We start from the raw sequence: 144,179 nt of genomic DNA, 5'->3' as shown, positions 1-144,179 counted from the left end.
ACTATATACAAGTCTAAATGCCACAGCATAGTGGCATATTTATTTGGGTTTGAATCCCCATCTTTTAAGAGAAATCATTGCAAAATATTTTGGCCATTTTCTTTCTTCTTTTTGTTAATAATCTACTATACTCTCCATTGCAGATAGTTCAGCTTGCTGAACCATTATTTTCTACAAATTGTTATTTGTGTTTGCTCTCAAAAGCAGATAATATATTTAAATTAGGAAAGGCTGAAAACAGTAAATTGTATTTCTGTTGAGCAATATGTGCATGAGAGATTAAGTGAACAGGCAAACGTCCAAATGGCACACAATCATTTCCAGGCAGATTAAAGAAAACCTCAGCAGGTGCTATTTTTAAAACCAAGATGTTCTGTGGTGACAGATGCTGCTGCTCTGGGGATGTCTTCTAATAACAGAATACTTTCACTAGAAGAGGAATTTCAACTGATGTGATTTTGTCCTTAGAAAAAGGTGCTTCAGGAGCTAGAAATCCCTGAGAATGTCATTGTTATTGCTCTTGATTTGATCTTAATGCATCCACAAGGAAGGAAATCCACAAACACCACGATATAGAACATTCCTATGACACTTAAGAGCAACATGTGAAGTACATTTAACAACTTAAATTTTATTGATAATGGCTTGGCATGTGTGGCAAATACCCCCCCTAGAGAGCTCGTAATCAGCCACCATTTATATTATTTTATTTTATTTATTTATTTTTGCAGGCCTAGGGGTGGAACCCAGGTTCTTTGACCTCCAAGCTACACCGTCTGCCTTATTTTTATTCTTTATTTTGAAACAGGGGCTCACTGTGTTGCAGAGGGCCTCACTAAGTAGCTGAGGCTGTCCAATAACTGCGATCCTCTGGTCTCAGCCTCCCGTATGCTGGGATTACAAGCATGCACCACCATGCCCTGCTCAGCCACCATTTAGAAATACAATTTTATTTTGTTGGTGCCTAATAAAAAGTCCTCTGCCTCTTGTGTGAAAAAAATGTAAATTATAAAATTTATATGAAAGGAGAACAGTTAGAGTGAGGTGATCTGGAAGGAGAGTAAAGGAAAGGGATTCTTGGTACCTTCTGATCATAATAAGAGGCTCATCTTATGGCCCCTGAGTAAGAGATCTTCACATGGTGCAAAGATCTTTTTTTTTTTTTTTTGAGAAATGCTTTATAAAATTTGTGTAGATTTTCCCAAAATCTTTGGAAAGATTAGAAAAATCAGTTTTTAAATTCAATGAAATTGTAAAATATATCACAGTCACAGTAACAAATACCCTTATATAACTATATTTCACCCCTTATGTTATGCATGCCTGCATCTCTATTGTGAGATCTGAATTGTGTAATCACTTATGGAAGGCCAAAATAATTTGAATAGCGGGGAGGTTCCTATTTTTATGTTTGAAAACTTTTAAACTTATTCATGTATACATGTGTGTAATTAAAAATGCTCACTCTTGGTGAGCATATCATAACAGTGAACAAGGGACATGAGATTACTCTGCTAGAGACATAAGTAAGACTATATTGAGAGACAAACTGAAGTTTTAAAGGTAATAAGTCATTATTTCCTTATTCTGAATGATATCTTTTTGACTTACATTATACTTACTGTTCTGGGACAAAAACTAACTGTCAAATACACCAAGTCTAATCATTTTCCCATAAAACATATTAACTAAGTATTTGAAAAAACTACCAAGTCTTATTCACCTGTCTCAGCCTCCCAAGAACTTGTATTACAGTGTATACCACTATACCTGGCTAGCACTGTATATCTTATCTTGTTGGATTTGGATTTTGAGATCAGCTGGAATTAAAGAAGAAAGTTTTTTTTAAAAAATAAACATAATATAACTTCTCAATAAATATGTAAGTTTGCTCTGTGCTCATTTTGTGATTTTATAACTCTTATTTTTTATTACTGTACTGAAAATTATTTTATTGTATGGATGTACCACAATTTGTTTATACAATTGCCTATTGAAGAGAATCTTGATTGCTTTCAAGTTTTAAAAATTATCGGTAAAGTTGAATGCACATACATATAAACAACTTTACATAACTCTTCAGCTGATTTGGGAAAACACCAAGAGCAAGGTTGTTGAGTCAAACAGTATGCTTACTTTCTTAAGAAACTCTCAATTCATCTTTAAAAGTAGCTATAAGATTCTGTGTCCCCAGAAACTGCAGATGAAAGTTCCCTTCACTCTACATCCTCTGTTATTAGTGTCTTGTTATTTAGTGATTGTAAAACACCTATAGTGATATCTCATTATTTTAATTTTCATTAAATTCTCTAATGGCATGTGATGTTGAACACCATTTTGAAAATTTATTTATTATTTGTCTTCTTGTTGAATTATGTACAGACCTTATGCCACGTTTTCAATTATGGTTTTTGTATTCTTACTGAGTTTTAAGATTTCTCTCAGTATTTCTCTATCAGTCTTTTTCAGCTATGTGTTTTGTCAATATTTTGCCCAGTATTCACTTACCTAGTTTACCAAAATTTTTTATTATACCATTATCTTAATATTCTCTAATATTCCTCTTCTATTTTGTAAGGTCAGTAGTAATATTACTATTAGTAATCATCCTATTTTAGTAATTTAAATTCTCTTTCTCTTGATCAGTCCACCTAAAGATTTGTCAATTTTGTTGATGATTTCAAACAAGCAACTAAGTTTTGTTGATTTCCTATGTTACTTTTTTGTTATCTGTCTCAATTTTACCTATATAAGTCTTCACATTATCTTGCTTTAGGTTTAGTCTGATTTGTTTTTTCCCTTTTCAAGGTGAAAGTTTAGATTATTGGTTTTGATATCATTCTTCATTTTTAATGTACACATTTGGAATTATAAATCCCTCTCCACTTTTTGGTTGCATTCCAGGAGTTTGATGTGTTGTGATGATTTTGCTAATGTTTGGTGAAATTTTCAGTAGATATCTGTTAGTTGTATATGATTTAGAGGGGTTCAGTTTTATATTTTATTGTTATCTCTATTCCCAGTTGTTTCTAATTATATACAGAGTTACCTTAACTTATGATTTTCTCTTCCTGTGAAGATTTTGGATATCATCACTTCTTTCTACAATTGCAACAAAAATGCTAGACACACTTCAAATCAACAGCTATTAGATCCGTCAAAGAGGTAAAATCATAGAAAAATAAATGTCCTGAAAACTGGAGAGACAAGTAAATACAGGGAATTACAGTTTAAACAGAGCCTAAAGCTGTTGGGGCCAGATATTTATGGGAAAACTTACACTACATTAACAAATCTTAGTGGATATATATAAACTAGATTGAGATTAAAAAAAAAACTCCTATAAGGCTATGACTTTGGGAGATTCTTTTATTAATTTTCTCTACTTTATACTCTTTCTTTTCCTTCCTTCCTTCCTTCCTTCCTTCCTTCCTTCCTTCCTTCCTTCCTTCTTTCTTTCCTTTCTTTCAACAGTCTGGAATGGAACCCAGGGAGATTAGAACTCCCAGCTACATCCCCTGTATTCTTTATTTTGAAAGAGGCTCTCAGTTGCAGAGTGCCTCACTAAGTAGCTGAGGCTGTCAGCAAACCTCGACCCTCTTGTCTCAGCCTCCCGAATGCTGGGATTACATTTATATGCCACCACGCCCAGCTACATTTCTTACTTTAAAAATGAGAATTTGGGCCGGGTGTGTTGGAGCATGATTGTAACCCCCTCGCTTGGGAGGCAGGGACAGGAGGATCGGGCTGATTGGAAGCCAGCCCCGCTGGCTTAAGAGACCCTGTTTCCAAAAATAAAAAAGTATAAAATAGGTCTGGGAGTGTAGCCAGAGGTAGAAGGGCTTCCAGGAACCCCAGTACCACCAAAAAATAAAAAAATAAAAAAAATGAGAATTTTTTTCAGTACATAGAAAAATTAAGTACACTCTCTTAATCCTTTTTCTAGGAACTTCAGTGTCTGAGGACAACCAGGGCTAGTTTCTTTTGCTTGCTTTTTGTTTTCAGTTTATAAGCTGTACTTTTGTGTTTCCTTGTATGTTTTGTAATTTTTGTAGAATATTATAACTATGAAATTGATTCTTCTGCCGGGTGTGGTGGTGCACGCTTATAATCCCAGCATTCAGGAGTCTCAAACCGGAGGATCACGGTTTGAGGACAGCCTCAGCTACTTAGTGAGGCCCTCCACAACTTAGTGAGACCTGGTTTCAAATTTAGAAAAAGAATAAAAAACAGGGCAGGGGGTGTAGCTTGGAGGTCAAATGGCCCTGGGTTCCATCCCCAGATACACACAAACACACACACAAAGAAATTGATTCTTCTTTCAGGGTTTGTTATAGTTGTTTCTATGGATTGGTTTTTCTCTCTTTCTCTCTCTCTCTCTCTCTCTCTCTCTCTCTCTCTCTCTCTCTCTCTCTCTTTTTCTCTGTGTGTGTGTGTGTGTGTGTGTGTGTGTGTGTGTGTGTGTGTGTGAGTTATTGTGGACTGAATCTAGGGACATTCTACCTATGAGCTATACCCTCAGTCTTATTTTGAAATAGGTCTCATTAGGTTGATGTCAGTCTTTGCTTATTGTCAATGCTGTCCTCAAACTTGCAATCTTTCTGTCTCAGTCTCCCAAATACTAGTATTATAGGCAGGTGCCACCATGCGTGGCTTCCATATATTAGTTTAATGAATGCCCAGAACTAATTTTATAGAATTTGTATTTTTTTTTTGTCTTGAACAGTATTTAAGTCTTTCCTTGGTAAGATTAGTGGTCAGATAGCTGTCAAAACAGATTTTCTTACATGTTTTGAACCACTCCATCTCCCACCCTTTGCTAAAGGGTCTTTGTATGTGTTGGAACACATTTTCAACATTGTCAATGGTCATCTCTGTGAGTTGGGGCTTCTTTCTTGTGCAGAGCCTTAAGTTTAGCCAAAATAAAAAATAAAAGGTAGGAGATAAAGTTCTCAGGTTTTCATTGGGCATGGGCATAACTCTATAAATGTCTCTGGCTATCCAGATCTCCAAGACTGTGAGAGCTTTCCAGAACTCACTATATGCCTCTCAATTTTTAATTTTTCATTATAAATGTGTTGTCTAGTTTCATATTTCATCCAAGTCATTCATCACTTTAAGTAGCTTCAGTGTAAGACAGTGAATACTGGTTGTCTTCAATAAACACTATGGAAATAAGGATTTCTCCTAGGATCAAGTTCTATAGTATCAGAACAAAGAAGACAAGACTGTGGATATTATTTCCTACTAAGCTCCCAAAAATTCATACAGTGACTATTTCATGGTGATAACACTTTTTGTCTGGGGGTGGAAAGCATCTCCAAACCCATTAAGACTTTTCCAGTGACTGTTAATTTATTGGGTTTTATAACTAGCATGGTTCTGAGGTTAGTGTTTTTTTTTTTAAAACAACTCGGACTTGAAGAGATGGGTATAGTAGTAAGGCAATTAAGATTTCCTCAAAGCTCATTGTTCTCATAAAGACTTAGCTATTTTTCTTGAATAAAGGCCCAAATATATTTGTAAGCTTTTGGTTAATTTCTGGTGTTCAAAGTAAGGTGATTTTAACAAATTTTGCCAAGTGTTCTCATTTCTATTACAAAAGACCATATTTTTGGCAATCTTTAGCTATAATATTCTGGTTTTCTCACAATATGAGGTTTTAATTTTTATAATCCACAATTATATAGGATTTTTAATGTTTATTAAACTAAAGTTAAGTAGGTATTGCTCAGCATACAATCTTTCATATATTCACATGCAATGGGTTTGATTCTCCGTGGCAGGATTATTATGGGAAAATCTTCCAAACTAAAAATTATTGGCTACAAGTACCATTTATTTTAAAAAGAGCTTTTTATATTTTCTGAGTTTTTTATTTGTTATTTTCCTTTTTTTAAATGGCATAAGTCTTTTGCAGAATTTACTTTGGGAGATGATAGAACAGATAGCTTTTGTCCATTCTCAACTAGGCACTTAAAGCTAGGTTATCAGGGTCACCAAATAATCAAACAGGAATTTCAGCCACCATCTCAATAATCCATGGATCTTCTATATACCAAGCAATACTGACCTGTCCATGCACAAGAGAATGAATTCATGTACAGGGAATCCCATTGCCTTCTCAACTCACTCTTAGAGGTATAGTAAATCCTTAATGTCAAATGTCACAATAATAGGAAAGTTTTCTATAATCACTCCTACTAAATGGAGAGATATCTATATCATAAAAATTATTAGTATTATATTAAATTACAAAAGCTTTTAAAGAGGTCCTCCATCATTTAAAGAGGACAGTGATCCTGAACACCCAAAGAATTGTCTATGCTGCAAAAAGAGCAGTACTTGCTGGTTATCTATACACTGATTGAGGCTAACATTTAGAGAAAATTTACTATATGACAGAAAAATGTGCTAAGAAGACCAGATACATAATGTGAAGGGTAAATGTTTAAATCTGGGGTGTATTTGCTCCAAAATATAAAAAATTTCAGTACAGCAACATTAGAGTTTCAATCTTTACGCCTTAAGTGGGACTATTCTTAGCGTGGGACACAGTATAAAGGTGTATGTGGCACTCCCAGGAGCTGTCCCTGCAAGCGAGACATAGTCAGAGATGCTATCATATTTAACAAGGTGAACCTTGTTATTCTCTTTATGAGGCACTTAATCCTCAAAAATCATGTTCAAGTTACAGAGCTTATAATTGGAAGAGTTGAGATAGAAACGGTTGGCCTTTGCTTCTAACCTGTCTCCTCTAGCCTGTCAGTCCTAACCACAATCAAATTTAACTTATCCTATAATAGGTGGTAAGTATAAGGGACACCAGAGTGATATCTGAAAAATACACTGCAGAAAACAATAGGAAAATACATTGGCAAAAATAAAATGCTTTATAAAATACGTGATAAAAAGATGAGGATTGCTAACGAAGTAATAATTTATAAATGCATATAGTATAAGTTGGATACTGGGTAAATTGCATTTAACATATATAGTGTAATTTATTTCACACAATGACCCCACGACCAAGGTGTTATTATTGCAAACCTCAATTTGAAAATGAGTTAACTGAGGCTTATACAGAATACATTTAAGCCTGACATGGTGATGCACACCGGAAATTTCCATACTTGGGAGGCTGAGAAAGATGGATCTAGTCACAGAAATGGAGTAAGATCCTCAAAAGCTCAGTGAGACTGTATTTCTAAACAAAAAGTAAAATAATAAAATAAAATGAATAAAATAGGGCTTGGGGTATAGCTCAGAGATAGAATGCCTCTGGGTTTAATCTGTAGTACAGAAAAAAGAAAGAAGAAAGAAAAAGAAAGAAAAAGAAAGAAAGAAAGAAAGAAAGAAAGGAGAAAAGATAAAAAGGAAAAATTACATGTCTAAGATCAGAGCTTAGAACTGAAATGTGAACAGCCTGATTCAAAGGCCTTATCACTGAACCACTCCATGATATGTTCTTTGGCTATGGTCAGGAGGTATGACTTTTAGTTCTGGCTCTGCCAAGGATGCAGGTTGGAGACTTTAGCAAATCACTAGAATTGTTGTTTTCTTACTTTGAATTAAATAGATCATCCTTCCCATCTCCAACAGCCACTGCTTCCATACAAACTGAGGCTGTAGGATATGATATGTATATTTTCAGAGGGAGGGAGGAAGGGAGGGAGAGAGAGAGAGAAAGAGAGAGAGAGAGAGAGAGAGAGAGAGATTTTGCCTTTCTTTAGAAACTTAAATTATTTAACTGCACAAATACTTATAGAATACTTTGTGATACATACACACACACACACACACATATATATATATACTATGATATATATTTATTATTATTATTATTATTATTATTATTATTAATATTTGGAAGCAGGGTCTCAAGCCAGCAAGGCTGGCTTCGGACATGTGCGATCCGCCTCCCAAGCACGGGGATTACAAGCGTGTGCCACCACGCCTGGCACTTTGTGATAATTTGATACATGTATCCAATGTCTAATAACCAAATCACAGTTGTTAACATTTCCATTTCCTTAAATAATTTTTAAAATTTTAATTAACATAAAATAATTGTGTATATTTATGGGATACAATGTGATATTTTAATACATGTATTCTATATGTACTGGTCAAATCACAGTAATTAAAATGTGACTTTCAGTCCTTTATTTTTAGTGGCAACCTGAGTTAATTTGAAGACATTTCTCATAACCAAGTACTGATTCATGGCTTTTATAGCTGGGTTTTTATTCTGTCTTATTAGGACAGATTTTCATCTCATAACTATTTACATTGTATACTAATTCCTTATGATATTTATAGATTTGTAAAGATTTCAGAGTTAATCTTTTTTAGGCCTCCCTTATGGTGAAGTTTATACAGAAAAACTTTTCATTATATTTAAGGTATGTGCACCCAATCTGCCTCTCCAAGAAGAGGCATTGATGCCTAAAGTTATTTAATCCAAGAAACATATTTTTAAGAGTTTTACTGGGTCCCTCTTACCCAGAGTTACTAGTTCTGTCAGCAACCCTTCAGCTTCTTTATCAAAAAGTGACAGCTAGCATCTCATACATTCCACAACCTTTCTCAAAAGGCCTTATGTATTACATGTGCTAAGAATGGAACCCACCAAGGCAAGTTCTGTTTATGTCAGCATCAGGCTCTGCTTGCTCCTCAATTTCAATGTTCTCTTAATGAATTTAGTATGATGTTAAAACTAAACTTCCCAGCCATAGGCAAGCTTTCTCCAGTCATTAAAATGAGGGAAGCAATGGATTACTAAAATGCACCGCTATTGTTTCTCAATCACAAAAAAAAACATTTATTGTGATTTACAAACATTTGTAGGTGTTAGTAAAATTTGTAAGCATTTGTAAATGTTTAACTTAAGAACATTTATATCATATCTTAAGTTTCATAAAGTTTATTGTAGTACGATTCAAAGTTATACATTCAAATATGCACACAATATCACTTAGTGTGGCTTCCTCTGGAAACAGAATTTATCTTTAAAATTGGTATCTTTTTTTCTTGGTCTGAAAATAGAATGTTGTGGTACAACACTCTTAAAATTCTTAGAAGCATCTTTATTTAAGAGAGTCTACAAAGCATGCCCTTAAGTTATTTTAAATCTCTTTTTAAAGTATAGATAGACATTTATTATCTTAGCTTTCTTTCTTTCTTTCTTCTTTCTTTCTTCTTTCTTTTTCTTTCCTCTCCTCTCCTTTTCTTTTCTTTCTCCTTGTAGTACTGAGGTTTGAAACGAGGGGCCTTGAGCTACACCTCAGTGATTTTTTTTTGAATTGTGAATTTAGGGTCTCACTAAGTCTCTGAGGGCTTGCTAAATTATGGCCATGAACCTAAAATCCTCCTGCCTTTACCTCCATTGTACTGAGATTACAAGTGTACTTTACCATACCCAAGTTAGATACTTTTAAATGTTAACAAAAATTCTCATTGTGAATCTTTTTAAATATTATTTCTCCTAAGACATTGAAAGGCACTTACCTTTGGAATAGTCTGGTAATTATGGTAATGAGATACGGTTCTATTTTTATTTCAAAATATTCTGGCTTGTTTATATTTTATATTAATTTAAAATTTTGAATGAAATTGGAATGTCTCACTGTATATGCATGTATATATATGCATATATAATTATTATAATAGCATTATATTACACATATAATTATCTATCACTAAGAGAGACCAGATGCACTGTCAGTGTTCCATCTAGAAATCTTTTTAACCATATAACCAGGTCTTTGGATATATTTTATATTTTCCATTTTACATTGGTAACAACACTGCCTAACTACCTACTGCCACTTTATTATTGTTTCTTTTTATCCAGACTTTAATAATAATTTTCTCCTTGTCCTTTCATATTTCATCAGTAGTCTGCCTGATGCCTTCCTGAATTGTCTATGACCCAATTCAATGTCATATTTTTAGGCTTCTCTTTCCCCAGAAGCATCCCATTTACAGGTGTTGACCCTATGCATGCAAGGTTATTAGCCATTGTAGAAATAACTCTCAAACCCTATTGCCTTGTCTACCATTTGTGCCTTGATGAGCACTATACTGAGAAAGGAAAAGAAAGACAGGGTTTAGAGAAATAACAGAAAAGAGTGAAAATTTAGGGTAAGAAAAGATGTCTCAAAAATTGGAACTTCCTCTTCATAATATCCTCAGAATTGAAAATAAACTATAAGGTTGTGTTGTGTTATTTGTTTGTTTGTTTTGTCCTCCAAAGCCATTCCATTACAGGGCCTGGAAAATATATGTTTGTATTTTGCACTGTGTGCAGAGTCAGCTACAGAAATAAAACTGCATAGTGTTCAAAGAGAAAAAGACATCACCTTCTTATAACCACTACACCCACATTTCCATGTTTTTGAAAGAAAACTGCCAACTCCCTTCTCACAGAGGGATTGGCTGGTACACTAATAGAGAATGCAGACTATAGACAAGGAAAATATAATTGACTCCAGACTCCTGACAACGTATCTTCCTTTTTTTAATTTTTCAAGTTTCTTCTGATAATTGACAAAAGAATTTCTGTTATTGAGCCAGAGAGCCTCTAGCATGTGGGTTACAGACATTCTCACTTTGAACGGAAGGATAAACATGATATACCACCAGCCTTCACAAGAATTATCAGAAAGAAACTAGACCAAACCTACTGGCAATATTCAAACACCCTAAGTATACAGCCAAAGGAAGTTGACAAAAATCTTGCACCCAGGCGAGCATCTTAAGGATGATGATGATATATATTTATAGGCATAGAAAAATGCACTATCTTGGTAATTGAGAAAAAAAGTTATAAAACAGTTTCATGAAATCTCAATTTAAAAAATATCAGTGCAAATGCATAGATAAATGCTAGAGAAATATATACCAAAGTATTGGCAGTGGTTATATATGGGATGATAAAAATGAAGAATGATATTTTTTTTCTTCTAGATTTTCTATTCCTATTTCTCTTTTACCATGGACATGAATCTCTTTCTCATAAAGAAAGAAAATAAATGCCAAGGAAAACTCTGTGTGTGTGTGTGTGTGTGTGTGTGTGTGTGTGTGTGTGTGTGTGTAGTACTGGGGAGTGAGTGCACGGTTGTTCTGCCTCTAAGCTACACCTCAAGCCCTATGTTAGTTTTATTTTGAAAAGGATCTGGCTAAGTTGCTGAAGCTCACCTCAATTCTGTGATCCTCCTATGGCAGCCTCCCAAGTACTGGAATTAAAGGAATGGATCACCCTTCCCAGCTTTCCAACAGTTTTTTTTTTTTTTTTTTTGCGGGTCTGGGGATGGAACCCAGGGGCATTTGACCTCCGAGCTACACCCCCTGCCCTATTTTTTATTCTTTATTTTGAAACCGGGTCTCACTGAGTTGCAGAGGGCCTCACTCTAAGTAGCTGAGGCTGTCCACGAACTGCGATCCTCCAGGTCTCAGCCTCCCAAATGCTGGGATTACAAGCGTGCGCCATCACGCCCAGCTAGTCCAACAGTTTTTGAAAGAGAGCTTCATATTACTATACCTTTCCCCATATACCTCTTAAAATGGCAGCAAATATTTTATACTACTGTCTCCGGGATTTCACTGGGGGTTGAAGAAAATAAAATAAGTTCCAAAGCCATGCGTAAAATATGAAAACATTTGAGAAAGCAAAGAAGCTCTTACCGTTTTATGCAATACCACCATGTGGGTTCTCAGTGGTATCATTATGGTAATGAAGTTAAAACATAATAGAATTATATATAATTAGGTTCAGTTGCTGTTGGCTATTTTATCCCTAACCCCTGAATATTCTTAGAAAGTTGTTTGACTCTTTGTAAGACTGATTGTACCCTGCAAGAAATACAGTTTTGTTTTCTTCACTTGCTTATTTTGTTTTTATTCCTTGTTTTATTTTTCCTAGCAAATATTATCAGAATAATATGTTTGATTACTGTCAAGCCTATTATGTGACATATTATTTAAACAATGCCTATAAAACACTAATAAAGAGAAAATTCAATATTATTGGCATGACAAAGTGAAAATTATTAAAATAAAATAAGGTTCATCATCGTCATTAGATTTGAATGTATTGGAAAGAAGCACAGAGTGTCAGGGGTTGACAAAATTGCATTACAAAGTCATTCAATTTTTACATGAATTTTTTTAGTGAGTAATTAGTATAAATAATTCTGACTGGTTTTAAAAAAAAACATGGATACTGACAAAAATAAAGGAATAGATGATGGGAAGCAGATGGATCATTTAATTTATTTCTCAATTACAGTTGACACATTGGGCACAGAAATCTGCATGTCATCTATTTCTTTATGGTCCATTTTGCAGCTGTGTTTATTGTCATAATAAATAAATATATTATCTCATTAATGAAGCACCAAGTAATTTTTATTCCAAAAATCACACTCACACACAATGACTATACTCCAAATGGAACATAAAAACAATGAATATTCTGTCAACTGAATGCAATAAAGGAGTAGGGTTTATGGGGATGAGGGACTTGGGAACTTAGAGGTGGTTACCAAAGAGGATAACCTGTTATCTTTTGGACATCATCAATTTTTAATTGGCACACTTTCCTTGACAGATAGCCATCCTATCAAATAGAGATATTCAAGAAAACCTGTGTGTATTTTCTAGTTAATGTGTATAACATCTGAGATGCCAATGGATACTGAAGTTTATTATGCTCCATTTTAGGCTTCTCTTCAACTAAAAATGCCAGAAATATTTGGAAAAATACCAGAGTCAACCTCTGATGCTGAATTTAAAGTTGTAAAAGCAAAGCACATTGAATTAGGAGCAGAAAAGGATTTTATTCTAAAGTAACCAAATCTTTATATCCTAAGACTCGCCTATTAAAATAGTACAGTCAGCGTGAAGGTAGTTGATAAAGATTAGGTCTTTGGTGAATAACTTTCTAAGTATTGACCACCTAGAATTTCTTCACCTTGGATTAAGCACTTGCCTAGTTTAGGAGTTTTCAGTACTGGCAGAAATTTATACAGATGAATATATTTCACACTAACCTGGGAATGGGTAAATAATTTTATCTCATGCCCTGTCACAAAACAGAGAAATCATTTGTAGGGTTAAAACAGACAGGCAACAGTTTGCTTCAGAAGCTGTCTGCATTATAAGGCAGGCAGAAGCTAGAACAACCACAAGATAGGATAAATACAAAGAATTAAAGAAACATCATGAATCACCTCACATTGTCATGGGTGATATTAGAACAAAGAACAGACTAAAGAACAATACTAGCCTGTTGATTAAATTGGTAACAAAAATAAAAATGTTAAAGCTTAAAAGGTCATAGACTTGGGAAAAACTAAAAAAAAAAACAAAAACCCATCCTCTCATATGAATGACAAAGCATGGGCTACTGGCGTGGGGATTTAGCAATTCAGATGAGAAATATGAGATAGGACAAACTTTATTTAAGATCTGGGATCCAGGAGAGTGTCAGCACTTTGTTCAGAGGCTCAACTGTGTTCTTTTAAGAGGCATGATGCTTTTCTCTCCCTCTCCATTACCTCATGTCTTTGAAACACAGAGAAACAGGGCGCTCTTGCTTTTGTAATCAATCTTTTTGCCTTACACTAAATTCCAACTGGGTTTCTCGGTTATTATTTTTATAGCCTCCAAGGAAAATGACCTACTGCTTGTTGGATAGACAATAGTGACAACTCCATAACATCATTTGCCCGTAATGTGAGATTTTCAAAGACATAGACCTTAGTAATTCCACTAAAATGTATTTTTTTCTCTGTGAAATTGTCTTGTTTTGTGCACTTGATAAGCTGGTCTGGAGTTACTATTGATGAATAAGGGCACAGGGAGCTGAGCTAGTGGAATGGCTGATATTAAGATTTGTTCTGACTAAAAGTCTCCGGGTGAAAGGCAGTTGCATGAATAGAGAGAGCATCCGAATTAATCCAGTCCCTAGGCTGAGATCCCGGAGGGGAGACACCAGTCCCAAGTCCTGTCTATAATAAAAAAAAGCCACTTCTAACCTAGGTAACTTTATATAAGAATGAATGGACACAGTAGCAGTCAGAACTGAGCTACTTGGGAGAGCTACCATTGAATTGCTCTGGTAATGAAAAAAGTCTTAAACTCCCACCATTCATTGTGTGGAGGGAAAGAGAACACAGACAAGATCTCCAAATTTAATATCCATGAGAAGGGAGGTGTTGGCTCCTCTGGGCCCCACTACATGCTGCCTCTAAAAAGGGTGAGCACCCCTTCCCAAGGTATAACTTACTACATTTCACACCTAGGACTCTGCTGATAATAGTCAAGCTGACTTATGATATGGGTGGATAGTTGAGCAAGTTTAAATGTTTCTTGTAAAAGGTTATAAACAAATGTAATGTAAATTATTCTCTTACACTCTATAGACCAATTTTAGGATTCTAGGGATCTGCATCCTAATCCCCCCCACCTTCTGACAAAAAGAAAAGAAAACACAAATTTTCAGGAAAAATATAACTTTTTACTACAAGAACTTTCTCTCTCTCTCTCTCTCTCTCTCTCTCTCTCTCTCTCTCTCTCTCTTTCTTATGCATTTTTATGTGGGTATACATGCATATATTTTTATTCTGATTTCTTTTTGTTGTTTTTCTCTTGCTGTCTTTATTTAACAGTTATTCAAAGGTTAATTTTGTTTGGTATCCTAGAAAAAATAGATAAATGATGGTAATGTTTGGGGTGTTTGCCTAACATGAAGTGACAAAGTGTCCACTTGAATGTGTTTGTTCCAATGTCACATGGCTGGCAACAATTGTCAAGTATATGGGCTTTTCTCATGTCTTGTCTAGGATCTGGCTTTACCCTGGCTTCACCAGGATACATATATATTATGTAATTCTCTTGTCACATCTGTTGATGTTTGTTGTTCTTAAATGTAATGTGTCTGTCTACATGGTATCATAAATTGGCACATTAATAAAGGAGTTTTTATATAATTTAAAGAAAACAAAATCAAATGCCTCTTAAATTTATATGACTTAATCTAACAACTGAGTAAATTCAAGAATTGTTTATGATATTAAAGTAAAAATGTCTTCAAAGTTATTAACACATGCCCTTTTCTCTAGGCAAATAGTCAATCAAGATTATATTTGTTTCTGTACAAGATTTTTGAATACAGTGTTCATTGTATTTTTTTCTTTGGCAGATAAAAAGTTTTTAAGACACTAGTGATGTTTATCTAATGTCTTGATTTTCAAGGATCATCTATAATTTAATTGTTAAATTGGGTAAATAAATAATGTAATTAATCCATTTTATTTTGTTTTCTTAGGATCTACAATGACATTTGAATACATACAATGGGTTTCTAAATTGTCAATATATAGGAAAACAATATTGCAAAATGGCATTGCTTTGGGTCTTTACTAAAAGACAAAAAGATTGCAAAAATTTAGGACTCAGATTAATATATAATTTTGTACACATGATTTGTTGGAACAACTCTATTTTCTCTTAAATATATACTCTAAGAATTTATTAGCAATTATTAAGCCAAGGAATTCCTCCTTAACAATCTTAGAAAAGTTTCAAACCATCTTGAAAGAATGGGAAAATTTTATTGGTCCAGATATTAATCACTTCAAGTGTCCCCTTACTGATCATCATCTTAGAAAAAAATAGCAGTTGCCCACCAAAGGAATATGTAAATATTAACACCTCACATTGGTTTAATACAACTGCAACTTATAAGGTCACTAGTTCCTAAGAAGAAATTCATTCATTGTTTTGTGACATTCCCAAATGAGTGCCTGTGCGTTCTGTCCCTGTGAAAGATGGAATATTTCTTTTAAAAACTCTGTAGGAACTTAAAATTGGAGAATACACTCGGTTTTTATATATGCTGCTTCTGCTCCCTCCAAACTCCTTGTCATTTTTGTAGGCAGACAACAAGAAGAGTTGGTAAGAACTCTGCTTCCCAGGTCCAGAACTCTTCTCCCTTGCCATTTAACAGGGCATAGTCTCTATGAAACACCAATGCCCCCACCCCCATACAGAATTTAGAACAGAAGAACATCTGTGGGTCAATATTGTTGATATTTTGTAAGCTTTCATCTTTTATTCCCATCTAACTCATGCAATATTTTTCCTGAGGTGTATAGAAAGTGAGATAAGGCCCTATCACACTTGAGATCTTAGCGTTAATAGCCACTATTTATCCATGGCTAATGAGAATATTTTGGGGTGTTATAATGTTTTATCTATTGAAAATACCAGCAATATCTGGGGTATACAAAAATATCTAGGACCCTATTCAGACAAGGAGAGAGGTAACAGCAAGCAGGGAAAGGTGAACTGAGGCAGATGTATGAGTAGCAATACTCGAATCTCCAAATAACTCTCTTCCTGTAAGCTATGAGGTACCAGACTCATGAATCCCATGACAGGTGCTTGGCCATTTTGCCACTGCCTGAGCTTCCTTTTTTTTTTTTTTTTTCATAGTGCTCCTACAGGGGAGGGAAGCAACATCCCCAGCATCAACCAGTAAAGCCACCCTCCTTTGTTAAAATGGGATCCAGGCAAAATGTTCAGTCCTTTTTTTTTAACCTCTCAAACCATTCAGATTTATTCAAAAATTGAGGAGTTGAGACAGTTTTGTGGCCAACAGATGAGGCAGAACCCAGAGACCAGTTGACTCCAACAAAACAAGATGACAGCATTGTAAAAGCCACAGCACCTCAGGAGTCTCTCCTGACACCATGGGAATAATTTTTGTTGTGCTAAAAAAGGAAAATTTGATCTTCAGATTACTCAAAAACCATTCTCATGGGTCAAGCTTACACACATCAGAAAAGATCTAGTTAGCTATACCACCAAACCCTAACATCTTTAGAAAAAAAAAAGAAAGTTTATCAGGAATCCCAGGAGGAAGTCATAAATTATTTATATTGTACACTAGAAGAACTAAAAAATGCTAATGTAAACCATTCACTTATAGAAAGTTAGCAGCCACATATTATCAAAGCCTCAGTGAGCCCCTGATGGCCTTTCTAAAAATATTTTAAAGAGCCATGGTTAAATTCACTAATATAATTTTATAATAAATAAAATAGGAGGCCATTTATAGAGATTAATTTCTGATTAAATCTGTCCCAGATGTAAGGAAACTCCAAAGAATCAAAAAAATCCACTTTTGAGTCAACTAATGCAGACTGCCAATTCTGTTTATTGTAACATAAATTTGGAAAAAGGAAAACAAAAGGAAAGATGTCATAGAAAAATTCTGACTGTCATAGTAAAAATGTTAATCCCATGGAGAGGTGTAGACTCAAATCTGTTTTAGGTGAAGAAAGGGAATTTCAAACATGAATGTCCTCAACAGAAGTTTGCAGGAACCCTCCATGACCTGCTCATGATGTAAAGGAGACAACTGAAAGTTTAAGTGACTCAGATCCAGAGGGATTTGTAGTCCCAGATCCCTGTTCCCCAGTGATGGGTCCAAGAGCCATCTCTCCCAGTACCCACCATGTGAGTAAAGACTGAAGAGTTTTAAGTGACCTTGAAGGTGGAATTATAGTCTGTTCAGTTCATCATGGACATGATTGCTATTCTTTCCACATTGCCTTTTGCCCCTTTTCCAAGATTTTTTCCACTCTTATAAGGTAAAAGTTTGAGGCATATTGGGCTAGCCTCTGAAATGCTTTTTTACACAAGACCTGTCTTGTTCCTGTGGTGACCTTCACTTTTCTCATTCCTTTGTAGTCATACCAGAGACCTCAGTTCCACTTTTAAAAAGAGATATAACATAATAAAACCAAGAAAAACATTAAAAGAAAAAGAATAAAGGGCTTATACTGCCGTTTTCTCTTTTTTACTGTATGTACTAAGGTGCATGAGTATGAGAAGTTTTAGTAAGCACAGATTAAAAACACAATTTTTAAATGAAAAGTATTTTGCATGATGAAATAAATATTATCTCAAGAATGCTCTAAATGAGAAAAGAAAGAATAAAATCAAGAGGTCAGACTGTAAATCAAGAGGTTAAGAAACAAGTTGCAGAAGGTTTGAGTATGTTACAGAATGTTTGCAAGGAAAAGTCTTATGAAAGAAATACTACATATTTGTTAAAAATTGTTATATTAAAAATTAGTTAAAAGGTTTACAATGAGGATTTATTAAGCCTACCTCTTTGGATAACTCTACTGACAATTCTATTCAAAGTCATATTTGGTTCATATTTATTAAATTATATGGTTAAGTTTTTCTCTAGCAGGATTCAAGGCATCAAGCTCTAGGTGATGCTTCCGATAAAACCATAGATGCACATCTACAGAACTCCTTTGGAAGATCATGGTGACTGGAAATTTTCACTGATATAATTCCCCTAGGAAGCATGGTTTGCATGTACACCTAAGGCTGGAGCACCACACCATCATCTTTCAGCCCAGAAGTAGTCAGATTGATCATGATGGCCATATTCCCTTTCCTATGTTTGTAAGGAAGTTACTAGAAGTGGGAAGAATAATCTGGAAATGGGTAAATAATTCCATTCTATGTCCTGTCCCAAAACAGAGCAAGTATTTGAATAATTAAAAAAGACAATTAAAAGTTTGCTTCAGAAGCTTCTCTGTTTCACAGACAGGCTGAACCACAAGATAAGATAAATTGGAAATCAAAAGTGACAGACCCCCCACAAAGAATTAAAGAAACACCATAAATCCTCTCATGTGGTTATGGTTGATATTAGAACAAAGAACAGACTAACGAACAAGACTATCCTACTGATTAATTTGGTTAAAATATGTTAAAAGTTAAGAAGCCACAGGCTTGAAAAAAGTTTAAAAGAAACATTGTTTCACATGAATGCTGACAAACTGTGGGTTATTAGCCTGGGAACTTAGTTAACTAGATAAAAAAGACCAGATAGGACAAGCCCAAGTTAAAATGGTGGGTCCAGGGTGCTTTAGCACTCTGTTTGGAGGCTCCATTGTGATTTCCTTGGAGGCATGATGTTTCTCTTTCTCTCTGACTCTCTGTCTCTCTATCTCTCTCTCTCTCTGTATGTGTATGTGTGTGTCCTCTCCTCCCCAACCGCATTGTTTGAGACATAGCACTGTTTCTCTTGTATTGGTAAAAAAATGGTTTTACCTGCACTAAATTCTGAGTTTATTGGTTATTATTTCTAAAAATCTATGAGGAAAAAACTCACTGCTGCGTGGGTGGATGACTAACGTGACCATTCCAAATCATAACAATACTATTTGAATTTGTTGGATTTTATAATTCATATATTATCCCCACTTATTTTTTGGCTGTTATATCCTTAATTATTTGACCATTTTGACTACATTTACTCGATAGATAGGTTCATAAAAATCCATGCAAACCACATTTTAGGAATGTTTTCAGTAGACCCCATATTCACATAGATCTACATTAATATTTCAGTTTTTCTATTTTAGTTTAATGACATTACCTATTCTCTCCAAGTGAGCCTCATTTTCCTCATCTGAAACATTAGAATGATAAGAATAATAATAAAATTGAACCAGGTAATAATTTTGAAGGTTTAGAAATGTGCCTGGCACAATCAGTGCCAAAATTATTGTTTTAGTTTAAAATTATTATGGCTACATTATCATGTTTCTACAACGTACTATTCTTTGTTATATAGTAAAGAACACCAAGCACTATTGTAAAAAAAAAATACATTATGTGTCTGTATTTGGCTTTCTTAGCATTGTAAGCTTAGGTAGTTAGGCTTGAGATTTTCTTGAAGCAAACTATTTGTACACCAGTTGAGGATATGGAAAAAATAACTCATGTTCCAATAATTCTTGTTACTTTGAATCTGTTTTATCCCCATTTTATGCTGAGGTGATGCCTAATACAAATATTCAAATGTTCAAAAATTTGTTAATGATTAGAGAAACATCGATCCTCTGGTATGATGATAGACTGTAATAACATCAACAAGTAAAAGTCAGTCCAGAAAATGAAACTTGAATGCTGGTGTATTACAACATCTGGTACTTCTTTGGACATAATTTATAAACACACAGAGTATTGTAGATTGAGAGATTCTCCCTTGATGGCATCTCTCTCTCTCTCTCTCTCTCTCTCTCTCTCTCTCTCTCTCTCTCACACACACACACACACACACACACACACACACATGCACGCACACACGCGCGCACACACACACACACACACACACACACACAGAAGGTGGTAAAGTTTTATGTATCTGGTGATTCAGAAATGTCATGTTCTAATTCTAGAATATTCACCTGATGAATGTATATGGGAGAATATGGAACATGAAGAAACACTATCTAGAAAAGAGATAGGAGAGTTTGTATAAAGATGAGGCTGGGTCTATATTCCAAGTAGCATAGTGCTAAAAAGGCCTTTGGGAAGAAAGATGTATAATAAAGGGTAACAAATCAGTTACTGTTTTTCATGCAATTTTTTTCTGGCTAATCCCAAGTCTTCTGCAAAAAATAAAAAAATAAGCAAACTAAGTGTCCAGTTAAGGAACTGACATGAAATGCATTGAAAGACTGCATTGTAGTCTGAAATGGGGTCCAAGAAAAAAAGAGAAGGGTTCAAGCCCCAAATTAAAGAAGGTCAAGAAAACTAAAACCCCATAAAAGTTTACAGAGATTTTGGGGGAGAGCTGTAAACTCTCACAGGCTACAGCATTGTGGATGTCCTACATTTTGGGCAAGTTTGCTAGCACTTAAGAGTTAGAAGCTCCAGCAACCATATGGTTTGCAGTTATATTTTTCAAGACATTTAAAGTTGAGAGCTTTTTCCTATATATGACTAAAAACATAGGCTCTCCAGTGAGTGAAGAGAAAGAGACTATGTTGGTTTCTAAGGCCCATGCAAGAAGATGTTCAGAGCAGATGTTGCTTGTGTGGAGACCTCTTCAAAGAGAATGCTTCTGGATTTCACCAAGGGATGAGCAAATAGAATGTTGCTCACTACAATTCTCCTCAGAAGGACAGCATCTGAAAGTTCTGTGTTCTCCATTCTTGTAAACTCAGTTTTCCTAAATCTACAGCTCAACCTACTGGTGAACAAGCTCTGAAGATCACTCACTTGATCTCTGCTCAGTGGGTGTGTTGTATGAATAATGATGACAGCTACAGACAGGCAATCCTGAAGAACAATTGTGAGAAAGCAGGGGTGGCTGACAGTGGCTTTCAGGAGTGTGAAGGAATGTGTGGGCTCTTTTAAGATGCAAGTTTCATGAGTCTCAGCAAGATGTGGTTGGAAGGATAAATGGGGAAAGAGAAGAGTTTTAATTTCAGGCTTAGGTAACAATGAAGGAGAAAATCAGCAACAAGTGGTGGTATCTTCTCTTATGATTTTAAACTCAAAAAATTATATAACTCAGCCATCACTTAGCAAGAAAGTTGAGGCTAAAAAACTCCTAGTTTTTAATTCAGCATTGGCTTCTTCCACATATCTTATTTCTGTCTCAGGTATAAGCTGGGATTGAGCATGACTTTTTGCACTGAAAGAATATAATCTCAGAAAAAAATAGAATTATCTGGAAAGAACAAATGATGACTGAACTCCACAGATTATAGGACAAAGTTATTAGTTTTTCCTACAAGTGGATCCTGAGTCATATAATAATTAAGTTTGGGAACCAAAATAGAATTTTTTTTAGTTAGTACTACAGTTATAGAGCTATTCATTTGTTCTTTCCAAAGCAATCAGTTCCAGCAAAAATTTCAATGCTACTGTTGTGCATGTTTTTAGAGTTCATGCAAAAGAAACATGATTAAACTGATTTGACCAAATGAAAGGTAATCCCTGGCTTGTGCAGGTTTTCCAAGAAAAAGTATTTTTCCATTTTTCTGTATATTAGCAAACAGATTTTTTTCTCAACTTGCAAATTTTTTTTATTCCTTCCTCAGTCATTATTCCAGGGAGATGGATAGAAGAAACCAACAAGAAGTAGTCATCCTTGCACAAGTAAAGTCAAATATTTCCAGAAATCGCCAGCAGATATTTGCTTATATTTTATTGGCAAGCACTATGCCATTTGGCTTCTTTTATCTTAAAGAAAAATTGGAAAATTTAATATTTTTTTCTGGAAAAAATCACTGATAGAAAACAAAATAAGTATTTTATTTAACAAGAAGAGCAATAAGAGGTATTTGGGGGAGAACATCAGTCATGTCTGCAGTACCTCTAATGGTTTCTTCCAGGTGAGATTATGCTATGAGAAAATCTAAGTTATGAAGCAAATAATACTAATGTACTTCTATATTCACTTACTCATTGCAAAATTGCATATTAAGTTCATACAATAGTGGAGCTGAGGATACAAAGGATAAATATTGCCCCAGTGTGTGTGTGTGTGTGTGTGTGTGTGTGTGTGTGTGTGTGCTGGTACTGGAGCTCCTGGAAAACCTTATACCTCCAAGCTATACTCCCAGACCATATATATATATATATATATATATATATATATATATATATATATATATATATATATATTTGGAAACAAGGTCTCTTAAGCCAGTGAGACTGGCTTCGAAACTGTGTGATCCTCCTTTCTCTGCCTCCCAAGCATAGGGATTACAAGCATGTGCCACCACGCCTGGCCTACCCTATCTTTTGTGTACCAAACTGTTCTGAGCTGAAACAGACAATCAAAGAACTGTAGTGCTACATGATACCTGCTGTTACAGGGGAGATATTTCACTACTAAGCATAAAGGCAGGAGGGCTGAGGATAGAGGCAAGGGAAGATGTCCACATAAAGTATATTTAAAAAACTATTACCTAATATATATGTAAAAGGTAATCTCAAATATAATGTCAATTAAAAGGTAAGACATTTCATAGCAAATGTGCAATAATTATATGACCTTAAATAATATCTGAGATTCTGTTTCTCTGTATTTTTTTTTACTAAAGTTATAAGACTAATATGAAAAACAAATAGCTACTAAGAAATGGAACTTGTACCCAGTAGGTATTGATGTTGATTGTTCCCAGAACTGAGTGGCAATTCTATCAGTAGCACCATTTCACATATAAGCCCAGTGCATAATTTCAAAAAAAAGCTATGTGTCTTGCTAAGTCTCACTGCCAATAAGTAAAGAAGCTGAGGTCCATATCCCAAGAAATCTGACTCTGTTTTTTTTGTTTTTGTTTTTTTTTTTTAATTTGGTGGTACTGGGGTTCCTGGAAGCCCGTCTATCTCTGGGCTACACTCCCAGACCTAGAAATCTGACTCTGAAACATATTTTCCTCACACCCACTAAGTGATTTAGAATATATCATTATATCATTTAGTATAATAAAGGCTACTTTACAGTGTGCAGTATAATTTTCATGCAGTGCCTACGTAGAGCATGCATCCATCTGAGATGTCATTGAAGTAAGACAATTAGTTTTTCTCCTTCATTTACATTCACGTGGATGAATCAACAATAGTACTAGCATGCCTCCTGTGTAAAAACACTATCAAAGACACACTCACACACGCACACACACACACACAAACTCAAAATGTATTAACATGATATATCTTTAAAGTAACTTTGGATTGCACATGAATATATTTTGCTTTTTTTGAATAGTGTTTTTAAAATATTATCCATCTTACTTTGAGAGCTTTCAAAACAAAAGAAAACAAAAATTATTTGAGGCAGTGTTTAATAAAATGTGCAAATACTAAAACAAAACTAAACTCAGCCAAAACTTCTAAAATCTCAATGTTAAAGCTCAAAGTGAAATTACCTAGTCACAGAAAGTGAAGGGTCATATGTTTTCTCTCATATGAAAAAAAAAAAAAAAAAAAAAAAAAAAAAAAAAAATGAAGTAGTTGGAATACTAGAAAAACTTCAGAAAATGGAGTAGAAACTCCACTGGAGCCAGAGGGGTGGTCTAGGGGACAGGGAATGGGGAGAAAGACTCAATGAGGGAATCACTTCCATTGATATTTTGTAATATGTGACAATACAGATGTCAGTCTCCGTATCCAGTATAGGAAAAGGGGAGAGCCGGAAGGGAACCAAGGGAAAGCCAACCAAATGTTGTATGCATGTATGTCACTACCACTGTGAACTAAATTATCATGTGACCAATAAAAGTATAAAAATAAAAGCAAAGGAAAAATAAAAATTAAGTAGCAGTAATATTGCCTAGAGATGAAATAGGAATGCCTAAACATTAAGAACTGTAATATTATGAGATATAAAATTCAGTCATGATTTTTCTAAGACCCCAGTCAAGAATGAAGATAAGTGGGTTTATTGCATGATGAAAGAAAATGAAACAGATTTAATATTTTATCAATTTTGAGATCAGAAATTTTTGACTATTGAAGAGACACAGAACTAATTTTCAAGATTTTAAGATCATAGTTACTTAAAATATATGAATTATCTACTGAATCTTGAAAAAAACTATATTGTAATAACTAGTATGGACACACACACACACACACACACACACACACACACCTAACACAAAAAGTCATTTTATGTTAAGGAACATAGTGGCCAGCTGAGCTTTTTTGAGAGCACATTGTGTTTTATTGCTTTGGACAGATAAGGATCTAGAATTGTGTCGATTCTTTATCATAAATAAGGCTCTAGCATTGATTGAGACTTTCCAGGCACATTTTTTCAGAGAATAACCCAATTATTTCCTGGAGAATGGGCTGAAGCCTTCAGCATTGCTTTTAATCAGCAGAATATTCTTTCTAAACACCCTTTTTTAGTGTCTCTGGATATTTGTGAAACAAAATTTGTCTTACACTAGTTTGATTAGAATGAAGCAAGAAGAGACACACAGAAATGTATGATATATAGCCAGGACAAAATTGTTTTCAAATAATACTGAATTTTACCCTTTTCTTCTGGGAATTCCCACCACTTTAAAGTTCACACTTATTAATTCTGTTCCAGTTTTTAAGTATACCATACAGAAACTGTGTTTTATTAATGAAGCCTTAGAAAGTTTCACCAGTAAAATAGAAATGAAATGGAATCTTTTTCCTGATATCTAATTGGAGAGCTGGATACTGGAGAGACTTGGAAGTCATATTTTGTCAATCAGTGGCTGGGAGGGTCACTAAAGAAAATTTCTACATTCATTAAAATAATTGAACAAAAACATCAGCCTATGAATAAATATGGTATTGCCCTTATTGTACTTTTAATAGATTTATGAGAAAATAAGATTTACTTCAACTCTGATAGCTTCACCAGGGCATCTTTGATTAACTGGCATGCAAAAAAAAAAAAAAAAAAAGGCTGCATTTTTCAGAAGACTCATTGCTATCCAGAACAGAAAAATACTCCTGAGGATAGCAGGGAGAGCAGAACTACTTACCTGCATTCCATTGGGTTCATATAGCCCAATGTTAGAAACTATTTTTAAATAAAATGGCAGGTAAAGAGAGAAAGACATTGTTGATCATTGTCCATTGTCATGAGGCTTAGGGCCCCATAGCTACCCTTTGCTCTGTCCATTTCTTCAGACCTCATTTTCATACTGTTTCTATGCTTTCCCATGTGTTTCTCTAACTCCATTTCAATTTTATAATGTTAATAACAAGTTATCATTTCCTACATAGTAGGTGTTTGTTATTTTATACCTGTACCTTTTTTCTCTTGCCACTGTGCACACAGGTCAGATAAGCAGATAATTTTTGACAATGTATACCAGTCACTGTGAATTTAGATTATCTTATCATCCCTCTGGAGTCCATATAAAAATTTTAAAAAGATCTAGTCCCTTTATTTCACTGTTGCTGTACCACATTTTATTTCTATAAATAGCTTTTAACATCCCAAATGGAAGCAAAACTCTATAACATTTACAAACTTTGTCTTCAAGATATTTAAAGTTTATCTCCAAAACAGCTTTTCAAATGTCAATAAATAATAATGATCTTTTGAATGAGGAAAATTAAGTTTGCTTCTAAAATATATAAGAACTGAATCTCAGGTATCATGGAGCATACAACCTATGAGGGGCGACAGAAAAATTATACTAAATTGACACTACCAATCACTCCTGATTCATACTGTCTTAGTTTTAAACTGAATTAAGAATAAGCAAGAATCAAAATTCATCTTTACTTACAAAATATAAATGCATATACATGTATAATTATATAATAAATATATAATAAGAAAAACTGAACCAAACATAGTTACCATTCTGTCAGCCCAACTCCCACGGGTACTGGCATTCACAAATGATCCCTCCTACCTGACTTCCACATGATTCACACTGTGGGCAAACTCCCCCACTCATGAAGATATTTCAAATGTGAACACTATTTTCTTTTATGTTTTCAAATAATCTCCTTCAAGAGGAAAGAGCCATATTAGCTATAATGTATTGAGTATTTAATCATGCCACTCATTGGGCTAAGCACTTCACAAATGTTATTTTATTTAACATCAAGAGCAATCCTATAAAAGAGATATAATATTATGATATATACTTTCAGGGAAACAAATAGAATCTTACATGATTTAACATAGGTTGCTTAAAAATATATATGTACAATAATATCAGTATTGGAAACCAGTGTAGCATGACCACATGCTACAAGATTTTGAACTATGTACAAAATCATTGATGATGGAGAGAGAAACATTTGGAACCATGAAGACCAACTTTAATTCCAGATCTCTGCTGGGTGTGGTGGCGCACACTTGTAATCCCCACGCTTGGGAAGCAGAGACAGGAGGATCATCCAGGTTGGAAGCAAGCCTTGCTGGCTTAAAAGACCCTGTTTCCAAATAAAAATATAAAAGTAGATCTGGGAGTGTATCCCAGAGGTAGAATGGTTTCCAGCAATCCCAGTACCACCAATAAATAAATAAATAAATAAATAAATAAATAATCCAGATCTCCAAATTATTATGTGTCCCTTTTAATCAACCATTCCAATAATTCAGAGGTTTAATCCTCCTGAGGATTCATTTTCTTATCTGGTAAAACAAGACAAAAAAAACTTTATTTTTCAATTTTTTTAATTGGTGCATTGTTGTAATACATCTTAATAGGATACAAGATGGTAGAGGCATACAAACACACATCACCCATTTATTGCTTACCCAATTCCCACCCCATTCCCGAGTTCCCCATTTCTTCTCATGTTTGGCTTAGTGATTGACATTGATATGTTTGTGAATGTACACCATGTACATTCATAAATTTTCCTCTACTCTTCCTTTCATCTCCTTCAGTAAGGTCACCTTATAAGCTTATCTATGGCTTCTCCTCCCTTACCTAGAATTTTTCCTTTGACCCATTTTCTCCCTACTTTCTGTATATTAGGAAGAGCATCTGATTTTTGACATTTTATGACTGACTAATTTCACTTAGCATAAGGTTCTCCAGTTCTATCAATTTCTCTGTAAAGGACATAATTTTGTTCTTCTTTATGACTGAGTAAAATTCCACGGTGTACATGTCCCATAGTTTTATAATCAATTCATCTGTTGATAGACATCTTGGCTGGTTCCATAGTTTGGCAATTTTGAATTGTGCAGCAAGAACAAAATTATGCATGCTTTAATTTGGTAGTTTGATTTCCATTCTTTTGGGTAGATACCCAGAATTGGTATTGCTGGATCATATAGTAGGTTCATTCCCATTCTTCTGAGAACTGTTCATACTGCTTTCAAAAGTGATTTCACTAATGTACAATCCCACCAATGACGTATTAGAAGTCCCACTTCTTCACATTCTTACCAGCATTTGTTGTTGTTTTTGTTTTGAATGATTGCCATTCTAGTTGGGGTTAGGTGAAATCATTTCTCTGACTGCTCGTTAAAAAATGGTGTTCACAAAACTGGTTAGCCATATGAAAAAAACATGGAAATAAACCCACTTTTTTTTTTCCTGCACAAGAGTCGATTTAAGAGGGATCAAAGACTTGGAAATCAGACCAGAAACTCAACAAGACTCCAAAGGCACAAAAAACTAACATGTGGATCAATATGTGAGATTGCATTAAACTGAATAGCTTTTGTACACCAAAAAAAAAATCAAGAACCTCAATAGAGAGCCCACAGAATGGGAGAAAATTTTTGCCAACTATTCCTCCTATAGAAGAAATAATATCTAGAGTATACAGAGGACTGAAGAAACTCACAACTAAAAATACAAATAACCCAATAAAAAATAGGCAAGTGAACTAAATAGACAGTTCACAAAAGAAGAAATTCAAATGGCCAAGAAAAGTATGACAAAAATTTTCTGATGTGTGCACATTTTATTTCTTTGCATTAAAGTAAGAACCTAATGCTGAATTTGAACTTCAGAGTTGTACCAAAAGTCAGACAGCAGGCATAATGTTTGCTTGGATGTTGCTTTTGTACTTCAAATTCAAGTCAGATTCATGAATTATTGGTCATACACACACTTCAAACAATTGGAAAATATTGCCTGATTACACTGACTCCATTAGAATCATATATTAGGCCAGGCGTGGTGGTGCACACTTGTAATCCCTGCGCTTGAGAAGCTGAGACAGGAGGATTGCGCAGGTTTGAAGCCAGCTGCGTGTGCTGGCTTAGGAGACCCTGTTTCCAAATAAAAATATAAAATAGGTCTGGGAGTGTAGCCCAGAGGTAGAAGGGCTTCCAGGAACCCCAGTACCACCAAAAGAAAAGAATCATATATTGGAAATAATCACATTAAATATTGATGGCTCAAAATCTCTTGGTTATGTTTTATATCTTTAGCTGTGAGATAGGTATGTTATATACTGTAACTAATAACAAATTTACTACATACAGAAGCAATCTTCTCCATACTTAGGGTTCAGAGACATGACACCATTTTTACTTTGTGTTACCTTTGTTCTCACCCAGAGACACCTCAAAGAAACAAATCCCCCAGTTTCTTTACTTGTGATATCTTTTCAGGTTACTGTGCTAAATGACCTATATGTTCCATCATTAAATAGTTTTACCTGTGCATTTGATATTCTCAAGTCAACTACATGCACCACAAGAACAGGCATTATGTTTTAAAGCCTATTGTTTCTATATGTTATGAAGTAACTGCAAAACTAATACGACTGGATATCCCAGCTCTCTAGTCTGTCTTGGATATCATTCTTCAAGACACTGAATTCTTCTGGGCTTCAGTTTTCTTTTCTGGGAATGGAAGGGATGGTGTTAAATATGTTTTATTTCCTTGATGATATTCTATAATTCTATGAAGACTTATATAAGAAACCCTATGAGTAATCTCCAAAAGAGAGTAATTCTCAAACTCTTAGGATGCCTTCCTAATCTTGTGTAAGCAAAAAAAAAAAAAAAAAAAAAAAGCTTAAAAATAAACCTACAGTAATCAGAATGAAACTATAAAATTTTGTAAGTGAAACTTCTGACTTTGAAAAAAATCTTTAAAAAGTGACAATCTTTCCAAAATATTTCTGTTTCTCAAGGCCACTATTTCAAGCTTTGGCCATTTAAATACCAAAGTTCATGACCTCTTGCTGGATGTCTTGTATGGCAAACTCATAGCACAAAGCACATAGGCTTTTAAAACACTTGCCTTCTCTATACACATGCAGCTTCTTAACTGCTCTTTGAAACATCCTTCAGCTTCCCATATGACTTATCAAGCAAACAAAACACTTGGATTTAACCATTGCTTCATTCACTTTGATCTTCTTTGCAGCTGGTTCATGGATGCTTACTGGTAAAATGATGTCATGGGAAGTGACTTCGTAAAGGTACATACACGTCTCTCTCTTCCTGAATCTTGTTTTTTCCCACTCATTTTTCCCACACCTTTCACTTGTACAGGATTTCTTGCTTAATCTGACAAGCAGATACCATTAAAACTAAAATAGTTTCTTGCCTATGGCCTCTGAGTTTCTATTATTTGTTATGATGGCTGAAAATGTGAGATAATATGCTTGATTTTTTTCAGCCTATTTTGAGATCAGCAAGCACCTATAATAGACCAAAAAGACTGAAAAGAAGCAAGATAATTTTTATATGTAAAAAACAAAATTGAAGTTCAAAAGGTACATGGAATAACTATTTACATTTTTTAAAAGTAACTTAATTTGCTTACTTTGCAACAGTATAAAAATACCCACAACTTTGGTTAGAGAAGACATGGAATTAAGAAAATTTTAAGTGCTTTAAAGAGGAACACCATGTCACAATGCTTAGGAACATAAAAATACCCTATTTCAAATTAATATTTTAAAACCCAGGCTAGTGACACTTGAGGCTCATTCAACCCTGACATTTGAGTCAAGTCGGCCATACAGTATGTAGTTATTCTGGTGAATTCATGAGGTTAATGCAAATGTGGCTAAATCTGAAAGAACACTATTTCTTCATGGTGCTCATCAGAAACACTCAAAAGTCTACAGAACATCATTAAAGCAATAATAGCCACACATCTAAATAATAGCCACATATTTACTGTGGCTTCTGTCTTGCTTTTATTACCTATTTGGCCCCAAATCATACCTATCAAATAGTATCATCATTTGTTAAAATATGTTAGGTACTTTTCCCAGTTTCCTGAGATAAACAAGCCTCTTCTTTAAAAATAAGTTCATAGCCGGGCGTGGTGGCGCACGCTTGTAATCCCCGCGCTTGGGAGGCAGAGACAGGAGGATCGCGCAGGTTCGAAGCTAGCCGCGCGCTGGCTTAGGAGACCCTGTTTCCAAATAAAAATGTAAAAATAGGTCTGGGAGTGTAGCCCGGAGATAGAAGGGCTTCCAGGAACCCCAGTACCACCAAAAAAAAAAAATAAGTTCATAAATAGTTCCAATACTACTTGGAAACTGGGGCAATTGAAAAATGTCATATCTGTTGTGTACATATCCCATAGTTATTTAATTCATTCCTCTGTTGATGGACATCTTGGCTGTTTCCATAGTTTGGCAATGGTGAGTTGTGCAGCTATAAACAAACATATGCATGCATTAGTTTGGTAGTTTAGTTTTCTTTCTTTTGGGTAGATACCCAGAAGTGGTATCGCAGGATCATATGCAAAATGGTTTGTTACCATTCTTCTGAGGATCCTCTATACTGTTTTCCAAAGTGGTTGCACTAATTTGTAATCCAACTGACATAAGGCTAAGTCAGATTATTCAGTCACACACACACAAAAAAAGGAAATTGGAAGCTTCCTAATATTGGAAGCTGGGGGGGGGGTGATGAGTCATAGGAGGAACTCTAGACAAAGAAGGAGAAACTAGAGATGAGACATAAGGTGAGCTAACTTAGGGGAATGTGAGTAGGGAATAGAGAAACTCCCTAATGTACATTCACAAACATATGAAAGTCAATCACTAAGCCAAACATGATGAGAGAGGGGGGAGAGAATGGGGTGGGAATTGGGTAAGAGCTAATTGAGTGATGTGTGCATGTGGGCCTCTAACACCTTGTACTCCCTTAAGATGTATAACTATAATGAATAAAAAAAGAAAAAAAGAAAATGCCATATCTGTTAATACTCATTAATGATTTAACTAAAGAGGCTTTTAATTTAATTTGTTACATTTTGAAGAGCAGTGTTTGTGTCATACTTGGTGGTCTTTGAGAACCCTACCATTATCCCTCCATCTGTTAGAGTTCACCACTGGTTTGATTCTTTGAGAGGGGGAAAGATTGATTCATTATTAGAATAGCATTTATAAGTATATTACATTTATAAGAACAGAGCCTAGTTAACTGGAAATTAGAGGAATATAGTTGGTGAATTATTTACCACAGATGCACCATGTCCCCTGGACTGCTTTCTTGGTGACAGACCTCATTGCTTAATTGTTTTCATCAGCATATCAGACTGATGTTGAAAAACAGACAACATACTTCAAAATGTCTTCTTTTTAAATTAATTATAATTAATTATGACAGACTAATTTGCTTCAATCCTAAGGCCAAGTCAGAATTTGACAATTTTTTTTTCTTAAAATGTTGCGAACACATTTATTAAGGCATGAAATAAAAGTATATATTCTTACACATTTTTTAAATAATAAGATATCCAAATAAATTTTACAACTTTATGGAATTATAAATATGAACATTCTAAGCTGAAGTAATCCTAATTATATCATTAATGAACTATAGAAAATTAAGTATAATCCAGATTTCTTGGCATATGCTTGTAATACCAGTACTTGGGAGTCTGAGAGAGAAGGATCTCAGGTCCAAGGGTCCAAGGCCAAACTCAGCAATTTACAGCTTGTTTAAAAAGCAAATTATTCTCTAGTAAAATGAATAGAGAAAGGAGAGAGAGTGAGAAAGAGAGAGAGAGAGAGAGAGAGAGAGAGAGAGAGAGAGAGAGAGAGAGAGAGAGAACTATGTAGGTAAAGATGCTGAAATCATTTGGCAATTATTCTAATGGTTTGAGTGTCTTCTCACAGAACAATATATGAAAGAAAAATATGAGTGTTGGGTATAAGAATAATTTACACACATCTGTACTTGGGTGATGAGTGGACATACTTTGAATATTGAGTATGGAGAGGGTTCTTTACACTAGATAATGGGGAAAAGCATTCAATTCAATAAATATGTATTTGATTTTTACCATATTTGTAGAAATCATACTTCTCTTCTCACACTTACCCAATCAATCAGATGCAGAAATGAGATTACAAATAGCTTTCCACTCAAAAATAAGCACCTCTGCCATTTATTAAAGACCCTTGAGTGCAATTCTTGAAGTCTTTAATATTCAAGACAATACTGAGTGGAGGGATAATTACTCTCAATGCATGGCCTAAAAAGTAAGGTCCAACAAATTTATAAATCATGGTCTGAAAGGACTAAACCAAGGTTCAGTTAGGAGTTTACTTTGATGTTCTTCAACTAAGCTCTTAACCCTGTATACATCTCACCTCATATATGTGTACATGCACACACACACACACACACACACACACACACACACATACACACTGAAGATTGCATTAGTGTTTGTTGAAGTTAGATATAAAATGCTTCTTAAGAGCCCAATTATTAATATTTACAGTTTATATAATTGAGTTGTGAGAGTTATAATCCCAGCATTTGATAAATCCAGTATAATGGATTTACCTGGGTGATAGCCTAGGCCAATAGAATGTGGCTAGAGAAAAAGGTGGGCTCCTAGAGCTGGGACCACGAGGGTATATAGTTCCTCTTCCCCCACTCTCTCTTGCTTCTGGCCTTCATGATGTGAGGAGCACAGCCCATGCATTCTCAGTCCTGCTTCCTGTCGTCATGCCCTAAGATCCATGGTCCCTGGTCTCACATGGACTGAACCGGAACCATAGGAAAACACATCTTCTTTTCTCTAAGTAGCATGGTCAGGCCTTTAGATTATGGTGTTGAGAATTCTGACCAGAATGATACTGGAACAATTAAATTGAAAAAGTGAAGTAAGGAAAAATACATTTCCTTTTTACATCTTTCCCTCCTCCCCTCATCCTTTTATTTTTTTGTCTTTCTCTTTTGTTCTTTGCATTCCATCTTTTTATTTATTCTATACTTTTTTCTTCCTTTGTGGTACTGGGGGTCAAACCCAGTGTTTCATGTATACTAGGTAGGTGCTCAACCACTGAGCTACATCCCCAACCCCTAGAAGTATTACATTCTAATTGGAGACATTAATGGGAGTCAAAGATAATGGGTTTAATAAACTTATTCTAACAATTCCTTGAAGGTTTGGATGACTGTCACAATAAGCAATTGTGAGACATGACCAGGGGCTTTAAGTAGAAAGCATAAAAGCAAAGATAGGATGATCTTACTGAGCCCCTATGGAAATGTACTAGAAATTAACTGAACAAATTGAGTACAGACAGTGCCAACCATGATACTATCAGTACTTGCCTAAATACCTAATAAATATAAGAAATTATTTTTATTATACACCTTGTTTTATACATGAATCTTATTTCTCATTTCATTTTAGAATGCATATATATAATGTTGGTACTGTGAGTGGAACCTAGAGGCTTTCTATCTCTGGGCTATACTCCCAGAGCTATTAGACCTATTTTATATTTTAGTTGGAAACAGGGTCTCACTATGTTGCTGAGAGCCTCACTAAGTAGCTGAGGCTGGCTTCCAACCTATGGGATCCTCCTGTCTCAGCCTCTCAAGCAGGGGATTACAAGTGTGTGCCACCATGCCCACCTTAGAATGCATATTATTAAAACAGCAAATATATCACGTTCAAGTTAAGGATTTTTAAAACTACAACATCCAGTACAACATATTGTCAAGTATTTTTATTTTTAAATATTGATTAAGAATACCATAAAGCTATTTGGGGTGTGAGGTATATTGTATTAGGTTTGAAAAGGACAATGGTATAATTAAACACGACAGTACAAATAAATAGCACCTTGTAGAATGCATAGCCTATTTAAGGTACTAACAAAATTTTTGTTAGATGATTAAATAATAGTGATGGCATATTAAACTATTTTATGGTATGTGAACATTTACTACCATATAAAATTTCATTGGGCATAGGTATAATATCAACACCTGTATCTTGAGGTTTTAAAGATATAAAATATGAAAAATCTTTCATTCTGAGAAACAGAGAAACGGAAAAAAGGTGCATTGGAATTATGTATTACAATATTTATGTTAATAAATAATATAAAATTAGTCCAATAGCTTGTTTTATTTTAGTTTGTGATTTTGAATAAGTAAAAATGAGGTACTATTTTAAACAATAATGATTATTAAGTGTTCCTTAAGCAAGACATACATAAAGACAGAAAAATACTCCCCCTTTAAAAGAAATGCCTGTTAGTGTTTATTATATAGAATTATTTACAAAAACAGTTTATCTGACTCCTAGATTAGTGCTCATTATATAGAATTATTTTACAAAAACAATAATTTATCTGACTCCTAGATTTCAAAAATAATTTTTTATATCTAAAAATCTCTATGTGAAAAATAATATTGAATTAGGGTCACAATAGTGACATTTAATCACACTGATTTTGTAAGAAAGAAAAAAAATGAGGTTCTTGGGAATGATTCAGAATCAAATTTATTTTAGTAATATCTGCTCCATGAGTTGAATAAAATAAATGAATCTTATTTGGAAAAATAGGCAATACATAATATAGTTAAGATTGATTTTAAAATGACAGTATGTTTGCTTACTTGGCAAAATTACAGATGAAAATATACACCTCTTCTATGTTTAATTATTAAACTAGTTCACTTTTACAACACTATTAATGTCTGTGACATAAAAAAAGGGGTAGGGATGCTCAAGCCTAGCTTCTCTAATTAGAATACTGGTTGAAGAATGAAATTACCTTTATTTCAAATATATTAAATTTGCATTAGGTATATTTGGTCCGAATAAAAGATATGTTTCTTATGACTAATCATCTTTCTATGAAATGTATATCAAATATTTTAGTCACTCTTTTGAAAATATTTCATTTCTCTCAACAATTTTTATGGTTGAATTATAATAAGCTAAGTTGTCTATTCCATTTGATGAATTATAATAAGCTAAGTTGTCTATTCCATTTGACCTAAAGTTGACAAGAGATGTTTGATGAACAACTTATCATGTGCAAGGCAAACTGTATGCTGGGAATTGGAGCTCTGTGTAAACTCCATACCCTAGGGACTGCTGACCTACCTAAGGAAAGAATGAAAGGAAAGTTGTAGTCATTTATGCAGTCTAGCAATCAAACAGCTTGCTGATCTCTGCCCTTTTAAAAAAAACAAGTTTACCCACTCATAGACTCAGAAGCCCATTAGGATTCTTTTACCTATATTAAAAAGTTATTATACACCTCACTCCTGAATATGTATTTTTCAAATTATTATCAGAAGGCTACATTTTTATCATTAATTTCCCCCTAGTAATTAGAATTTTAGTTATTTTTCTATATTTTATCTCAGGAGTACTTAAGACAGGTTTAAGATACAACCCACATCAGTACATACCCACATTAGCACAATTCCCCATGTTACACACGCCTGATATCATAAACTCTGCTCCCTGTTGGTCATGGTAAGTTAACTTGTTGTCCCATGATAATGCTTAACCAATTTTACCACATATTCATGCCAGTGTTCATCCTTCACCAGCCAATCTAGGTTAATACACATTCTGCACTGACACACATCCAGGTTAGTACATGCCCTGTCAGAGCATAATTCAAGTCAAAATATATGTTTCTTAGAGCACATCCTATTTTAGCCCACCCCTGTATAAATGCACACCCCTTGCAACACAAAGATCAGGTTAGTTGCATGCTCCATTTTGACAAATATCCAATAGTATCAGACATACCATGTTAATAGACACACGGTGATAATGTCCACCCTGTGGTAGCACATATGTCATGTTAACATGCATTCTATTTAGCACATATTCATGTATACACATGCCTTGTATCTTTTGCTAGAAAATGTATCATATTGAAACATGACCCATTTCAACATATTTTTTCAACATCTTTGATATCAGGAATCATCCTTTTGGTGCACATACATGTTAGAGCACATTGCATATGAGTGGACATTCCATCTGTGCCCACATTAAAGGAGTTTGCATATAGGTGTTACAGTTTAAATGGTGGGGTTCTTTTTCTTGTTCAACTAAGGGCTTATTGAATAGAAAAATTAAAACTAATGGGAAGCTCGGTGTAGCTTTAACAAGTCTTTATTACAAAATCAGTAGGAAATAGAGAAGAGAAGAAAAAAGCAGCATGCTGACCCGCATGCTAGAGAGCCCCAAAATAGAACTCTCCCCCTCCTGGGACTCCAGCCCTTAAGTAGATGTAGTACTGGTATTTTTCTTATCAGCATTACCAAGGCAATGGGCTAGGAACTTAATTCTTAGGCAGGTAGTGCCTCTTTGTATCTGGACAGTGCACTTACTAAGTCCAGGGGTCAAGAATCTACTTGGCCCTTCTCTCTATTGTATTGGGCAGTATTGGTTGCTCATCAACTAGGGTGCTTTGAAGCTGCACGCAAAGTTTACCTTTCATATACCCAGGCCAGGTCACAGAGGAGAGGAGGTAATCAGAGGCACTGATTGACTCTATATAGTTTTAAGGCTAAAGGCTTCAACTGACTGAGGCTTTTACTATAGGTTAATCATTAGAACGAAGGGCAAAGAGAGAGGGGAATTCCGCATTGTAATAGCTGCAGCTCCATCCCTCTCTGAGTGCCTGCACAGCACCCAGGCCCTGACTATATTTATATTTTACAGTTTAGAAATTAATAACGAAGCAATTTTCCAATACTGGCACGTATGGAATACAGAGTTTATAAAACTTTTACATGATTACACTGAGAATGCTCTTCTTTTTCTCTTTTATTCTTCCTCCCTTGATGCAACTTTCTATCTTGACTGTTGCCTCATGATCTATTTAAGGCTTCTGTAATCCAATTCTTATGTCCAGCAGGAAGGGAGATAGTGAGAAAGATATGGAAGCACTGGCACTCCATGTGTGTGTTTTTGGTAATCACTGTGTCTTATGGTTAATTTCTAAAAATAAGAGAGTCTAGGATTTTGAATTTTACCCTTTTGCAGACTCAAGAAAGGAAAAGTAAAAGAAAAATGGGTGATAAATGGAGAAAATAAAGATGGCATCACCAATGTAAGTGTTTGGCAATGGTGAAAATGTACAACTACTCCTGAATTTTGTTATAAGAGTTATCAGTAAAAGTTCTGAAAGTTTTGCAGAAACTAGAACTTATCTTTCCCTTCAGATCAAATGCATTTTCTTCCTTCTGAGTGGGAAAGATGTATTTATCCTTCAGAAATCTACATCTTCTAAGAATTATATCATGTTGTCAAAACATTGGCAAATACTCACCAATTATGACATCTGCCAGGTAAAGAAATTTGAAAGACCTTGGTTATGTCCTATTTATGCTTTCTTTCAAATTTGTTTACTTCATTTGCCTGGATCTGAAGGTTGATTCAGTCAATTCAGGAAATGTCATTATAATTAATGCTTTGGACTGTAGTGGGTTTTATACTTTTCTCTGAGATACTATTTGATATTTGTTTTCCTCTCCCATTCTTATCCAATAACTCTTAGGTGTCCTGCTGTGGGAAAAGAAATATCTTCATCTGAGTTTACATTAAATTTTTTATCACTCAGGAAAGGTTATTCTCCCTTGCTTATTTATTCATCTTTACATGGATTTGTCTCAACCTGAAATATATAGTAAAGTTGTACTCATTCTCCATGTTCTCTTTGCTGGATTTGAAGCTCAATCCAAAGTGTAGTCTCAAAGGTGAATCCAAGAAGTTTTTTTTCCTTGTAGTACTGGGGATTGAACCCAGGGATATTCTAACTTCAAGGTAAACCCCTAACCCTATTTTATTATTATTTTTTGTTTTGAAATAGGGTCTTACTATGTTGTCAAAGGCTGTCCTAAAATCTGAAGTCCTTCTGTCTCAGCTTCCCACACACTTGGATTAAAGAAATGTGCCACCAAGCCTGGCTGAATTAAATCCTTGCCACCTCCCTGTGTGGTGTCTTTTCCCACTTCCATCTTTTCTTACTGCACTGTGTTTACCTGTTTGTGTTTTGATTGACAGTGGATCTCTCTACCTTTCTCTTTTTTGAATGTGAATATCAATAGGCCTCTACAAAGCTGAGGCTGGAACAACAGCAGAGTTCCACCACTGGCTTTGCCATGGGTGTTCTAGACTTCTCTCTTATCAAAGACACAAAGGAAAAACATTGTTTTAGTCCTGAAAAAGAGCAGTAATCATGTAGAAGAAAATCATGAAGGCACAGGTAATAGACACAAGGTTCATGTAAGCAACTTAAATGAGAAGCAAATCCAAATTTGGTGAATCTGTGTGTTTTTTTTTTTTTAAAGACCAGGCTCAGAAGTTCAGAGCCATGGCCAGATCCTGCCAAATGCACAGCTTTGTGCAATGCCATCCTGTGGATGACAAGAGATCAGGCTGATCATCAATGTACAGGCAATGTCAGCATGCCCTGCTGCCTCTTTAATTCTATCTTGCTTCCCCTAGATCTCAGAATACCATTATAATTTGCTTATTTTTCAAATCTCAGCTTCAAAGAGGCCTTGGGTGCCAGTACTCATATTTGATCATTCTTTAGAGGCTGAGAAGCATTGGTGAATATGAGATAATCAGCCAATTGAAAAGTAGCAAGAGGTAGTGGAAAGAAAAAAGGGTTTGGCCTCAGATAACCAAGGTTTAAATCCTGACTCAAATTAATTTCTGCTATGGGAGAGATGGTGGGCAATTATTCAGCCTCTCTGAGCCTCATTTCCCCAAGCTTCAAATCCAGCAAAGAGAACCTACCCTGGGAGTTCTTGGGAGCACTAAATGGGATAAGACAATGTGTTCAAAGGATTTGCAGTGATGTTCAATATATTAGAGGAATTATTAAAAAAAAATCCTAAATTATGCCAACAGGATGCTCAGGAATCTGGAGTGCTACATAATGTGGAGATGAGAACAGGTGTGATGTTAATTGTGGTAATTGTTTCCATAAAGCATTCTCTGTGCTGAGAATGGAAGCACTTGCTTTATACTTGCATGATGAAAACATCTTTCTTTCTGCAGTGATAAATTACTTGTGTAGAGATTTTCTAAGAAGCACATGATTTTTTATATTTCTAATGAATTATTCTATAAAAATATTTTCATTGCTGTATTTTTTATCTATTCTTTTTCTATTTTTTTCATATAAAGTTGGTTGTTAAGGATTTAATTAAAACATTTTAGAATTACTGTATTACAACATCAGTTAATGTCATATCAAGGAATTATCACATATGTATATACGTATGCATATATATTCCTGTCATATATAAATATATATATATATATATATATATATATATATATGTGTGTGTGTATATATCTATCCTCACCATATGTATATGTAGTGAACTGTAATGTGTATATATATATATATGTTTTATGTATATGTACTATATATATATACATACACAAACATACATCTACATAAATATGTGTGTGAGAGAGAAAGAGTATGTGTGTGTGTGTGTGTGTGTGTGTGTGTGTGTGTGTGTGCGTGTGCATGCTATGGAAGATTAAACCTGGGGCATTATACCTCCAAGCTACACACCCACCCCTGATTTTATTTACAGGGAAATGGATGGAATTGGAGAATATTATTCTAAGTAAGATTAGTTGGTCACAAAATGAAGCAAAAGGTCAGATGTTTTCTCTCATATTTGAGGTTAGGGAGAAATTGGAATACAGAAGGAACTCTAAACAAAGAAGGATTAATCTTAGTATAGTAAAGGAGGGAACCTAACTGAGAGAGAATGGAATTAGGAGAAAGACTTAAAGAGGGGAACACTTCAATGGACATGGTGTATATACAAATTTGTCAATGCCAATCACTGTATTGACCATTGGAAGCCAGGGAGAGAGAAGAACTGAGACAGGAGATGAAAAGTATGAGAGGGCTCAGAAAGTACTGTGTGCATAAATGCCTCTATTTATCACCCTGAATGTCATCAAGATATAAGACTACAATGCACCAAGAATATTTTAATGTATGAATTCAATGAACCAATTAAAAAAAGGAAATGCTATGGCTGTTGAAGATTCCATCAGCACCTTTAAAGAAACCAACAAAATGAAAATTAATATTTGAGTTAATATCTAGGCTGTTTAAATTAGATATGTTCTTATAAATTGTGTGCCTTTCAATGAAGAATAATTTAAATGCACTTGATACTATTCCTCAGACCTCACGTCCTATAGTAAGAAGTCATCCAGTGAGAACCAACACCAAAGTGATTAGAACCTCAAGGAAAGTAAATCTAAGAGAGGCTGGTGTTGACTCAGAAGAAGCTAAGTGAGATTAGTCAGTCACAAAAAGTAATATATCTGATGCTCTTCCTAATATGTGGAAGCTAGGAAGAAAAGGGGTCACATAAAGAACTCTAGACAAAGAAGAAACTATAGATGAGCAAATAAGGTAACCTAACTGACAGGGTTGGTCGGGTAGAAGAGGAAAATTCCCTAATACACATTCACAAACATATCAAAATGTGGAAGGGGCTAAATGTGTGATGTGTGTGTGTCTGCCTCTACCATCTTGTACTCCATTAAGATGTATAACAGGCCCAGCAAGGTGGTGCACGCTTGTAATCCCCATGCTTTGGAGGTGGAAACAGGAGGATTGTGCAGGTTTGAAGTCAGCCTCACTGGCTTAAGAGACCCTGTTTCCAAATAAAAATATAAAATAGGCCTGAGAGTGTATGTAGCCTGGAGGTAGAATGGTTTCCAGTAACCCCAGTACTACCAAAAAGAAAGAAAGAAAGAAAGAAAGAAAGAAAGAAAGAAAGAAAGAAAGAAAGAAAGAAAGATGTATAACTAAAATGCACTAATAAAAAATTTAAAAAAGAAGAGCTGAGGAACCAGAATTACCAAGGGAACCTGAGCCCTGTGGATCCTCAGACTCTGCTGCTTGGTACAAGCACAGAAAGACCTGCGTAAGCACTCTAAATGCTCTAGAAATCTCAATGATTAAACCCTAAAAATTGTTGTTAAATAAGGGTGTGTTTTATGCCAAATTTTCAGAAAAGTTTCCCTATTGGCCTGTCTGGCTACAATTAAACCCTCTAATTGGTAAGAAATTACTCCCATTGGCACATTTATTTGGATAAAGCAACAAGTTAAGCCATTTTTGTGAAAACTCTTGGTAAATGTTAAGTATTCTCCGTGCTGTGCTTATTCTCAAGCTTTGGGAGATCACTTGATTCAGTCCAGGACAAAGAATCATTCATGCCTTTCAGAAGCTGTCTCTGATCATAAAATCCCAAATGCTTCTCTTATTCAATTTAGAATTGTTTCTAAATATCTTTTGATTTTAAAGTTAAATTGAAATGTAGAAATTCTTATAACAAAATGAGAAAGTTCTGTTCTAATGCCTAGTTCAGTCAGAATTCTCACTGTCATAATCTAAAACATTTGACTACCATTTGACTACCACTGCTTGGAGGAACAAAGGATAGATTGCTCACGTATTTCAGGGGTTCAGTCCATGTCAGGCCAGCAAAGTCTATGGAACTCAGGGCATGATCTGGGGAGCAGGGAGAGAGAAGGAATATGCTCCCACATCATGGAGGCTCAATACTGGCTAGAAACAAGAGAGAACAATGGGAAAAGAAACCATATATTACCCCCAGGGCCAGATTTCCAGGAACCCTTCCTCAGGAACCAAGTTCCATGTCAAACATGGCTGACCTATCTCCTTGGGGTCTAGGCTGACAATCTAAATCCAAACTCTAATACTTTTCAATCTTTAAATCTGTTCCATGGGATCAATACTATATATATGTGTGTGTGTGTGTGTGTGTGTGTGTGTGTGTGTGTGTGTATGTATATGTGTATATGTATATGTATATATAAATAAATAAATAAAATTATATATATTAGTATTTCTAAATATTACATTGATATTTCTTAATTTTTTTGATTTGTCAAGTTCTTACATTACCTATTAGTATCATATTATGAGAATTATTATGATTACATAATACTACCTATTTTTTTCTATTTTCCTTGGATGATTTTATTAAATATTTTATAAAAATTATAATCACTGTTTACATAATTAATTGTGTTTATATATACTTTTGTTTTGTTCTTTTGTGGGTCTGGAGATGGAACTTATGGACATTCAAACTCTGAGCTACCACCCCTGCCCTAATTTTTATTCTTTATTTTGGAACAGGGTCTCACTAAATTGTGGAGGGCCTCAATAAGTATCTGAGGCTGTATGTGAACCACGATCCTCCAGTCTCAGCCTCTCAAATGGTGGAATTACAAGCATGCACCATCACAACTGGCATTTTGTTTATATTTATTACATGTTTTTCACTAAATATATACCTATATGGGTATCTATCTGATTGTTATTAAATTGACAGTAAAAATTGACCATGGAGTTGTCTGTAGAAATGTTTTGGGTCTTATTTACAAGAATTAATACTGATAAATTTTTTCATCTTCATAGTCTTTCATGTACTTATTCATCTTTATTTCTGTTTGCATAATGATGTGGCAATCAGTAGTTTGCTGTTTCATTTTGTCTCCTTTGTCATGGTTAAACCTTTTAATGAGTCTATAAAATTCTTTTTTTTTTTAAATCCCAACAGCCTTTCTTCATGGAGCATCCATCCTCTACTGGATGGGTTGCTCTTTTGCCCATTCTCTTTCTTTTATTCAACTTATCCTCCTGAATTTGTTGGAACACATCCTCAATAAAACTTCCAAAATGGATATTCAGAGGAAAAAAGTGAGTCATAATGTCTCAAAATGCTATTGTTCTATCTTTGCACTTGCTTGATATTTTGGCTTAATGTATAATTCTGTTTTAAAATTACTTTCTATTTATTGTATCACTGAAGTTATAGATCTACTTTCTTTAGCATTCAGCACTGCTATATACAAATCTGATAACATTCTGATTTTTATATTTTTTTAGCCACTGTGGAAACTTTTAGGGCTATTTCTATCCCTGATATTCTGAAATTCCAAAATTATTTTCCTAGTTTTGCATCAATTTTAATCCTTTCCACTGAACTAATAATAAACTTTTTCAGTCTGGAAGTTAGTGTCATTTAGTTTTCAGAAAATACCAAAGCACGATAAAAGCACTAATTCCCAGTATATCCATGGAGAACAAATATACATTTATTATTTATTAGTACATGTTTGTGCTTCTGTGGCCCTCTGGAGACATTGTTTGACATAGTCATAAAGTAAGTTTTCCAAACTCAAACCTCACTCCTTTCCACTCCTTGTAACACATAGTCCAAAACATATATATATATATATATATATATATATATATATATATATATATATAGTGTGTGTGTGTGTGTGTGTGTGTGTGTGTGTGTGTGTGTATTCCAGCCTTCTTTATTTTCCCTTATACCCTTTCAAATCCTATTAGTTATTATAGATGGTTGGGCTCAAGACCTATGTGTTCTAAGACAGCTTCATAAAATTTAAATTTGTGTCTCTGTTCTGTACTGGATGGAACCTGTGGCCAATACTTTATATGTTAGCATCAAATTATATACCTAACCATAGGCATGAGAGCTGTAAAGTTATTAGCTTTTCCCAACCTGTTTTGTTCTAGTACCTTTGTGTTTTCATTTTTCCGTTTCCTTCCTCCCTAATTCTTTTCACTTAGTGCTCACAATATTTTAGATGTTTTAACTAGCATAGTAACTAGTGATGACAATATATTGATAATAATCATAATAGATTAAAGTTTTATAGGGAATAATATATTTTTCAAATACTTGAACTCTCTTTTCACTGTTACATTTGCAAAATAAACTACATTTCCAAGGGAAAATGGTGCTTAATTGAAAATTACTAAAAAGTTTTCTTGGAGGACAAATAAAAAACTTTTTAAATGTTATAAAAATCTAATTTAGAAAATTAAGGCTTTATTTTCTCATGGTGATAGAAATAAAGGTAGGCTGCAATGAAAAGGCACTTAAATCAATTTTGATGCTCTCACTGGGTTGCAAGCTCTGTAACTGTCTCTACAGCACAATATAGATGCCATAAACCATAATACTTACACATAAACCATGTGTAAGTAGGCAGAAGAAATTACTTCTATTGGATATCTTATATCAGAAGAGACTTTGTATGTGTCTCTGTTTTACCTTATGAATTCAGTGTAATTCAAGTGTATTCTTAATCATAGCTAAGAGAGTTCATCTCTTCACAAACTAACCAAAGTGCATTAATTTCAAAAGTAATGGCATATTTTTAAGATTTCATCCAAAATATATTCTTGTCAAAGTCTTATGTTATTTTTAAATGTATTTGACCACATTGTAATTATATGAAGGTGCTAACTTCTCTTTCTTTCTTCTTTTTTTCTCCCCTTCCTCTACCTCCTCCTTCTCCCTCATTTTTCCTCCTCCTTCTCCTAATCATTCTTATTCTTATTCTTATTCCATGGTGGAGAATGTGAAATGATTGCAAAAGTATTAATCTCCCATTTTCAGGAGCATTATTAAAATAATCCATGAAATGACAGAACAGAGACTACCAAACACAGAAGTCTTCGGAAAGCCATCTGATAAAGGGCTTCATTATTCACGTTTCTGAGTGTTAGTTTAGACAAATATAAATTTAGACAAATAAAAATGTGAAGATTTGTCTGATATAAAAATATAAGAAATCTAATTTACCAGTAATATACTGGAGGATAAATGACCTGCTGAGATAAAATGTAAAATGCCATCTTACACATTTTTATATTCTTAGAAAAGCCTCACTATAAGTATCTTTATTTTAAAGAACTACAGAATCTTCCATGGAAGATGGAGGGGTTAATGTTGGTACAGACTGATAAAATTGTAGTGTCAGATTTCTGGGCATGTATTATATCAAGGATCAAACCTATTGATTCCCCTAAAAGAGTTTGCTGATCAGGAAAGAGATCAGTATTCCAGGGTAAATGAATATGCTATTGGGATATCCCTTGGGTGAAGACTAGGTGTTTCTGTAAAGTATACTTCTTGAGAAAAATATGCAAAGTATTCCAAAATAGGTACTGGGAATATAATTCTATAAAGCAGTTAGTAACTGATGAATACTGAGATAGAAATATTGTGGAGCCAAGGTGTGGCCTAAAGAGAGAAAAACATAAAAATATTGTCTGACTCTTGATATGTTGTGTCCTGTATTGTTCAAGATGGATGGATGGAAGGAAGGAAAGTTATCTTTATTTACTTCCACAACAATTCTGAGGGAAAGGATCTTATTAAGATACCCACTAAGACAAATTTAAAATCTTCTGTTAATTAAATTACCATATTAGAGAAGCAGAGTCAATAAGAAATATATATGTAGATATTTGCTAAGCTTTCTTTAACAGACATTGGATCTCACTCAATTGTGGGAAATGTTTAACCATTTCTATAAGACTATTGTTTTGGCATTGTGATGCTAGAATTTGAAATACACAGATCAAGAATTTGAAGAAAGAATATGTAAGTGTTGGGAGAGATCAAGAAGAAGCTGGAACCCCCAAGAACAATTTGAAGCTTCAGGAAAATAAAATGAAGCATGCTAGCCTCCCTACTTCTGATCTTTTAGATATATTTTGCAAAAGCTGAGCTCCTTTGTCACAGAGGCAAACACAAATCTTTCCTTGGAGTCAGAAAAATCAATGTTAGGATCTAGAAAGGGTGCATTAGTGGCAGGATGAGTTGCTGCCCCAGAACAATGAGGTGGATCAGTAGGTCCTTGACAGTGTATATGAAGGATTCAATGACTACTGCTCCATTTCACCCTCCAAATCTCACACAGTCATCTCTTCTATAACCCACCCTACTGGGGAACATACTGGATATGGAGCTCTGTGGTAGTAAATCCCTTCTGCATGTTCCAGTAGACAGAAATCCACCACCATGTAGCTCTCATAACTTTTCAAGACTCTGAAGCTTTATTCCAAAGAACCCCATTCCTAGACCACCAAAATATTTAATTTATTGTATAAAAATGCTCATTTAAATATTTTTTGTTCTGTTCTGAAAAAGAATACTGTTGAGGTTAAGGCTGTGTCTTTTTTACTATTTAAACTTCCTAACATTTATTTAGAAACATCTAAATGTTAAAATATTATTAAAATATTGAAACACTTAAAATATCAAAAAATAATGTTTAAATATTTAATGATCAATTTTATTGTTATTTTATTAATTATCAGTTAATTTAATAATATATTCCCACTATTAATTTATTAATTTGTTATTTTTCTTATATTCTTATCAATCAAGGTATTAATAATAAATTGTTACTTATTGATTTTATTGTTTAATTAACCTATAATTTTATTATAAAATTAAAACATTATTATAAACATTATATATTTATAAAAACTTATAGATATTTAATATATTTTAATATTAAAACTTCAGACATCCAGGCACTTACTAGCTAAATTGATAATAAAAGAATAGACAAATGAGAAAAAATGTCATAGAAATGATCTCAGAAAATACAAACCATTTTTAGAAAGCTAGGCTCAGGACTCCTAAATGACTTACTCAGTTGCACATTTGCAAACACACAAAAAAATTAAATATAAATAAAGGAAAACATGGGCAAAAGTCTTTTTGTAAACACCAGGCTCATTTGCACAGACTTGTAACCACAGTGTTTGGGAGCCTGAGACAGGAAGATCATTGTTCCTGGACACCTCAGCTACTTAGTGAGGTCTTTTGCAACTTAGTGAGACCCTGTTTCAAAATAAAGAATAAAAATATAGGTCTGGGGGTGTATCTCTGAGGTAGAATGCTTCTGAGTTCAATCCCCAGTACCTCCAAAAGAAAAAAAAAGTCACAGTTGCAGTTCACAGGCATTTCCTATAGGAAAACTTAGTCCTATGAACAGCAGAAACTGTAAATGACTTGAAGATCTTGTCATTATCAGAGAACTCTTGATAGCTCAGGGACAGACACAGTATCCATTCTTCTTTTAAGTCAGGGGCTATGCCTTGATTTCAAATTAGCTGATTACTGATTGATGATCAGGAAATGAAGCATATTTGCAAACTAATATTTTCATATGAATTAATTTTGAAATAAATTTTTATTATTTTGGTGTATGTTTGAATTTTTAATCTTGATAAGCTATGGCAAAACTCTCCATTAAGTTTTCATGTTTCAAGAGGTTGTTGATAGAAATTTTAATTAATTTTTAAAAAAATTCCACACCAATGGATGCCTATTGGAATGTTTTCTCTTCCTTAAGAACTATCAAACCTTATTTGGGGCATTAGTAAACGGTTGAAGTTGGAAGAAAAAAGACACTTGATATGTAGTGTAAAAAATTTAGCAAAATTTTATCTGCAATAAAATATAGGATATATTTAATAAACTTGATTATGTAAAGTAAAGAGTTAATGTATACTTTCCTTCTTTAAACTTTCTATACTGAAATCAGAACAGGAGAGATAAGAATTGGGTAGTGAACAGTTCCCAGGTGGAACTGTTGTTAGAACTTTTAAGAGCCAAGGAAAGCCTTTTCAACCAATAGACAAGTCTTAGAGTCTCAGAGCAAAATTCAAATACAGGCTTACAGTATGAGATCCTTTTCTAAGACCTCAGATCTAAGTCAATGCGTTATAAATCCTTCAGGCAGATAAATGAAGGCAATCATTCTTAAGGGTACTTCTAAGGATCCCCTTTGTTAAACATCAGGAAGGACTTTAGTATATCACAATTATATTATACTAAGGTTCAATGTGATAACAAATGTACATGCTCTTGGAATATGTCCATCCACATCTCACTCTTTAATCCTCTCCTTCCTTCCCATGCATGCTACTGAAACCAACAGTAATACCTTTAGATACTGACAAAGCATTATTTGAACTTTTTCTTCCTTCAATATTCACTTTTTATCAGTTCCATCTCCCTTTCTCCATCCCCTTCTACTCATCTCTTTTTTTACATTCAGCCAAAGTCCGTTGTGTTTCATTTTTTCTCTTAACTTCCAGGGTTTTTTTTTTTTCCCCTATGGGAAAATCACAGGGGCCCTAAGGTAGGAAAAGGATTATTTTAAAAAGAGTTGTGGGTTTGGCCTTTGCCTAATGGAGTGTATTATAAATTGTCACAGGGGAATCTTACAATGGTTTTATATCAAGTGTATCATTTTAAACTAACAGAACACTACCCAAAATTATATGAGATGTTCCCACCTCTTCATGGGCATGAATTAGAATTTTTGATTATTACAACTATAGAACATTTCTTGTGGAAAAGGGAAGATGACTCCAAAAATGGAACTGAAAGTCAAGGACCAGAGCACAGAGAAAAAAACCTGATTAAGAATGGCCAACCTGAGCCCGCATTGCAGTGGCGGAGCCGTGCTGGTGCCATCTTGCCTCACAGCACCAGGCTCCAGAGAAGAAAAGGACTCAGAACAGAGCTCAAAACCAGAAAAGAAATACAAAAGCCTTATGGTCGAGGGTGTAACAGCAGCACCATATTGCCAGCAGCAGTAGCGAGTTCACTGCGCCCGCGACACTCAGCCACCTACCAGGCTCCAGAGAAGAAAGGTAAACAAGGAGCTAAAGTGAGCAGCTGCAGATCATTCAGGTGTAATTCAGCAGTTTTTTTCAGCATAAAGAACGTCTAAAACTCCCAGTGGCCAAGCTCATCACGCTCTCCAGGGACTCAGAACAGAGCTCAAAACCAGAAATGAAATATGCCAGCCTCACACCTGCTGAGGCCATGGCAGCAGCACCATATTGCCAGAGGCAGTGGCAAGTTCACTGAGCCCATGACAGCTCCAGATCAGCACATTCAATAACCGTAAGTAAAACTATGGCCCCTAAAGGAGAAATCTCAGTACTGCACCCCCAGGGACTTGTGCAGCTTTGATAATCTCCCTGGGTCTGAGATTTTGCAGTCAAACACAGTGAAGGAGTAGAGGTGACAGAGATACCATACCCTAGTCTCAGCTCCCCATGGAAAACACCCAGCCTGGTACCCCATTGGTCTTGCACAGCCTCAATTAACTCCCTGGATCTGAGACTTTGTGATGCAGCCCAATGAGTAGTGGTGACTGAGATTACCACAGATTCGAGATCCAGAACACCCTAAGTGAAGTCGTAGTGACCAAGGAAAAAAGCCAGAGAAGGCACAAACTCCCGAAATCATGGGAAAGAGGAATAACAATGGAGCAATGAATGCCCACAACCCCACAACATCATAACCAGATAAGACAGAAATTAAGAACTCTCCAGAAGATCAAATCAGGTATATAACTGTAGAAATAATACAGGACCTTTTAAAAGAATTTAGAGAGTGTTTAAAAGAAATAAATGATGCAATCATTGAGTAAAGGCCTCAATTCAAGTTATAAACAATCGATTAGACCACATGGAGAATAAAATCTCACTCCTAGAAGATGATGACTCCAAAAACGAATGCATGGTTTATAATGTAGAAAAAAAAATCCGACAGCAAGATTTTGACATTAAAAAATTACGGGCCTATTTTAACAGAGCTAACCTAAAAATAATTGGAATAGAGGAGGGAAAAGAAGGTGAAACCAAAGGGATCAATAATCTGTTCACGGAAGTAGTAGCAGAAAATTTTCCAAACATAGAGCAAGAGGTTGATACACAGGTCCAGGAAACTTATAGAACTCCCTTTAGACAGGATCAGAGAAGAGGTTCCCCATGCCACATAGTTGTCAAAATGACCAATGTGGAAGCCAAGGAGAGAATCTTAAAGGCAACAAAACAAAAGGTCAAGTGACATTCAGAGGCAAACCAATTAGAATCACTCCAGACTTCCCAAACCAAGTCATGTAAGCCAGAAAGGTTTGGAGTAGCATATTAAAAACTCTAAAAGAAAACAATTTTCAGTAAAAAATTTTTTACCCAGAAAAACTATCTATCAAATTAGATGGGGAAATAAGAAGCTTCCGTGACAAACAAAAACTGAAGGAATTTATGTCTTCAAAACCAGCGCTAGAGAAAATACTCAAGGAGATTAACTGCAAAGAAGAAATAGGTAACACATGCCAGAACCAAAGAAACAAAATTTTCCATCCAGCAGACAACTAAGCAAAGAAGAATAAACAGTATCTCAAACAGAAATAAAATCTTAACATGTTAGGAATTAAATATTATCTCTCAATAATCACACTGAATGTAAATGGTCTCAACTCCCAATAAAAACACATAAAGTGGAAAAATGGATTAAAAACCAGAATCCATTCATATGCTGCTTAAAAGAAACACACCTTAAAAGTAAGGATAGGAACAAACTCAAGGTAAAGGGCTGGAGCAAGGAAACCCATGCTAACAGAACTCGAAGGCAACCAGAAATAGCAATTACAATATCAAACAAGTTAGACTACAAACCAAATCCTATTAAAAGAGACAAAAAAGGTCATATTTTACTGGTAAAAAGAATAATTCAGCAAGAGGAAATAACAATAATCAACATCTATGGCCCAAACATAGGTGAAGCTACTTTCATAAATCAAACTCTTTGTGACATGTAGTCACACATAAATTCCAATACAATAATATTGGGAGACTTCAACACACCTCTCACAACATTAGACTGATCTTCCAGACAAAAGGTCAGTAAAGACGCCTCAGAACTAAAGAACACCCTTAACCAAATGGACCTGTTGGACACATATAGAATATTTCATCCAACTACAGCAGAGTTTACATTATTCTCAGCTGCTCATGGAACCTTCTCCAAAATAGACCACATCCTGGGACCCAAAATGAGCACAAGCAAATTCAAAACATGTTACATACTTCCCTGTGTCATTTCAGACCATAATGAAATGAAATTGGAAATCAACTATAAGAAGACCCATAGAAACAACATAAACATGTGGAGACTGAACAACACACTTCTGAATGAAGAATGGGTCATAGAAGACATAAGAAGTGAAATCAAGAAATTTCTAGAAACAAATGAAAATAAAGATACAACATATCAAAACCTCTGGGACACTTTGAAGGCAGTATTAAGAGGAAAATTTATAGCACTGAGTGCTCACATAGAAAAACAGAAAATCTTCAAATAAATAACCTAACAACACACCTCAAAGCCCTTGAAAAGCAGGAACAATCTAACCCCAAAGCCAGTAGAAGACAGGAAATTTTTAAAATTAGAGCAGAAATTAACAAAATAGAGAATGAAAAAACAATACAGAAAATCAACAAAACCAAAAGCTGGTTTCTTGAAAAAAAAAATAGCAAAATAGATAAACCACTAGTCAACCTAATTAAAAAAAAAAAAACAGAGATGGCGACCGAGAAAAGCGGGGCTTAAGAGCCCCGCTAACAACCAATTTCCATTACCACAAAACCAGCGCCTTTCATAGCCAGAAAACACCATCACCAGAAAAACAAAAAAAACACCAGGCTCCAGAGAGAAAGCGGACTGAGAACAGAGCTCAGGGCCACAGAGGAGACACACGCGCCCGAGGACGCGGCAGCAGCACCATACTGCCGGCGGCAGCGGCAAACTCAACGGACGGCTACAGCAAACCGAGGTGAGCCGCTGCGGAACAGCCAGGCGGGATCTTTCGGCGCAGACAGCATTTAAAGCTCCCGGTGGCTGAGCTCAGCACACGCTGCAGGGATTCAGAGTGGAAATCAAAACCAGAGAAGAAAAAATACGCCAGCTTCATGGCTGAGGGCGTGGCAGTGGCGCCATATTGCCACCGGCGGTGGCAGCAGCAGGGAATTCACCGAGTCCAGTACAGCTGCATCTGTGTACTCAAGAACAGTGAGTCAAATTGCGGGCCACAGAGGAGAAATCCCAGTACTGTACCCCCTGGGACTTGACCCAGTGAGGGGGTGGCGGTGGCAGAGATATCACACCATAGGAGAACGTGCAACCTGGCACCCCCCATAGTTTAAAGCAGCCTCTATCGACTCCCTGGGTCGGAGACTCTGTGATACAACCCAGTAAAGGAGTAGTGGGGTCTGAGATAATACAGACTCGAGATCCAGAGCACCTTAAGTGAAGCCATAGTGACCCAAGGGAAGAACCCAGAGAAGGCACAAACCTCCGAAATCATGGGAAAGAGGAATAACACTGGAGTAATGAATGCGCACAACCCCACAGCATCAGAACCCGATAAAACAGAAAATCAGAGATTTCTAGAAGATCAAATCAGGAAAATAACTGTAGAAATAATAGAGGTGCTTCGAAAAGAACTCAGAGAGAGCCAAAAAGAGATAAAGGATGCAATTAATGAAGTAAAGGCCTCAATTCAAAGCACAAACAACCGATTAGACCACATGGAGAACAGAATCTCGCTCTTAGAAGATGAGCAATCCAAAAATGAACGCATAGTTTCTAATCTAGAAAAAAATATCCAACAGCAGGAATCTGACATTGAAGAAATATGGGCCCATCTTAAGAGAGCTAACCTAAGAATAATTGGAATAGAGGAGGGAAAAGAAAGTGATACCAAAGGGATCAACAATCTCTTCAAGGAAGTAATAGCAGAAAATTTTCCAAATATAGAGCAAGAGGTTGATGCACAGATCCAGGAAACTTATAGAACTCCCTTTAGACAGGATCAGAGAAGAGGATCCCCACACCACATAATTGTCAAAATGACCAATGTGGAAGCCAAGCAGAGAATCTTAAAGGCAACAAAAACAAAAGGCCAAGTGACATTCAGAGGCAAACCAATTAGAATCACTCCAGACTTCCCAAACCAAGTCATGAGAGCCAGAAGGTCTTGGAGTAACATATTCCAAACTCTGAAAGAAAACAACTTCCAGCCAAAAATTTCCTATCCAGCAAAACTTTCTATCAAATTAGATGGAGAAATAAGAAGCTTCCATGACAAACAGAAACTGAAGGAATTTATGTCTTCAAAACCAGCGCTAGAGAAAATACTCAAAGAGATTAACTACAAAGAAGAAATAGGTAACACTCACCAGAACCAGAGAAACAAGAGTTTCCATCCAACAGACAACTAAGATTGGTTATCTGTGGAGATTCATTATTTATGTTAGTCTTTTACCTATCTCTAAATTGTATTGTTTGCCTTTATTGATGTTAATTTTTAGGATTTCTAGTTGGAATATTAATATACCTTCAGATATAGCATTTGGAAATATTTTATCCAATTCTATTAGTAACTTTTAACTCTGTTTACATTGTCTTTGGATATACAATATTTTCTTTTCTTTTTTAGGGAGTTTGTATATTCTTCTGTTGCCTGTGCCATTGAAATCATAACCAAAAAATCACTGCCAATTTCAATGTTGTGAGGTTTTATGACCCAGATTTTCTTCTAAAAGTTTATAGTCTTAAGATTTATATTTAGGTCTTTTATCTATTTTGAGTTAATACTTGTATGAGGGATTAGGTAAGGGTCCAATTTTATTCTTTTCCATGTAATTATTATTTTTCAACAATATTTAGTTAAAAGATTATTATTTCCACCACCAAATGTTCGTGGAAACCCTGTCAAAAATAACTTGACAATATAGGGAAGAATTTAGCTCTAGGCTTGTATTTAACTCCAATGGTCTATATATCTGTCTTTAGAACAGTACTACACTGTTTCAATTATTGTAGCTTTATATGGTTTGAAATCAGAAAATATATATCTGCTTGCTTTGTTCTTTTTCAAGATCGTTTTGGGTATCTAGAATTCATATTCCATATTAGGATAGATTTTTTTTCTGAAAAATAAATATATAAATATATGATAGTTTCACATAAAAAACAGAAAAAAATATGCTCTGGTAAGAAAGAAAGCAAAAAGAAATATTGAAATGTTATCTTTAAATCATCAAAAGCTTGGTATCAGACAAATGAAACTGTTATGTGAGATTATCATTTTTAATTTTGGATAAATTGCTATAATACTAGATGTCAACCACTAAGCCAAGCATGGGAAGGAGGGATGGGGAGAGAATGGGGTGGGGATCGGGTGGGGGCTGACTGGGCGATGTGTGCATGTATGTCTACAAAAGTTTGTATCCCACTATGATGTATGAATACAGTGCACCAATAAAATAAAATTAAAAAAAAAAACAAAAAAACCCCCAAAAAACAAAAAATAAAATAAAAAAAAATGGGCCCATATATTTTCAATAAAAAAAAACAGAGAATCAACCCAAATTATGAAGATAAGAGTTGAAAACAGAGACATTATTACTGACAGTGTAGAATTCCAGAGGATTATCAGAAACTACTTTGAAAATCTATACAACAAAATTGAAAATCTGGAGGAAATTGAAAACTTCCTACATAAATACAACCTTCCTAAACTGAGTCAAGAAGATATAGAACACTTAAACCAACCAATTACATTCAAGGAGGTTGAAACAGCAATAAAGAGCTTACCATAAAAAAAAAGCCCAGGACCATATGGTTTTCCAAGTGAATTCTGTAAAACCTTTATAGAAGAGCTAACCCCAATACTCCTCAAACTATTTCGTGAAATAGAAAAAACTGGGAATCTCCCAAATACATTCTATGAAGCCAATATCAAACTAATACCCAAACACAATAAAGACAGTTCAAGAAAGAAAAACTACAGACCTATATATTTGATGAACTTGGATGCAAAACTATTAAACAAAATACTAGCAATATGCATTCAAAACCACATCAAGAAAATCATACAACATGACCAAGTAGGGTTCATCCCAGGGATTCAAGGCTGGTTCAACATATGAAAATCAATCCTTGTAATTCATCACATAAACAGAATCAAAGACAAAAATCACATGATCATTTCAATAGATGCTGAAAAAGCATTTGACAAAATCCAACATCCATTTATGCTAAAAAAAACACTGCAGAGAATTGGAGTAGAAGGAACATATCTAAACATCATAAAGGCAATTTACAATAAGCCCACCACCAACATCATATTAAATGGGAAAAACTTCAAGAATTCCCCCTAAAAACAGGAACAAGACAAGGATGTCCATTATCACCACTTCTCTTCAATATAGTACTAGAGACTCTAGCCAGAGCAATAAGGCAAAAAAAAAAGAAAAAAAGGAGTACAAATAGGAAAAGAAGAACTCAAACTTTCACTATTTGCAGATGACATGATACTATATTTAGAAAACCCAACAAACTAAACCAAAAAGCTTATAGAACTGATCAACAAATTCAGCAAAGTGGCCGGGCGTGGTGGCGCATGCTTGTAATCCCCGCGCTTGGGAGGCAGAGACAGGAGGATCGCGCAGGTTCGAAGCCAGCCGCGCTGGCTTAGGAGACCCTGTTTCGAAAAATTAAACAGGTCTGGGAGTGTAGCCCAGAGATTAACAGGCTTTCAGGAACCCCAGTACCACCAAAAAAAAAAAAAAAATTCAGCAAAGTGTCTGATGCAAAATTAATCTTAAAAAATCAGATTTCCTTGAGTCACTATGACTTCGCTTAAGGTGCTCTGGATCTCGAGTCTGTAGTATCTCTGACCCCACTACTCCTTTACTGGGTTGTATCACAGAGTCTCCGACCCAGGGAGTCGATAGAGGCTGCTTTAGACTATGGGGGGTGCCAGGTTGCACGTTCTCCTATGGTGTGATATCTCTGCCACCACCACTCCCCCAGTGGGTCAAGTCCCAGGGAGTACAGTACTGGGATTTCTCCTCTGTGGCCCGCAATTTGACTCACTGTTCTTGAGTACCCAGATGTAGCTGTACTGGACTCGGTGAATTCACTGCTGCTGCCGCCGGTGGCAATATGGCGCCGCTGCCACGCCCTCAGCCCTGAGACTGGCGTATTTTTTCTTCTCTGGTTTTGAGTTCCACTCTGAGTCCCTGCAGCGTGTGCTGAGCTCAGCTACTGGGAGCTTTAGATGCTCCCTGAACCGAAAGATCCTGCCTGGCTGTTCTGCAGCGGCTCACCTTGGCTTGCTGTAGCCATCAGGTGAAATTGCCGCTGCCGCTGGCAGTATGGCGCTTCTGCCACATCCTCGGCTGTGAGGCTGGTGTATCTCCTCTGTGGCTCTGAGCTCTGGTCTCAGTCCACTTTCTCTCTGGAGCCTGGTGATTTTTTTGTTTCTCTGATGATGGTGTTTTCTGGCTATGAAAGGCGCTGATTTTGTGGTAATGGAGATTGGTTGTTAGCGGAGCTCTTAAGCCCCGCTTTTCTCGGTGGCCATCTTCCCAGAAGAACCCAGAGAATGCACAAACTTCTGAAATCATGGGAAAAAGGAATAACACTGGAGCAATGAATGCCCACAACCCCACAACATCAGAACCCGATAAAACAGAAAATCAGAGATTTCTAGAAGATCAAATCAGGAAAATAACTGTAGAAATAATAGAGGTGCTTCTAAAAGAACAAAGAGAGAGCCATAAAGAGATAAAGGATGCAATTAATGAAGTAAAGGCCTCAATTCAAAGCATGAACAACTAATTAGACCACATGGAGAACAGAATCTCGCTCTTAGAAGATGATCATTCCAAAAATGAATGCAGTTTCTAATCTAGAAAAAAATATCCGACAGCAGGAATCTGACATTGAAGAAATATGGGCCCATTTTAATAGAGCTAACCTAAGAATTACTGGAATAGAGGAGAGAAAAGAAAGTGAAACCAAAGGGATCAACAATCTCTTCAAGGAAGTAATAGCAGAAAATTTTCCAAACATAGAGCAAGAGGTTGATACACAGGTCCAGGAAACTTATAGAACTCCCTTTAGACAGGATCAGAGAAGAGGATCCCCACGCCACATAATTGTCAAAATGACCAATGTGGAAGCCAAGCAGAGAATCTTAAAGGCAACAAAAACAAAGGACCAAGTGACATTCAGAGGCAAACCAATTAGAATCACTCCAGACTTCCCAAACCAAGTCATGAGAGCCAGAAGGGCTTGGAGTAACATATTCCAAACTCTGAAAGAAAACAACTTCCAGCCAAAAATTTCCTACCCAGCAAAACTTTCTATCAAATTAGATTGGGAAATAAGAAGCTTCCATGACAAACAGAAATTGAAGGAATTTATGTTTTCAAAACCAGCACTAGAGAAAATAATCAAAGAGATTAACTACAAAGAAGAAATAGGTAACACACACCAGAACTAGAGAAACAAGATTTTCCATCCAACAGACAACTAAGATTGGTTATCTGTGGAGATTCATTATTTATGTTAGTCTTTTACCTATCTCTAAATTGTATTGTTTGCCTCTATTGTTGTTAATTTTTAGGAATTCTAGTTGGAATATTAATATACCTTCAGATATAGCATTCGGAAATATTTTATCCCATTTTATTAGTAACTTTTAACTCTGTTTACATTGTCTTTGGATATACAATATTTTTTTATTTTTTAGGGAGTTTGTATACTCTTCTGTTGCCTGTGCCATTGAAATTATATCCAACGAATCACTGCCAATTTCAATGTTGTGAGGTTTTATGACCCAGATTTTCTTCTAAAAGTTTATAGTCTTAAGATTTATATTTAGGTCTTTTATCTACTTTGAGTTAATATTTGTATATGGGATTAGGTAAGCGTCCGAATTTATTCTTTTCCATGTAATTATTATTTTTCAACAATATTTAGTTAAAAGATTATTATTTCCACCACCAAATGTTCGTGGAAACCTTGTCAAAAATAACTTGACAATATAGGGAAGAATTTAGCTCTAGGCTTTTATTTAACTCCAATGGTTTATATATCTGCCTTTAGAACAGTACTCCACTGTTTCAATTATTGTAGCTTTATATGGTTTGAAATCAGAAAATAAATATCTTCTAGCTTTGTTCTTTTTCAAGATCTTTTTGGGTATCTAGAGTCCATATTCCATATTAGGATAGATTTTTTTTCTGAAAAATAAATATATAAATATATGATAGTTTCACCTAAAAAAATAGGAAAAAAATATTCTCTGGTAAGAAAGAAAGCAAAAAGAAATATTGAAATGTTTTCATGTAATTTTAATTTTTCAACATTATTTAGTTAGAAGATTATTATTTCCTCGACCAAATGTTTGTGGAAACCTTGTCAAATATAATTTGACAATATATGGAAGAATTTAGCTCTAGGCTTTTATTTAGCTCCAATAGTTTATATATCTGCCTTTAGAACAGTACTCCACTGTTTCAATTATTGTAGCTTTATATGGTTTGAAATCAGAAAATATATATCTTCTAGCTTTGTTCTTTTTCAAGATCGTTTTAGGTATCTAGAGTCCATATTCCATATTAGGATAAATTTTTTTTTCTGAAAAATAAATATATAAATATATGATAGTTTCACCTAAAAAAAAAAGAAAAAATATTCTCTGGTAAGAAAGAAAGCAAAAAGAAATATTGAAATGTTATCTTTATGTTATCAAAAGGTTGGTATCAGACAAATGAAACTGTTATGTGAGATTATCATTTTTAATTTTGGATAAATTGCTATAATACTAGATGTCAACCTAAGCCAAGCAAGGGAAGGAGGGATGGGGAGGGAATGGGGTGGGGATCGGGTGGTGGTTGACTGGTGATGTGTGCATGTATGTCTAAAAAAGTTTTCTTTGTATCCCACTATGATGTATGAATACAGTAAACCAATAAAAAATAAAAAAATCAGATTTCCTGTACACCAACCATAAATCAATTGAAAAAGAAATTCAGAAAACACTGCCACTGAGGATCTCCCGAAAAAAAAAAAAATTTCGGAATAAACTCAACCAAGTAGGTAAAAGATCTCTACAAAGAAAATTATGAGAACCAGGAATAGTGGAGAAATGACAGAAGTCACAAATACTGACCTACAAGCAATGCAAGAAGGGGAGGTCAAATATTGATCTACGCTGGACGTGGTGGTACATGCTTGTAATCCCCGTGCTTGGGAGGCAGAGACAGGAGGATCGTGCAGTTTCGAAGCCAGCCACGCGTGCTGGCTTAGGAGACCCTGTTTCCAAATAAAAATGTAAAAATAGGTCTGGGAGTATATCCTGGAGGTAGAAGGGGTTCCAGGAACCCCAGTACCATCACCAAAAACAAAACAAAAAAACCAAAACAAAACAAATATTGATCTACAATATGATAAAAAGATTTAAAACAAGTCTAGAAGAGATAAAAAATGAATTTGAAACACAAAAAAGAATCAGAAAGAGGTCTGGAATGAAATAAATGAGTCAATAAATGAAATGAAGACAGCAATAGAAAGAAATTCTGGAAGATTAGATGAAATGAAAAGTAGAATATCACTGTTAGAAGATGGTTCATCTAAAAGCGAAAACACAGTCAACAGTATACAGAAGTCATTGCAGCAACAAAACCTAAACATCCAACAAATTTGGGACATGAAGCATCCTAACTTATGGATAAAAGGCATTGAAGAAATGATAGAGGTACAGACCAAGGGCATCTGTAATCTCTTCAGATAAATAATTTCAGAGAATTTTCCAAATATGGAAAGAGACATGGATCTTCATGTCCAGCAGACATACAAAACACCATTAAGACAAGATCAAAAGCTGGGCATGGTGGTGCATGCTTGTAATCCCAGCATTCGGGAGGCTGAGATTGGAGGAACACAGTTGTCAGACAGCCTCAGCTACTTAGTGAGGCCCTCTGCAAGTCAGTGAGACCCAGTTTCAAAATAAAGAATAAAAAATACTGCAGGGGGGTAGCTTGGAGGTCGAATGCCCCTAGGTTCCATTCCCAGACCCACAAAAAAACAAAAAAAGACAAGATCAAAGAAAGACCTCCCCATGCCACATAATAGTCAAAATGACCAACATAGAGGCCAAGGAAGAAATCTTAAAAGCAGCGAGAACAAATAGATGGGTGACATATAGAGGCAAAACAATAAAATCACCCCAGACTATGCAATCCAGGTGATGAATGCTAGGAGAGACTGGTATGATATAATTCAAATCCTGGAAGAAAATAACTTCAACCAAAACTTCTTTACCCAGCAAAACTAATATTTAAAATCAGTGGGGAAACAAAAGTCTTTAAGGATAACAGAATCTTTAAAAAATTCATGAATTCAAAGCCAAAACTAGAGAAAATTCTTAAAGAAATAAACCATAAAGAAGAAAAAAGAAGCAGACTTCAGAACCAGAGAAGAGAGAAAGTTGATATGTGGGCCATTTAAGTAAATAAAAAAGACCAAATTACCAAATAGAAGACAGAACACAAAATGGCAGAAAACAAAAAATCATATTTCAGTAATATCTCTTAATGTCAAACGACTTAACTCACCAGTCAAAAGACATAGACTGGCAATGTGGATTAAAAAATAATCCAGATATATGCTGTCTGCAATAAACTCATGTTACAGCCAAAGACATTCACATACTGAAAGCAATAGAATGGAAAACGATATACCATGCTATTGGAGACCAAAAAAAAAAAAAAAAAAAAAAAAGGGTAGCAACCCTGATATCCAACAAAACAGACTTTAAACTAAAACCCATCAAAAGAGACAAAACAGGGCACTTTCTTTTATTAAAAGGAACAATATACCAAGAAGATATAATGATAGGAAATGTTTATGCCCCAAATGTGGGTGCAACCACATTTGTACAACAAACCCTTCTAGACATCAGATCTCAAATAGGCCCATATGAAATAATTCTGGGAGTCTTTATTATGCCTCTCACACCACTGGATCGATCTTCAAGGCAAAAGATGAGTAAAGACTCTTTAGAATTAAAGAAAACTATAAACCAAATGGACCTAATAGACATTTACAGAATATTTCAACCTGGAACTACAGAATACTCATTCTTCTCAGCAGTCCATGGAACCTTCTCCAAAATAGATCACATCCTGGAACACAAAGTAAGCACCAGAAAATTAAAAAGATGTAATATAATTCCTTGCATCTTTTCAGACCATAATGGAATGAAAGTAGAAATCAACAACAGGAAACTCAAAAGAAACCATTCAAATACATGGAAATTGAATGATACACTACTGAATGATGAATGGGTAAGAATGGAAATTAGGAAAGAAATAAAGAAATTTATGGAAACCAATGACAACAGAGACACAACTTACCAAAATCTATGGGGCACTTTGATGGCAGTATTAACAGGAAAGTTTATTGCATTGAGTGCCCACATAAGGACAGAGAATCACCAAGTAAAGAACTTAATCACGCAACTCAAGGACCTAGAAAGACTGCCACAGTTTAATCCCAAAGCCAGCAGAAGGCAGGGAATTATTAAAATCAGAGCAGAAATAAATGAAATAGAGAACAAAAATCAATTCAAAAAAATCAACAAAACAAAAAGCTTATATCCCATTGTGGGGAGCCATTAAAGTTTTCCCCTAAAAGAATACTTCTGACTATCCTTTGCCCAGAGTCAATAAGGTTTGGGGTCATGGAAAGTTCAAAGTAAAAGGTCTGAGAGAAGCTCAGGTGGTGATGGCAGGAGGGATTGATTGACCTGAAACTGTATAAATAGGACAAGAGAGATAAACCCGGGATCGGCCAGTAGAGATATAGACCTGGGAGTATACTGGCAATCCTTCCATGTTTGAATTAAAATTATTTTAATTAAATTCTTAGAATTAAATTTTTTCATCCTCACTCCTCTCTTCTAAACCCGTTCTTTTGCCAGCTGGCTCAGGCATCCCATTATAGAGGAGTATATGTAAAGAAGACCGTCCTTTCTGCCATGACTCTTTATATTCCTCATGGCAAATTTTGCCATATTGAGCCTTAATTTTTAAGCATGGAATCAAGATTTCTTTCATCTTCCAGAGAGAGAGAGAGAGAGAGAGAGAGAGAGAGAGAGAGAGAGAGAGAGAGAGAGAGATAATACATAATATCAGTGAAACAATGGTAGGTTTTATTTGTTTGGTTGTTTGCTTGCTTTTTAGTAATAGGTAGATAAAGAACTTGATAATAACTAAACTTAGAAATCCTGGCTGAAACCAATATCCTTTTGATTGGAATTTTACTTATATCCCATTTTAGAGGAGCATATATAAAAAGGACCATCCTTTCTGCCATGACTCTTTATATTTCTCTTGGCAGATTTTGCCATATTGAGCCTTAATTTTTAAGCATGGAACAAGATTTCTTTCATCTTCTAGAGTATATCAAAGAATGAGCAGGCACAAAGAATGATTATAATAAAGAATTGTTAGTACTTTTTAAATATGACATATTTACTGACAATTAATGATACCCTTCATGATGTCCTTGCATAAATTGAGATTTTAAATTGTGGTGTTTATGGATTTTATATTTTCTTTAGCCAGGAGACAGGGCCTTTAGTTAAGCCTTGAACTTTTACAGTTGTGTATTCTGTGCTAGACTGGACCTTAATGGTGTACAGATCAATTATATTCTAATCTCCTCTATACCAGTATCAGTATACAGGTTGCAGAGTGTTTCTTTACATATTTTTGAGCATTTTCCCTTTTATTTTATAAAAAGTGTTTCCAGGTGTGACATTGACATTTTAATTTTTTTATTGTTTGTTTTTTCACCAAGCCCAGAAACACAGATGTTTTTCTAAAGTAAAACAGCTAGTTAGTGACTCTATCAGGACTGAAACCCAAATTGTTTATCTCTTGGGTTGGGGACCTGAAGACACAGATGAGCTGAAGGACTCAGACAACAAAATTGAGGCACAGAGGACCAAGGAGTCCCGTTTAAAGGTCCTGACCTTTATTTTTCCACATCATTTATATCATTAATTGCACATAAGCAGAAGAAAAAAGCAAAAATAACAAACAAACTTTCTTAGTTCATCTTAACCACACTCTGTTAAAAACATTGTTGTAGTTCCCAGCACTACATTTTTATTTGTGCAAGTAAAAGTTTTTGATCACTAAAGCTTTACTAGATCTTATCAAGATATACATGGTTTATTCTTAACTGCATCTTGGGTCTACTAGGAAAACAAATCCTCAGCAGAGTTTGTTACATGATCCTCAAGGCCACCTTTGACCCATTCTTGTAAGAGTTCTCAGCAAGCACAGATTCAATGCAAGTCACTGACCACTGAAGCTATGGTCTTGCGATACTTCCAGAAAGGAGTTTTCCTACACCAAATCATAGACCTTAAGAAGCACTTTAACAAACATTTACCAATCATACCACCAGTGCCAGGTTCTGGGGTAGGTACTGGGGTTACAAAGTCTGATAAGATTCTTGTCTTGTTCCTGGGGAATTCAGGAACTATTCCAGAAAATAGGTTTTTTGGATCAGCATGATAATTGATAAAAATGAGGCCTGAATCAAGTATATCTTTATTCCAGAGGAAGAAGCAATAACTGCAGGAAAAGCTGGGGTCTTTTGAGTGTAACCAGTGAGGATAAAAGTGAGAGGATTGGCTTTGAGCCAGGTGGAAACAAAGAGGATTTTAATTGTGCCTGGTGTCAGACAAACAAATGAAAAAAAAAAAAAAAAAAAAAAAAGGAAGTACCTAGCCTGTTTAGGGAATGGGGAAAGGGGAGTAAATTGAGTGTAATTGGAGCAGGGCCAGAAAAAGAGTATGTACACAAGCTAGTAGCCAGGTGTATCTTTAGACCATAATAAATAAATCAATATCAATAACACACACATTAATTGATTTAAAAAGTATAGCTTACTGTCAATTGGGATAAAGGCCAAGCAAAAATATTATTAGGGAATGGCCTGGTCTCTTTTATAGTAATAGTACAGTTCTATACTAACTTCAATATCAAGTCAAGAATCATTCCTTAGTTACCTTCACGTTAGAGATATTTATAGTGGCCAGAGGGTGAAATTCAGCCCCCCATTTTGACCCTCACTATAGACCTAAAGCAACTTGGCAAAATATTACTTATAGCTCATACATAAGATTACTCTGAAATGAGATGTGCTTAGTAAAATATTTTCCCCTGTTTAACAATTAGACACAATCTCATGCTCTTCACAGATTAGTGTTCTGTTCAGTGAAATTCCCTTTGGGCTAAAACATAGAGAAGGAAATGGAAAGAATGACAGATGGGGCTGATGGTGAGTGGCTTTGCACAACATTTTACAACATTAGAATTAAATTCTGCAACTTACTGAGAAGAAAAAAAAGTTAAAAGCATGCGTGTGTGTGTGTGTGTGTGTGTGTGTGTGTGTGTGTGTGTGAGGGCCTACAGAGCCCTTCCTTTTATCAATATGGAACTAGTTTTTGAATGCCCAGTAAACATTTCAACTGTTTTGTTACTGTGCAACTTTAGAGATAAAGATAGCCACAAAAGTTATGCTCTAGCACTTTCTTTTAAACCTTTGAGTTATATATTCATTGGATTACATATTATTTTTGCTTTATTCCTTAATTTTAAGTTTACTTCTCAGTCCTTCCTCCCTAATCCACCTTATTTCAGTCTCCCTACTCTAAGCTTTTTCTATAATACTATTTTTATTAAAATGTTATTTTGTAATATAGAGACAAAATATCCTTACCCTTTTACTCAATAAACAAATGTGAATATTAAAAATTTGGATACATATCTTGTGCAAGGAGTCTCCTGTGCTACCTAGTGTCTCTGCATTACAAGTCCTTCTGATAGTCCTGGGAGATAAAGGTAAACCAAGCACCTAGCAGAGAGGACATTCAACAGGTGTGCAATCAACAGATGCTAATGATGAAGTCTTAGAAGACAAGAAGGATCAAAGGAGTCACTCAGCATAGCTTTCTTCCCACTGTGATTATCATAAGGAACCTTAAATTTTTTTTATCAGTGGAAGTCTTCAATTAATGTTTTACCCCTTCAAGGTCTAGTGAGGGTTTTTTTTTTCTGAAAATTATTCCTCTTGTTAGGAAAATATATCATGCCATTTTATTTTACCAACAAGTTTGAACATACAGTTTTAGGAGTCAGTTTTTATCTGAATACAGTAACTCATACATTTTGACCCTGGTTCCTTCCTGAGACAAGAAGCCACCCACAAATGGGTGGTTCATTTCAGTGATATAAGGAGCATGCTGGTAGAATTTGTTCATGGAAAACTTCTTCCATTCTTTTAACAAGGCCAGCTATTATTTTTATGCCTAATAGTATTTGTGGCTATACCATGTAAGCCAGCTGAAAGAGTAAGCATGTTTCAGTGAATAAAATTTGCTTACTAGCCTGGAGGATCAGAAGCATTCCCTGATACATGGTACATTATTATAGATGCATGTAGCATACTGTTGAGTCTGGGGAGAAAAATATTATATTACCTAAGGTTCTTTAAATCCAAATATGTCACATCAAAGACTTCAGAAAGCTGGAAAGTATCTTTTCTATCTTTCCAGTTTCTCTCTAGAAAGGGCCTTTGGAAATTCTTTTTTCATGATTTCTAATTTTCTTTTATCTACTAAGAATTTTTCTTTAAATAAATCTTGGACAGTTACTTCAATATAGCTAATACAGAGTCATCAGTGTTAGTTCAACTTACAATTTTTTACATTACAATGGTGCTAAGGTGATACACATACAGTAGAAACAGTACTTTGAATTTAGAGTTGTGATATTTTTTTCTGGGCTAATGCTATGCAGTACATCACTGAGCTGAACTCAAAGTCAGCCAAAAGATCACCAGAGGAAACAAACTACCGTGTACTGTGTTGCAATGTCTAAATATTTTTTTTTAATATTTGTGCTTAACACACACCAGCATGTCTACAAATCATCCATATGTTTCTCCTGATTTTGGTGTATTTAGTGCATTTTAATTATAATATTTTCAACTAATGATATTTATCAGGATATAACATCATCATGCATCAGAAAGCTAAGGGCTTTATTCTTACCCCTCTAGTTGTAAAAAATAAATAAATAAAAGGTCACTTAGCTTCCCTGAGCCTTACATATTTTTGACTTTTTAGTGTGAATAATACCTGCCTTACTTCACAGAGTGACTATAAGAATCAAACAAATAATTTATGTGAAAATATCTTGAAAATAGAAATGTCATGTGTTTCTAAGACATTATTAGGGCATAAAAATGTACACAGTCAAGGCAGAACACATTTAAAATAATAAAAGGTTTTTTAAACCAGAATTATTCTACAAATGGAGGAAATAAAATAGTCTTGGTAGTTTATGCAATGACTCTTTTCTAGATTTTTTTTTACTTCTCAAAGATTAGGATGCAGCATAGTCAGAGTTTGGAGATAAGAGTGTTTTTATGCCATATTCAGGAATAGAGAGAGCTGTGCATTTGCCATCCCTTTCCTGAAATTTCTTTGACTCTTTATTCCATCTGCTCTCTTCCAATTTATTATACTCCTTGCAATCAGGACTCCTGACATTTTTCAGGACTCCTAGAGTATATCATTTATAATTATGTATTAGTAGTGGTTCTCCAGAGATATATAAATTGGGAGAAACTGCCTTTCTTCTGAATTTTTGTTTTTTCCAGGACCTCAGCTGATCAGAGGATGCTTGTCCATATTGCTTGAGGGTGAATCTTCCATACTCAGTCCATTGATTCAAATGCCAAACTCTTCTGGAGCACCCTTATACACATAGCCAGAAATAATGTCTTACCAGTTATCTGGATATCTCTTAACTCAATCACATTAACATCTTAAGTTAACAATCAAATGCAGTAGGGTGGGTAATCAGACATTCAAGTTTTCATTAGTGCAATTTGTGTCTCAGTATTCAGAGCTTGGCTGCTGTAAATTCTCACCTTTCTTCAAGAACTTCAATGCCCTTTTCTCCATAGCACTTTCTCTTTAAAATATTTTATTGGGCCACTGCAATGTACTTTCTCTTTTTTAAATTATACTAAAGTGAATTGTCACTCAAGGTGGTAAAGCTCTATTAGGATCCATATCACTGGGGCGAGGCAAACTTACTAACAAATATTGCTGTAAATACTTCTTCCCTTTCTAGCACATTTTTTAATGGAAAACCAAAGGCTCTGGATAAAGAATGAGAATTTTCCCCAAAAAAATGCTCAGACTAGTATAATAAGAACATTGGTGGCATTTATCTGGAAACAGTACTTTTTAATAACCAGATAAACAGTGCTTCCTGATAAACAAATACACTTCCTGACATGGACATCAGATTCAAACTTGGTTCAACTTTTTGAGTAAGGAATAAAATAATGAGATGCATAATCACACAAGCTTCCTATGTATATGATGTAAAAATAAACACCCAGACCTTACAGGCAGCCCTGGGTCCTCCCAGTGTCCCATTTCTATGTCCTGCCACAAAGTCAAGGGTCTCTGATTCATCTGCAAACGTTTTGCTGCTCATAGCAATAAAACAGATTATGCCAAGAAAGAGGTGGTGACAACAGCATTTCTCTTTCTCCATTTTGCCCCTCTAATTGTGATGGCTCATGAAGATACTGGCCTTATGTCTATCGTGGAATCAGCAGAAAACAACCATTTTCAATTCTGAAGCAGGCACAATGACTGATTGGAGTAGGTATAAAAATCACTTTCTGCTTTATGATGTGTGGATTAATGAAAGTATTAAACCATTCTAATGATAGATAAGAAAATTATTTCCACTGTAGCTGAAAGAAATAAAACTGCTCCATCTTAAATTAAAGAGGTCTAAAACTTTGCAAACTCATCTAAAGTGCTTGGGCAACAAAGGTGTGAGTTTATCACCCAATCGGTAGCACCTTAATTTCTTAACATCCATCATTTTTCTGCTTCATTACTGTTTGTGTGCTTCTCAAAATCTCCTGTAAAATCTAATTTTTGCAGAAAAGAATAATAAATATGAGTCATTCTAATACCTTTTAAAAATGGACAACACTGGAATCTCCCCTGTTTTATTAGCACCTGCACTGTTAATTTTATTTCATCAACACTGTTGCCTTTGTAACAGCTGGGCATTTAGCTTGAATGGTGTGATTTACTGCTCTGAGACTCAATGTGGACTTGGACAAATCCAAACAGTATCATTTCTGAGAGGATGCAGTTTGTATGCACGCTCCCATAGATAGGTGAGATTTGGTTGCATTTGTTCACAGACTCAGCATAGAAGTTTTGCAGAAATGTAGAGTAGTGTCATAATATCTGCATCAGGAGCTGCCTATGCACTACTGTTTTCTCTAAGTCTTTCATCTGATTTTAGTCAGAGTTACAGTCCCCAGTTAAAAGCAGTCTTTGACAAATTATGTTCAAGTTAAACCTCCATTCTTGAGGCTCCTTCTCTTTGTTTAATGAAGTTGTGGCCTGAGACACTGACAGAACTTAATTGTCATTAATGAACACAGGATTAAGGAGTTGAGTGAATTGATGGTAATGGAATTACTCTGGACTGGTAGGCTAGAGGCTTAGGAATACATGCTTTTTGCCTTTAATTCCTTGAGATAGAGGTTGTGAAACCCACTTCATGAGCTTTTCAAAATGTTCTCTAGGATTGTTCATCCTTAACAGCAACCAAGTCAATAACTTGTCTTTGTCTTGTCTTCACTTCATCTGTCCTCATTTTTCCACTCCCTTGCACCTACACTATGAAATTGCTTTCACAAATAGACTATTCTCACAAGCTTTGTTCTCATAATATGCTTTCAGGGGAACTATAATCAAATAATCTTTCTCTTGTCTGTCTTCTGGGATATAAATTCTAAGTCACTCTTCCTGACATTCTCTCTCCCTTTACCTACCACTGATAACTCATGGAAACACTCTGCCAAGGAATCACAAACCCTTTAAGTATGAGGTCAAGGTAGATTTAGCACTTATATTGGTTTGACAAAGGATATCAAGGGTCAACAAGAGTTGTTCCCCTTCTTTGAATCATCTGCCTTTTGTAAGTGTATGAAGAATTAAATTCACCATTAACTATGCCCTCCTTTCATGTGTTTTGAAGTAGGTGATGGACAGCGAACTAGACTACTTTTTAACTCACTTTTTCTATCTTATATACCAGGGATTGATATTTAGTAATTGAGTTTTTCTCACAAAGTATAAATCACAATTAAATCTTCATAATCATTGATGATAGTTACAACTTTAATGAAAATTCTTAAGATATGTGTCTACTATTATAGGAAAAATTGTTCAAGACCATTTGTTTTCTGACCTAGAATAAAGTCTATCTCTTTACTTCAACTCTTAAATAGCTTACATTTTTGAGGTGAGACTTTATCTTGAACACCTTACAATTTTTCTCCAACTTTCTATCAATATTCTAGTGATTTTACTCTATATTAGACTAAATTATATCACTAAGACCCTAAACCATGCCTTGACTTTTTGACTCCATCTATTTTATATCCATCCTTGACACTATGGAGTAGTTTATAACTCAAAAGTGAAAGACTTTTATCCAAAACAAGTAATGAAGAAAATGTGAAAGTTCTGATACTGTTTTATTCCAAATTATTTCAAAGCAATATAAAATCTAGAAATATCTCTGGTTGACCACCATGTCACTTCAGCTTCACTACACATTAAATATTTATTACAAGTAATTGTTAAAAAAACATTAATATATAAATGGATACTGGCTTTAGAAAAAAAATCAATAATTACAAGGGATGTGGTTATTCTAACTAGATAATTTCAAGCTGCGGAGGAGAAGGGGGTTCCTTGACCTCAAAGCATGAGGACATTTGTAAACTTTCCCCTGTGGGAGAAAGCACATATCCTACTAGCATTCTACACATGAATGAGGAACTACCCTCTGTGGAACATTATTTTTTACTATAGTTAACCACTTCTGAGTTCCACACCTTTTTAGTCTAGTTTTTGAAGCAATAACCATTTGCATGCAGGTGAGTTGAAAGCACATTCTCTGAGCAGCTAGTTTCTCAGTTGGACACCAATAGAAATCCACATAGACACATGATACATACGATGCACAGACCTGGATATGAAAGAAATTTAATACCCAAATGAAAAATTGTCATCAGTGAAAAAGGAAACTAGTAGATAATAGTCCCTTTCTGACTCTTGGATGGAAAATCTTTATATTTGTTTTACATGACACTTTAGTGAACCTGTAGTAGGGTTGTCACAATTAAGACAAACTTGGTAATTTTTTGTGGTAATAAAGGGGGGAAGGGTTCTACCCTCTTACTTATACCCCTAGACCTCTATTCTTTATTTTGAAACAAGGTCTCACTGAGTTTCTGCATGCTGACCTCAAATATGCCATTCCCCTCTCTCAGTTTCCCAAGTACTGGGATTACTGACCAGTAATTACAGAGTACCTCCCAGTCTTTTACTTCTGGAAATCTCCAACTAAAATTTCTTGAATCCAGTCTTTTCCCCAAAAGTCCTGCATACAAGCTCTACTTTCACAGGGGACCAAATTTAAGATAGTTTGACTGTTATGTGACTGGAAAAGCACTAAGGACTGCTGGAATAAAGTTCAAATGCTGGATTATTCATAGTCCCACAACAACAAATCTTTTAATTCTTTTGGTAAATGGAGTGGTAATAGGCATTATGAGATAGCCATCAGTTGTGAATTGGAATAAGATGAAATAGGAAGGTGAAGTACTAGCTTATACAGAATGGAAATGTTTAAAGCATATTAGACAATTATAAATGTAATTAAGCATACTGGCAGCTTTAGAGGCCATGATAAATGAACATGACATGCTCCAAGATAGTCAACCACCAGCTTAAGATATGAGTTAAAATCACTCTCCAAAAGTATTTAAGTAGAAATCCAATCACAACAACCACAAGATTATGCTGAATATTGAAAATCAGTATTTAACTAAAACTACTTAAGCCACAAAGTTAAATAAGCACAAAGCCTCAGTAAATTTGTCATGATACCTTTCATATTATAGAGGAAACAAGTGGGACCTTGATATTTGACAAGGGACATTTTAATGTCTGTTTTGTAATTTCTTCCGGATCAGCAAAAGTATAGTCAGTGCTCTCATACTCCTTAAATTCATATAGCAAGAAGAAGCAGCCTTTGCCTTATAAGTAGTGGCCTTGAGATATGGCCAATAATTTCCCTGATTCAGATACCTCACAAAATGATGTTTGTTTTTTTCAATAATGGCCACACCTTCCCTCCTTGCATCAACACTTATAGCTATAACCACATTTCAACACAGTATGAAAGATAGTGTATCCACTCCTCCCCCAAGTTTTGCAATATCTGCTTATTTACTGGCAGAGACCAGAACATTATTTGTTACAATAAATTTGAGGGTATCTGACCAGTAAGCTTGAATACTGTTTGGCAGGGCATGGTCATAGATCTAGTGAACAGAAGGCTAACTGTAGGTGCCATAATGAAAAAAAAAGCATGAGTTCTCACTGAATTTTTAATATAACCCATGTCTCATTTACTAAAAAGAAGGCAGTGCCTACCTAAGGAAAAATTCCACAATATCTTTGTTTCTACATATAAAATATAAATATAATACCCTATCCATTTTCCATCAGAAACTGTGACCATTTCTCAGGAAAAAAATATTATATGGATAGAAAATGAGATATGCCCATCATTGGCAATGATTGTAAAGGTTTTGAATTAATATTTGAAACTAGTGTTGTAGGAAAAGCACAATAGAACCTAGAACATGAGTTTATGATAGATCATAAACAGAGTACTAGTCCAAGTTAAACTTACGGTAGGTTCAGTGGACTAAGAACCTGAATACATAATCAGAACCTATGGGTTCTTCCTTGGCCTATAGAATTTTTTTAAAAGAAACTCTCTATACATGTACCCTCATTTCAGGTATGCATTTGAGGAGAAACTAGTCTAAACTCAATGCCTTTGTGCATTACATAAATCAAGCCACTCATTTCTAGATCTCCTGTTGAAACTGTGAAGAGGAAAATAGTATCGTTTGATTCTAAACTTGTCACTTTTACTAGTCACTTGTAGTAGAAAAAGGCCATTAGGTGAACCTGCTTTGAAACAAAACCATCATAAAATAAATGCTGAACAGAAGCCATTTGTAATGGCTTCTTCAAAAGTACTAGAGTCATAGATCTAGGTTTTCTTAGCTTATCAGTTAAGTAGGCCAATGTGTTACATTGTGCTCATAATCTAATATGGATTATATTTCTGTGGGAAATAGGCCTACGAAAAAATCAGGCACTTATTTCTGAGGGGTCTAAGCCTCTGATTATATGCACTCATCAGGCAGTGGTTGCTGAACTTGCTTGTTTACTTTTAAATTGGACATGACAATACCAGTATACTCTAGCATAGTAAGTAAGTGTCAAACATAGTCTTCCATATCTAACAAGGAAGTAGTACCTTATGTATTTTTGTTTGTTTGTTTGTTTGTTTGTTTTGGTGGTACTGGGATTCCTGGAAGCCCTTCTACCTCCGGGCTACACTCTCAGACCTATTTTATATCTTTTTATTTGGAAACAGGGTCTCTTAAGCCAGCACGGCTGATTTTGAACCTGCGTGATCCTCCTGTCTCTGCCTCCCAAGCGCGGGGATTACAAGCATGCACCACCATGCCCGGCCATACCCTATGGTTTTATATAATGAATTGCAATCTCACATCGGTATGTTTCAGCATAATAGGCAGATACATCCTTGTAGAGCGCCCTACCTTTTGATGATCAGGGTCAATTGCAACTGCTTATGGAAACTACTTGCTTTACCTGCTAATCTATTAGCATAAGGCCGTAAAAGTGATGAAGTACAGCTCAGCCTTTAAGGTTAGGCAGATCCCTATTATGTCTTCAGGTTAGGGTGACCAATCATCCCAGTTTGTCAGGAAATAGAGATTCAAAGAGCCAGAACTCATGGTTTTAAGTCTAGATTGTTCTAGGACATATTTATTACATTACCCTTCTTAAAGGTATTTCCTCTTTAGAAAGTATTTTTAAATCTACAGAAAAAAACAATGCACAAATGTTCTGTCATTTTCTAGGTGCATTGGAAATCATCTATCTTTACCCTGTAGATCTCAGACTCATACATTCTACCTGTTGGGATCACAATGCTATATAATGAATGTTGGTTTAAGTAAAAAAAATGTTGACCCAACATTCATAGCATGTCAATTTAAACTAGTGTCTCAACTGTGCCTTTAAGAGGCAACATTACTGCGGCTTGTTTCAGAGCCAGTGGGTAAACATTCTCTTTTGCTATCCCTTGTACAAACAATATTAAGCTCATTCTGTATGGGTTTTAGCAAAATTCCTATGGTATCCAACCCCCTTTGTTTATAATTGTTATAAACTTGGTGACACACTGTTGGATTTGTCTAGCCTTGTTCCCTGTTTCATTTTTTCTGTGTCAGTTCCTTGAGGCTAATTCTCAGACATTCCCATATATACCCTTGTTTTAGGCTATGATTCAGAAGACAGAGGTGTATAGGAGCTATCTAGTCTATGACCAATATCTTAAAACTTCAGGCAAGTCACAGATTTTGCCTTGAGCTACAGAAATCTAACCCAAACTGGTTCAAACATACAAGGTAACTCATTAGCCAATTAGCTGATAAATCTAGGCAAGTCTGGATCCAGGGGCTTAGATCATGTTACTGGTAATTGGCCTTGTAGCCTCTTTCTCTCTGCTCATTTTCCATGGTGGCTTAACTACAAAGACTATTCCTACACAGAATGGCCTAGTTATAGAAAAATAGTCTCAAGTTCAGCAGAAAAAAATATATATTTTCTTTCTCAGAAACTCTAACAAAACACTTGAAAATTGATTCTCCTTCTCTGGTTGTCTTAGATAGACATGGGTTGTATACGCCCCAGAATAAAATCATAGCTGAGTATGATATGATACTCTGCTTGACTCTTCTTAAGTTGCATTTCACAACCTGGAGTTTAGTGAAAGATACTACATTCTCATCCTGAAAATATGGTTTGAGTGTAGGAAAGAGTAGTTCACCTAAAAAAGGTAAGAATCAATTACCACTTAAAGGGAAATCGATTGATTTTGAGCTGGAAAAATCCAGGCTCCACTACATATTTCAGTCCTCTCAATTTAAGGCCCCAGACCCTTTTCATAAATAAAATTGTGAGCTTGTGTAATTTCCTCCACCCCAACCTCTCCCTTCAACACAACACCCTGCTCTCTGGTCAGGACTCACACTTATCTTTTGCTATGCTTCTTGGCAAACATATATCCCTTTACAAACCCTTTATTGGTTTCTATATTTTTCTCTGTCCTCCTGTGTGCCGAGAAGCCTCCATTGTCCTCTCTGGGATTCTCTATTCCTTTACAGGGCCGTCACCCAGAGATCATCACTCATCGTATCACTATCCTTTAGCACTCATTTTGACCATGTGTGGGCATTGGAGCAGCAAGGGAGGCCTCTTGAGGTCATTAGGACATCATTAATGCATTTTGTCAAGTACCAGGGAGTCTCCAAAGTAAACAAAGAGGCAGGCTAAGGCATGTTGACTGTTCAATTTATCATGGAAATAACAGGACATATCTGGTGGGGTGATAAAACTGGTACTGACGAGAGAAAAAAATACATTGCTAACAATATCTAGCAGAGCCCCCATGTTTTTGATATTTACTGCATCTGGCTGCAACTTGAAAATAGATTTATTTTTCAGGATCCCATGAAACAATTCCACCTTGAATGTCAAGAAAAGGTGCAGTCTCTATCCACTCTGCTCCTTTCCAGCTGTGCAGTAGGGAAAATTCCAACAGTCAGGCGTTCCTGACTGGATCCAGTACTTTTCCACCTACTCATGTCAAAATGATTGAAAAGTACTGCTTCAGAAATACCGCTAAGTTGCCACAGTTGCTGTCCAGGGCAGAGCCTGCAGTAAGGGGTTCAATTCCTGGGTGGCCTAATTAACTCTACTCTCTGGCCTTGAACTGCAACTTAAAATTCTTTCTAGTTGTTTTATAAAGTGTCATCACTTTGTCACAGTGTGAATAAATGGAGAAAACATATTTAGGTTAGTGCATAAGGACTTTCCCTACTGGAAAGGAGTCTTAAGGTTTTTGATTTATTTATGAAGTGTTCAAGAGTGCTATTTTCAAAGTAAAAAAAAAAAAATTAGAGAATTGTTTATGCACAGGCAGGTAGACAAGATGCTTTAGAGGTCTGGAAAGAGCCCCCCCCCACACACCTTTACCCCTTTTGCAGGTACAGCAAGAACATGGATTCCCAAAAAGATTAAAAAGATTTATTTTTATTTCTTTCTTGGATCCATTTAGGACTTCATTTTAATGGCTTTATCAGAAAAATCATGCCATCTTTTTTTTTTCTTTTTTTTTTGGGGGGGAGGTTAGGGGTTGAAGCCAGGGGCATTTGACCTCCGAGCTACACACCCTGCCCTATGTTTTATTCTTTATTTTGAAACCAGGTCGAGAGGGCCTCACTAAGTAGCTGAGGCTGTCCACAAACCAAGATCCTCTGGTATCAGTTTCCTGGCTGGGATTACAAGCATGTACCACCACACCCAGCTTATCTTGTTTTTCTGAATTCCAAATAATTTATGTTTATCTGGGGACATTTATCTTTCCCAAGCTGGAATATGTTCCATATTAGCATGGTATTTAAATAGAATCAAAGGTATCTCACCATTTTAAATATTTCTTAGCTAAATATCGCCTATAAATTAAATTCCAAATTCTTATTATACCATATAATGTTTTACAGTTTTGTCCCAATCTGACATCACAATGACTACAATTATATCCTTTCTATTTCTCAGCTTTTCTATGTTTATTACTACTATTCTGATCTTTTAACATTTTGTCTACCTCAAATATTTTGTATATCCTTTTAGTATACAAAATTGTTACCTTACCATGAAGCTTTTCCAAATCTATTAATAGATTTTAGATTCTGCCTCTTCTAGGCATATCAAGGAAAGGGCATCCTTAGTTGTTGTTGTTGTTATTATTGTTATTATTATTATTATTACCAAACCTATTTTTTATCACTAAAATTAATATAAATAAATCACAGTAAATTTTTTTTGTTTATCTAATGCTTAAATTTATAAACAAATAAATTAGGTTTTAATATTATACATTATTAGTATCATTTTCACTAAAATTACTTATTTTTTCTGTTTCCTTCTTCCTGTAGTTTTTCATTATTTCTTCTTCCTTGAGTTTATCTATAATTTAACATATTTTACTTCTTATAGTTATAATTTACGATATGTACATCCCTGAGGAAAGGACACAAACTGTGGCCTTATGAAATACAAATTTTTATGGCATGCAGTCCTGTATCTCATTGGTATATATTCAATAACAGTACGTAGGATGAAGGAAAGTAAAGCAGAAAAGAGAGAGGTCTCAAGCAAGGTTTTGATAAGATGGGTGTATTTCATCTAATTTCTGATAGAAGTAAAGGAGTACTCATCATTGTCTATCTAGGAAGTTAGCAAAGGCCAGAGGCAAGAGCATGCCTAGTGTTCAATGAAAAATCAAGGCAGCCAGCAGGGCTGCAGTAGGGTAAGCATAGTGCCTACTATGCCAAAAAGAGTCAGCAGTGCTTCATCCTAGACTCCCATGGCAGATATATGATATGTGAATGAATCAGCTAGTTATTTCTAAAGAAGACCTCTTCTCTAAACTACTGGCTGAATATAGTAATCATTTATTATTTCTCATCAATCTCATGAGCTGAGCAATTATGCTGGTCTAAGTCAAGTTTGGCAAGTATCAGCTGGGATTACTCATGTGTCTCATACAAGCTGGAAAGTAATTTAAGGGCTGGAAAATCTTGGATCGCACCTACTAACATAACTTGGCACTTATCAAAGTAATCTTTATTCCTCCAGCAGTATAGTCAGCTCATTCTTTTCCTCATGGTAGTGATGCATATCCAAGTAAAAGGGTAGAAACATGCACAGCCTATAGACGGGGCACAGTGTTAGATCTGACATATTTTAGAGGACACCCAATGTCACAAGACCAACATGCATTTGGGGTGGGAAAATACAATTTACTGTGTGTGCGAACACCTGCAAAGTCAAATTGAAAAGGGAATGAATACAGAGATAAGTGGAGAATTTACAATATTTTGGCAATAAATATACTCTAGTTATGCATATCCTTGAATGTGAAAAATAGACTCACCCACACTCAAAACACCCTACAGTCTAATATGATCATGTATCATACTCTAAATTCAACATTTTTATTTACTTTACTTTTGAATAGTGCAATTCTTAATTTGAAGAACTATAAATCAGAAAGATATGTTTCAAGATGGGTATGGTGACACATGCCTATAATCTCAGTAGTTGGGAGTCTGAGACAGGAGGATCACAGGTTCAAGAGCAACCTCAGCAACCTAGAAAAATGTTGTTTCTAAACAAAAAACATTTTTTAAACTTTCTGAAGGGGTGGCTCAGAGGTAGAATGCTTCTGAGCTAAAACCTCAATAACACAGAGAAAGAGAAAGAGAGAGAGAGAAAGGCATGTTCTGCCTCCTCTATCTTGATATAATGGCGGTATGTAGGGACAGGATGACCACAGTAGATACTGACATTAAATGAGGAGAAAATAGTGAAGGTAAATAATTCACAGAAATTCCAAAATCATACTGGCAAGTAATACTAGATGGGTTGGTTTTTGGAATTTCAAATGTTGCTTGATCATTACTAGTTCTCCATGAAAGGGGTAAACAACCCCTTGTTACCCACTCCTCTTTATGTTTCTGCTTTCTGAGATAAATTTTCTCATTGTTCTGTCAATTATAAGGCTATATTGTAAAATATATTATTTGAGTAACTTCTTCAACTCATTATAAATACATTGCGTATGACAAGCTGCTACAGGAAAATTGCCTTACAACATATTTTTCATGGAGAGAAGTATGTGAATCAAGGTTCTACAGAGAGAGAGAGAGAGAGAGAGAGAGAGAGAGAGAGAGAGAGAGAGAGAGAGAGAGAAGGAGAGAGAGAAGGAGAGAGATGATATATTTATTTTATTTATTTTTTTTTTTTGGTGGTAGTGGGGTTCCTGGAAACCCTTCTACCTCCGGGCTATACTCCCAGACCTATTTTGTTTTGTATTTTTATTTGGAAGCAGAGTCTCTTAAGCCATTGAGAATGATTTCAAACCTCAGCTATCGCTATCCTCCTGTCTCCCCCTCTCAAGTGCGGGGATTATAAGTGTGCGCCACCATGCCCAGCTGAATGACTTATTTTAAGGAATCACGGTTTAATTGATTATTGAGACTGGCAAGCCATAATCCTGCTAGATGGCCAGCAGACTAGAGACTTAGCAAAGAGATGATTTTGTCTCCAGGACCAAAATTACATTTTGGAGGGTAATCTGCTTTACTCAAAGATCCCTGATTTAAATACTAGCCTTATCCGAAAGTTCCTTCATAGGAACACTCAAAATTTATTTACTATTTATCTTAGTGCCTTGGCCCAAATAAGTTGACACATAAGATTATAACCATTTCAGGTACTTATTACAATTACATAAATTCTTTAACAAATATTAAGAAAGAACCCTAACGTCATTCCTTTACTTTAATATCAGACCTCCAGATTGATTTGACTTGGAGAAACTTTTCCCAACTAAAATACTGGGAGATGACGTATATAATTTTATTTCTAAATCATTATTGCCTCTTTTATATTCCCAATAAACCCTACTTGAAAATTGAAAATTTTTTTCATTATATTATCCCTTTTTTATAGCTTCTCATTTTCTATTCTCTGAAAATCTTATTACTTACATATATATGATTCTTTATACTTTTTGTTAAATTATTAAATTTGATTGATTTACCAAAAGCTTCATTACTGTACAATGCAGTATCACATTTTTTTGCCATTTATAATGATTTCTCCCACTATATTTTCAGTTTATATTTATTGTTTGGACACAAAGCCAGTTTTATGTTTTTTGTTTCTGACATAAGAGTACCTTATGCTATCGTTTTCTGTATCCATCAGTTATTTTTGCCACAAACTACCACATATTATAGTGTTTTAAAGGAGGAAAAATCTTATTTCTTATGAAGTTACAGGTTGGCAGGGAAGTTTTAATTATTTATGTGAAACTCAACTGATCTAATATGAACATATCTGTAGTCTGTGTTCAGTTGGTATGTTACTAGAGAGGTGTCAAAACAAAAAAATTCACTGGGCATAAAGTTCAATAGAATTTCAATAAAAATGTTCTGCCAGATTACTGTAGTAGTAGGGAGAAGAATAACTCAGTCTTAACTTTACTGAAACAAAGTGTGTATGTGATTTTTAAGCCATGAGGTGAGCTAGTAGAAAATACTGGAGTATATTAGGGGAACATTATAGGTAAATTATTTATTAATTGGCTTTATCTAAAGAAATACAAACTTCTCCATCTTTATGACAAGAAATATGTTTGGATCTTGCAGTAGGTGACATAAAAGTTAGGCTCCTTCAAGAGTCTGAGAGCCAGGGACTCTATGATTCACGACCTGAAAATGACATTCCTAGTTTGCAAAATTGGCTTTTTAAAAAAGTTAACATATCTTCTGGATATTAGTCCCCTATCAGAGTGGTGGCTGGTAAAGATCTTTTCCCATTCTGTAGGCTTCCTCTTTAGGTTATTGATAGTTTCCTTTGATGAGAAGAAACTTTTTAGTTTGATGCTATCCCACTTGTTTATTCTTGCTTTAATTTCCTGAGCTTTGGAGGTTTTGTTGAGAAAGTTATTGCCTGTGCCAATATTTGGTAGTGTTGAACCTATGCTTTCCTCTAATAACTTCACAGTCTCAGGTCTAATTTCTAAGTCTTTGATCTATCTTGACTTGATTCCTGTGCATGGTGAGATATAGGGGTTTAGATACATCTTTTTACAAATGGTTAGCCAGTTCTCCCAGCACCACTTGTTGAAAAGGCTCTTTTCTCCAGCATATGAGTTTGGCCCCTTTGTCAAAGATTAATTGACTAAAGATGTGTGGATTTCTTTCTGTATCATCTATTCTAATACACTGGTCAGTATATCTGTTATTGTGCCAGTACCATGTTGTTTTTACAACTATTGCTCTATAGTATAGTTTGAAGTCTGGGATTGTTTTGCCTCCTGCATGTTTTTCATTGCTGAGAATTGCTTTGGCTATTCTGGGTCTTTTCTTTCTCCATATAAATTTCATGATTGATTTTTATAAGTCTCTGAAGAATGCCGCTGGTATTTTAATGGGAATTGCATTGAATCTATAGATCAGTTTTAGCAGAATGGCCATTTTGATGATATTTATTCTGCCTATCCATGAGCATGGGAGATTTTTCCATCTTCCAAGGTCTTCTTCAATTTCTTTCTTTAATGTTTTATAGTTTTTGTTGTAGAGGTCTTTCTCATTTGGGGTTAGGTTTATTCCTGGATATTTTATTGATTTTGAGGTTATTGTGAATGGAATTGTTTTCTTTGTTTCTTTCATCGTAGATTCACTGTTGGCATAAAGAAAAGCCACTGATTTCTTTAGGTTGATTTTGTATCCTGTGACTTTGCTGAATTTGTCTATCAGCTCCAGAAGTCTTTTGGTTGAGTTCTTTGGATCTTTCAGATAAAGTATCATGTCAACTGTGAATACGGATAATTTTAATTCCTCTTTTCCTATGTGAATTCCTTTTATTTCTTTCTCTTGTCTTATTGCTGCAGCAAGAGTCTCAAGCACTATATGGAAAAGGAGTGGTGATAGTGGGTATCTTTGTCTTGTTCCTGACTTTAGAGGAAATTCTTGCAGTTTTTCCCTATTCAATATAATGTTGGCTTTAGGTTTACAGTATATTGCCTTAATGATGTTGAAGTACATTCCTTCTATCCCAATTTTCTGCAGTGTTTTTAACATAAATGGGTGTTGGATTTTGTCGAATGCTTTTTCAGCATCTATTGCTATGATGATGTGGTTTTTGTTCTTGGTTCTATTTATGTGGTGAATAACATGTATTGGTTTGCATATGTTGAACATGCCTTGTTTTTCTGGGATGAAACCAACTTGGTCATGATGTATTATTCTCTTGATATAGTTTTGAATGCATATAGCTAGTATTTTGTTTAGAATTTTTGCATCAATGCTCATTAAAGATATTGGTCTGTAGTTTTCCTGTCTTGATATCCAGAATATATAAAGAGCTCAAATTCTCTACACTAGCAAAAAAACAACCCAATCAAGAAATAGGCAAATGAACTAAATAGACACTTCACAAAAGAAGAGATACAAAGGGCCAATAGAAACATGAAAAGATGTTCTACATCACTGGCCATCAGGGAGATGCAAATCAAAACTATACTGAGATTCCATCTAACCCCAGTCAGAGTGGCAAGCATAAAGAAATCAAATAACAACAAATGCTGGCGAGGATGTGGGGAAAGAGGAACTCTCTTACACTGTTGGTGGGAATGCAAACTAGTTCAGCCACTATGGATATCTGTGTGGAGATTCCTAAGAAAGGTGGGAATAGATCCACAATATGATCCAGCTATACCACTCCTGGGTATCTTTCCAAAGGGGTTCAATTCAGAGAACTACAGCAACATATGCATACCTATGTTCATAGTAGCACAATTTGTAATGGCCAAAATATGGAACCAACCCATATCTCCATCAACAGATGAATGGATAGCAAAACTTTGGGAAATACACAATGGAATTGTATTCAACCATTAAGAAGAACAAAATTATATTATTTGTAAGAAGATGGAAAGCCCTGGAGAACATTATGTTAAGTGAGATCAGCCAAGCACAGAAGGAGAAGGTACATATGTTTCCTCTAATATGCCCAAACTAGGAAACACAGAGGATACCAGTGGGACTCCAGATAATGGAGGGGAAATATCAGCAAAGTTTGAATGGAAAGATAGGAGAGGAGAAAGGCTGATCTTGATTAATGAGGGTCTACATCTGAATATGTGTAAAATTATGAATATGACATGGTTACCCGGGACAATCATTGTTGGGAGGGGGGAAGGGAAAACAGGGGTGGGAGGGGGGAGTGGGCATTAACTATAGTTTAAATGTATACCATTTATGTTCAATAAAAAATTAAAATAAAACTGAGTTTAAAAAAAGTTAATGTTTCAAATCCAGATAATAATTATTAGATAAATAATAATTATTATTAGATAAATAATTTAATTATAACCTTTCTAAAGAACAAGTCTTCTAAAACAAGGGATAGTGATGTGCCTATAGCCAGAATGAAAGTAGTCTAAAATTTAGGAAATTTGAGGAAAATGTAAGATCATCTTGATTTGGGGTGAGTAGGATTTGAGGAAAATGTAAGATCATCTTGATTTGGGGTGAGTAGGTTGGATAGTCTTGGGTAAAATAACTTTGCTGTGTGTCAAGTTCCTCAGCCTCAAACAGAACAACTCAGACTTGTTCTCTTGCCAGATCCATGGGTCAGAGATTTAAAATAGAATCAGAAAAAAATAGCGCTGGAGTGTAGTTTGGAGGTAGAATGCTCCTAAGTTTAGTCCGCAGCACCACTAAATGAAAAAAAAAAAAAATAGGGCTGGGGATGGAGCTTGGAAGTAGAGTGCCCCTGGGTTAAATCCCCAGTACCCCCCTCCAAAAAATACCTCTTATAGTGCTTAGAGAGAGGGTGGATATTAATGTCTAGAGCCATGCATGCATACTGGTAGCTAAGCTCTTGATAGTCAATTGGAACTACTATAAAAAAGTTGAAGTTGGCTTTTTTCAATTTTCAGACTGGCTGATTCTAGATTAATTTAATAACTTTAGGCAATCTGTCATAAACCTTTTTCATGTATTTCAGAAAATTCACATTCTAGAATGTCCTAAAATATCTTTTTGTAGCATGTCTTTTTATAGGTGCAATATATGATGTCATTATAATTGCTATCAGTATCTTTTTTGGAGGGTATGATGTGTTATACATACCTTATCTCATTTAATCCTCCACTTAAGTAATACAGTGAGAATTGCACCATTACCCTAATATTACAACTAAAATTAGAATAGTCATAAACTAAAATTTGGGTGAAGCTTGCCCAAGGTCACATAACTAGGAAAATATAGAAACTTTGTCGATTTAGGTCAATCTTATTCAAAGTTCAAACTCTGAACCATTCAGTTCTAGTTAAAGAGCAAGCAATGACTAGACTTTTTACAAGGATTCATCAGAGAATCCAGAAGTGTAAAAGGAACAGGTTTTTCCATTCTTTATCACTCCATCCGGACTAAAGTACATCCAGTGTATTATTCAGAACCAGCTTTATACCTTACTCAACCAATTAAAATAGCCTCAAAGACCTGGTAAAATTAAAATTTAAATATTTATTTCAAAGTATCTTGTTATGCATCTCTAAGCTTTAATATATTTTATAAACAAACTACTGACTATGTATCAAATTTTTGTATCAAAAATTATATGTAAGTAAATATAAAATATATGTTTGAAACAACAAAAATTATACATACATATATCATATATGTACATGTATGTATATTTGTATATAAATATTATGAAGAATTCCAAATAGATTTCCTGTGGATTTTATATTTTTCATTATTCCATAAACAAAAAGCCATATATAAAGTGATTATTTGGTTGATGTTTTAATCTTACAAACAATTTTTCTTCCTTACACTAAAGTTTTGAAAATAGAAATTAGACAGGCTTATTTCTTGGATGGATTTCTTTGCAAAACATCGGAGTTGGCTATTTTCTCACAAGCACCACTAAAAGACAAAGAAAACAAGTAGTTGAACAGACAATTGGCACAAGAATCTTAAACTACCCTCCAGGAACTGGAGCCAGAGGAAAAATGCTAAAAAGAATTTGCATATGGTGCTTACCTAAGTTTATAAAATATGTTTTCAAATATTTTACTGTGATGCTGATTTAGATATTCAAAATCAAGTTTGAAAATTTCCACTCATATTTAGAAATAAAATTTAAAACTGATATATTTCTGGTGACCTTCCATGTGTGAACTCCATGAGGGAGATGGCAAAGGCAGCAGAAACTCAGTCAGAATCAGATAATCATGTGCATATACTCAACACCCAAAACATCGCACCTCTGGTCTTAAAGCCCCAATTCTGAGTAACCTGTCATAAAAATATAGATGCCTATGTGTATATGATTCATTAACTGCCTACCCATTAAATGGTAATTGATTTAGAGACATTATTTCATAATGTCCTATGGCGCTGAGATTATTATCTTTATTAGAAGGACCACTAAATGATGGTTTTGAATTTCATTATAATGTTTACCTACAATGGACCAATAAAAATGTTTATATATTTGTATTCACTGTGGTACGTGCAGTGGATAATACAAGTTTTAGTATTATTGGGAAAGCAGATGTGACATGAATTAGAGCAAATTGCACAAAACTTTTTATTGTAAGTACAAAGTTTTTTTTTATATTTTTAGCAAAGTGTTTATTTTGTATTACCACATAATTTAAAATATATTACAATTAATGAAAAAATCACTCTTAGATGGTTCTGGACTGCTTCCTACAGCTACATAATAGAGTGAAATAGACATATTGGCCCATGCTTTTAAGATGAATAAAACATTAAGCATGATTTCTATAACTTTAGGTTACCTAATTTTTCTACAATTTTTCTTTTTTTATAACAATTTTTTATTGAACATAAATAGTTTACATTTACACTATATTTGGTGCCCTCTCCCCCCCGCCCCCATTTTCCCTTCCCCCCTCCCACCAATGGTTGTCCAGGTTAACCATGTCTTATTCATAATTTTACACATGTTCAGGTGTGGACCCTCATTAATCAAGACCGGCCTTCCTCCTCTCCTATCTTACCATCCAAACTTAGCTAATATTTCCCCTTCAATATCTGGAGTCCCACTGGTATTCTTTATGTTTTCTAGTTTGGGCATATTAGAGGAAACATATGTATCATCTCCTTTTAACATAATGTTCTCCAGGGCTTTCCATCTTCTTGCAAATGATATGATTTTGTTCTTCTTTATGGCTGAATAGAATTCCATTGTGTGTATTTCCCACAGTTTTGCTATCCATTCATCTGTTGATGGTGATCTGGGTTGGTTCCATATTTTGGCTATTACAAATTGTGCTGCTATGAACATAGGTATGCATATGTTGCTGTATTTCTCTGAATTCAACCCCTTTGGAAAGATACCCAGGAGTGGTATAGCTGGATCATATTGTGGATCTATTCCCACCTTTCTTAGGAATCTCCACACAGATATCCATAGTGGCTGAACTAGTTTGCATTCCCACCAACAGTGTAAGAGAGTTCTTCTTTCCCCGCATCCTCGCCAGCATTTGTTGTTATTTGATTTCTTTATGCTTGCTACTCTGACTGGGGTTAGATGGAATCTCAGTGTAGTTTTGATTTGCATCTCCCTGATGGCCAGTGATGAAGAGCATCTTTTCATGTATCTATTAGCCCTTTGTATCTCTTCTTTTGTGAAGTGTCTATTTAGTTCATTTGCCCATTTCTTGATTGGGTTGTTTATTTTGCTAGTGTAGAGTCTTTTGAGGTCTTTGTATACTCTGGATATTAGCCCCCTATCAGAGTGGTGGCTGGTAAAGATCCTTTTCCATTCTGTAGGCTTCCTCTTTAGGTTATTGATAGTTTTCTTTGATGAGAAGAAACTTTTTAGTTTGATGTTATCCCACTTGTTTATTCTTGCTTTAATTTCCTGAGCTTTGGAGGTTTTGTTGAGAAAGTTATTGCCTGTGCCAATATGTTGTAGTGTTGAACCAATGTGCTCCTCTACTAACTTCACAGTCTCAGGTCTAATTTCTAAGTCTTTGATCCATCTTGAGTTGATTCCTGTGTTAGGTGAGATATAGGGGTTTAGATTCATCTTTTTACAAATGGTTAGCCAGTTCTCCCAGCACCACTTGTTGAAAAGGCTGTCTTTTCTCCAGCGTATGTGTTTGGCCCCTTTGTCAAAGATTAATTGACTAAAGATGTGTGGGTTTGTTTCTGTATCTTCTATTCTAATCCACTGGTCAGTATATCTGTTTTTGTGCCAGTACCATGCTGTTTTTACTACTATTGCTCTATAGTATAGTTTGAAGTCTGGGATTGTAATGCCTCGTGTGTTTCTTGTTATTGAGAATTGCTTTGGCTATTCTAGGTCTTTTCTTTCTCCATATGAAATTCATGATTGATTTTTCTAGGTCTCTAAAGAATGTCACTGGTATTTTAATGGGAATTGCATTGAACCTATATATCAGTTTTGGCAGAATGGCCATTTTGATGATATTTATTCTGCCTATCCATGAGCACGGGAGATCTTTCCATCTTCCAACGTCTTCTTCAATTTCTTTCTTTAATGTTTTATAGTTTTTGTTGTAGAGGTCTTTTACATCTTGGGTTAGGTTTATTCCAAGCTATTTTATTGGTTTTGAGGTTATAGTGAATGAAATTGTTGTTTTTATTTCTTTCATTGTGGATTCGTTGTTGGCATAAAGAAAAGCCACTGATTTCTTTAGGTTGATTTTGTAACCTGAGACTTTGCTAAATTTGTCAATCAGGTCCAGAAGTCTTTTGGTTGAGTTCTTTGGGTCTTCCAGATAAAGGATCATGTCATCTGCGAATAAGGATAATTTTAATTCCTCTCTTCCTATGTGAATTCCTTTGATTTCCTTCTCTTGTCTGATTGCTGCAGCAAGAGTCTCAAGGACTATATTGAAAAGGAGTGGTGATAGTGGGCATCCTTGTCTTGTTCCTGACTGTAGCGGAAATTCTTGAAGTTTTTCCCCATTCAATATAATGTTGGCTTTGGGTTTGTAGTATATTGCCTTGATGATGTTGAAGTACTTTCCTTCTATCCCAATTTTTTGCAGTGTTTTTAACATAAATGGGTGTTGGATGCTTTTTCAGCATCTATTGCTATGATGATGTGGTTTTTGTTCTTGGTTCTATTTATGTGGTGAATAACATGTATTGATTTGCGTATGTTGAACCAGCCTTGTTTTTCTGGGATGAAACCGACTTGGTCATGATGTACTATTCTCTTGATATAGTTTTGAATGCGTATAGCTAGTATTTTGTTTAGAATTTTTGCATCTATGTTCATTAAGGATATTGGTCTGTAGTTTTCCTTTCTTGAGGTATCTTTATTTGGTTTGGGGATTAATGTGATACTGGCCTCATAGAAGGAATTTGGAAGAGTTCCATCTCTTTCAATTTCCCAAAACATGTTATGAAGTATTGGTATTAGTTGTTCACTGAAGGTTTTGTAGAATTCAGCTGGGAACCCATCTGGGCCAGGGCTTTTCTTTGGTGGAAGAATTTTTATTGCCATTTCTATTTCTTTAGTTGTTATTGGTTGGTTTAGGCTTGCTATGTCATCTTGGCTGAGTGTAGGAAGGTTAACTGTGCTTAGAAATCTATCAATTTCTTCCAGGTTTTCAAGTCTATTGGAGTATAAATTTTTAAAGTAGTTTCTGATAATATTTTGAATTTCTTCACTATCTGTGGTGATATCTCCTTTTTCATTTCTAATTTTGATGATTTGAGTTGATTCTCTTTTTCTTTTGGTTAGTTTTGCCAGGGGTTTATCAATTCTATTAATCTTTTCAAAGAACCAACTTTTTGTTTTATTGATTCTTTGAATTGTTTTTTTGTTCTCTATTTCATTTATTTCTGCTCTAATTTTGATGATTTCTTGCCTTCTGCTGGCTTTGGGAATAGACTGTTGCAGAATTTCTAGATCCTTGAGTTGTGTCATTAGGTTCTTTACTTGGTGGTTCTCTGTCCTTCTTATGTGGGCCCTCAATGCAATAAACTTTCCTCTTAGTACTGCCTTCATAGTGTCCCATATATTTTGGTAGGTTGTATCTCTGTTTTCATTTGTTTTCATAAATTTCTTTATTTCTTCCCTAATTTCTGCTCTTACCCATTCATCATTCAATAGTGTATCACTCAATCTCCATGAATTTGAATACTTTCTTTTGAATTTCCTGTTGTTGATTTCTACTTTTATTCTATTGTGGTCTAAAAAGATGCAAGGAATTATATTATGTCTTTTGAATTTGCTGGTATTTTCTTTTTGTCCCAGGATGTGGTCTATTTTGGAGAAGGTTCCACGGGGTGCTGAGAAGAATGTGTATTCTGAAGTTCCTGGTTGAAATAATCTGAACATGTTTATTAGGTCCATTTGGTTTATGGTTTCCTTTAGTTCTAATGCATCTTTACTCATCTTTTGCCTTGAACATCGATACAGTGGTGTGAGAGGCGTATTAAAGTCTCCCAGAATTATTGTATTTGGGTCTACTTGGGATCTTATGTCCAGAAGGGTTTGTTTTACAAATGTGGTTGCACCCACATTTGGGGCATAAATATTTACTGTCATTATATCTTCTTGGTGTATTGTTCCTTTTTATAAAGGGAAGTGCCCTGATTTGTCTCTTTTGATGTGTTTTAGTTTAAAGTCTGTTTTGTTGGATATCAGGGTTGCTACCCCTGCTCATTTTGGTCACCATTGTCATGATATATCTTTTTCCATCCTTTCACTTTCAGTATGTGAATGTCTTTGGTTGTAAGGTGAGGTTCTTGCAGACAGCATATATTTGGATTATGTTTCCTAATCCACATTGCCAGTCTATGTCTTTTGATTGGTGAGTTAATTCCTTTGACGTTAAGAGTTATTATTGAAATATGATTTTTGTTTTCTGCCATTTTGTGTTCTGTCTACTCTTGGGTGGTTTGATCTTTCTTCTTTACTTAAATGACCCACTTATTAACTTCCTCTCTTCTCTGGTTCTGAAGTCTGCTTCTTTTTTCTTCCTTATGGTTTATTTCTTTAAGAATTTTCTCTATTGTTGGCTTTGAATTCATGAATTTTTTAAGATTCTGTTTATCCTGAAAGACTTTGGTTTCACCATTGATCTTGAATAGTAGTTTTGCTGGATAAATAAGCTTTGGTTGGAAGTTATTTTCTTCCAGGGTCTGAATCATGTTGTACCAGTCTCTCCTAGCATTCATGACCTGGGTTGTATAGTCTGGGGTGATTCTTATTGTTTTGCCTCTATATGTCACCCGTCCTTTTGTTCTCTCTGCTTTTAAGATTCCTTCCTTGGCCTCTATGCTGGTCATTTTGGTTATTATGTGGCATGGAGTGGTTTTTCTTTGGTCCTGACTCAGTGGAGTTCTGTATGCCTCCTGGACATGAAGGTCCTCGTCTCTTTCCATATTTGGATAATTCTCTGAGATTATTTCCTTGAAGAGATTACAGATGCCCTTGGTCTGTACCTCTGTCCCTTCTTCAATGCCTATTATCTGTAAGTTAGGACACTTCATATTATCCCACATTTGCTGGATGTAGGTTTTGTTGCTGTAAAGATCTCTGTATATCGCTGACTGTGTTTTTGGTTTTGGATGTACTGTCTTCTAATATTGATATTCTGTTTTCCATTTAATCTAATCTTCCAGGGTTTCTTTCAATTGCTGTCTTCATTTCACTTATTGCCTCTTTCATTTCATTCCAGACCTCTTTCTGATTCTTTTTTAGTGTTTCTATTTCACCTTTAACCTCCTCTATACTTGTTTTAAATCCTTTCATCATATTGAACAAAAAGATTCTGAACTCCCCTTCTTGCATTTCTAGTAGGTCAGTATTCGTGATTTCTGCTGTCTCTTCATAATTCCTGGTTCTCATATTTGTAGTGTTCTCTGTCCTGTTTTCTGGTTTCTACCCATTGTTCGTGAGTATTATGCTTAGTCAAATCTTAATATTAGGAGTTGGGGTATCGGCTAGTCAGCAGAGCCTTTTCAGTGCTGAGGGTGGGTGATGTGGGAGGAGCTGGGGTGATTAGTAAAGGAGTCGGATTAGGTAGAGGATATTTTTTTTTTCAAAATGGCGACTGAGGGACACAGCACTCCTCAGTAGCTGAAGCAAATAAAGTTCAAATACTTAGAAACCTGTGTCTTAATCAACAAAATAAATACATACCAGGAACCAAAACAAATCCTGGTACCTCGGGGGAACTCTGAACTTGAAGAAGAAGAAGAACATAGATCGGACACCAGACCAGTTGCAGATAAAATCGGCGGCGGCGGGCTGCTTTCGTGGGCCCGCGGAGCTGCCTGCCGGATAGTTCCGATAGTCCCACAGCAAGATAATCCGGGACTGAAAACAGAGAGCAGCACCCACGTCAGAATTCTGTGTGCTCACCAGCGACTGGATCACAACAGCATAGAGACTCCCACGAATCCTGAACCAAGGAAGACAGGTACCTGCGGGCGCCCAGGGAAGTGCGGACCCTAGCGTGCGCTGCACCCCAACCCCCCAGCACGCCCAAGCCTCAGACCCGAGCACTCCCCTCTGCGCACCTTGTCTGCGCCCCGGTCCCCTGTTAGCAGTCAGTGCCTGTCCCACTCTCTCCACTAAATTGGAGCCTGCCTGTGTGTAGCCCCCCCCCCCCCCCGCCACCTTGCCAGAGACTGCCTTCCAGGCTGCGAAAGCCCTGTGTAAACCGGAAATCTCCTTGGGGCACCCCCAGTTTCTACATCCCGGGAGGCAGAGACCATTACTGGGCACCACGCACTGAATCCTTGAACACCTATCCTGCACTCCTGGCCCACCGCTGGGTGTTCCCACCCTCATGGTAGCCAGATGCTTATTTCTAAGCGAGAACTCAGCTCAATACACCTTGGAAGAGCATACCAGCAGCAACAGACAGCTGCATCCACTCACTCCTGGGTCCAGTAAAAGCAGCACACCCATCCTGCACTCTTGGAATAGGCAGAGCTCTGGCAGCAAGCGTGGGCACCCAGGAACCAGCACCCATTTGCCCAGGGTACATCTTGGGACCACACCGGCTAACCCAGCTGGAATTTCTAGAGACACAGGAAAATCCATCGGGCCACAATATCTGCACAGGACCTCAGGGGGAAGTCCTAATTATACCTTGGTCATGCTCCACCCATGTTGTAGGGAAGCACAGGCTGGAGTCTAGGGTGGTGAGTGCAGAGGTACTGACCACAGGTTAGAATTTCGCAGAACCTGTGAATTGTACAGAATCAAATAGAAGTGAAACCAGACATCCGGACACATAAACCTAAAGCAGCTAAAGGAGAGAAGGTGTCCAAACACCCAGAGTGACCTAAGAAGATATAAAATAGAGTACAAAGAAAACTAAGAGACATTGGATGGTATTCTGAAAGTTACCAAAGCAATCAGATACGCACATTTTATATAGACCTGACCCCATATGCGTAAATAAGGAGGACTGTTTATTTTACTTTTAATGTGGATGTTTTGTTTTATTTTGCTTTTACAGTGCTTTTGTTTTGGTATGGTTATTGCTGTTTTATTTTTTTTTTCTTTTAACCCACACTTCTCTTACTTTCACATGTTGTTTTTATATATATATATAGGACAGTTTGCCTTATTTTTTATTTCACACAGCTGCTAGTTCCTTTTATTTTATTCTTATTCTTTTTTCCTCTTTCTTCCTCTTTCCTTCCTTTATTTTCATCCTCCTCCTTTGATTGGTTTTCCTCCCTTTTTCTTGGATTACATAATAGTCTTGGTATCTTGTGTGGATTTTTTTTTTCTATTCTTTTTTTATGTCTGTCTGCTCCTTCCATCACCCCTATTTACAAACCTTCCCACACTAACCCTACACACTTTTCTCCCCCAAAACTTTTCCACATAATATACCTCCTGGTATAATACTCTAAGTATTTCTTACATCCATAATTACTCCACGAACGACAAGAGTCCTAGTAGTTAACTCTCTCTCATTCCTAGCAAGATTTCACCTTACCATACTTAAAGTCTTTTTTTTTGTGTGGTTGGTGGTGGTACCGGGGTTCCTGGAAGCCGTTCTACCTCTGGGCTACACTCCCAGACCTAATATATATATATATATATATATATATATATATATATATATATATATATATATTTTTTTTTTTTTAATTTGGAAACAGGGTCTCGTAAGCCAGCGAGGCTGGCTCCGAACCAGCGTGATCCTCCTGTCTCCGCCTCCCAAGCCCGTGGATTACAAGCGTGCGCCACCACGCCGGGTGTCAAAGCTTTGTTTTATAGTACCAACTAAATTAAGGAGTTCAGAAAAGGAGATCTAGGGCCATTCTAATGGAAATAGGGTATCTGAGTCTGGTTTTTGTAACCAAAGAATATGTGATGCTGAATAATTTGTAAAGAAAAGTGGTTTATTTTGGCACATAGTTCTGGTGGTCAAAATGTCCAGATGGTATGGTGTCTAAGGAACATGCCGAGCTAACCCACAACAGTACAAATATCATTTCATGATGGTTTAAGGTGGGAGATACCAAAAGGAGAATAGGAAGAGACCAGAGAAAGGTTTGGCTTATTTATTTATCACCTTTATTGGTGCCTTATAGTCTTACATCATAATGCAGTTCACAGTGATCGTGACATACATGCACACAACACTTGTTAATCTTTCCCCTGGCTTCCTAACTCCCCTATTTCTCCCTACATGAAATTAACATTGACATTGGTATTCTCGCCTATGTACATAATGTCAAAGGAAGTGTCTCCTTCATTAATTCTCCCTTCTTTGATTATATATATATATATATATATATATATATATATATATATCATATACATATACACATGTGACAACCAGTTTTGGAGAAACTATTCAGTACTACTAAACTGACCCAGTCTGATGTGACAACATTAATTCATTCATGAGACCTCTGTAACCTAATTACCTTCCACTGGACCCATCACTACCAAGCTGGGAACCAAGATTCCATCAGACAAACCATATCCCAACCATCCCATAGGGTGAGAAAAGAGCTTTTACAGCAAAGTCAAAGGCACAAGCCAAGACACTGGGGTAGGAAGATGCCCTAGCAACTTTGTCAGCACTATGATTTGCATTATGTATCATATACTACTGTTAAGAAGGAGAGGATAGGCTTAAATGAGATCAATCTATAAAGAATTCTCCAGAAAATATGTGTCCTGGGCTCTGTGGCTCTTTTGCTGTCCCTTGTTCTGTGAGCTTTCTTCTTTCCTTCTTTGTGACTCTCCATGGACAGCTGCAGGTGTTAATCAAGGAATGCCCTATGTTTCCTTCCCTAGAGATGAGTGATTTACCAGGCCAGCCAATCTCAGCCTTCTTGAGGACTGACATGTACTCACTACCACTGTGCTTACGTAAGCATTAAACACTATTTAAGACTGTAGCTGGTAAAAGTCAGGGTGCTACCATCAGAGGACAGAATCAGAGTGAGATTCTGAGTTTCAAGCAGGTGCCACAAAACCACGAATGAGACATAGGCATCATTCTTAATAAAAAACACTGGATTCAGCACTTCCCAGATGTATAATTTCAACGTATTTTTTCATGAAGAGGTATTTGATAGATTTTGTTACACTGAGTCAAATAATTTGGGATCTCTGAACAAAAGGTAAATCAGAAGAATTCTATTAATTATTACAGAACATCCAAAATGAGCATTTCCCACTTAGTCTTATTTAGAAATATTAAAGTGTGTTAGAAACTGGGAAAATGCATTTTAATAACTAAACATCATTTATTTAGCATGCACTGCTGGTTTATCATTTCATTTGAGATGTAATTTCACATACTACTGCTTTCCTTTATCCCTCTCATCTCTTCTATGCCATTACCAGTCTCTTGCTCTGTCTGATTGTTGCCTTTTCCCCTCTACTGTCTTACATTTTTTTCCAACACCATTATTCATGCCTGGAAAGTATACACCATAGTGAGCTTCCAAGTAAACAGTTCAAATTTCACAAAGAGAATCCTTTACCTCAGAATTGAGTAAATTAAAGGTAAACTAGAAAATTATCTTCTTAAAGAGATTGAATTATTTTTATATAACCACTGGAAGGCATTCTCTTATCCTCATCCCACAGCAAAATGAAGACCAGCAACTTACCTAGTTTCATGTTTCAAATGCATATAATGTTTGTTCATTTACTGTTTTTGCTTTCTATGGTCATAATTTACACTGATAAAAGCTTAAATGATGGGTGGAAAGGAGGTAAATTTGAGTTGATAATGAGGATGATACTTTACTATTCTCATCAGATCTTTTACTTTATGCCTGCAGTAATTTAAAATGGGTCCTAGGACTTGTCAAAACATAAATAATCTTTCTAGTAAAAGATATTTACTGAATATATGCTGGGACAGAGTTCAGAGTACCACAGGATTTTTTCTCAAAGAGATGTTTCATAAATCACCCCACTAGGGGGAGACTGAAAGTCCCAGCTAATGACTAGGTCTATTCTCAAGTATCCTTAAAGGCAAAGAGAAGTCCTGAGGAGCTCTCACCATTATCAAAGAAGGCAGGAGAGATTCTCTGAGAAAAGCTCTAATTAAACACCAACACCTCTTCTATAGAATAACATGTCTAATCACTAACCTTAGTAAGTGCTGATGTTTAAGCAGGAGATAATGAGCCAGCTGTTCACCTAGAGGTGGGTTAGGAAAAAGTGAAACCTCTGACCTGCTAGATGTGGAGGCTTTAGAAAGGAGGACAATAGGGTGTAACTGAATCTATATTCCTTCAGGTCTGTACAAGAGCAGATTCTTACTTGTGGTTGAAAATTCCACAATGTCCTTGCAAGATTACTTCTTGTTGCAGAAATAAGGTTTCAAGGAATGCATTTAAGAAGAAGGTAAAAGAAAAAATAGATTATTTTCCCCTCCTTCTGGTTCTAGTTCAGGACATAAAAAAAAGAGAGAAGGGGGAAGAGAATAAGATTGGTAGTGGAGAGAATAAATGAATGAGTAGGAGGCACTCAAGAAAGAAGGAACAGGGAGAACAGAAAGAAGGTTTGCAGCACAGACCTCCACCCTTCAGTAACCTGACATACAGTTAGGTATAATCAGGAGGTGGAAATGAACAGCAACAATATGGAGAGAATAAAAATAACAATGATGCTGAAAGGTGGTAACTTTCTGCCTGGGAGCTGGAGCTCAAGAGCTCAGGAAGGTTAGGTGATGGAGGTCAATGAAAAGTCAGCCATCCCATTTATTAATTTTTTAGTATCTGTTAATGGCTTAGACCTGAAGATCCTTGTTTATTGCATGAATTGTGAGCTTCTTTTGCAATCTGTCTTTATCTCTCTTTCTTTTGTTTCCTTTCTGTTTCTCTAAATTAGTACATCAGATCATCTGGTCTTGAGATCCTAAGGTTGGGTCAAGTATGTCAATTTGACACATGCTAATTGTGGCTAGGAAGTAAAGGAGAGAAAAGTTCTGTAGCACACATGCTGTCAGATGGGAGAAGAGTCAGATAGATCTGGGTTGTAGTCCCACATTACAATCTATAACTGTAGGGACCTTGGCAAGTTTGGATGCAGTTTTAGAGTGCTCCCAAGTGTCACATACTGGAAACTCGCTTTTCAGTGTGGCAATGTGGAAGGTGATAGAACCTTTAATAAGTATAGCCTGGTGAGAAGTAATCAGGTCACTGGAGACACTGGCTTTGGAAGGAATTAATATAGTTCTGATAGGATCCTGATCAGTTGTCATAAAATGGTTGATTTCCGGTAGTAAGACTGACCCCTCCCCACTCTCTGGCTTCGTCTTTCACCTGGAATATCTCTTTCTCTGCCACATGCTTGCATCCATTGTTATGTCACCTGTGATGAATTTTTCACCAGAATTGAGCACAAGACAGTGTCACATTATCAAACCCCCAAAACTTAGATAAACAAATATATATTATTTTTAAAGTACCTTGCCTCAGGTGTTTTGCTATGTAAATGGATTAATACAACATTTTTATTTGTATATAAAATATAAATAGATATATTTCTCTCAGAATTATTATTATTATTATTATTATTATTTATTTATTTATTTTGGTGGTATTGGGGGTGGAACCCAGAGGCTTTCTACCTCTGGGCTATACTCCCAGACCTTTTTGTATATTTTATTTGGAAACAGGGTCTCACTAAGTTGCTGAAAGCCTCACTAAGTAGCTGAGGCTGGCTTCGAACCCGTGTGATCCTCCTGTTTCAGCCTCCCAAGTTCGGGGATTACAAGCGTGCGCCACCACGCCCAGCTCCTCTCAGAATTTTAAGGAGGAATGGAATGCAAAAAAATTTTAACATGGTTCTTGACATTGATTCTATAAAACCCCAAAGTACTTAGGTTAATAATAAATTTAAGTTTAAATGCCTGCCACTAAAGAAGAGCAAAAGTTAGTATATGGTCTGAAAAAAAGGGTTTGGTTTAGGTGACAAGGAATCTTCAATGAAAATTTTGAGCCTTCAATAAACTAGCTCTTGGCACTGGGCATAAAATTTAGATTTCCTGAGTTTCAAGGTGTCATTTGTAAAGTAAAATAATGAAATCAGCCTTGTGGCTTCTGTGAGAATTACTCATAATGCTCAGAGATAAACAGCTTAATCAAGGAAATTGATTTCTATAAGAAGGATGTAGAAAGATACTGTGTCCATTTCATACTTCATATTGACTTAGGCAAGAAACATTGGAATAATAACATGCAATTCAAGTAAAGAATATCAATCCTCTATCAAAATCTACTGAAGTTGCTTTGACTTGCTAATTGAGGCATGAGGAACATCTCTCTTAAAAATGGGATTAATGTGTACAGGTCAGAGATGGTGGGAATAAAAAGTCAAATGGACAGTGTTCAGGGCCAACAAATGCTAATGTGATTTTCTTGTACAAAAGGAAAAGCAAGCTTTAAAAAATGGATCAGTCAAATAATTGTCTTAAGAAGCAGTGTTTGCCTCTGTCAGTTTCAATCTGATTTGTCATTCTGACTAAACATGCATCCGGGACTCTAGAAATGTCCAGATCCTGAAAAAATTAAAACTTGGAAGAAACCAGAACATTTTTATTTCTGTTTTTGTCTCTGTTTCTTTTTCTACTTTACAGAATGCTTAGATCCTTTTATCATTGCAGATAATGGTTCCCTTCAACTCTGAAATGCTCATTTTGCGATTTCTCACATAAACAAATACTATCTAGGGCATGCTATCTAAATCGTTATTCAAAACACTTAGAAAAGGTTGGGGACAATGGTGCACATCTATAATCCTACCACTCGAGAGGCTGAGATGAGAGGATCACAGGCTCAAGTAACTCAGCAAGACCTCGTTCTAAATTTTAGAAAAAAGCATTGAGGTATAGCTTAACTATAAAACATACCTGGTTTTAAACTCCATTACAGGAAAAATATATACCTAAATGAGGAAAGGTAATACTGCCTGAACTGTAGCAGATGCTATAGATAATTCAATAAGCCAAGGCCAAAGGGTCAGTGTCATCCTATAGTCAAGTAGTCAAATTAAGAACTAGATTATTCTGCAAAATGTAAATAAGCAAAACGTGCTTCAAGGAATATAAGATAAAATAGGCCTCCAGTTTCAAACTTAACATAGGAAACTTATTGAATATCTTGTAATTTTTCTTACTTGTTTGCTATATTGTAATAGAATGAATGGAGGCAGAATTACTAAAGAGAAGAAATGCTCAAAAACTTAGAAAGAAAAAAGTACTTGGTCAACTTTTTCACTATCTTTCAGAAACACAGGGTAACAGAGACTTCTCTATCATTTTTTCAATATTTCAATTTCATATTAGAAAGAATTTAATTTTTTATTTTAGATTAAGAATTTTCTGGGAGAATCAGAATTAATTTTTTTTCCTATCACATCATGTTTAAATCAAGGAATCAAGCTATAGGCTATGCACCAATCCAATTCACTTGAAAGTAAACCTAGCAGAATCCAGTAATCATTTGAATTTAGGTTTAATCAGCCATCTCCTAAGTAAAAATGTAAATTTTATGGTATTTCATAATAATTCATTAATGAAAAATGTCAGCTGACATTTTTTGAATATTTCTCCACACATACTCAAATTTGACCAAATTCTTTTGCATTGTTTATGAACAAACCTATATGAATCAGAGACTTATGCTGTTTTAGCTTTTGCATTGAATAATTTCAAAAGGAAGCTAATTTTAAGGTTTGTAAAGCACTATGCTGGGTTGATGAAGTATCAGTGTCCCTGACATGAACTAAAACAAAATAATGTATGGATTGTCTTTCACTATTTGTCCTTTTAATGACCACCTTAGTCAACCATCTCTACCTTTCCTCCAGATGAAATTTACATCTGAGCTTCAATTAAGATGTCATGATTAGATATGGAATGACTCTTAAAGAGCTCACAGATTAATGTTCAGGGTTGGTATAGTTAAGTCAAGAGGCTTTTAAAGTCATGAGGGTTGTAATGAATTTATCTAGGTGGTAATTAAGGTAGAGTGTGATTAGAGGATGTGGGTGATGGGGGGTTGGCCTTGGGAATTATAAATGGTTCTTCATTCCTTTGCTCACTCTCTCTCTTGCTTCCATCCTTCATGATGTGAGGAGCAAATCCCTGTGCTTTTTCTCTCTGTCATGCCCTGAAATCCATAGTTTCTAGTAACCTATGGATTAAATCCCAAATCTCCAAGAAAATTGTGAGCAAATATTCCCTTACATGTATGATAAGTTCTTGGATTTTAGCAATAATGCTAAGATAGAAATTGGCACTAAAAGTAGAGTTTTCATTGCTATATCAAATTCTCATCATGTGTTTTGTGAGTCTTTAGAGCTGCTTTGTGAGAGAAAATTGGAAAGGTCAGAATGTGACTAGAAATGTGGATGGTAGAGAGTGTACTCAGAAGATTTGGGAGGGTAAACGGACTTCATAGAAAAATGAAAATGAAGCCACATGTGTTACATTCTGGAAAAGAACTTATCAGCAGGACTTCTGGGAAGATGGCAATCAAGGGAGCATCAAATACCAGTTCTATTGACAATTAGTCTATATTGCCATGAAAACAGTGTTCTGACAAAAGAAACCCACAGAAATTTGAAAAGAAGACAACAAGTGAGAGATATCAAAAACTCCAGAAGGCAGATCAGAGAGCAAAAAAGGACTCTGCCTGCCTCCAATGTCCATGGTTACATGTGTCATGGCAGCACCATCTTGCCTCACTATATCAGGAATGCCAGAGACCCACAAGAAAAAAAAATAATGACTTGAAATAAAGTAAGCAACTGCAGTTCATTAAAATTGTAAGCCCTCAGTTTTTACTTGGCAAACACTGGCTACAAATTAAAGCAGTGGAAATGGAACTCACTGTGCTCTCCAGAGATCTAGAGTGGTGCTCAACAACACCATAAGTGAACCCACAGTCCCCTTGGGTGACTTTCCTGTGCAGCTGCCCTGTGAGGCTGCAGGGACTCCCACAGCTGCAGTAAACTTGTAGGGTCTGAAACTTTGCAGTTCCCCCCAGCAAAGTTGAGGGTGGAATCTGCTATTGGACATAGGAGAGGCTCAGATTAGCAGACAGCCATCAGGGACAATCATGCAAAAAGGCCTACATTATTGAGGGCTCAGAGCCCTCTTAGGACCTCGAGATCACCACAGATCACCCACTCAGCCCTAGTTGTGGATAACCAGGACTCCTACATATGCACTGAGTTTGGTTTCAACTGCACCTGCCACCTACACAGGCAGGGAAAGACTCAGGCTCAGCTTTGGTGAAAAGTTTGGAGGGTGACCTATGCTTAACACTAGATACAACCCTATTGATTCCAGCTATCTGCATAGACTGAGAGAAACTGAGACAACCAGACTTGCAGCAGGAAAGGTGCCAGTGTTACTCACTGTTTGCACAGAGAGAGACTGCAGAGGCAAGCCTACTTAACATTCATATATTTGAAAAATTGCATTATTTTGTGTATTGTTGTTTTGTCTTATTTTGTGTACATATGCTTGTTTGTTTGCTTTCTTCCCCACTCCTTTTACAAGCCTCCTCCCTTGTACATATCTATTCTCTTCTCTCAATTGCTTATCTTTTTGTTTTGTTTTCTTTTTTCTCCTTTGTCTTGTATTAAATCCACCCCATATTACCATCTTTAATCTCTACTATATACTATCTTACCAAATGCATACTCTTATACTATCTTACCAAATGCATACTCTTATTCTATTCAATCCTATCTGTGGCTTTATCCTATTCTTGCAAATACACTTCACTTTTATCCTCACCCAAACTTCATCAATTAATACAAAAAAAACTTGCCTTTGTATATGCCAGTTGATACCTACAGACTGAGAGAAATAAATCAAAAGTAACAAAGATACCAACTTTTGAAATCATGAGAAGAAATAACAAGAAAGTAATGAACTCCTACAACCCCACAATAACAGAATCCGACAACACAGAATTGCAGAAATGACTAGAAGTACAAAACACAAATTTAACAGTAGAAATTACACAGGATTTCCAAAATGAATTTAAATAAGCCTGAAATAAATATAGGATGCAATCATTAAAATAAAGGCATCAGTACAAACTATAAACACTAGATTAGACAACATGGAAAATAGAATCTCATTCTTAAAAGATGATTACTCCAAAAATGAAGGCATAGTGTATATTTAAAACAATTTGACAGCATATATTGGATATCTAAGATATATAGGCCCTATGAAAAGAGTTGACACTAAGAATAATAGGCATAAATGAGAGAATAGAACATGAAACCAAAGGTATCAACAATCATTTCAAAGAAGTAATATTAGAAAATTATTCAGACATAGTAAAAGTGATCAATACACAGGCATAGGAAACTTATAGAACTTTCTTTAGACAAAATCAGAAGAAAGATTCACCACACTACATAATAGTCAAAGTGTCCAACATAGAAGCCAAGGAGAGAACCTTAAAGGCAACAAAAATAAAAGACCAAGTGCATTCATAGGCAAACCAAATATAATCAATCCAGACTTCCCAAACCAATTCATGAAAACCAGGAGGGCCTGGAGTAACATATTCCCAAATCTGGAAGAAAAGAACTTGCAGTTCAAAATTTTCTACCCAGCAAAATTATCTCTCAAACTTGACAGGGAAATAAAAATCTTCCAGGCAGGACAAACAAAAGCTGAAAGAATTTATATCTTCCAAACCAGAACTAGAGAAAATACTCAGGGATTAACTGCAAAGAAGAAATAAGCAATACACACCAGAATCAGAGAAAAAATAATTTTCATCAATCAAACAACTAAGCTAAGAAGAACAAACACTACCTCAAACAAAATTTAAAACTCAATGTGTTAGGAATTAAAAATCATCTCTCAATAATCACACTGAACATAAATGGCCTCAACTCCCCAATAAAAGACATGGAGGCAAAGTAGATTAAAAAACAAAATATTTTCATCTGCTGCCTGCAGGAAACACACCTTACTATTAAAATAGTAACAACCTAAACATAATGGGCTGGAGCAAGGTATTCTATGCCAATAGAACTAAAAAATAATTTGGAGTACCAACTATGATATCAGACAAGTTAGACTTCAAGCTCAAGTTTATCAGAAGAGACAAAGTATGTCTTTAAAAAAAAAAAAACTGGTAAAAGGAACAATCCAGCAAGAGGAAACATCAATAGTCAACATGTATGCCCCAAATGTAGGTGCATCTACTTTCATAAAAAAAACTATGTGTGACATTAAGTCACACATAGTTTCCCCATACAATTATACTGGTAGACTGCAACAGCCCTCTCACACCACTAGACTGATCTTCTAGACAAAAGATCTGTAAAGGTGCCTCAGACTTAAAGAACACCATAAACCAAATAGACCTATTAGATACATAAATAATATTCCATCCAACTATAGCAGAGTTCACATTTTTCTCGGCTGCTAACAAAACCTTCTACAAAGTAGATCACATCCTGGGCCACATAGTGAATACTAGCAAATTCAAAAAATGTGACATACTCCCCTGTGTCTTTTTAGACCTCAATACAATTAAACTAGAAATCAACTATAAGAAGACCCACAGCAACCACATAAGCATGTGGCGATTAAAAAACACACTAATGAACAAAGAATGTGTTATAGAAGTAAGAGGTGAAATCAATAATTTCCTAGAAACAAATGAAAATAGAGATATAACATATCAAACCTCTGCAACATCTTAAAGGCATTGTTAAGAGGAAAAATTATAGTACTGGTGCCCACATAAGAACAGAAAATCACCAAATAAATAACAAAATGACACACCTCAAAGACCTTGAAAAACAAGAAGAGTCTAATCCAAACCAGGAGAAGTCAGAAAATTGTTAAAATAAGATCATAAATCAATGAAATAGAGAATAAAAAACTATACAGAAAATCAACAACATCAAACCTTGTTTCTCAAAAAAACCAAAACAAGATAAATAAAGCACAAGCCACATTAACAAAAAAATCAATCCAAATTAAAAGAAATAAGAGATGAAAAAGAAGATTTATAAATCCAGAAATGATCAGAAACTACTTTGAAAAAAATATAGTCCAATAAAATGGAAAATCTAGAAGAAATTGAATATATATATATATATATATATATATATATGTGTGTGTGTGTGTGTGTGTGTGTGTGTGTGTGTGTGTGTGAATGTGTGTGTGTGTGTATTTCCTAAACTGAGTACAGTTTAGATACTATAGAAGAAATATATAGAAAATTTAAACCAACTAATAGCCATCAAAGGGATTGAAGCAGTGAATAAAGAGCCTGTAATCAAATAAAAGGCTAGAACCAGATTGTTTCCTCAGTGAATTTTATTAAACCTTTATAGGAGAGCTAATCTCAATAATCCTCAAAGTATTTCATGAAATAGAAAAAAAAATTGGGACTCTCCCAAATGCAATCTATGAATCACCTTCATATTAATACCAAAACATCACAACATTACATTAATACCAAATAAAGACAGCTCAAGGAAAGATAACTTCAGGTCTATAGCACTGATGAACTTAGAGGTAAAACTGCTAAACAAACTAGTAGTAACACACAATCAAAACCACATCAAGAAAATCATACACCATGACAAAGAAGGGTTCATCTCCAGAATGCAAGACTGGTTCAACACACAAAAATCAATCCATGCAATTCATCACATAAACAGAAATAAAATAAAAATCACATGATCATTTCATTATACCCCAAAAATATTACTTGACAAAATCCAACACCCATATATACTAAAAGCACAGCAGAGAATCAGAATAGAAGGAATATATCTCAACATCATAAAGGCAATATACATAAAGGCCCACAGCCAACATAATATGAAATGGGTAAAAACTGTGAGAATTCCCTCTAAAAGCAGGAACCAGGTAAGGATGTCCATTGTCACAACTTATTTTTAGTATATTACTTGAAACTCTAGCCAGAGTGATAAGGCAAAAGAAGGAAATCAAAGGAGGACAAATAGAAAATAAGAACTAAAACTATTACTATTTGCAGATGACATACTATATTTACAAAATCCAACAAGCTCAACTAAAAGGCTTATACAACTGATCAATAAATTCAGTAAACTGCATGAATACAAAATCAGTCTTAAAAAATCAAAAGCTTTCAGCTTGGGCATGGTGGCGCATGCTTGTAATCCCCACGCTTGGGAGGCAGAGACAAGAGGATCACACAGGTTCAAAGCCAGACTTGCTGCCTTAAGAGATCCTGTTTCCAAATAAAAATATAAAAATAGGTCTGGGAGTGTAGCCCAGAGGTAGAGGGGTTTCCAGGAACCCCAGTACCACCAAAAAAAAAAAAAATCAGAAGCTTTCCTGTATGCCACCCATAAATCCACTGAAATAGAAATTCAGAGAATATTACCATTCATGATATCCCATACACAAAATAAAAATAAAATACTTAGGAATAAAGATAACAAAGGAGGTAAAAGTCTTCTACAAAGAAAACAATAAAACACTGAAAAAGAAATTGAAGAAGACTCTTGGAGATGAAAAGCTCTTCCATGTTCATGGATAGGCAGAAAAAATATCATCAAAATGGCTATTCTTCCAAAAGTGATCTACAGATTCCCCACCCTACCCATTAAATCACCATTGTCATTTTTCATAGACATAGAAAGATCAGTTTTTAAATTCAACAACAAAAAATGCAGCAAAAACAAAAAATGCAGAATATCCAAAGTAATTCTCAGCAACAAAACTCATGTAGGAGATATCATAATACCTGGCTTCAAACTATACTACAAATTCATAGTAATAAACAACATGGTACTGGTACTAAAACAGATACATAGAGCAATGGAGCAAGGCCTGGTGGAGATCCCTTTGTACCACCATGTGACCTAGATGCTAGAAATGGAGCCATAGGATTAAGTGCTTGCCCTTGTAGATCTCAATAGTGTTTTGGTTCCATTACTTCTTGATGTGGTCCTTCTCTTCCCTTTTGGAATACAAATATACTTTGCTTTTTATTTTATTTTTATTTTATTTGACAGGGCCTTATAGTCAAAAGTTCATCTTAAGACTCAGAAAAGACTTTGAGACTTTTCAGAAATGCTGGAACTGTTAAGATTTGGGGATCTCTTGAAGATGGACTAAATGCATTTTGTATTCTGAATTTTTTATGATCTCTTCAGGAGTTAGGGACAGAATGTCATAGTTAGATATATAATGCCCCTTAAAGAGCTTATGTAATAATACTCAGGGTTCATATAATATGTCGGGAGAGTTGTAATCTCCTGAGTACTGCAATGTATTTACCTGGGTGGTAACTTTGCAGGTCAGGTGTGGCTGGAGGAGGTAGGCCCTGATGTGCAGCCTTGGGTATTATACATGGTCACTTCTCTTTATCTTTCTTGTTTCTGTCCTCCATGATATAAGTAACAAGTTCTTGTGCTTTCCTTCTCTCTGCTTTCTGCTGCCATGACTTGAGACCCATGGTCCCACTCCTCAGATGGATTAAGCCAAAAGTCTCTAAGTAAACTGTGAGCAAATAAATCTTCCTCCAAGTTATATGGTCAGTTTTTGGATAATATCAGTGATAATTCTGACAATGAAATAAAACATGTTAGTACAGAGTAGGCAAACTGGCCTACTAGAGTATATTTTTAATAATAGACCTGTACATGTTTTGAGAAGGATATTTAGGTTTTGTTTAGGCTCAGATTGGAAAGAATGAAGTGATTGATATCATTGACTAATAAATTAGAAGATAAGAATGTCAGCATGTGTGTCATTTTAAATCAGCTCTGGCTCTTTTGAAAGAAAGATAGAGGAGTACTGTTTTCTTATTCACATAAAATCATGTGGAATATGGTTGACACTCAACATATGTAACAATACTCAACATTAATTAAACAACTCTTGTATAGAAGAAGCATTACAATCATTCTCTTTCCCTGTCTCTGTCTCTGTCTCTGTCTCTGTATCTCTGTCTCTCTCTCTCTCTCTCTCTCTCTCACACACACACACACACACACACACACACACACACACACACACACATTATTCTATGAATAGGAACTAGTATTCAACTTTTGCAGATCAGGAATTTGAGAAGTAACATACCCATAGCCCCATGGCCTGGACATGGAGGACATGGGATCTAAGCAAAACAATCTGAGTTCATTAGCCTTAACCCTTGGGCTATTATACCAATAATGAGGTTCAGAGATGGAGCATGGCTAAAGGAGGTAGGTCACTGGAAGTGTGGCCTTGAGGAGTAAATATATTTGTCCCTGTTCCTCTTATCCTCCTTTTCTATGTTTGGCTTTTGTGAGCTGAACAGTTTTCCTCCACCAATTCCTACCTTCATGATGTTTCTGCCTTAGAGCTGGCTAACCATGGACCTTACTTCTAAAACCATGAACCAAAATAAACTTTTCCTCTGCTAAGTTGTTCTTGTCACATATTTGGGACTAAAAAGCTAAATAATGGAGCATATTAGATTTTAAAAATAAAAAGAACATGTTAAGAATTTTGGTTGCAATAGATTTTTATATTTGTGTATTTGATATCAAATTGTATCAAATCCGCTTCACCGCAGGTAAATCTTGTATTATAAACTCATTTGGATTTTTAATTCATTATGAATCTTATTTTCCTCTTGTCAGTTAGTTTTGCTTTATTTTAAAGTATAAAAATATGTTGGAATTACAATATTAGTAAAACTTCCCATGGTTGCTCTCCCCTCAAATAAATCATGTCCAGAGAATCTATTTCACATTAATTTGTTTTAATAAAATTTTGTTTGGAAACATCCATTTTCTGATTATGCCCAATACAAGTAAATCTTGTCCTGCTCATTTTTAATTCGTTTCCTAGGCAACTTTCATACAGATAGCAAATAGTTTACACAAGTAGAAAAGTGTCACGTAAACAAGTCACATTATTAGCAGCATTCTTGGTAGTAAAGTCAGAGTTCTGTTTAAGAATAGACAATACATGGATACCTCCACATTAGTCTACTTGGGAAAGGCCAATATCAAGCTTCCTAAAGCTCTATTAGTTCACTGTATTATTGTAAGTTGCTTTATCATCTGGCAACCTCTGTTGTCAGAAAAAAGGTTCATTTTCGGTGTCAGTTTTCTAAATTGAGGAAGGTTATATATAAGAAATGGTAGAAAAAGGGACACGTCAGTGGACCAAATGGAAAGCTACAATTTTGCCTAGAAACCAAGCAATAGAAAAGAAAAGAAAGCCCCTAAGATGAAGTAGAATAAGCAAGGGCTTTCTTAAACAGACCCAGGTTTGAATCCTCTTCTGACCATTCATTTTTTCTGCGGTTATTGGCAGGTTATTTAATATAGAGAAGACTATTTCTTCATCTGTAAAACAGAGTTTATCATATCCACCAGCATTCTTGTAGCCATAATCTAAATATTTGACCACATAACTTAGAAGAAAGAAGATTCATTTGCTTTAAGGTGTTGGGCTCAGTTTATGTGAGTCTGGGACCATGAAACTCAGGGTATGGTGGCAGCAGAAAGATGAGGAAGAGCATATAGGCTATGCCCTTTACTTTACAGAGAGAGAGAGAGAGAGAGAGAGAGAGAGAGAGAGAGGGAGGGAGAAGTGGAGGGGAGGGGGAGGAAAGGAGAGAGAACATGAGAAAGAAAGGTAAGGTAAGGTAAGGTAAGGTAAGGTAAGGTAAGAGAAGAGAAGAGAAGAGAAGGAGCCAAGAGGAAGGAGAGTGGAGGGGGAAAGAAGGAGGGAGAGAGGAAGGGAAAGAGAGAGAGAGAGCAGGGAGAAGAGTAACTCTTCTTTTTTCATTGAAATTATACATCTTGATGATATCATTCCACCCTGAGGAACCTACCTCCAGCCATACCCAGCTAGCCTACCAGGTACCACCCAGGTAAATTTATTACAGTGGATTTGTCCACTTCTGGGATTACATCAGCTCCAAACATCAATTTATGAGCTCTTTAATGGATCATTCTATAACTAATCATAAAAATAATAATCCAGATTGTTATGTTGATTAAATGAGATATTGTCCCTAGAATTCTTGACAAGTATCTGTATTAAAGCATTTGTTAACAAAATCTAGTTATTCTCTATCCAGAACCTTGCAACAGAAGCTAAAACTAAAGTTCAAATTCCAATTTATTTCTGCAAAGACCTTCTTTTAATGAATAGGTCTATACTGGAAAGATGAACAGTCTTTTGTTGACTACTAATAGTATGGAGGCTAATATTTTCTTGTTATGTGTTTGCCTATGTGTATGTATTTCTAGAACTATTAGATAAAATATTTAAAATATTTTGTTTTGGGTTCCTGGAAACTCTTCTACCTCTGGGCCACACTCACAGACCTATTTTTACAAATTTTTTTATTGGAAACAGGGCCTCTTAAGCCAACGAGGCTGACTTCAAACCAGCGTGATCCTCCTATCTCTGCCTCCCAAGCGCGGGGATTACAAGCATGTGCCACCATGCCCAGCTAAAAAATTAATACATAATTATTACTTGCTATGTCCAATTTATGCCTTACAAAAAAACGATAATCTATTAGAGATGTCTGTAAGGTGGAATTTGACTATGTGCTTACTGTGTTCCTCTTGATGTCTGCTATGAAAATTAAATGAGGATGCTGTAGAGCCTGAAAGGTTTTATTTCGCTTAAAGTTGAGTATGCAATCTCCCTCTAATATGACATTAAGGAAATTTGCCAGTGTATACCCCTGAGGTGGGGCTTGCTACCAATGTACATAGGGCTCTAAGGACTGATTTGCATCACCTTAAATCAGCATATATTGCTAGCTTCAGAACATGGCCAATTGTCTCTTCTGAAATGTGGAGTAATATAAAATCTGGAAAGAGGAAAGAAAAATTTTGCTTTCAGGAAAATTAATCTTTGATACTAAGATTTTATATTTTTGGTTTTATTAATGATTTTGTTTAAATCAAAATTCATAAACCAATTTTATCAACATTAAATATTTAACTAACTTTAAAATGAAATTCTATGTTCTTGCTAAAATATTTTAGCACTAGAATTTTTCTGTTGCTGATGAATGCTTTGAGTTTTAATACTTTTTAAATTTTTGAGAGCATGTAATAATGAAATAGAAGAGATACCATGATTATTTAGTTGTGTGTGTATGTGTATGTGTGTGTGTGTGTGTGTGTGTGTGTGTGTGTGTGTGTTGTGTGTGTATTACTGGGGATTGAACTCAGAGGAACTCTACCACTGACATAGACCTTCAGCCATTTTTTATTAATATTATTACCATTATTTTGAGACATGGTCTTGCTATGTTGCCCAAGTTTGCCTCAAACATGTGACCCTCCTGTTTCAGCTTCCCAAGTACTGATATTATAGGCATGGACTGCTGAACCTGGGTGGGTATTATAGGCCTGGACTGCTGAACCTGGGTCCTTTTTTCTCCTGTTACTTGAATTAGATTTTGATCATGAGAAGATATTTTGTTTCCCTATGCCTCTCTTTCCTCATCTAGAAAATGGGGCTAATACAACTGGACCCTTTATCTGAGAGCTTATTTGGGATCCTGCAAGCACACTGGGGTAACCACTCCCTTTGCCTACTGTCTCTCTGAATCCTTCTTTTCCTTACATAGTGCATATTGAGTCATCATCCTACAAATCTCCTTTTCTTACTAGATTGTGCAATCACTAGGGAGGCTTACTCATAACTACAGCACACAGCAGGCGCTCAATTAATGTGCTTCTTGAGAAGGATGCAAAGGGATAAAAATAATATAATTATCTAGTTTCTCACTCAATTAACACATTAACATATGAAATAGGACAGATTACATGAGGCATGATGATTTACAGCAAGTAAGTATGTGTTCAAATGTGATTTCATAATTAGCCTTCTTTACCCTTTTTTCACAACTATCCTCTGTGTGTTCTTCTATGAAGACATCTGTCTCCTTTGGCATTCCACTAAAACATGAAGCACATCTAATTATCTGCTGAAAATTGAGGAAAGGGAGTCTAAAACTTGAAAAATAAAATGATTGATTTGAAGGCAGTGTAAACTTTCCCGGGGTCATTTCTCTCAGTACTAAGTTGCTATAGGAAATCTGGACAAGTCCTTCTTGTCTAGGACAGTGCTTCCTCCTGTTTCAGTCTGCCTTCTGCTCTGTAGAACAAGCTGTTGTTTTGCATCTTGGACATAACTCCACTGAACCTGGTCACTTAAAAGTCAGTCCTCTGATAAAGAGAGTTCTAACCAAAACAACAGATATTCTAAGTCTAGTACCTTCAGCTCCAAAATTTATTTCTATTACTTCCTTATTTTCTAAAACACATTGAAATATTTCTAATGTTAAAAAATAAACATACAACCCCTAGTTAAGGCATGTTGAGCAGTTATCTCCCCATAACACTGCCCTCAAAGCTATACCAGAGTTCATCCTTATCCTCCTAGGAATACACACACACACACACACACACACACACACCATATATATATATATATATATATATATATATATATATATATATATATATATATATATTCCATAAGAAAAAAATCTTTTGATGTATTTTACTCTTGCTTTTTTATTAAAAGCCTTTCTATATATGTGTAATTCTGTTTTTTAAATTTCATCAGTGGATTTCACATAAGAGCAAATTCATGGAATTTTTTTTTATTATTATCATGTACTCACACAGCTAGCATAGGAATGCATGCCTGTAATATTAGTACTTGAGAGGCTGAGACAGGAGGATCAAAAGTTTGTGGTCAGCATCAGCAACATAAGCAAGACTCTCAGCAGTATAGAGAGATTGTTTCAAAATTTAGGACTGAGGGCATAGCCAAGAGGTAGAATACTATGAGGTCCAAGGAAGGAAGGGAGAGAGAGAGGGAGAGAGAGAGGTGATAGAAGGCAGGTAGGAAAAAAGGAGGGCATTTGAACAATGCTTTTCACTGAGCCAATTCAGACGGTATAATAAGGTCCTTAAAGAACCCCCCAAATTCAGTTTTATCTGTGGTTCCATATTTAGAATAATTATAGTTGCAGTAAAATTTGACTTAATTAAAAATTACTTTTCTAGTCATGGTTGGTGGTGCACACTTGTAATCTCAGAATTTTGGAGGCTGAAACAGGACTGTGGTTCATGGACACCCTCAGCTACTTAGTGAAGTCCTTTGAAACTCAGTGAGACTCTGTTTCAAAATAAAGAATAAAAAAGAAATGGGGCTGCAGGTGAAGCTTGAAAGCAAAATGTCCCTGGGTTCCATCCCCAGTACCAAAAAATTTTTTTCTACCTAATAACAAGTAGATTAATGTCTGATATATTAATTTCAATGGTTTTATTTCCCAATGAAATTTTGTTTACTCTTTCATTTACAAGACTTAATTTTCAACCATTTTTTTAAGAAAAACTCAAATTTTCCCCTCAATGCCTTTGCTCATGGGGGCCTATATATTAGAAAAATACTTTTCTAAAAATTCTTGTTATATGGTGCCTAAATTTTTCCGATTCTTCAATAACAAGTTCAACTTTCTTTTTTTGTTGTTGTTGTTCTCTCTTAAGGAGTTCCTTATCATTTCTTGTAGGAACATTCATCATTCAACAAATATCTTTTAAGTTCTCTTTTTATGCAAATATGTTATGTATCAGAAATATAATTCAGAATAAGAATAAAACAAGTCCAAATGAATTCTTTCATTATATAAATCTGTTAAATGCATTTTAGGTATGTCTTTGTGTTTATATATGTAATTATGTATTAATATTTGATATACATAATTATAAGAATATATGTATGCATTTGAAAAATATAGAAAATGGCAGAACCTAGATTCAATTTGTATGACTGTCCCTGCCAAATTGTGATCTTAAAAACTAATATAAATTATCTGAACCTCAATTTTATCTTTATAAATGTAGGTTGACAAAACGTAAGTAATAGTGAGCATTAAATGAAATAATGGATGCTGACAGTTTGTTCTGTGTGGAAGGCAATGGGAAAGTAACAAAATTCTGAAATCTAATATTCTAAGAGACTAATATTCTAAACTCCTATTTGAACACAATTTACTATTTTACCAAGGCCAGTGTGACATGGTGTATATAATCCCGGGTATGACTGTGTTTATCTTTCTGCTTCAGTTCTCTGTTGATGTGAGAGAGTTATGTTCATTTCAGAATCAAGGTCAAGACCTGCCATTTTTCTTGCATTCCACAACTCTGCTTCGGTAGTGACATTTGTTTTAGCAGCACCTGCTGCTCTTTGTCATATCGCACAGGTGAGATGGGACCGATCCATTTAAGTGGATGACAAATGTCTTGCGGCATTCCTGGTCAGAGAGCTGCCTCTGGAGTTAGTATGTTCAGTCCTGGGATTCTTTAGTCCTTCAGCATCCTTTCTTCACAGATTTAATCTTTCTTCCAAGTGGCTTAATGTTGAAGATAAATGTTTCCCGTGGTCTGGGAATTTATAGGGAATTTATAATGGGCAGTAATTAATTACAGGTTAAGAAAATAAAACAAGAAATAAGGCAGTCATTTTAAAGTTCTGATCAGAGAGAGTCAAGGGCTGGACCTAGGCTAATTGGTTTCCTGATAAAGTTTTCCTCCAGGGCCTTGGAGAGACCTTTTATTTTAATGAGTATTTGCCAAGATTAGAGACTTCTTAAGCTACTGCCACCTAGTTATCATGAAAAAAAGGCTGAGGAGTCTAAATGGTGTAACAGCCTTGGAGATTTGCTTAACTCAAAAGGAACATCATACCAAAAATTATCCTGCAGTGAGGGGGTGATTAGTTTTCCCTTCTCCAGGTCCTCGCCCGTGGGGCCTAATTTGCATTTTATGAATGGCATAAAGTTGAGGCTCAGAGTGTATGAGAATCGTTCAGTCAATACATGGAACAAAATAGACAAATGTATGGCATGTGCATGTGTGAATATATGACAGTGAATCTCGCTATTATGCCTAGTTATCATGCACCAATAAAATGCTTTCCAAAAAGAATATATTCTAAATTAGAGTCAAATCTTGTTGATTCTTAAGCATGAACCTCTCTATTACTCAGATCAGCCAAAAAATTAACAAATTTCTATAATTTCTTCCAGTTATGAGGTAACTTGTTTCTATTAGTGATAAAACAAACACTCCTTTCATATTCTGAATTATTCAATGAATTAACCATGGAGAGATGTGCTCATCTTTTGAAATTTCACAATATTTTACAGTTGGAGAAGTGGGTTGTGTACATGTAAAGTGATACCTGGCATTTCAAGCAGTGTACAGTACTTAGGAAAATAGTTCTGACATTGTCAGTAGCTACTACAATAATGAATACTTCCCAGCAAAGTAACAGTTAACTGATGTGTTCAGATAACTTTGATTTAGTGAGGAAATATGGTAGTTCTAAGATATGGTAACACTAATAATGGAGAATTATAAAAATACAAATTTGCTACCTGGTATTATGGTTTTAAAACATGTTCACACATTGATTCTACACAACCTTATTCCAGAGCTGGGGTCTTATTCCACTCCACCTGACTACAGCTTGGCTCGTGACTTTCTTATAATTCATCATGGAGAATGGGGCATGATGACATTGCATAACTCTCAAAGCTACATCACAGAGAATGTCACAGCTTTGGCCTGTCTCTGTCTGTCTGTCTGTCTCTTTCGGGACATGTACTTCTGCAATGCTGATCTAGTGAGTCTGGCTACAGTGAATCTGTCATAATGGTGAGACATGGAGAGACCCCATAAAAGTAGAGATGACTGAAGAAATAATCCAGCAGACTAATGCGCCAGGTCTTTGAGTTTTCTCAGCAAATTGGAATAAGAAAGATGTCAAAATGTCTTCAGGTGCTTCTTATCCTCAATTGCATGAAAAACTCAAGCAAAGAACACCTAACTTATTTTAGACATCCCCAGTAACTGTGAGATATAACAAAAAAATTAGTTGTATTTTTATCAGGCCACCGAGTTTGTGGTATATTGTTAAGTAGAAACCAATAATTAAAAAACAAGAAAATAGTGAAATAGTGAGATGATTAATCTGGCTGGAGAAAAAGATTTCCTGAGAGAAAAATGAAGGCAAACTGAAGAATTTGGTGAGGTGAGATTCAGAAGACCTAAAAAGTTCAATTGAAAAGATGGACATTTTTTTTCTCCTTTGATAAAAGCAAAGAATTGATCATCTTCAGAAGAAGATGATATATGAATCACACTTTGGAAAGAAGTGAACCATGACAAAATCTCTAGATGAGGAAAGTGTGGAAATGGAGATAAGGAGACTTGATCCTGAATGCATATAGAGTTGCAGTATGACTGCTAGTGTGTTCTTGCACACAAAATTTTTATTCTAATACTGGAGCTTAAATACAAGTATATTTTAACACCGAGAGATAATTTTATAAAAATGATTGTTTTCCATCAGGCCACTAAGTTTGTGGTATATTATTATGTAGAAATCAATAATTCAAACAAAAAATAGTGACATGACCAGTCTGTCTAGAGAAAAGATAACATCCTGAGGATGTGTGTCCTTTTTATGTCTTACTTTGAGACAAGATCTCACTAAATTGCTAAGAGTCTCACTGAGATGCTCAGGCTAGCCTTGCACCTATAATCCTCCTATTTTAGCCTCACAATTACTGGTATCACATGCCTCTCAGTATTTCTAAAATATCTTACACATTCTTGGATACATGGTAGGCCTGACAGATGTTTAAGAAATTGCAATTTAATAAAAATAGATTTGATTAAAGAAGACAAAATGTGGTTCTATTTTTTTACTTCATAACTTACCAATCATGTTAAATAAACTTGGGACTAATTTTCTTATATCAAAATTATAATACTATTATCTGGTTTATAAGCTTACTGCAAGCATCTCATTTTCCTTATACACTTCCAGTCAATTTTACCAATACCCATCACTTTTGTTATTTTTAAATGCAAACCCATTTAAACATAATTCTCTAACCCTAAACTGTGAATATTGACCAATATAGCCCCCAAAATATCTTCATCTGGACCTGGTAGACAACTCAAAATTAGCATATAAAAATAAAATTGGCACTCCATTTTTCCAGTCTTTCCCTGACTCTCTACTGACCACAAATAGCTTTTAAAATGTTCTTTGAAAAGAAACTTGGCTTGCCGGGCGTGGTGGCGCATGCTTGTAATCCCCACGCTTGGGAGGTGGAAACAGGAGGATCATGCAGGTTCAAAGCCAGCCGTGTTGGCTTAAGAGACCCTATTTCCAAATAAAAATATATAAAAAATAGGTCTGAGAGTGTAGCCCATAGGTAAAAGGGCTTTCAGAAACCCCAGTACCACCAAAAAAAAAAGTGTCCTAAACAAAATAAATAAACTTTAATGACACAATTTGTCAAAACAAAAGACTCTAGGAGAAGATAGTCATGGTGGAACATACCTGTAATCCCAGTACATAGACGAGTGAGACAGAAGTATTGCAAGTTCAAGACTAGCCCCAACAATTTAGTGAACCTCTCCGCAACCTAGTGAGAACCTGTCTTTAAAAAAAAAAAAAATGGCTGGAGGTATAGCTCGAAGTTAGAATGCCCCTGGGTCCCTGGGTTCAATCCCACTACCCCCCACCCCCTTCATACACACACAAAAAGACTATGGAAGAAAAGTGTTTATTGTAGACTGTTTGGTATCACTTACACTTCCTACAATTGTAACCAGCCACCTTTCCAAACATATCTTGACTTTCCCAAATTATCTCATGTTCCATGTATATATTATATATAAAATATGAATGAATTAATAAATAGAACACCTTGATGCAAAAATGTATACATTTTAATTCATGGACCTCTAAGTCATATTCTCACTTTTGTGTCCTTTAGTGAAACTACTATTAAATCAGCTGCACCTGAAAACTAACAACATCAAAAGTATGAAGTATATAGTCAGGATGTCCCAGGTTGACAGATCAGTATTTGTAATTATAAAGTGATTTTCTTTTGTCTTCAAAAAATTCCTAATTCCTTTTATTTAGAAAGTACAAAATATCTACAAGATATCTGATTATGGTTTTCTGGGAATCACAGCATGAGAATTCAAATTACCAGATAGCATTCAAATGACTAAAAATTTGAATTCCATTTGGAAAGAACTGGACAACACCCTTTAGTCCATATTTTGATACCAGAGCATGCATGTATGGGCCCTAAGCAAAATATAAGAAGATAAAGTTACTATCATTTTTTCTTGCTAATGATTGTGGGCCTCCCCAACTTCCCTTGACACCTTCACAACTCCCTCACCTCTTGCAAAGAACTCTTTCACTACATTTCAAATCAATCACAATTAAGATCACAGCTGAGGTAAGAATCCTTTTTTTAGTCAAGTTAATTCAACTTTTACTTAGTGTTGTTTTGATATACTCTTTTTGGTAACATAGAAGGGAAAAAAAAACTAGTACTTTATTCTATACGCTGTTTCATAAGTCAGTGGGATAGATAGTTCTGAAGTGTTTCTCACATGTTTCTTACACTCTTTTCCTTAGTGGGTTCTATTTTTCAAGCAGCTTGAGCTGATTCATGTTAGACAAGTGTGGAGGTAGCTGTGGATAGTCCAGGCTTACTAAGGGTGATAGAGAAAGCTTAGGTGGATGGAAGAAAAAAAAAGATGCCAAACTTGAATCTGTAGCCAGATCATGGTAAAAATATAGATTTTTTCCTAGACAGAAAAAAACTGTTTACTCATTACCATAAAATATTTTAGTAAATTAAGAGGCATATGCTTAAGCAAAGAGAACCATTTAATATCTTTACAAAGTTTTTTTTAGTCTTAAGAACTAAGCATAAGATATATATTTGTCTGTTGTAAGTCACCATAATGTTAGAAATAATATGTCTAAAACACATTTCTTGACTATCAGACATTAGAAAGAGGAACTTGAGGAAACAAGAAACATAAAGATATACTAAAATGGTAGATATTGGAAGAGAAAGGGTTGAGTTGTGTCCCAGTAATGTCAGAGAACTTGTATTAGATTAACTCCAAATAAGAAAAATTTTAAAACTCTGTGACAGTTGAAAAAATTATTTTGAAGTTATTAAAGAATGATAAAATTTTCACAAAGAACAAAAATTGTTTGACCTTTAAAGGAAGGAAATGGTACAGTGTGATTTATAGATTTTATCCTCAAGTCATTTACATCTTTATGGTGCACAGTTGCTGAAACTTATGTAGGAAGTCAGAGATTTGTTGATTTGGGGTATAAGCTGCAGCTGAAAGAGTAGCTGGAAATGGAGATGTCTCCAGATTTTACATCTTATATCCTCTTGCATCATTCCACCAAAGAACCTAACCCCCCCAAAAAAAAAAATATCTGGATAGCTGAAAGAAAAAAAGTGAAAATTTTAGCTATTCTGAGAATATATATATATTCGAGAGAGAGAAAGTTTGAATCTTTCTAATTTAGACAGATATGCTAATCACATTGGGCTTTCCACTTACACCCTAGAAAAGCTATGCTTTAAAATAAAAGCTAGATAGAACTAATTATTTCCAATAAAGTTTAAGGAAAGTCTAAAGAACACAAATAAAAATGCTAACAAAGTATAAACTAAAGAATGAACAATTTAAATGTAATCAACTAATAATTTTTATTAGCATAAAGTAAATATTTCTACAGACAATGATACCTGAAGCCAGAGCCTACATTGTATCATAAACCAAAATACCTAGTGAACAACCAAAGTTTATCAGATATGTAAAAAAGGACAATGTTATCTAAAATTAAGACAAAAAGCAGTCAATAAAAAATTGTTAATGTCACAGGTTCTTAATTAAAAGAAATGGAGCAATTGCAATGTGAAAATTAGCATATTAATTTTTGTGGAGACATATATAGAAATCATAGGATATCAAAATTAAATATACTAATTGAAAAAATATACTGTGATTTTAACAGCAAATTGGAGAAGTAAATGATAATAGGACCATGGGTAATAAAAGCAAATTAATAGAAATTATACCATCTGAAAAACTAAAAAAAAAAAAGACATGAATGAGGCTTCGGTAGCCTGACAGACAATATCCAGTCTGTTAGCATATGTGTAACAGGGTTCCTGTAGGAAAGCAAAACCAATATAGTCGCCTGCTTGTTTATGCTGTAATGACTGTCCTTAGTTTTGTCCAATACTTACCATGTTCCAAGATTTAATAGCCCCTTTATATAGCACATTTAATTATATTCTCAACTGCATAACATAGGTATTAGTACATGGACAATTTTATAGGTATGTAAAATGAGACTCATATAACTGGTTTTTCTAAATAACCACAGTGTCAGAGACACATGCACTATTGCACATACATATCCACAATGTCCCTGATGTCTATTCTGATCCTCTAAACTCATATTACTTTTAATTATTAACAGTTCCATGAACTCTCTGAATTATTCTAAGCCTACCCCTACTCCTGAATTAATGGGTATGGATATGCTATCCTTCACCCTTTATTTACAAACAATGGGGCAACTGGTCCAAGCATCATCATGCCCTAGGAACATTTTACAGTTTGAAAACACAATATTCATGAACCAATGCATGGGCTTCTAATGATAAAAGCAATCCAAGATTGTGAGGACATTTGGCCTTGCTATGACTTACAGGTGGTTTATGCCCACCAAATGCCTTTTTCACAAAATGAACACTTTCCTTGCCACTAAATTAGCTGGCTAAGATCTCAACCAAATTCCTTAGTGCCAGATCTCATCCACATAGCATGTTAGATGTACTCTGCGCCACCCAGCACACAGTTCCAGAGCAGCATGAGTGACTGGCATTGACCTGGTTAAGAAAAAAAAAAATAAGAAAAGTGTAAGACATTATTTTCCTAATGTCACAAGAGTATAAAAAATAAAAAAGAACAGGAATTTAATCTTCTGTGGGTTTTCAAGCGATCTGGAGTTTAGCATGAGAAAAATTAAATGCAATGTGAAACTTGTAGAAAGAATGTGATTCTATGTTTTTGTCTTATTTAAAACGAACGAGGCTGCCAGTTCTCATTTTAGCAACTATATTTTATAAAGCTATGCTTTGTAGGTTGATCCTGCAGCACACATGGATTACTAGAGAGGTAGTGCTCAGCTTTCAGAACAGGGGAAAGGCCCCTGGAGACACAAAGAGATAAGCAGAGACAGGTAAATCTCTGACTTTCAACTTATTTTTACTTTCCTTTGCTATTTGAATAGGGTTACATTGCTATTGCAGGTGCTTCATTCTACCTTGAATATCCTTTTCATATTCTTTTGTCTAAGATGAAGCTGGTCCACGCATTCGCAGACCAAATCCTTAGGTGGGAAGAGAGGAATTCTTTGGCCAAATATCTGGGGAAATTTCACTGTTATAGAAGGACTTATACATTTTATATGCTGAATTAAGAGATTAACTTTTCCCTAAGCATAATAGAACAGTTTGGAATTTTGCATCATAGACCTTGTTATTGTTATTTTGAAAGAACCTACATAAATTTGTATAGTATTTTTATTTTTTGTTTACTTATTTATTACAGTACTAAAGATTGAACCTAAGACTGCAAGCACGCTAAAAATGAGCAATATCCCCAGTTCTGAATTTGTATAGTTTTTTTTAATCTTCAGTTTACCCTTTCAATTAGCCATTACTATAAACATTGTATTTATTAATGATTCATAATTTATTTAGAAAATCCTCCCAACATCAAAACCTCTCTCATTTTTAATCTAACTATCTAAATACTAACTATATTTTAAGAGCTGTCTCATATTACCTTCATCCCAAACAACCACTCTAATCCCATCTCTGCCTTCTTGGCCAATGTCTGAAACCCTACTAAGCTCAGCATAAACTATTTCAATATGTAGTCCTGGAAGTCTTGTGATTTCTTTTACCTATTTTTCATCATCATCCATCATCATTATTCTTGTCATCAAATTTTGTAAACAAAGTAATCTTAACACTTCTAAATATCTAGGATCACTCTTTCGTATTCCTCACAATATATAGAGTTAAAGATATATTTATTATAGGAGTGATCCTAATTCTCCTCTTTTTGTGTATGTGTGTATGTGGTACCTGGGATGGAACCCAGAGGCATTCTACCTCTGAGCAACACCCCCAGCCCTATTTATTCTTTCTTATTTCAAAATAGGGTCCCACTCAGTTGTGAAGGGCCTCGCTCAGTAGCTGAGGCTGTCTGCAAAGCGCGATCCTCTGGTCTCAGCCTCCCAAATGCTGGGATTACAAGTGTGTGCCACCTTGCCTGGCAATTATCCTCTTCTTAACAACTACTTTAATGGCTATCCCGTTTTTTTTTTTAGTCACTGATTTCTTAATTTTCCAACTTTAGTGCATTTCAATGTTACCTGATTGTTAGGAGAAAGAAAAAAAATAACCAAACATTTAAAAGTTTATAAGGAAGTTTAATTAGTTCCTAAACCATTGGTGTTATGAAACATTGGTAAATGTTTTCTTAAAACCAAGCTACATAGCTACATGGCCTCCAGCATTCTAAGGACTAAACAAATATAAAACGGGAAAGAGTAAAGACTAGTGTTGAGAAGGTGATATTTGAATATACTTGGCTGTCTCTGGACTTGGCTATGCTAAGTAGCCCAGGATTCTCTCACAAGTTAATTTTCTAGAGTAATAATCAACAGAGGAAAGCTATACACTTTGGGGGCTAATGAGTTGCAGAAGACTCTCAGGACTTGCAAAAGTAATTGGCTAGCATGCCAGGTTATGCATTTACTAACAAATCTTATAGCTTGATTTTCTCATATATTGTTTTTTACCAAATGCTAATTGGGTAAAAAGTATTTGATCCTATGTATGATCCAACTTTTATATCCAATAATTTCACGCAAAGCCTTCTTATTTTCCATGAAAGAAGCTTTGCAGGTGGGTCAGATTGGACAAGATACTGATACGTTTGAATGGCTCTCTAGTGCCAATAAGCAGCCCCAGCCAGATGTTATACATGAAGCTCCAGAAACCAGACCAGGGATGTACATGAAACATGGAGGCATCACACAATGGCACAATAGAAATAGCTTAGTTTCAAGCTGGGCATGGTGGCACAACTTGTAATCCTAGCATTCGGGAGGCTGAGACTGAAGGATCGTGGTTCACAGACAGCCTCAGCTACTTAGTGAGGCCCTTTGCAACTCAGTGAGACCCGGTTTCAAAATAAAGAATAAAAAAATAGGGCAGGAGGTGTAGCTCAGAGGTCAAATGCCCCTGGGTTCCATCCCCAGACCCGCAAAAAAATAAAAAATAAAAAATAAAGAAATAGTACAGTTTCATGTTATTGGAGACTTTTTGTTCCCAAGAATTGTGTATTCTGGTACCCAATATATATAAAATAAGGCCAGTTCATTTCACTAATGTCTTTGCTTAAAGTTTTCATTCCATTCATTTTTTTCTTTTTGCTTTCCAATAAATTTACATTGTCTGCTTTGAAGATGAAGATAACATGTTCCAAAAAAGTCAGATGTATGCCTACTGTTTCCAAGCTTGTAAGTGACAAAATGTGGCTTTGAATCAGACAGGCTGACTCTATAGACAATTCCAAAGCACTAAAATACTGTGTCAGTTATTCATACTTTAGGGACCTGAAATAACCTCATCACATAAATATATAATACAGGTATTTGCGAACCTGATAAAATATCAAAATCAAAAAGTCCAACTATGGTTTCTATTTAATGAATCACCTTCCCATCATTTTAAAGGTGAAAATTTTTGTATTAAATCATTTTAAGTCAGCAACTATCTGTATATTAGTATGTATATGTAAATTCTGAGTATTGAAGTATTGCATAAGATTATACTTTAGTTTCAGTTTTAAAAAATGAATACAAGAGGGACAAAGTAAAATTATATACATACAATAAAAAATAATCCAATCAAAAATAGGCAAGTGAATTAAATGAAAATTTCACAAAAGAAAAAATTTTACTGGATGATAAATGCATGAAAAAATGTTCTACATCATTGGCAATAAGAGAGATGCAAATTAAAACTACCTTGAGATTTCACTTAACTCCAACTACAGTGGTAATTATTCCAAACACAAACAACAATAAATGCTGGCGAGGATGTGGAGAAGTGGAAACTCTAAAATATTGTTGATGGGAAATTGCAAATTAGTGTAACCGTTTTGGAAAACATATGGAGGATCCTCAGAAGAATGAGAACGAACTTACCATTTGATCCAGCAATACTACTTCTGGGTATCTACCCAAAAGAAAGGAAACCAAAATGCCAAACTAATGCATGTGTACCTATATTCATAGCTACAGAATTCACCATTGCCAAACTATGGAACCAGCCAAGATGACCATCAACAGATGAATGGATACAAAACTGTGGGCTATATATACAATGGAATTTTATTCAGCCATAAAGAAAAATATAATCACATCTTTTACAAGGAAATGGATTGAAGTGGAGGACATTATGCTAAGTGGAAGCAGAGGGGATTATTGAGTGAGATTAGTCAGTCACAAAAAATAATAAATTGGATGTCTTCCTAATATGCAAAAGCTAGGGAGAAATGGGTCATAGAAGGAACTCGAGATGAGCACATAAGGTGACCTGAGCAGATGGGAAGGGGAAAAGAAAAATTCTCTAATGCACATGATGTACTTTGACAAACATATCAAAGTCAATTAGAAGCATTATTAGGAGGGAGAGGGAAGTAATAAAGCAGGATTTGGGTAAGGGCTAATTGGGTGATTTGTACATGTAGGTCTCCACCATCGTGTATCCCATTAAGATGTATGACTACAATGCAGTAATATTTTTTTTTAATTTTTAAAAATTAAAAAATAGAAAATAGAAAAACATGTATGCTGACTGCTAGTCTGATTTCTGTGTTTTAAACTATGTAATCCTATTTCTTTGTACTAAGAGATAAAAGGAAAACATAGCTTTCCAGGGTCTCTGTCTAAAAGCAAAATGTTGCACTGCGTGGTTTCTTAATGCCTACAACCATACCCAATTCTTATTCTTTTGACTTTCATATAAAAATCATAGTATACTCTTTTATAGGATTTGAAAATATTTGTTGAGTTATTCTTAAGCTAGACATTAAGAATAATAATAAAGCAAAACATATAAAACTCATTTGCCCAATGGGCCTTTCATCTACTGAAATAAAGAATAGTACTTGTCAACTAAGCTGAAAAATCTTAATATTTATGTTGGTCTACTTGTAGTATGATTAAGGATATGAAGAGCACACTGGTAAAAACAAACAAACAAACAAACAAAAAACCTGAGATTCCTTTACAAAAACAAACACAATAATACATATCCTACTTGTTAGAGGAAGTATTAATTGGAATAAAACACATAAGTAACTTTAAAGTGGGATGGTTGTCAGAGAACTTTAAGAGTAATGCAGTCAAAACTCCAGCAATGAAAAAGCATTTGTCAGGATTTAATAAAAAAGCAGGGATGGTGGGAACAAGGCTTTTTTGAAATGCATCAGATATGAGAGAAAAAATGTAAGATGGTAGGTCTTTTCATGTAACTATAGGGCTTTCTACTTAAAAAGTAAGTACTTTTGTACTTCATTGCCCCAAGGATTAGAATTAGCTTTAATAAATACATGATACAGAGGAGCTCATTTGGTGTATAAAGGGGAGTGCTTCTCAACTATATCACCTGCAGACAGGTCTGCTCCAATAGACAGTCAGTTCATAACCGTAGAAAACATTAAAAACATTAAAAGAAAATCTTCAAAGATAGTAGTGAAGTTGTTGAAAGAAAGATTTCAGGACTACAAGGTAGAGTGGAGACTGTAATGGTTCAAAGATCTTACTGTCCTCAGAATCATCTGGAAGGATTTTTAAATATAAAAAACGCTAACTCACTAGGCCTAGGAGGAGCTGAAGAATTTGTGTATGGAACAGATAATTCCTGGTTATTCAATTGATTTTCTGCCAGTTGGACCAATAAACTAAGTTTTGCTAAGTGTCTCTTTTAGGATTGGGATTCTCTAAAGTGACTTTTAAAGAGTTTATATTTCATTGTGTCCTGAAAGAAAGAGAGTGACTTCTGTAGTCAGGAGGCCTGAAAGGGCCAAAGAAGGTATTTCAAACAATGGAAAAATAGTAATAACTGGAATTAATACTGTAAGCAATACTGAAAGTAATAATGGGAATATGGTAATACTCATGTTAGTTTTGGGTGCTATGGCAAAGTTTCTACTATACAGAGCAGTTGATTAAATCTCCTGACAAATCCCCATAGACTGAAATGGCCTTTATTGTATGTGAATAAAAATAATTCACAGGACATAGATAGTGAAGAAAGGAGAATAAAAGAAAAAAGAATATTTTAAGGTGAAATAATATTTAACTGATTGATGTATTTGATTATGACCCTATCTGATAAATAACTGCATTTAGAGCCAAACAGAGCTTTCTCAAAAGGAACCAGTTGAGTAAGAGAATGTAAAGTCAACCCAGTAATACAAATACACAATCAGTGTAACTGGTTTTGGATAAGAGGCAGAGCTTGTGGCATTACCAATTTTAATTTTTAAGCCCCACTCTGTTGCAGAAAAACAGCACAGGAACATTATACTGATCAGAAAACTCTGTGACAATTTTTAGTTTATCTTTCCCTCCCTGACAGGACAATAAAAATAAGAATTTCAGTATTTTTTCAATGCAAAGAAGACCCAATATTTGCTATGTTAAAATAATCTCCATGTAAAGGTCAGCCATATCTTGAGTTTCTGTCTTCATTAACAACAAACCATCACCCAATATTGTTGCTTCCAGTTTTATTTTAATCAAAGAGGTGCTTAAAATTGCCATTAGCAAGGCCAGGGAAGTATGAACTATATATCAGAACAAGAAACACGTGGGGCAAGGGCCAATTACTGTCATATAATGTATGCAATTGTATGTATAGATATAGATATAAATAGGCACAAATAACAGCTCAATGACTATAATTTGTTGTTTTCAAACAATACTATCTGCATTGGTGGTAAGGAACTTTCTGGAAATTATAACTGGGTTCTTTTACTGCACTGTTTTGTTTACTTAGGTATTCTACATTTTATCTTGAGAAAGAACAAAGTGAGATGGCCTCTGAGATATGGTGTGGTAGTTTATTTTTGTTCTCTCTATATCTATGAATTGTGCTGAGTTATCCCTGTTGCACAAGATATCTGTGATATAACAAAACTGAATGCTTCAAATCTTGTCAATAAACATAATGTGGGTAGTTTAAACATAATGTGGGTAGTTTGGAAGGAATTTAATGAGACTCTTTATAATGGGGCAGTGTCACATAGTGGTAAATATCTATGAAACTGCTTGATATATAAGATTTATGCTTTTTTCCATGCTACATAAACAGCACAAACTCAGTAAATGTCTGTTGAATAGACCCTAATTTGGAATTTGATTTGATATAGAAGTTTAAAATGATTATCAGATATAGAACCTCTATCAATGGGTAGGCAAAGTACTTCCCTGAAGCCAAATTCCTGGTTTGGTAAGTAAAGTTTTATTAGAATATAATCAGTCCTTTTTGTTTATATCTTGTTAATAGCTATTTTTATGCTACACTCTTATGACAGAGATCATATGACCTTCAAGCTCCAAGCCTAAAATACTCTCTGTACCTTTATAAATGGCTTACTGGCCTGTCCCATGTGGTTGAAATGGTATTGATTTTTAAAAAATTAGGTATAATTTAGGAGGCAGGTATAAGGTAATGGATTTGATTTGAAAATATGGCTGTGTCAATTGCTAGTATTTCAATAAGAAAATATACATAATAGATTTCAGAAAAGCACAAAATACATTGTTAATATTATATAAAATGTCTCCGTATTTAAGCAATATGATTTTTTTTCATTATAGATGGACTAAGCTAGACCTAATCACACTAGCTCATAAAAACAGAGAACGTACTTTGGCTAGAGATAGAAGAAAAGCAGCAGAGATGAAATCAGGAAGATCTGAAGCAAGAGAAAGCCTCAACATACCATGGTTTGGTTGAAAATGGAAGAGGGAATACAAGGAGGAATTCAGGAGGCTTTTAGATGAAAACAGAGACTTCAGCCTTACAATCATGGGGAACTGAATTCTTCCAAAAGTCTGAATGTTGCATAGCTTATTTAGATCTTTAATTTCTTTTATCAGAGCTTTATTGTTTGCAGCATCCATATCTTGCAAATATTTTGCTGTATTATAAAGATTGCATTTTTGATACTATTATAAAAAGTATTTTTTTTTTTTGGTGGTACTGGGATTCCTGGAAGCCCTTCTACCTCCGGGCTACACTCCCAGACCTCTTTTTACATTTTTTTTATATTTGGAAATAGGGTCTCCTAAGCCAGCGCGTGCTGCTGGCTTCGAACCTGCGTGATCCTCCTGTCTCTGCCTCCCAAGCGTGGGGATTACAAGCGTGCGCCACCACGCCCGGCTAAAAAGTATTTTTAAAATATAAACTTTAAAATATTTTTGGAGGTTTCCCTATAGTATCAATCATATTTAACTTAACAAACTTTCGAGCATTATTATACTACTAAGAACTACCGAACACTGAGTTTTCCAATTTAACATTGCATCTTTGTGCTGTCGACATGCATCTCACTAATGCATATGCCTTAAGCTTTATGCTTACCAGTATTGGGAATGACTTAGGAAGATTTGAGAAAGCTCTGATTATTAATAAGTATATTTAAAAAATTGAGTGAGGGGCAAATCTGTGGAAGGACTTGTTTTCTGCCAAGAAGTAGGCAGCTATTGTAACATAAATTAACCTACCTAAAGGTAATTAACAAGGGGAAAGAGAAGGGGAGCTAGGACTTCCTCATTCTAAAGAGAGGTTTTCATAATAATGGATAATCTAGCTAGAATGGGAGGAGGGGGTCACTTTCTGGAAAGGAGAAACCTGGGCATACACTAAAGTTCAGTGGTAAAATCAATGGGATGCACTTTACCTATGTCAGAGTTACATATGAAAAAGCAAGATGGAGGGTGTCCTGTCTATAAAAAGGCTATTCTGGGTTTTGTATTTCGGTTAATTCATTCAAAACACTCCCCCAATGCCACTCCTGAATGGCATGGGGATATGACTGTCTTCTGTATTTCTATCTTTTTAATAATCTCATTTATATCTTGAGCAAGAGTCCAGGCTATTGTATATCTATCCTTAGCTCAGGACAAGAACCTGTGGGGTTTTTTTTAGAGGAACTGTTTCTGAGAGTCTAACAAAGGTCCCCAGGGACTGTTCCCCTAAAAGGTAATCCTCACCCCCAAATGGTATCATTCATCTTAAACTGTGACATCTAAAACAGTAACACTTACCTTTTAGATTTCTTGTCTTTTAGTTACCTTTCAGAACAATTAAAAACACATTATGTTTAAGAAGACAATTTCTAAGTATCAATTCTGATAGCCATTACTTTGTATGCTCTGTCATTTTCCCTCTTGCTGATTATCTTTGAGATTTTTCTAATTCATTTTGTTTCCAGAAGTCCAAGCCTAATATAATATCACACTATATGTGGTATGCTTGCTATTCTTCTTTGTGTTCTCTGAGATTTTTATCTGTTATCTGAATCCTATTATTAATTTTATGAAGTTCTTAGATATAATTTCTTCAGGCATCTCATTTTCTATCTTTTTCTTCTATTATTATAATCACATATACATTATACTATTTAATATTGTTCTATACATGTTTTGATGTTTTGGTCTTTCCCTCACATTTTCCTTTGCCCATTTTTGTTTAACTTTGATAATTTCTATCAATAGCTCTGCACATTCATTACTCTTTCCTCCTCTATGTCTAGTATATTCTTTATGTCTAGAACATTTGATTGTATCTTGTATCCACCATCTCTCTATTGAAGCCACCTATCTAATCTTTCATATTGATAAATGCTGTAAAGTTTTTTCATTAGAAATTTCTGTCTTCTTAAACATAATTTTTAAACAACTTCCAGTTAACCTAATTTCTGTGTCAATCTAAATCTGGTCATGAAATTGGCTAGAGAGTAGTGTTGGCCTTTCATTGCTTTTTCACAAATTTAAATACATTTTTCTCTCATGGAGGTCAAAGATCTTGTACAAGATAATAAAAATTGAGATAAGCAGTCTTTATGCCTGGAAATGGGCACCGTTTACTCTCTGCTCGTTTTAGAGTGCCAGAGTTTGACTTCTTGTAGTTAGCAACTTTTCTGCTGCTGAGATGTTGCCACTACAGTTACTGTCAGTACATTCACATTCTTCAGATCCTTGTAGTAGTATCTTATTATTTAATGAGAAGCTTGGTTTCCTGGGAGGTTTTTGTTTTGTTTTTACTTTCTTTTCACTGCTACTCTACCTTCACTTTTGTGTCTTTTATCAACAAGGTCTTAGATGTTTGTGGTATGACCTTCATATTGGTCTTGCTTCTACCATGATTATAGTTCAGCACATAGGATATCCCTAGGATAGAGATACTAACACCTTCTGTTGAAATTGATCTTTACCAGTACTCTAAGGTCAATAGCAGTTTTATTTTTTTGCCTTCCCCCATATAGATTATTTTGTGTGAATAATGAATTGCCCTCTATCTCTTCTATATGGACTTCTCTTTTTTTCTATTTTCCTATCATAAAGAACTCTGTTATTTTTCAGTCTTTTTTTTAGCAACCAATGGGTTCATAGAGAAAAGGATTATGACTTGGTAAAGAGTGTAAAATTCTTCAACTTGGTTTCTCATAGCCTCATCTTCTCAACAGTACATGATCAACTTTCCTTGATTTAACCAGTGAACATGGCTGAGCCCTGTGATAGGGGTCCAGTTTAGTTTAGCCCAGATAAGACAATCCTGATAGCTCATATTTTCTATAAGCATCTGTTCCTAATTCAACTTGTCCACAGGTAATTAGCCTGAAAATTCAGATTCATTATGAATTGAGGGAAACTCCTGAAATGTCATTGTCTAACTAATATTTTTTTTCTTGCAAGAATAAACATGGTGTTCTATTACCAAGCCTTTTAATTGATTTTAGAGTATTAAAACACACTTTGAATTCCTGGGATGCATAGTTGGTAATTAAATTGATTGTACCAAAATAACCTGCTATGAATTCCTAGCATTCTATTTCACATTTGTAAGGGAGAAAATTTTATGTTCAAGGACAAATTTATGATCTCGCTAATTCTAGAATCCCCAAATTTGGATATATGTTTTCTAGAGCCATGTCTAGAATCAATACAGTATAAAGCTATCAAAATCTTGACTTTTAAAAAGGGTTCTTGCAGAGGTAGAACTGAGACTGGTGAGGTGGGGCTAGCTTCTGGTCATTGCTGGTATCATGAGCTTAAAGAAGGAAATGATCAGAGGTAGAGATGAGACTTCTTTGGATAAACGTTCAGCTGTTCAGCCTTAGGATATCACAAGGGTCCTGCATATTTAGGTCAGACTTCCAAAACAGTGATACTTAGGCTACCAGAAGCTAACACTCTTTAATGAAATAGGAAGGCTTATGCTGAAAGAATTTAGAGGCAGAAACAAGTGCTTTCATAGGGCTATTTTTTTTCTGACGAAGGTAGAAAATACAAGAAGAATTAATTCATTTCTCCCTTTTTCTGTGGAGTGTGATTTCTATTCAGGGAATTTTAAAGGAAACTTTCTCTTACAGGAAAAATATTTTACCTTATTCATTCCTAAGCTAACAACATAAACACAAAATAAATAAAACTAGGTAATTAACAGATATAATAGAATACCAATTTCTAATATAAATGCCTTGAAATAAAGGCTTACTGTCACATTTGCCCATATTTTATACACAATTTAGGAAATATACGTAAGTTTAAGCTAAAAAATAATTCAGTAGAGTATGGTTGTGGAAGAGAGATAAAGATAACTATAAATGTGGTTTTATATATTTTAACTTAGAATATATGAGGCCTAATATATGTGTCTATATGGTTTTTGTTCTCTGTGATTCTAGTTAAGGAACACCTAGTATATATGAGTATGTGAAGGAAACCAGGTATACATTTGTGTATATGTTTCTGCATCCCTTTTAGAGTATTGAGCCTAAACCATAAGTATCACTTGTACAGATATTTACTCCAAATTAATTTAACTTTCATTTATTTTTAATTAAATGACCTTCTTAAGCACTATAAGAAATCTTTACATAAAGATATATTAAAATATAGCACATAAACATATTAGCTCATTAGATCTTATTGAAATTAACTTATAAGGGGCTTTCTTTTTCTAAGTGATTTATGTTTAATAATAAAACAGTATATGGGCACCCAAATCCAGGAGTCTATTTGCCTTACCAAGAATAAAGGATAAAGCCATTTGAAATTAACCCTACGTCTCACTGTTCCTTATGTATAGAACACAAAAGTATCTCAAATAGTATTCCCTCTACAGGAAATGAAAGGAATCAGAGTGTGTTTTACAGCAGTTAAATGTTCTATATAGACTATGTTCTCTAGATTAAAAAAAACAGGAAAAATTGGTTGGACTAGAAAGGTTTTTAGTGAAGAAAATGAGAACACTAAAGAGCTAGGTTTAGATAGGCATACTAGAAATTGCCAGACAAGATTTCTAGTCTTCTCTGAAGATTCTGCCTCTACAAACAATACTGTTATTCATTACCAGATAACTCATAAGTCAAGAGAGAAAACAACAAAAATAATTTGAATCAAAAGTGAAGGTTTATGAAAATGAGAAATGTGATGAACAATCCTGGTAGGCATTTGGAAGGTTGAATTTCTTGTTTAAATTTAGTCCTTACTGCAATCCCCAACTGATGAGCAAGGTCAGGAGTTTTGAATAAAAAATAAAAGACAGGGAGAAACAATTTTCTTTATAAATTGCAGATATTACTCAAGGTTAAGGGGCAATTTTAATACCCATAATAGAAATCTTTCCTAAAAGTAATGTGGTCAAATTAATAAAATGACTGGTTTGAAATCCTGCAGGATTAAATTTGGAAATGGATCCTTGGAAATGTAGAAATTAATTGTGATCATAAAAAGATGTTTATGATAAATTATTCAAATTTTGGTTTCTCAACACTGATGCTTTCCATTTCAAGAAATAAACCCATACAGTATACTGGGTTTGGAAACAACTAAATGGATTTAGAATCAAATGCAGACATTCTTGTCTTGAGCCAAAACTTGAATAGATCACAATTATTTTAATTCAAAGTATTTGATCCAATTTTTGAGGGAAGCCTGAGTTATCAGCACTTATACTGGTCAGTCCCTAGCTGTCAGGATGTGACCTAGAAGCTGATCCAGTAAATAAAATCCACTGAGCCAAGAAATTTCAATTCCCTAGCAATCTCCTCCATCTGAGGTTACATATACAAATTTTCTGCAAAATCTTGGCCCCGACATCTTATAAATTCACAATGAAAACTCACATTTTCTCTACTTATTCAGTGGACCAGACAAAGATACAAGGAATTCAAAGCTGAGTGGGTCAAAGCCTTGTCCCTAGGATGCTCACCTTCTTCTGAGGGAAGATAGGCATATAGAATGGGGAGTAGACGTTTCATCTCATGTAGGAAATGCTATATTAAAAGCATATTTAATGCTTAATGAAATTCATTGGAGGAGTGAGAATTGGATAGTAAAGTTCTATTTCAAAATAAATCCTCAAAGATGCAGTTTATGTCTTAAAATACAAATACAACCTTCAGAAGTAGAAAAAAAATAAGGTAATGGAAATATAAGTATCAATACTTTGTACTGGCTTATTTGCCAGTAACCACACTAAGTTTCTTGCATGAATTATTACATTAAATAATAAAACAACCCTACAAGGACGTAGATGTCATTGCTATTTTCACTTTACCAATAAGAAAACAATAGTTCATCATAATTAAAATTTGGGATTCAACATCCAGAATTATTTATTTGAATCTAGTATACTTTCAAGTACCATAGCCCTGCCTCTCCTCTGACAATGAGGGAAGAATGGTGGAGGCAAATGGAAGCTTCTGTGTATATGGAACTGTGTAAGAACACGGCAGAGTAAAAAACAAAAAAATATACTGAAGGGACCAGAACAAAGACAAATTTAAATACCATCATAAGAACTCTGAGGTTTTCTTTTCCTCCTTTCTTTCTTTCTTTCTTTCTTTCTTTCTTTCTTTCTTTCTTTCTTTCTTTCTTTCTTTCTTTTTTCTTTCTTTCTTTTCATGCAGCACTGGGGGTGAAGCCAGGCACATTCTACCTTTGATCTACACTCCCAGCCCTATTTTTTATTCCTTACTTTTAAATGGGGTCTCACTAAGTTGCGGAGGACCTAAGTAGCTGATTAGCTGGCAGCAAACCTATGATCCTGCTGTCTCAGCCTTCCCAGTACTGGGATTACAAGTGTTCGCTGCCATGCCCAGGAAAGCTCTGGATTTTTAAGTTAAAAGCAATAAAAGATCTTTGAGCTAGTGTGATGTTACAAGAAGATTTAAATTTTAGTAAGTTTACGGCAGCAAGATTGTGGCTGATTGGATTAGAGACAGATGAGATCAAGAATAGAGACATAAACAAAAAGTTGTTGTGTTATCCATGTTAAAAATAAAAATAAGAGAAGCCCAAAGTAAATCAATGACAGTGGAATGCAGAGATGAACCAGAAAAGCCGCTTGATGCTAGTGCTGTAGAACTTACTGAACAATTGGGCAGAATTGTTCTGAATGTGAGAGAAGGAATATGAAATGCTTCCATCATACCATAATTAAGTAACTGGAAAATTGGTTTTACATTCATTGAAATATGGAACATATAAAAAAGATGGCCAATTTGTAGAAGAAATACTGAGGGTTTTTTTTATCCATATGAAGTTGAAGAGGATTCTAGGCCACCCCTATGAAGGCTATCTATATGGAGGAACAGGTGGGTCTAGAATTGAGCTGTGAGATGACCTATATTATACTGAAATGTACCTTTGGAAAGTTTGCTATGGCAGAAAGGTAAATTAATCATCATTAGGTGGGTGTTTGAATGGATGGTATCAGATATCACAGATATTGCTGATTATATGACGAAGTACAGAAAGCATTACTAGAATGTTTAGTGATATATCTTTACTTAATTATGACAATAATACACACATGATTCAGACAAAGAAAATATTGTACGCTCTGGTAGGTTAAAGTTTCAAATATAGCTCCAATTCCCCACTTCTCTAATAACACTTTGAAATGTGTCTTTACTATTGCTCTAACAAGTGAAGTGTATTTATGCAGTCCTTGAATTTTTTACTTACTTTGGTAAATAAGATATATTACAAGTTAAGAGCCGAGGCAAAGGGTCTTGTGTGCTTCTACTCTCTCTGTCTCTTGAAACCTCTTGACTGTCATTATAAAAAGTCACCACTAACTTTTAGATGTATGGAAAGTGACATGGAGAAAAGTCCCATTTATTCTGGCCAAGGTCATCCAGAGCAACCAGCCACCAGCTGATACCAGCTATAAACCCACTGAGTCCTGGGCAACTTCCCACTGACCTACAGACATATCTGCAATAGAAAATATTATTTTTGTGTTTTGTTTTTTGGTGGTACTGGGGTTCCTAGAAACCCTTCTAACTCTGTGCTACACTCCCAGACCTATTTTTTATACTTTTTTTTTTAAATTTGGAGACAGAGTCTCCTAAGCCAACACCGCAGGCTTCGAACCTGCGTGATCCTCCTGTCTCTGCCTCCCAAATGCAGGGATTACAAGCGCGCACCACCAAGCCCAGCAAAATATTTTTGGTTTTAATAAATTGACTTTTAAAATACTATTCCACCAATAAGACACCTTTAAAATTTTTCAATTATATTTGGAATTTACTATAGAATTTTAGAGAAAAAAAATAATAAAAATAGAAGGTCAAAAGATCTCCAATGAGCCTGGCATGGTAGCACCGGCTTGTTAATCCCTGCGCTTGGGAAGCAGAGACAGGAGGATTCCGCAGGTTCGAAGCCAGCCTCTCTGGCTTAAGAGACCCTGTTTCCAAATTAAAAAAAAAATATATATATATATATATATATATATATATATATATATATACATATACATACATATATATATAATAGGTCTGGGGCCAGGCATGTTGGTGCATGCTTGTAATCCCTGTGCTTGGGAGGCTGAGACAGGAGGATCATAGGGGTTCGAAGCCAGGCTCAGCTACTTAGTGAGGCTCTCAGCAACTTAGTGAGACCCTGTTTCCAAATAATATATATATATATATATATATATATATATATATATATATATATATATATATGTCTGGGAGTATACCCCGAATGTAGGAAGCCTCTAGGTTTCACCCCTAGTACCACCAAATAAATAAAATAAAATAAAATAGGTCTGGGAGTGTAGCCCAGAGGTAGAAGGGTTTTCAGGAACCCAAGTACCACACACAAAAAAAATCTGACAATATTAAATCAATATTCACCTACATGAATGTTTGTTTGTTATGTTTCACTATGCATGTAGCTATTTATATATGATATATTCATATATTTGCCTAGCTTAATCTAGGTAGAACTAAAATGTTACCATTCAAAAAGGAGTATTTTTCTGGAATCTGATTTATTGGCTTCCTACTAATGGTGATAACCACACAGACTCTTAGAAGGAAAAGGTCCCATGCTAGACCTAGTCCACATAATCATGATTATCATGACTTAGAGCAAGAGATCCTTTGTTCTCTATATGCCACTCTAATTTTTTTAAATCTTTTTTTAACAATTTTTATTGAACATAAATAGTATACATTTAAACTATATTTGGTGCCCTCTCCCCCCCGCCCACGTTTTCCCTCCCCCCCCACCAATGGTTGTCCAGGTTAACCATGTCTTATTCATAATTTTACACATTTTCAGATGTAGACCCTCATTAATCAAGATCAGCCTTTCTCCTCTCCTATCTTTCCATTCAAACTTTGCTGGTATTTCCCCTCCATTATCTGGAGTCCCACTGGTATCCTTTGTGTTTCCTAGTTTGGGCATATTAGAGGAAACATATGTACCTTCTCCTTCTGTGCTTGGCTGATCTCACTTAACATAATGTTCTCCAGGGCTTTTCCATTTTCTTGCAAATGCTATAATTTTGTTCTTCTTTATGGCTGAATAGAATTCCATTGTGTGTATTTCCCACAGTTTTGCTATCCATTCATGTGTTGATGGTGGTCTGGGTTGGTTCCATATTTTGGCTATTACAAATTGTGCTGCTATGAACATAGGTATGCATATGTTGCTGTATTTCTCTGAATTCAACCCCTTTGGAAAGATACCCAGGAGTGGTATAGCTGGATCATATGGTGGCTCTATTCCCACCTTTCTTAGGAATCTCCACACAGATCTCCATAGTGGTGGAACTAGTTTGCATTCCCACCAACAGTGTAAAAGAGTTCCTCTTTCCCTACATCCTCGCCAGCATTTGTTGTTGTTTGATTTCTTTATGCTTGCCACTCTGACTGGGGTTAGAGTGCTGTGTCCCTCAGTCGCCATTTTGAATCCCCCCTCTAATCTTTTTTTAGTATGATTTTTTTCTTATTTTGGCAGACAACGTACATTTTTCTTTGTTTTATTTTATTTTATTGGGGATTGAACACAGGGGTGTTCTACCTCTGGGCTACACTCCAGCCCTATTTTACTTTTTTTATTTTGAAATAGGGTCTTGATAATTTACTGAGGCTGGCCAGGAATATGTATTCCTCTTGTCTAAACTTCCCAAGCACTGAGATTGCAGGTATGAGCCACCACACCCAGCTGGCAACTTACTTTTAAGAAATAAATATACTTCAATGAGTGTTTATTAAAATAGCTATAAGAGGATTCTATTCTGCTTCCTCAGACTCTAGCCTCTCCCGTCCTTTTATTTTTAAGGGATTTTGATAGGTAATGCTAGGTTTGTTATCCTGGAGCTCTCTGTCCAAGATCCATGGAAACAGGGCTATGGGTTTCAGCCCCTAAACAGCTTCCATGTACTCTCCTTTGTACCCATTTGACATTTAGATCATTTAAATAAAAGAGACTTTTCAGTAAAATATTTTCAGGCTCAAATTAGTCTACTCTAAATTCAGCCTTCTACTGTGCATTGAACTTGGCTGGACATTAAGTATCATGGGCATCCTGTAAGACTGTCCTTGGGCACTCGTCATCCCAAAGTTCATAACTTTCTAAAGCCACAGTAGGGGCTTCTACCTGAGGAAAGCTAAGATAAACCCCTTCTTGTAAGGCTGGTTAGCCCTTTTGATTAAGGACTTAGAGTGGACACTCTCCTCTGCTATGATGTATCATTATTATATTGGACTCCCAGATTCACTGTCTCTTTGGAATTGATGCTATTTCTCATTCTCAACACATACTTTTACAAATTTCACATTTGACTGACAGATTTAATAAAGGTGAAAAAATGCACATGGTTTCTGTACTTTGGAAGCTTGCTCTTATTTGTAAGTAGAATCAACTTCCATTCACACTAGCTTAAAAATACTTAGGATTAAATCTAAACAAGGAGGGGAAAGACTTCTACAATAAAAATTATAGGACACTAAATAAATAAATAAATAAGGACCTTAGAATATGAAAAGACCACCCAGGTTCTTGGAGAGGCAGAATAAATATTGTCAAAATGGCCAAAAGCAATCTATAGATTCACTGCAATACCTATAAAAATACCAATATATTTTCTTCACAGAACTAGAAAAAAGTCCTAAAATTAATATGGGAGGGCACACATGACTTATTTTGTTCCAAAGGGAAGTGGAAAACCCCATAGGTATCAGTTCCAAGGACTGTAGTTCATCTAGCAAATGTGTAGCCAATGCTTGAAAGATAGGAGATGAGGAAGGCTGAAGTGATTAATGAGGTTCTACATCTGAATATGTGTAAAAGTATAAATATGGCATGGTTACCCTGGACAATCATTGGTGATAGGGAGGGAAGGGAAAACAGGGGTGGGGGGGAGAGGGCACCAAGTATAGTTTAAGTGTATACCATTTATTTTCAATAATATTTTGTATTAAAAATAATTATTAAATTATTAAATAATTATTAAATTAGATTATTAAAAATAATCTAATTAAAAATAAATAAATAAATATAAATAAATAAAATAAATGCTTACCATTTTACTCCTGCATTAGAAGTAAACATAATGGATTTAATAAAAAGCTCTTAGGCATCTTCATTCTTAGGCTATTAAAATCTAAGCTTGCATGAACAAATCCAAATATTTTCAAAGTCATTACTCTTCAGAAGATACAAATGATTAAAAAGACTGATAATGCCGGTCATGGTGGCACATGCTTGTAATCCCCACATTTGGGAGGCCGAGACAGGAGGATCATACAGGTTTGTAGCCAGCTGTGCTGGCTTAAGAGAACCTGTTTCCAAATAAAATATAACATGGGGCTGGGAGTGTAACCTGGAGGTAGAAGGGTTTCCAGGAATCCCAGTACCACCAAAAAAAAAAAACAAAAAACAACAAAAAAAAAACTGATAATAATAGACATTGATAAGTATATATGAAGAAGTTCGAGACCTTGCACAAAGATGATGGAAATGCAAAATGTTGTAGTTGCTTTGGGAAACGATTTGGAAATTCCTCAAATAGTGAAGTATAGAGTACGATGTGATCTAGCACTTCTTCCCCTAGGTATAGACTCAAGAGAAATAAAAGTTAATATCCACACAAAAACTTGTACATGAATGTTCACCATAGCATATTTTTGTCTGTAAGCAAACTAATGCCCATCAATGGAGTGGGTAAAGAAAAAGTCTATGTGGAAGAGTATGTGGCAATAAGAACATATGACTGCCAGGTGTGGTGGCGCACACTTTTAATCCCCGCACTTGAGAGGCGGAGACAGGAGGATCTCTCAGATTCGAAGCCAGCTGCCCTGGCTTAAGAGACACTGTTTCCACATAAAATAAAAAAGTATAAAAATAGGTCTGGGAGTGTGAAGTGTAGCCTGGAAGTAGAAGGGTTTCCAGGAACCCCTGTACCACACACACACAAAAAAGCAAAAACAACAACAAAAAAAACCATATGACATGCTGATATATGTTATCATATGGATGAACCCTGAAAGTTATATTAAGTCAAAGAGGATGGACATATTCTATCATCCCATTAATATAAAATACCTGGAACAATCGAATCTATAGACACAGAAATATATTCCTGGGATAGGCTGGGGAAACTGGAGAGATTTCGTCAATAGCCGAGGAATGTAGTGTTTCTTTGGGGACATTAAAAATGTTCTAGAAGTAATTGTGGAGATAAATGCCCCATTGTATGAATATACTAAAGGCATTGAGTTATACACTTTAAGAGGGTAAATGGTACTGTGTGTGAATTATATCTTCATAAAGCTGTTTTTAAAATAAAGAAAACAAAAGAAGTCTTTAAATTTTCAGAATATTCACTGCAGGTTTCCTTCAAATATTGAATTTCCCTAGTGAGTTATACTGATAGATATAATGAGATTAAGTTTATAAAGCCTATTACTCTAATATAAAGCAAGGCTCTGTGCTGTGAAAATTGAGTGGGTTATATTGCCACCTGTGTTCTAGTGGTCTATTTCCTATGAAAATTTCCATAAATCTGCCAGCCTTATTTTTCCCCGCCCCATAGGACGTTTTTGATGTAAGTTTAATGTGTAGCCTCAGAAAGGTTTCTTAGAATTACTTCCCTGGGACCAGCTTCTATTCAACCCTTAATGGCTTTTGACACATGTAATATTAGAGAACATGGCAAATATAACCATGGATGGCCCTGGGGTCTAGAAGGATCTCATCATGGACACAACTATGTTGTCAGAAATTATGAGTGCCCTTTATTTATTTTTTTAAAGATTTTAGGAAATTGTAACCCAAAGATAGTAGCCTTTCCTCATCAAAAATTGTACAACCATGAAAGCTGCCCATTAGGCTTTAGGAAAGTCTATGCGGCCAGCTTGGAAGGATGGGGATGAAGAGTAAGGAAACGGTGGTGGGGACAAGAGAAGTGCTTTCAAGACCTCACCTACACTCATTGTGGAGGTTAAGATGATGCATCTGACAGTCTATCATTTTTATCCCTCTAAGAGTGATTAGATGTTTTTAGGTGTGTGTTTGTAAAAAAAAAAATAAGTTGGCTTCAGTTGATACTAAGGCTTTAAATAGAAAATCTTGGCTTTGATGTCTTATTGGCAATATCTCCAATTACTTTCGATACCATTTTTATTTTAGGATGCCATGTGTTGGTACTGTAAAAAATACAGAACATAAGGACCCTTGATGTTCCAGGAAGCTCTGTCTTTATCACAGTCATAGTTAAATCTGTAGACCCAGATTCACCCTAGCAACTGTAAGTAGACCATCTCTGCCCTAGAATCATGGTTACTTTAGTAAGCTTTAATCAGTATTTACTTTTCTAGTGTCTATCTACTGTTACCAGAAATTTGTCTCTGGCCTTATACTTTCTTTTTATCTAGTCTTAATATCACCAGTGAGCCAGACAAGGTGGCACACACCTGTAATTCCAGTCCTTGGGAGGCTGAGACAGGAGGATCACAGATTCCAAGAACAGCCTCAGCAACTTAGCAAGGCTTTTAGCAACCTAGCAAGACTTGTTTCAGAAAATACAAACACACACACACACACACACACACACACACACACACACACAAAATAGGACTAGAGGTGTAGCTGTAGCTTGTATGTAGAACTCCTCTGGGTTCAAACCTCAGTATAAAAAAAAATCACCAGCACTGAACTCAAGTGTGACTTGTATAAGAGGAATGTGTGTGTGTGTGTGTGTGTGTGTGTGTGTGTGTGTGTGTGTGTGAGAGAGAGAGAGAGAGAGAGAGAGAGAGAGAGAGAGAGAGAGAGAGAGAGAGAGAGAAGGGTGGGGAGGAGAGAGAAAAATCCAAAAAATTAAGGAAAATAAAGTTGTTAGATGCATAATATTAACTCAGTGATTTTAAAGTAAGAAAAACTGAACTTTAAAATATCTCATTAGAGGGATTATATAGAAAACATAACTTTGTTCTAATATGAAAAATGCCCACAGAAACTAACCTTGTCCTGAAGATGAAAAAAATGTAATAAGATATATAGAAAATTTCTGTAAATAAAGGGTAATCTTTGGTAATCATAATTTTTGTTGTGTTTTGTGTTAGCCTCTCTAGAGAGATACTTTCTGTTGGGTGCGGCATCCTAGCTTCTATTTTTCTATGTGGAATGAATGCTTCCCTTCCAGATGTCTCAAACCTTAAAGCAACCAAGACAAGCACTGCACATCTCAAAGTGGGGATCAGTCATTCTCTTTCTGTTCTCTCTGCATTTTCAATGGGATTCTAGTGAACATCTCAGAATATACTTCAACTTTAAAGCTGGATTACATGAAATATGCACTCTTAGATACAACTGTCAGTAAAGGAAATTTGAAAAATTAAACTGTGAAATTTGATTGAAGTAGTTAAATGCTGCCAATTCATATTTCCCAAGCTTCTAGAGACTAAGGCCACCACTTGAAAGATTAATACAAAAATGGTAAATATGTTGGTTACTCTGCCTGACTCATGCTATTATAAAATAAATTCAAACTAAAGACTAGATTCTCTCATGCAAATAGCATTCAGCAGACCTGACTGGATCAAACAAACCAAAGCCTTCCCCTTTTGAAACAGCCAAACTATAGGACTCAGTGAAGCAGAGAGAAACCTAACAGATGTCCCTTTGGAATCTGACTACTTTGCAATGTGTCTCTCTCTACCCATTGGTTGAGGCTAAAATATGCTACAAATATGTATCCTAGCCCAGCATGGCTGAGTCTGAACCCACCCTATAGACACAAATGCAGCTTTCTATCATAGATACCCTGGGATGTTATAAAATCAACAGATGATATCTCTGAGACTTTGAGGTGAGATACAATTCTCAAATTTGTTCTGACTACCAGTGATGTTCTTTATGTTAAACAATTACCTTCATCTGCTTTCTTTTCCCACCATAACATTCTAGTCCGACTGACTTCACCTCTTTCCCTAATTGAAACAACATCCCATGAAAGAACTCAATGTAAGCCTCTTAGCTATCATAGTGACTTTTATTTAGGAAGGAAGTGGAGTCATTGAAAAAATATGTGTCCACCCAAATAGGTAGTAAAAGTCTGGAGAATTTTATTAAGAGATATTCTGAGACCCAAGTGTGATGGTACACACCTACAATTCCAATACATGGAAGGCTGAGGCAGGAAGATAACAGATTTGAGACCAGCCACAGCCATTTCGCAAAAACTTGTTTCAAAATTATAAAAACTAAACAAAGCTGGAGATTTAGCTCAGATTCAGAATTCTCATGAGTTCAATTCCAAGCACCAAATAGAAAAAAAAGGAAGGAAAGAAGAAAGGGAAGGAAAGAATCAAGGAAAAGAAAGAGGGGGAGGGAGGAAAGATTCTGAAAGAGCATCTAAGCTCAAAGTGGGGTTGTGCTGGAGAATAAAGGGTAGTGAGGAGGCTGCTGCAAAATGCAGTGGTTAACTAGTATGGCTACTGTCTTGGCATTTCAGTCAAATTTGGAAGGGATTTACAGTAGGCCACGTGTCTCCTTCATCTGCGGAGAAATTAAGGGCATATATTGGCAAGGCTGCCTCAAAAGGACCAGATACAGGGTTGTTCATATACAGTAACACCAAAAGAAGGATATTTTCAGGAAGAAAGCAGTTCTCAGTTATAGTACAAATTGTAGTCTCATAGTACAAATTGTACTCTCAAAGTGGAAAACTTTATTCTGTATTTGCCTCCTGTTACCTCATAAAAAGCAAACTTCTACAAAGATTCTGGTACAGGGGATCTCCACTTCAGTATAAATTAAAGGGGGTAAGGTATTACAATTAATAGGAAAGAGGATTCAGTGGGAGTACACACTTCATAAAGTAATACAGTGAGGAGGATCTGAGACTGGTCTGCCTCAATCAGTTGATTATCGACATCTATCTTGTGCATTTGCAGCCAGAAATTAGAAAACTGATGCTTTGTGTTATTATTTCTCAGTAAAAGGTATACCTCAGATTAGTTTTACATCCATCTCCAATTAATTGTGTGATTTTGATGAAATCATGTGACCATTTGGACTTTAGCCAATTCTAGAATCCTAGAATCACTAGCAGTTATAAATATGGGGACCTTTTTGTGGTCTTATAAACTTCATCTGGGCACATTTTCAAACTTAAAAAAGTTGTACAAATTGTACAGAATTTTCACATACTCTTTACCCATATTCCCATAAGTCAACATGCTCCCTCTTGTGTTTTATCTTGTACGCACAAATCTGAGTATATTTTCTCATCCCCACTTCCTCTCTCCTCTTGCCTACCTCCTTTCTACCTTCCCTATTGAGCCCATATGTCTAACTCTAGAGTTGTTTCTACAAACATCCACACACTTCTACATATGTTTGTGTGTGTATATGGAGAAATATATGTATATCTGAATATATTTATATTTATAAATGCACCTATATACATATACTTACATATGTACAATGTAAACAAACATGGATATACTCCCCAAAACATCCATATTTAGTTATGTAATAGAAACCTTAACTTCACTCTGATACCTTCAGTTCCAATTCTTTGACCTCTAAGTAGCTGATGTTGGCAACAAACTGCGATCCTCCTATACCAGCCTCCCAAGTACTGGGATTACAAGTGTGTGCCACCATGTATGGCTTTTGTTGTCTTAATACATTTATTGGTACATTATAGCCTCACATTATAATGTAGTTCATAGTAATCATGACACACATGCACTTTTTAAAAAGGAAACCAACTAACCAAAGCCTAACATATTTTATTATCTTAAGGCATATAATCTAAATACTATTAAAAATATCTGATTTAGTTCATTTTATCTCCCCTTCCTGTGTAGTTACCTTCCTTTTCTAAATATTAATTGGGAATATGTTTCTGTTTGTATTCTGTTTTAGAATTCCCTTCATGCATTCTTATGTATTTTCCTCATTTTAAAGATGAAAGCAACATGGTTCCAGAAGTCACAGTGTTCAGACTTCTACACTCAGGTGTCTTTCCTCACTCCCCTCACTCTGTCCTTCCTCACTTCGATCTCTCTCCCCCAGTCCATTTGTTTAGCCAGTGTCATTAGTCTCCAGTTCATTCTTTCTGTGTTTCCATGTGTACAACAAAGAGACATGAGTGTATTTTCTCACATCTGTCTTTCTTTTACACGGAATAGCATAGTTTTCATACTCTTTTGTATTTTGAATTTTTTCACTCATATATATATATATATATATATATATATATATATATATATACTGAAAAAATATCACTCCAAATCACGGAACTGTGTTCCCTCTCCTTCTTGTATTCTAAGTCCACTATAGGCCATTCTGGGTGTATGCCTTATTTTATTGATTCTACCTCCTATCTATGAACAAATAGGTTATTTTCAATACTTTGTACTTATAATCAAATACTTCATACATATGTGTTTTTCTAATTTTTAAAATCAACCTTCAAGCCAGGCGTGGTGGCACACGCTTGTTATCCCTGCGCTTGGGAGGTGGAGACAGGAGGATCTCTCACTTTCGAAGCCAGTTGCGCTGGCTTAAGAGACCCTGTTTCCAAATAAAAATATAAAATAGTCTGGGAGTGTAGCCTGGAGGTAGAAGGGCTTCCAGGAACCCCAATACCATAAATAAATAAATAAATAAATAAATAAATAAATAAATAAATAAACAGCATTTGGAAGGCTGAGACAAGAGGATTGTGGTTTGTGGACAGCCTTGGCTACTTAATGAGGCCCTTTGCAATTCAGTGAAATCCTGTTTCAAAATAAAAAAATAAAAATAGGGCTGGGGTGTCGCTTGGAGGTTGAATGCTCCTGAGTTCCATCCCTAGTACTGCATAAAAATAAAATGAAAAATAGCGCTAACTGACCATACAACTTAGAGGAAAATAGATTTATCTGTTTACAGTTTCCTTGGAGATTTTTAGGTTCAGTTCACGTGAGGCTGGAGAGCACAGATCTCAGGGAACAGAGATGGGAAGTGATAAGAGTGAGTTCAAAAAGCTTGTCTCCTCATATTATGAGGACCAAAAACAAGAAAAAGAGTAGATGGAAGAGGAACCAGTATATAATCCCCAAGGCTTCAGCCCTGAAGACCATCATTCACAATCATTCTCCACTTCCAACATTAATACCTGTTTTCATGAGGCAAGGGGGCATTTTAAATCCAAACCAATACACTTCCTAAGGTAGTTGTTTCTTGGGATACAATTGTGACTATACATGGACACCCATATTCTAATGAAATTGTGATTTGAAAAAGATATTTTAAAGTCTCTAAAAATAGTAATAAAAACTTAAAAGTAGTAATAATTTAGTTTTTGTGTTGTCAGAACATAAAATAGAGATGGCTGTTGTTGGAGAGGTTATTGTGAATGTATCTAAGGGAAAGTGCTAAAATGGTGTGGGGAATCAAGGACGAGTATGCACTAAGTAAGAGCTGATTGAGGTGTAAGAGATGAGTGATCCAGAAACAAGATGTGGTGCCTACCAAGAGGCTGTGAGTACAAGAGGCATAAA

This window comes from Muscardinus avellanarius, assembly GCF_963383645.1.
Source record: "Muscardinus avellanarius genome assembly, chromosome: 4".
NCBI classification, from domain to species: domain Eukaryota; kingdom Metazoa; phylum Chordata; class Mammalia; order Rodentia; family Gliridae; genus Muscardinus; species Muscardinus avellanarius.
The sequence above is the reverse complement of the archived record's forward strand: the minus strand, read 5'-3'. Positions refer to the sequence as shown.